General features: G+C 40.6%; 1 protein-coding gene and 1 pseudogene across 4 annotated transcripts; one reads left to right on the forward strand and one right to left on the reverse strand.

The window, feature by feature from the left end:
• Positions 1-744: 744 nt before the first annotated feature.
• Positions 745-79,964, forward strand: LOC148872135 (uncharacterized). Its single transcript, XM_088971651.1, has 16 exons — positions 745-1,111; positions 1,258-1,452; positions 7,281-7,355; positions 7,481-7,648; positions 7,988-8,151; positions 18,744-18,962; positions 21,155-21,281; positions 25,910-26,098; positions 45,840-45,926; positions 46,018-46,172; positions 50,819-50,938; positions 76,680-76,905; positions 77,700-77,759; positions 77,837-78,010; positions 78,114-78,223; positions 79,710-79,964. Exons 1-16 carry the CDS (start codon positions 929-931, stop codon positions 79,873-79,875), a joined length of 2,418 nt encoding a protein of 805 aa, XP_088827777.1. The 5' UTR covers positions 745-928; the 3' UTR covers positions 79,876-79,964.
• Positions 79,965-93,647: 13,683 nt separating this feature from the next.
• Positions 93,648-96,259, reverse strand: LOC148872136 (scarecrow-like protein 3 pseudogene; annotated as a pseudogene). 3 transcript variants are annotated; one of them, XR_016106583.1, is made up of 3 exons: positions 95,832-96,226; positions 95,622-95,698; positions 93,648-95,485 (listed from the first exon to the last, which is right to left on the reverse strand). The product of XR_016106583.1 is annotated as a scarecrow-like protein 3 pseudogene, transcript variant X3 (transcript). The 3 variants fall into 3 exon arrangements; XR_016106582.1 differs by having other exon boundaries at positions 93,648-95,515; XR_016106581.1 differs by having other exon boundaries at positions 93,648-96,259.
• Positions 96,260-144,179: the final 47,920 nt, after the last annotated feature.

Below are 144,179 nucleotides of genomic sequence, written 5' to 3' on the forward strand. Positions count from 1 at the left end.
CATACATACATGTTTACTAGTAAAAAAATCGATACTATTTATTTATCTGTTACTGACTTGTAGGTTGCGTGAACTCTGAAGCTGTTTTGCTTCAAATCAGTCAAGAAAAACTAATACAATTATTAATAGTAATGACCCACGCACGAGGACATAGCAAAGGATTAGAAAACGTCAGACGAAACACAGTGAGAAGCAAATGGCGTGAATGATAATCTCCATGTCATGCTTTTTGCTTTTTATGGTATCAAAACTTCTATTAATTTTTATGGTTTTCATCATATCAGGTGGTCTCAGATCGCAGCACATTGACCCCAACACTCCTAAGCCACTTTCAGAGGTTGAGAATGAAGAGGAGGAGATAATCCAATCAATTGGATTGATCAAACAAAGTATTCATCGGATAGATTATTCTCTCTTAGTTTCTTATTTATATTTGATAATCTCCTCTTTACGGTTGTCGGAGGAGAAGATTTACAGGAGTTTGGATGACATTACCTGAACGCTGCATTTCATGGTGCTTATGAATGTGTTCTTTATTGTTTCTCTGTTTGCGATTTAATCATGTTACAGTGGAGTAAAGTCCACCGGCATCGTCACTTTGAATAGTTAGATGAAAAACTTTTTCATGTTAACGGAACATTAACGAAGGGGGACTTTTGTCTAACGGCCAAAATAAAAGGGGTCTTTGTCGAAAAACAAAAGTTCAGGGTCTTTGACAAAATACCGTTGTGACGAGATCGGCTTCCGTTGTTGTGACCTATAAGGTCAGAAACTCAGAATTCCTCTCTTTTCGATCAAGAGCTGAGAACCTCGTCACTTCGTCAGCCATGGCGATTGCACGCCCGAAGGACTAAAATATAACGAATTAAAACACAAATAGAGAGACTATAATTGAGATTTGAGAGAGACTTCACAAGTTCTCAAAGAAATGGAGCCCTTTTCTCGCCTGGTATTGCTAGTCTCTATCTGTCTACTTATCTTGCAATTAGAATCGGCACCTCAAGCTTTTCGTAGAGATCCAGGGCACCCGCAGTGGCATCATGGAGCCTTTCACGACATCAAAGACAGCATTCGTTCTGATGTCCGACGAATGCTTCATTCCCGGACTGAGGTAATTGTTTCTCCTTCGCCATTCGATTTCAGTTATTTACCTTTTTGTTTTCTTACTTTGGTTCGAAAAATTAAAGAAATCATACGTATAGGCATTTGGTTCTTTAGAATTTGATGGATGGACTAAACAGTATTACCGTCATGCAGGTTCCTTTCCAGGTCCCACTTGAAGTTAATATTGTCCTCGTTGGCTTCAATGGAGATGGGGGCTATAGGTACGTGGTAGATTCGCGCAAGCTGGAAGAGTTTCTCAGAAGCAGCTTCCCATCTCATAGACCAGCTTGCTTGGAAACAGGGGGGCCACTTGATATTGAGCATCATATTATTTATAATGCATTTCCTGTAAGCTTCTTACTTTGTAGCTAAGATGTCCAAGATGCTTGAGGTTTTTTATTTTTAAGTTTCCTGCAAATAAATTGCCTGTATCTCAACCATTATGTTAGTTTTTGGTTTTGTTTTATTACTAGCGGAGGCCTCACTCATAAACTTTTAGGCCAGAGCTTGATTCGAATTAGAGACTTTAGCTCAAGCTCGAGCATAGCTCGAGCCAAACGATTGGAAGTTCGAGCTCAGTTACCTTTGATTTTAGGTCTCTCAAGTAGCCGCGGTCTCCCTCAATTGCCAAGGTGCCAAATCGAGGTCTCCCTCAGCTGCTGAAGTGTCGAGCTGATGTTTCCCTATCGGGCAAGGTGTCGAGTTAAGGTCTCCCTTAATTGACAAGGTGTCGAGCTGAGGTCTCCCTCAATTGTCGAGGTGCTAAGCCAAGATCTCCTTTAGTGACTGAGGTGCCAAGCCGAGGTCTCCCTCAGTGGTCGAGGTGTCACCTATATCGAGCTCAATTCGAATTAGAGACTTGAACATAAGCTCAAAAGTTCGAACTCGGCTCGCTCGAACTTGACTACCTTTGGTTGCAGGTTCCCTAGCAATCGAGATGCCGAGTTGAGGTGTCCCTCAGTTGGAGAGAGAGTGGCATTCTTGTAATTTATAAGGAGAGAGAGAGAGATGGCATTCTTGTAATTTATAAGAAAGAGAGAGAGAGAGTTGGTAGGAGAGAGAGTGGCATTCTTGTAATTTGAAAGAAAGAAAAGCAAGAGAGGGAGAGTGGCATTCTTGTAATTTGAAAGAAAAAACAAAAGAGAGAGTTGGTAGGGAGTGGCATTCTTGTGATTTCTAAGAAAAAAAGGCAAAAAATACTATTAGATTCCATTTCCTTCATCCTTAGGCCTTCTTACATACACATTTCAGCTTAATATATTTATATAGATTCTTCAACGTTCCATTATGATAATATGTGCATCTACAATTTACCTTCTTGATAGCAGAAAATTTCTCACAATGGATTGAGGAGAGAGACATGAGAGAGAACTTGGATAGGGGAAGCTTACCACTCTAAGAAATTTGCCAAAGAGATAAGAGGAATTTCTCACAATGGATTGAGCTCGAGGTGAGCCAAGCTCGAATGTACGAACTTTTGAGCCAAGCCAAATTCAAGCTCAAGACTCTAACTCAAATCAAGTTCAAGCCTAACATTTTTTGGCGACCTATTCGCAAGGACTTGAATCCATCAAAATTTTAAATTAACAGTATTTTTGAAAAATAAAATAAATTAAAATAAAGAAAAGATTTAAAATATAAATAATATTTAGAATATATTTTGATATATATATATATAATATAAATAATATCATATTTATATATAAAATAATATATTTTTAATATAAGTAATATCTGATATATATAGTTGGGGTTGGGGCTGGGCGGGGACTTCATTCCCCATCCCCGTCCCTGATTGGGGATCGCTATTAATTCCCATCCCTGTCTCCACCCTGCCAAAACAATCCCCATCCCCGACCCCATCGAGTCAGGGAGGTCGGGTAGTCAATGGGTATGAGGAAAATTGCCATCCCTAGGTCCATGCATTTCTCACTTACAATATGCTGATGATATACTTACTTCCTAGATGCAGATGTGGATCAGGTGTTAAATTTAAGAGCAATTTTGGCCAACTTTGAGATGCTGACAGGGATGAAAGTGAACCTGGAAAAAAGTCTTATGATTAGAATTGGGAAGATTAGTCAAGAAGAGATGGTTCAAGAAGAGATGGTGCAATTTGCAGAAGCCTTTGAATGCCAGATTAGGGAATTACCTTTTTCCTATTTCGGCCTCCCGGTTGGGGCTAAATCAGCCTTACTTTGTATATGGAGACCTCTTATAGAGAGAGTGGAGATGAGGTTGGAAAAGTGGAAGGCAAAATACCTCTCACTGGGAGGTAGGATTACCCTCTTTAAGAGTGTGCTGTCGAGTTCACCTATCTACTACCTCTCATTGTTGAAGATCCCAACAGATGTGGCCAACAAGATAGAGAATACAGAGGGATTTCCTTTGGGAAGGGGCAAGGGGAACTAAGAAGATTCATTTAGTAAAGTGGTAAAAGGTTTGTAGGCGGAAAGAGATAGGGGGATTGGGGTTTAGAAGAATAAATGCTTTCCCTCCTGGGTAAATGGCTTTGGAGGTTTGGGTTGGATAGGGAGAGGGAGTCTTTATGGAGGAGAGTGGTGGTAGGGAAGTATGAGGTGGTAAGGTTTGTGTGGAAACCAAGAGAGGTGTCAAGCTCTTATGGGGTATGTGTTTGGAAAGGCATTGTGAAGTTCAACTAGGAGTTAAGGGGCTTGGTAGATTTAATGTGGGAGGGGCTAGAGTAAGGTTTTAGAAAGATGAACGAGTGGGGTTGGGAAGCTGTGTGAAGTGTGAACTATGCCCAAGACTGTATAGGTTGGCTGAACAACAATTAGTGATTGCTCATGCTATATGAGGTTAGAGATGATCAGGTGGCTTGGTGCCCCAAATTCAGAAGATCTTTATTGGGTCAGGAGGTGGAGGAATGTTTCCTACTGTTGGACAGATTTAGAGCAGTTCAGAATTTCAATATCTTCCAGTGATGGTTTGTGGTGGAAGGAGTGTAGGGATGAGAAGTTCTCAATGAAGTCCTATCTGGCTTTGATCAAAGAGGATTTGGGTTCTGACCAAGTAGGTGGAGTGTTGGGGAATCCAGTCCTCCCTAGAGTGGAAGCATTTTGCTTGGCTAGTAGCCTTGGACAATATCCTAACAACAGATCACTTGAAATGCAGAGGTTTTAGCATGGCTAGCTATTGTTATTTATGTAATAGGGATGAGGAATCTGTATGGCACCTATTCTCTTCCGTAAAGTGGCAAATTTCATCTGGAAGTTCTACTCCTTCCTTTTTGGTATTCTGGTGTTCCAGCCTTCCTCCCCAGCAGAAATCTTTTCTTCTTGGCCAAGGTTCAGAGGAAGCAAGAAAGAAAAACACCTTTGGAGCTGTATTCCCTTTGCAATTTTCTGGATAAATTGGAAAGAAAGGAATAAAAGGCTTTTTGAAAATAAGGCAAAGTGCATTGTAGTGTTAGTGGCATCGGTTGGAAAGCTTGTCACAAGCTGGGTTTTGGTTCTTCCAGAGTTCGAGCAAGTTAGGCTATGTTTGGTTCAATTCTCAATCTTTCTAATTTTTACCCAAGATGAAATTCCAAAATGGACAAGAATGGGTAAAATAGGCAGAATGAGAAAATATTACTATGAACCAAACGCTTTTTTCCTAAAAATGAATTCTTTTCGGACTGACAAGTGTCCTATCTCCTATGTAAAAGTACTTTTGTAAAAGTGTTTTGTAAAAATGATTTTGTAAAAATACTTTTGTAAAAGAGCTTTCATAAAAATACTTTGATAAAAGTGCTTTCCTAAAATTGCTTTTGTAATAGTACTTTTATAAAAGTACTTTGTAAAAGTGCTTTTATAAAAGTACTTTTGTATAAGTGCTTTTATAAAAGTACTTTTATAAAAGTACATCTGTAAAAGTGCTTTTATAAAGTACTTTCGTGAAAGTGTTTCTACAAAAATGCTTTCGTAAAAGTACTTTTGTTTATAAAAGTGCTTTTGTAAAAGTACTTCCATGGTAGGCCACTAGTAAACATTTATGGCAGCAGTTTTGTAGGCATATTTTCCTCAAAGAATGAAAATGAGCAAGATGGGGCATGATTATTTTTCATGCCGTAGGATACCTCAATTTTTGTGCTATGGGCTGATTTTTCATTCTAAAAAGAATGTGGCCATGGCAAGAATTTTGTAACCAAGCACTCTAATGCTATTCATTCTTTCTCATTCTTGCCCAGAAGTAGCAAGAATTAAAAGAATGAGGCCCAGGGCATTGAACCAAACATGGCCTTAACAGTTCTGATTTGGTGGAAAATTTTAGGGATGTTCTCAAAGATTCAAGCTTGTAATGTGAACCTTTTCCATATTGACTAACTAGGTTGGTGTGTCATCTTGACATCCAACGAGGCAACCAGTTTGTACTTACATTTTATTTTAATATTTTTTTTCCTTACTCTTCAAATGAAAAAAAAAAGCTTCAAAAGGACTGCATCCAATGGTTTGACTAGAAGAGCAATTGTAGGCAAATTCAGCTTGAGATAAGGTGAGATTCCATTGCTGGATGTTTTGCCCCACTAAGTTTCTCAAGAGATTTTCCAAACTTCGATTTACAACCTCAATTTGGCCATCTATTTTTTAATGACAAGAAGAACTAAACTTCAGTTTAGTTCCTAACTTCCACCAAAAGTGTGTGCCGAAATTGGCTTATAAACTTAGAGTCTCAATGCGAAATTATGGTTCTAGCAATGTCATGGAGTTTGACAACCTCCTTGAAGTAAGGATCAGCTACATTAGAGGCATCCAAAATCTTGTTTTTTTTTTAAAATTTTTTATTTGATAATTACATCCAAAGTTTTGTTATAGGGTATAAAATGTGCTATTTTGGAGAACTGATCAACACCCAACATGACTAGGTCCTTATTTCTCTGGATACATGGCAAGCGAACTATGAAATCCATACTCACATCTTCCCAATGTGCATTTGTATGGGGAAGAGGTGTATATAATGTTGTATTTTAGCCATGGCTCTTAACAATGTGACATGTTCTGCAACGCTCCACATGCCTCGTAACCATCACATTTCATTCAAGGCCAGTAGAAATTTTCTTGCACAAGAGCAAGTGTCTTGTGTCTTCCAAAGTGGCCCGTGACCATTACCATGATCTTCAATGATAATGGCTTCTCACAACGAACACAGAGTGATACAAAGATGATTATCCCTGAAAGAGAGCCATCTTGCAAAATAAAGTGATTAGTAGGGCCTTTGGAAAAGATGATTATCCATTTTTGTTCAGTGCCACGTCCATTGTCAAGTTATGAGTTCTTAGGTCAATTCTTATGTACTTCAGCCCATGTCCTTTTTGGTTTGCCCCAAGTACTTCTAGCCCCTTCAACTTGCAACATTATCGCTTCCTCTTACTGGATAATGCCTATACTTGAGTTGAATAAATTTTAAAAGTGTCCATCTTAGTATTTAAAAATCATTTTAAAATGTACATCTACAATTTACCCTCCTACCTTGAAACGCTTGAATTATCTACTTTTACCATTGAAGCATTGTATTTTGTTGTGCTGATAAAAGAACGTTATATTTTATTGTTGCTGTTTAGTGGAACTTTGGATCCGGAAATGAATTAAATTCTCACATTTCACACCATGGTAATAGTCTGTCCAATCCATAATATTATGTTCCTGAAGCTGCTCAAACTGAATCAAGCTTACCATGTTTCCTTTTTTTTTTTTTTTATTTTCAATCTTTTATATGGGTTACTGTTATGGACCCGGGAATAGGATCTCGTCACGGGTCGGTCCACGGGGAAAAGCTCCTGTTTTCCCTTGTTCCTCCCCTTCCTAGCTAGACAATCAAGCTTACCATGTTCCTCCCCTTCCTACTCAAGAAGGATAAAAACTCCCTAAGATAAATCAGACTCTATACTAATCCTTATTGGAACAGATAAGATAAGAGTAAGAAAGCAGATAAGATAAGAATAAGGTAAGATGAACTGTGGCTAGCTAGATAATCTGATGAGGGTCCCACCTTACTGCTGCTGCCGGCGGCAGTACTTCTTCCCCACGAATGCGTCCATAACAGTTACTTACTAGATGCTGGTTAGCGATTAAAAGGAGATGCAGGTTAAAACTCAGTTCCGCTTCTCATATGTTCCCTATTTTAATGCATCTTCTTTATTCCAAATTTCCATTTGATATGTTTTCTAAATGTAGGTTGGGCAGCCAGAACTAATAGCACTTGAGAAAGCACTGAAGGAGGCTATGGTTCCTGCTGCAACTGCTAGAGAGGTAATTGCCATTCTAATTTTTTGTTATCTTGTCTGTACTTCTACCTTTTTTGTCCTTTTATTTTTGATAATTACACCTTTGGTTTGTCTTTGAATGGAACCTAATAACTTTATTGCAACTTTTAGACTGATTACGGAAGGGAGGTCCCTCTATTTGAGGTGAATGCTACTGCTGTTGAGCCAGTATTTCATAGGTTGTATTCCTACATATTTGACATAGATCAGGGTAGATATTCAGAAGTTGAGATGGACAAAGCTATACCTAGTGCGATTTTTGTTGTCAATTTTGATAAGGTATATAATCTACATCTTCAAATTTCTATCACTATGCATTGGCCATTTTAAAATGCCTTTATGTATGTCAATTTCAAATGGTAATGAGATCAATTTGTCTCTCATCAAATGTAGATATTGGTTTTCTGAAACCATGTTAACTTAAATTTCACTGTCTTCATTAGATTTTAGGTTGTTGTAATCTCAAAATTGCTTTGTACTTGCTACTTTGCAGGTCAGGATGGACCCTAGGAATGTAGATATTGGTTTTCTGAAACCATGTTAACTTAAATTTCACTGTCTTCATTAGAATTTAGGTTGTTGTAATCTCAAAATTGCTTTGTGCTTGCTACTTTGCAGGTCAGGATGGACCCTAGGAACAAGGAAATTGATCTTGATAGTCTGATGTATGGCAAAATTCCTGAGCTTTCAGAGGAAGAAATGAGAAAACAAGAGGGGGACTACATCTATCGTTATCGCTACAATGGAGGAGGGGCATCTCAAGTTTGGTTGGGGTCTGGCAGGTATAGTTGATCTAGACCAATTTGTTGGAGAATTTCTAAATAGAAATTGATAATTAGTGAGTTTTGTTTGTTCTTTTCCTGTTTAAGCATAGTATAATTTAAAAACTAGAGGAGCAAAGAGCTATGCTACCAAAGTTGTATGATCTGGGGTCTATGAATGCTTTTTTCCTTTGCTTTTGCATTTACAACTGCACTGAGAGAGATTTTGTTAGATATAAGTAAAAGAGGAAGTACATGAGAAGTTGTACAACATAGAAAAAGAGATACGCAAGTATTACAGTGTTGATTTCTCAATCTTTTCTTTCCCATTTTCTAGGGGATCTAGGAAGGAAATTACTAGTGGTTTGAAAACATTCTATATTATTAAGAGAAAATCTATTTAGATATAATTGTCATGGTACATTCATCCAGAATCAGTTTTAGCTTTGTACCCAAACCACTTTCTAGCAGAACAGAAATCTAAGACAACTTATAAAAATACTCTAATCTATTGACACTCTAAAAAGCAAAGGCAAAAGCAAATATTGACAAATACTCTGCAGAGACAAATATGTCCTAAGGTGTGCACTTTGGGGGGGGGGGCATTCAGAAATCTCTACTTGAATTTAGAAAAGGGATCAAAGTATGTGGTGGGAGATGGTACGAGGATACAACTATGGCTGATATTTGGTGTGGAGATTGACCCCTTGAAGAAAGTTTTGTCCACTCTGTCCGAGATTGCACAGAATAAAGAAAGTGTGGTAACAGGATGGAAATATAGGTGATTGGTGTCCAGTTTTTAGAGGGAACCTGAATGATTGAGAGATAGGGCAGTGGATGGAGCTGATGCAGAAAATCTGCACCATTACACCTGATGTCGAGGGGCAAATGAATATGGAAATGGGACAAAGCAGGAAGTTTCATGGTCAGATCCTTCTATAACAAGCTGATTGAAGAGAAGATAAATTGCTTTCCAGAAGATAGAATGTGGAACACTGTAGCTCCTCCAGAGGTTGCTTTTCTGTTATGGACTGCAGCTTTGGGGGAAGTGTTTAACAACAGATGTTTTGGCAAGGAGAGGTCTGAGGGTAGAGTCCAGCAGGTGTGTAATGTGTGGGGATGTTTCTGAAGATTCAGATCATCTGTTTATTCATTGTAGAGTTGTAAGGAGTTTGTGGTCAATGTTTTTGGGGCTGTTTGAAATACAGTTCTGTTTCCCAAAAAATCTGGTTGCCTTATTATGGTATTTTTTTTGAAGAATAAATAAAAATAGATTTCATTAAAAATAAAAAGTATTACAACCTCAATGGGTGTCAAGATGAAACACTGCATAAGCTATTCAGCAGAGAAAAACTCAACATTACAAACTTGTAGATCAAATACATCCCAAGAACTCTCCCCCCAAAACTGCCCTGAAAACTAGTAAGCCTTCAAGATTAGCTCTCCGTTGTCCATATCCCTTTGATCACCCTTCAGACTTGCATGAAAGCTTTCAGACTTATTTTCTGCAGAAAACCCACCTCTAATTGTGTCCTCAATTCAGTTTTCTTACCACTTCCCTTCTTCCACCCTTTGACCCGCACAGTCCAGCTTGCCAATTCCATTCTGACCTTGTGCCCCCAAACTTCCCTCAATATTCTTGAGTCTTCGAACTCTCATTCGTCCTCTCCTAAGAACTCTTCTCCCCCTTCTTCGTCCCAGCCCTTATTCTTCTCAGTTCTTTTTCTAATTTTTCCTCTCTTTTATTTATTTCAAACTGTTTAAAGGCAACTTTTGCAAAACCTTCCCCACCCCCAAAGAACAGACCAAGTGATTTACCCACTGTCACCTCCCTTTCCACTAGCTTAATGATCTCCACTTTCCCATTTAGAGATACTTCAGTAACTTCTTGACCACCGACCTCCTTCACCTGTGCCTCCTCCTCTCTAGGTGAAATCTCCAAAATTCTCTTTTCTTTTGGGAGATTGAAGAGCGTATTTTATTACTGAGCAAACTTGAGGTGGGACAGATTTTGCCTTGGGAGAGTGATATAAGATGGTGGAAAGAGTGCTGTAATGGGTGATTCTCGGTTAAACTATATCATATCACTCTCATTCAGAATCAAGAAAACTATTCTAATGTTGGAGGGATTTGAGATAACCCTATTCCTCCAGGTGTGGAAGCTTTTGCTTGATTGGTGGATTTGGATAGCATCCCGACAACTGATCATTTGAAGAAGTCTTCAAGATGACAAATTTATTCTACATGCAATAGCAATGAAGAAGATGAGGTATCTAATTAAATTTTTTTGCAAAGATGCTGATTTTCCTTTGCACTTCTTTTCATTGTTCAACCAACCGTTTGCTCTGGTTTCTAATATAGTTTGGGCCATTCTATTGGGCTTAACCCAATTAGAAAGCCAAATAACATGCATTCCTACATAAATAACAAATATAATTCAAATGTCAAATTGAAATGAGTAGTCGTACAAGATTACAGATTTGAATAGAAAGTAAAAGAAAATTAGAAGAGAAGAGAAGAGAAGAGAAGAGAGATGGAGAAGAACTCGTGGAAGGGTTTTATGAGAAGACAATGGTTGGTGTGTGTTTAAAACAGCCGCCCCACTCCTTAATTTATATAGCTTACATGGCAATAAAAGATAAGTTTAAAATAAAACTAATCCTAGATAAGATAGAATAAAAATAATCCTACTAGGAAAGCTGATCCTAATCGATTTAAGTCTAAGTACATCTTAGGGTGCCACACGAATACACTTAATGTGGGATCCACAGTTTCCTATACTCCCCCTCAAGTTGGGTAGTAGATATTTGTCATTCCCAACTTGCATAGATCTTCTTCTAACTTCTTTCTTGAAACAACCTTAGTGAGTAGATCTGCAAGCTACATGTTGGAGGTGATGTAGGGAAGGCATACTTCTTGAGATGTAACCCTTTCTCTGATAAAATGCCGGTCCACTTCGATATGCTTAGTTCTGTCGTGCTGTATTGGATTATGGGCTATATTGATGGCAGCCTGATTATCACGGTACAACATTAGGGGTATATCATAAACAATACCCAATTCCTCAAGTAATGATCTCACCATAGAATCTTAGCCACACCATTTGCCATTGACCTATATTCAGTTTCAGCACTTGAACGAGAAACAACACTTTGTTTCTTACTCTTCCAGGAGACCAGATTACCTCCTATATAGGCACAATATCCAGTGGTAGATCTTCGGTCATCAACACACCCAACCCAATCAGCATCTGTGTAGACTTCTATCTTCATATGGTCATTTTTCTTGAACAAAATGCCTCTGCCTAGGGACCTCTTCAAATATGCTAATATCCTTTCAATCGCAAGGAGGTGAGTAGTTCTAGGAGAGTGCATATACTGACTAACTACACTAACTGCATAATTGATGTCAGGTCATGTGAGGCAAAGATAGAGAAGTTTTCCAACTAACCATTGAAACATAGCTTTATCTTCAATAGGCTCTCCACCCTCTGCACTAATCCTGTGGTTTTGTTCAATAGGTGTGTCCATAGGCTTAACTCCCAACTTTCTTGTTTCTTGAACTAATCCTGTGGTTTTGTTCAATAGGTATGTCCATAGGCTTAACTCCCAACTTTCCTGTTTCTTCTAGTAGATCAAGAACATACTTTTGTTGAGAGACAAAAATCCTATGCTTGGATCTAGCTACTTCAATGCCTAAGAAGTATCGTAGTTCCCTCAGATCTTTTACCTCAAACTCTTGATGAAGGAGTTGCTTAAGAGACTCAATCTCACTAGTATCATTCCCGGTTACTACAATATCGTCTACATACATGGCAAGCAAGGTTACGAAGGAACCCACTCTCTTGATAAACAAAGTGTGGTCTTACTGAGCCTACACATATCCAGACCTATCAAGGGCTTGTCTGAATCTATCAAACAATTCTCTGGGGGACTGTTTTAGTCCATATAGAGATTTGTTCAACCGACAAACCTTTCCTTTCTCCGTACCATAAAATCCTAGAGGCAACTATATGTAAACTTCTTTCTGCAAGTCTCCATTGAGAAAGGAATTTTTAACATCCATCTGATATAATGGCCAAGAGTAACTAGCTGCAAGAGATGATAGTACTCTGATAGTGGTCATCTTTGCTACTGGTGCAAAAGTTTCTAAGTAGTCAATACCATATGTCTGAGTAAATCCTTTTGCAACTAACTGGGCCTTATACCTTTTAACAGAACCATCAACATTATGTTTCACAGTGAATATCCATCTACATCCAACCGATTTCTTTCCTTTTGGTTGATCAGCTATCTCCCAGGTATTGTTTCTAATGACGGCATCCATTTCTATTTTTATTGCATCTTTCCATTCTGGCACTTCCAATGCTTCCTATATTGTTCTGGGAATGGGAATATCAACAATGGATGCGAGAAAATACTTATAGGAGGGAGACAAATGATCATAGGACAAGAACTGAGAAATGCTGTGAGCTGTAGATGTGGTGCAATGACGCTTGTCCTTACAAACTGCTATGGGAAGATCAAGATCACAAATGATCATAGGACAAGAACTGAGAAATGCTGTGAGCTGTAGATGTGGTGCAATGACGCTTGTCCTTACAAACTGCTATGGGAAGATCAAGATCATCTAATGAAGGTGAAGGCTCCATGGTGGAATGTCTCTCATTTGTAGTATCTGTGGTACCTGGATTTGGATTTGTAGAAGGAATTGGGACTACTGTGGTACCGGGATCTGGATCTGCAGAGGGGACTAGGACTGGCTTGCATTGCTGATGTCCGAAATCAACTTGTCTCCATTGTCTGTGATAGACTTGTTAGACAGTGTATGCCCTTAGCTCCAATCAGCATGATGTGCAATATGACATTTATTGTAAATGAATAAAGTACATATTGAATTCATGTTATTATGGTGTGTTTCTGTGTAATACCCTTAAACTGGACATATATGAGACTCGTGTTAGTTTAGAATCTTCATAGCCGTTGGATAGATCGGGGGAGATTTATCCTGTCAAGGCTGACACTAATGTATCGCCAAGTTGGTTGGGGTGGCTTGTCTCAGCTACCAGGGTCAGACTTGAGGTACATGCAGTGTGGTTTTTCTTGAAACCTTGAACCGGACCAAAATTCTAGTATTGCCTTGGACCTTGGAGATAGATGGACAAAACTGGAATGTTACACCTGACCCCTAGACTCGATTATGATACTGCACTAGATGTCGGATTGGGCTGTCTTTGATATGCCAATCAGTGAGATCCTTAGAGGGGGTCAAAACCTGGGTATGTTGGGACAGTCCGAGAATTCATCTGAGAGGGTGATCATAGTGACAGGATCAGCCCCTTTGTCGGACAAAGTGAATGATCAGGGATGCACTCTCTTCAATGGAAACCTAAATTGCTGGTAGTTGATTTCAACCGTTGAAATTTGTTTTTGCAAAATATATTTATATAGAGATATACATATATATTATGGTTTCAAAATGTTTGCAAAATGTTTTAATTCCCGGGATCCATGTGAGTAGAGAGTGCAGCACTGCACCTTGCAGCCGAGGGAGAGGTCCTCTCTTGTCGGCCAGTGTTTGATCATTATGGGCTGAGAGGTTAAGTGTAAGACCATTGAGGATTATACCTGATGGGCTAATCTAGCATCTGTCCATAGTCCTTGGGCCTTCATAAGATGGCTGGACCCAATGACCATTTAGTGTAAATGTTGGGCCCATTAAGAACCCATAGTGATGGACTTAGGGGTTCACTGTATTCAACAGTGAATTTGGACAGGCCTTGTAACAGAGGCTAGGCTGAATCCATGTGGCTGATGTGTAGATCAATGATAGGGTCCCATGCCATACAAAGAGAGCCAAGCTAGCTAGCATTAAAGTGGAAATGAGCCTGAAAGCTTAATGGGCCTAAAAGCCCATTTCAAACTGTATTAATTAGATTAATTAAATAGGGGCGGACCTGGGATTTGGATCAACAGATAAGATAAGGGGTTATCCTTATCCACTTAAAGAGTCTATATCCAAATAAAGATTTGGATCAAAGGAACTCCTAATTTGATTAGGAAGGCTGATCTTTATCTGCAGATAAGATAAAGGATTATCCTTATCACTTAAAGAGTCCAGATCCAAATAAAAGATTTGGATTAGGAAACTCCTAATGGGATTAGGAAATTTCTCTTTAAGGCTATGAATAAGAGAGCAGGGCGAACCTCCAAAGACACATTCGCTGAATACAGAGAGAAGACAACACAGTTAGACTGATCAATAGACTGAAAGGATAAATGACCCAGCCTATTATGCCAAAGCATCACCTAATCAATAGACTGAGAAACAAAGGATTTCTTAGTTTCACTATCTAACTGATGAGCACTTCCTCCAAGTAGGTAGATTCCATTTGTCTCACAGCCAGTCCCAATCACCTTCCTTGTCTCCAGATCCTGAAAAACATATCGATCTGGAAAAAAAGTTACTGAACGATTCTGTTTTTTTGTAATGCTACTAACTAAGAGCAAGTTAGTATTAAGCTTAGGAACATGCAAAACGGAGGATAGGGAAATGGCATCAAACAACTTGATGTCTCCTTTGCTAGAAATAGGAACAAGGGATCCATCAGTAATGGACACTTTGTCTTTATCAGAAGATAAATGATAGGTAGAGAAAAGTGATGGCAAGCTAGTCATATGGTCAGATGCTCCTGAATCTATTATCCAAGAATGTTCTGTATTACCTGGAGCTAAAGCATGATAAGCTGAGGCCCGATTACCTGATTGAGAAAAGGATGAGGTTGAAAGAGCTGATGGTGGCTGAGGAGATGAGACTGAGTTACTAACGTCATTTTCCAATTGTGTCAGAGCAGCTCGGACAACAGCTAGGGTGTCTAGAGGAGTGCCTCTTGAGGTTGTTAAGGCTGCATTATCAGTGTTAACAGCCATATTGGCATTCCCCTTTTTGTTTTTGAGTTTTGCTGGAACCAGGTGTGGATATAACTTCCAACAAGTGTCTTTAGTGTGTTTAGTTTTCTTGCAATGTTCACACACTAGGTCTTTCTTAGACTCTTTCTTCATATCCTTTTCCTTATCTTCCCCAGATTTGGGTTTAACTGCTGCCAGGGCAGATTCGAAAGACTGCTGCTACAACATAACCTTTCTCCTAGTCTCCTCATTGTGCACTGGGGAATAGACTTGAGACAAAGTCACACCCTCTCTTGTCAACAGCTACTGTCTTATAATATCATACTCAGAATTTAGACCAGCTAGGAACTCAAATATTCTGTTAGTTTCAACTTGTCTTTTATAAGTCCATGCATCTATCTGACTTTCCCATTCTATTGTCTCAAGATGGTCAATTTCATACCACAGAGATTTTAGGGTTGAAAAATAAACAGAGACCTGTTTCTCTCCTTGTCTGAGATTTCTAACTTCCAATTTCAGCTCATAAGCTCTAGCAACATTAAGAGGCTGGGAGTAGGTTTCTTTCACAATATCACATGTTTCTTTAGCCGTTTTTGCCCATAAGTAATTTCGGCTGATGTGTGGCTACATGGAGTTGCACAGCGATGTCATCACCAAATAATTTTCCTGACCTAGCATAAGTGGGATCTTCCTTAGTTGGTTCCTTCACATCCCCCAACAAATAGTTCAGCTTTCCTCTTCCCCCAATGGCCATCATGGCTGATTGGGACCACTCTAAGTAGTTTGAACCATCAAACTTCACAGTTGTAATTTGGAAGGTGTTTTCAGACATGTTAACTGAATCAGTCCCCAAAACACCCTTCCCTTGTCTTTTAAACTCCATTAATAATCAGTAAAAATACTTCCTAATTACTGTACCAGTTGGCTCATTGAGTCTGCAGCAGGTAATAGCAGTAAAAAAAAAATGTGACAGTCGGCCTATTGAGACTGATAGTAGAAAATAACAGTTCTGTTGTAACAGTCCTGCTGAAACATCTCTTCCAGAGATCAAAGAAGTCGAGGGAGACAAGTCCCGAAGCAATAACAGCCCTGAAACTTGAGGGTTTTCTCTTAAACCCTAAAAGGAACTACAGAAATCTTCTGGAGATTTTTTTGTACCTCTTATCAAAGTATTCTTACTACCGATCATAAGAAAGATTGAAAAACTTACCAGAAAATTCTGAAAAACTCTGATCTTGAACCAGAAATCTTCTGAAATTCTGACTGCAACCTCTAGTACTGGTTGAACAGAAATCCTTTGAAATTCTGATCGCCACCTCCGGTACTGATCAAGGGTTGATCTTGATCCTTTTCTCTTCCTCTGATTCTTCCTGGTTATCTAGGATACAATCCAATCTTTGGACTGTTGCTGTAGATAACCTCCAAGAATTAGCTGAAGAGAGCTTTCTCTATTCTTCCAGCCCTAGGTAATTCTCATGTGGTCGGCTGGATCAAACTCACATGAGACTCCCTAATCCAAGCTTTGATACCAAGTAGTCATACAAGACTACAGATTTGAAAAGAAGATGAAAAAAATTAGAAGAGAAGTGAAGAGAAGAGAAGAGAGATGGAGAAGAACTCGTGGAAGGGTTTTAGAAGAGAGTGGTTGGTGTGTGTTTAAAACAGCTGCCCCACTCCTTAATTTATATACATAGTCTCCTAATTGTAAAAGAACCTTAATGTTTATATGGCAATAAAAGATAAGTTTAAAATAAAACTAATCCTAGATAAGATAGAATAAAACTAATCCTACTAGGAAAGATGACCCTAATCAATTTAAATCTAAGTACATCTCAGGGTTCCACACGAATACAATTAATGTGGGGTCCACAGTTTCCTACAAAATGTTAACAAGTGTCACTTAATACTATTATACAAATTACATTCATACTTTCTAAAACATAAACAACTCCTTGTTAAACTACAATTTAAAATTGAAGTAAACAACAATAACGTATGAAATGTTAAATGAATATATACATACATACGTATGTTTAAACATATGTATTATATATTATATACATTAATAAATATATTATTAGCAATTCAGTTTAATATGGTTTATGGTTTTGTCTGGTTTCTAAAATTTAGAAAACCAAACCAAGCCAATCTGTTTTAAGGCCAAACCAGACCAAACCACCAATTACAGTTTGGTTCTGTGCGGTTTGACAGTCTAGACCATATATCAGCATCCTAGGTATCATGAAAGTTAGGCGGGAAGTAGCATTGCTACTCTACATATTTGCAATGTTGACACGAACTTATAATACTTTCTCTTGTACTTTGCATAGTGCTGGTAGTGTTCACTGGGGAATATGTCGATTCTAGTAAAATTTCATGTTGCTATAGAAATTGAAATATGTCATGGAAATATTAGGAAATTTAGGCTCAGTTTGGAAAGAATACAAGTACAAATATGTACAGTACAAATACATACAGAATACAAGGTTTTGCACTCTACATATTTGTATTTGTACTCTTTCCAAACTGAGCCTTAGGGACATTTTAAACCATGGTTTCATCATGACCGCACATTCAAGGTGTCAAGAAGGCCAAGATTCTTTGGAGCTCTATTTCTTTTGCTATTTGTTAGGGTATTTAGAGAGAAACAAATAGAATGTTGTTTTTTATGAAAATTGTAAAAATATTTAGAGAATATACATTGTCATTGGCAACTAGATAGTGGGTTGGCCTCTAGTACTTGTAGAATTTTTGGGTGTGGCTAGATCTTCATTTGGTTCTAATTTCTATGATACTGTTGAATTGTGTTGATCATGTTTTAACGTTAATATTTCTAAAAGCTTTGTATTTTCTTCTCTTTGTATCTTTTCTGTACTTTTGAGCTTCCCTCTCACCACCCTTCTTGACTTGTATTCTCTATTTTAATGAAATTTGTCTTTGATTACAGAAAGAAGAAAGTGACCCAATTAATAAAACAGGTAGAAATTATGAAATTACCATTGAAACCCGAAAAAGGAACCTTAAGATATCTTTTACATGAATGAGTTTTTTTTTAATCTACTGATTGCATTGACTAACTTGTTTTTGCATTGCCCTAGGGGCGGTTGAGATATATGGCCCCACTGCCCCACTTCTGGTTTTTGCCAAATTTTCTCTTGTGAGCCTCCTGTGAGATAGGGATTAGGCGATAAGCCTTTTTCAGGTCCTTTCTTCCTTGCTTCTAAATCTGTTGACTTATTTTTAGGTTCTAAAAAGGCTCAAACTGATCTAACCAATCACATGTTGTTGGATGGCTGTAGAGAAGAGCCGTGACTCTGCCTCATTGGAATTTGCCTCTTCCTAAAGGCCCACAACATACCGAAAGAAATAAAAGGCAGGATCCATTCTACCTAGATAATACACTTTCCAATTGTGCTACCATCAAAATTCAATTTGAGATATTGAGAGAACTTAAGTTTTTACTTCCTTTCTATTTGGGTTGCAATGAGTTTCAATAGTTCAAGCTAAGTATCTTGTCAGAATGTTCAAGCTAATGCCATGAAACTCATGCAAAAAACCCCACAAGATCGGAGAAGAAATTATCCTCTCCTTCAAGATGTAATAGGATAAAGATTTGTTCCCAAATGGATAAATTTTGTATTATTTTCTTCATCTCATTTTATCCTTGTGAGTCTAATTTTATTTCCATGATTCCATGCCATTCAGATTTGTTGTTATCGACCTTTCAGCTGGCCCTTGCACATATGGAAAGATAGAAACTGAAGAAGGAGGTGTCAGTTATAGAACTCTCCCTCGGTTATGGAATTTAATCTTCCCAAGAGGTCCAGGTGGTTCCAGTTCTCGCTCTACACAGGATATTTTTATGGGACATCTTGCAGCTCTAATATCAACTACTATTGAGCATGTAATAGCTCCAGATGTTAGGTATTTTAAATTTTATTGACATACAAAATGACAGCATCTGTTATTTAACTCATTTCATGAATTTCTTCCATTTAAATTTTACTTCGCGGTAAAACCAGACAGTAAATTGTTACATAATCTCTTGCTAAAGTAAAACGGAATTTGAACCCTTGGGATATGGTGTTGAAAATTGTTATGACAAAGCTGGAGAAGTTATGCAAAGGAACTCTTGCCACTGTATTTTCTTTTGGTTTTAGTCAATGAAGTTCCCTTTTTCCTATCTGAACAGTACTTTTATCATCCATTGTATATTTAATCAACAGTGCATATAGTTTGGTTGCATATCTTTTTTGCCTTTGATGCTTCATCTTCTGCCTGTAAGAGATTTTTCTTTTAAACACCTGTCTTCTAACTGTTTGTTAAAAGTATATAAACTATTGTACATTAGCACTAAGAAGGCAGAGAAGAGACAATTGTATGTAAATTTGTACTGAAACCCTATCCACCTCAAGCTTGACTGCTTGAGTTGATTCATAAATTTTGTGTGCTTCAGATATGCCAAGTTTTCCATATATATATATTTTTCTTTCTCAGTTGATTCATAATTTTGGAGAGAAGGTAAAGCATTGTATTAATTCTTAAAAAAGCATGTAGAATGCCCTGCAAGGATCAAGCTTGCCATATATATATTTTTTTCTTTCTCAGTTCGCAACAAGTTTTAACCACAAATTCCTCTTTTTTATGTTCATCAATAAAAAGATCTTAAAATAAATGTTTTTTTATTAGTAACTTGTAGAAATTTTATTGTTGGAAATGTACAGAGTCAAAATGCAAGATGTAGACTCTCTGGTAAACACAAGGTCTACAGGTCTGTTGAGTTAGCCCACAGCTGCTCCCCTACTACCATGATAAGCCCCTTTTACATCGGAAAATTTTGGTTAATTTCAGTGGTTTCCTCCCTTCTACAACATTTTAAAATGGTATCTCAAAAGGTGGAGAATGGGGAGCTAAAATCTTCTGATGCTGACTCTTAAGTGTCATGAGATCTCATTCTTTCAAGAGAAGCATGGATTGATATGAGATAAATTACAGAGCTATAAAAAATGTATAGATGAATTAATCATATAGGCAAAATTTTCTGATGATTAAGTCATCTATACATTTTTTATAGCTCTGTAATTTTGTATGGAAGAATGTACAGATGAATTAATCATCATTTGGGCAAGGACTCATTAGGAGCTTAAAAAAACTAATTGCATTCCTCCCAATTCTCTAAAAATATATGGAAATTTTTAATGTGAAACAGGGTGTCAAAACCCCTAAATATTTAAACAAATTACAGACACATGCAGAAAGGTAGACTTAATCCTGCTGTTGTATATGGAAACTTTTAATGTGAAATTGGGTGTCAAAATCCCTAAATATTTAAACAAATATTGGGATAGCATCTTGATGTGGTGGAGAGAAATGTATGCTGCTTTACCTTATCTTTTTCAAAAAATGTAGAGTTAATCTTTAACATGGTCTTGCGATGAGAACCTTTAATGCATGTTCTTTGCATAAGGCGCCTCAAGGTGTGAAGCATGCTCTTACTAGGCATGATCATCTGGGCATTTTCCTTAATCATTGCTTAAATTTCAAACACCTACAAAGTTGTTGCAGAATAAGTACTTAAGTTTTTCAGTTGAATTAGTGTTAGGGTTCCACTGAACAAATGCCCCTTGATGTCATGTAATCTTAACCTTTGGATAGTGCAGCCTAAATAATTTCTTGGCAACAGAGTTACAGTAAATAAGTTGGATGTTAACAATATCCATTCTTTATTGCACATCTGTGTTATTTATTTATTTATTTGTTTGTTTGTTTTATGTCTTGGTCCTTGATAAGTGTTGCTTTCAAGGACATTCTGCTATAGATTTCTTACAGCCTTCTTAATCTATTTCCTTCTTCTGTACTTATAAATTAGCTATTCCTTCACTGGCATTTTTGAGATGCTATATGATTATTTTATAGTTTATATTGTTAATAGCATGGCTGGTGAATTCGTTGATCATCTTTATGATCTTTTAACTTCTGTTTGTAAATGGTATCTTGAAGGATATGATGGTGTTAACTTTTATAGCTCCCATAAGATATTTTCACTTTCCTGTGCTTCAAATTGGATACTTACCTTCTATAGCATTTATTCAAATGCTTTTCTTCTTTGACCTCAGGTTTGAAACTGTTGACTTGACAACAAGATTGCTCATACCCATTATTGTCCTTCAAAATCATAACCGATACAACATACTGGAAAAAGGCCATAACTACAGTATAGATATTCAAGCAATTGAGGCAGAGGTAGGCTGTTTCCTCATGAAAAACTCTCTGAACCTACATGCTCTTCTAATTCCTTTTTTTACTCATTTTTTTGGTAATGCAGAGGGATGATATATGGACATTCTTAAATGGGGGGGAGGGTGCTGACTGATTAGTTTGACAAGTCTCTTGCGTGATGCTGTGCTCCATAATTTCTTTCTTATTTCCCCCTTTTACCATGGTGTTACTTTCAATTTATTCTTCTGCATTCTGTATATAGAGAGTGCCTTTACTGTGGGATCTGCTTTACACATTCCCTGTAAATATATTTACTTGCCTGGTGGGAATGACAAAAATGATTTGGAAAAGAAAACTGATACTTAGGTTAGTGGTTTCTTCTCCACAGAATTTGTCTTTAATAAGCTAATCTCCAAGGACCAGAGTCTTTAACTGCAGTCCATCCTATGGCATTCTTAGGGTCCCCCTCAACAACAAGAGTGTTGACTTGGATAGAAACTGCAATCCTCAGGCCAGTCAATAGCACTCTAATTTCAGCCTCTGAGGCATCAGCCATCCCAGTTGGCCCACTGAAGGCCCAAAAACACTACCATCAGCTTTGAGGAATACACCCCTTATGTCAAACAAGCAGTTTGTACCAGAGAAGAGAAGACAGAATTCTGGGGTGAAAACTGAATGAATTGATCCCACCCCAAGAGCCATAATATATTTCTATATCTATCTATCTCTCTATTTCTCTATCTATCTATCTTTCTATCTATCTATATCTATCTATCTATCTATCTATCTATCTATCTATATAAATGAAATAAGGACTGGAGTTTTCATGGAGACCATTGGAGTTTTCAGCTTTTCTTGCCTGGTTCTTGGAGGTCATTGGAGATTTGCCTGGTGGGCAGGAAGAGTCAGAGAAATAGGTCGGTTTGTATTCTTGGGTTGAAATCAGTGATTGAAAGTGGTGCTCAGACTTTTCTGGGTAGGTTTCACTTTCCTTTTCAGGCTGACAGCTATTATGAGTGTTTTTGAATCCTCTGGAGAGAGCAGTTATCAGTTTCAGGTTTTCTCCAGGGCTGATTCTAGGGTTTCAGCAAGAAAGTGATCAGATATGGGCATAACCTTCCTTTTTCATCTTATTTCTCTTCTCTCTAGAGTCCAGGAGAAGCCTGTGAACTGTTTCTATTGTGGAGATTCAGAACAGCTCCTGACAACTGATTTGTGAGAAAGGGGGAGTAATATTGTGCAGTTTTCACTATCCTGTGTTTTCTTTGGGGTATATTCAGCATGGAAACTACTGGGAATGGCTCTAAATCCTATGGAGAAGGTTCTGTGGGGACTGGAAGTGTTGTTGACAACAACTCCTTTCAGATTACATCTGTCAAATTTGATGGAATAAATTATTTAGAGTGGGCTCAAATGGCCATGATGGCCGTTGGAGGAAGAGTAAAGTTGGTATATGTGACAAGAGACATAAAAAAGCCACCAAAGGAGGATCCATAGCATGCCAAGTGGGTTCAAGAAAATTATCTTGTCATGACTTGGTTATGCAACTCTATACAGCCCCATGTTAGCAAGAACTATCTTTGGGCAAAAACAGCTAAAGAAAATTGGGATAATATGAAAGAAATCTACTCTTAGCCCCTTAATGATGCTAGAGCATATGAGCTGAAAAGTGAGGTGAACAACCTTAAGTAGGGGCAGAAACCTTTATCTGTTTACTTCTGCACTCTAAAATCATTATGGCATGAGATAAATCACTTGGAAACAATCAAATGGGAGAGCCAAAAGGATGCAACAACATACAGGAAGCTAGTTGAGACAAATAGGGTGTTTGAGTTCCTTGCTGGATTAAATTCAGATTATGATATCGTGAGACAACTTCTTACTAGAGATAGTATCACCCTATCTCAAGCTTACTCCATAGTATACGGTGAGGAGAATAGACAACAACTTCAGATTCATTTGTCCCTTCTCTTCCAACTAATACATTGGGGGTTGAGGGTTTTATTAGTCTGGCTTGACAAATGACTAAGATTTTATATTATTTTTGGTTTTATTGGCTAATCAAGGTTACAGATTGTGACACCAGTCAGCTACACAGAACTGCGTACCTAGAAAGGAGAAATTGGAAAAAGATGAAGGGCCTTGTATAAGAGAAGGCTCGAAGCTTGAGATTTATATGGACACGATAAACTGTTAGGTACATGCGAGATGAGTTGGACTCTCTTTGTCAATGGATATGGAAAGGACAAGAAGCGAATGTTTTATCCTATGAAGGGGAAGACCTTTCAATTGTGTAGGAAAGTCCCCTGCCTCCCATCCGGCATTCTAATTGCCGCAAATATATGATTCTATTATTATTTTTCTTTTTTGGGTTTCTTTTTATTTGAAACTTGGAGATCAAATCTACTTATCGTAGTTGTGGTTGTATGAACAACCTTTTTATCAACTACTTTTCTTAATACACATGGGAACGGAGAAAAATAACCACCTTTTGAAATTGTATGCAGGAGAAAGAGAAGGAAGAGACAACACATTAACGCAATGTCTTTTGGTAGGTAGAGTGTGGGTAGAGACTAGAGAGTAGTGGGTAGGGACCAAAGGTAGGGGTGCCTAATGGTCACACAAGCTGTTATTAATGCAAAGATATACTTGGAAGAAACCCAATTTCCGACCCATGGAAACAAGATTACGCTTCAGAACTGGTTTAAAAGGGCACAATTGCTCAAATCTATTAGTTGTGGTTAAGGAAAAAGGATTTGATTTAAAGGGGAAAATTAAAGGGACAAAAAATTTGGTAGTTGGTTCTGATTTAAGCGAATGGTTAATAAGAAAATTAGATGGCACTCAAGGGGCATTTGTGTCTTTTCACATTCCACTTAATGGGTGGTTAACGATAGGTACTAAATTGGCACATTTTGAAAGTTTGGGGACCAAGTGGCACTAGGCCCAAAGTATAGGGTACTAATCGGGAATTTTCCCTAAAGTATAATGCCAATGGTGTAGTCGCAAAATACAAGGCTAGACTAGTTGCTAAGGGATACACAACTTATGGTATTGATTACTTGGAAACTTTTGATCCAATTGCCAAAATGAACACCATCAGAGTTTTGTTGTCTCTTACTGCTAACTTCTCATGGCCATTGTTTCAGATGGATGTTAAGGATGTTTTTCTAAATGGTGACTTGTAGGAGGTGTATATGGAGTTACCTCCTTGTTTTTATGATGTAGATATTGGTAAAAAAGCCTATAGGTTGAAGACTGCTTTGTATGGTTTGAAACAATCTCCAAGAGCATGGTTTGATAGATTTAGACTTGCTTTAGAAAGATTCTTCTATGTGTAAGTCCAGTTTGATCACACTCTTTTCATTGAGAAGAAAGACTCTACTTTGAATCTCCTAGTTGTGTATGTTGATGACATTGTGGTGACAAAGAGTGATATTGATGAAGTTAATTTCCTTAAATAGTTGCTTAATCAAGAGTTTGAAGTGAAAAATCTGGGTGAGTTGAGATACTTATTGGGGATTGAAGTGGAAAGATCCAAGCATGGCATTTTTATTTCCTAGAGAAAACATGTTCTTGAACTCCTAGAAGAAACTAGAAAATTGGGGGCTAAACCTACTAACACACCTATTGAGCAAAATCATAAGAGAAATGCAGAAGATGGTGAACCTCTTGAAGATAAAGTTATGTATCAACGACTTCTGGGAAAGCTTTTCTATCTTTTCCTAACTCACCCTGATATTTCTTATGCTATTAGTGTTGTTAGTTAGTATATGCATTCTCCAAAGACCACACCTTCCTGCTGTTGAAAGTATTCTAGCCTACTTGAAGAGGTGTCTAGTCTGAGGTATACTTTTTAAAAATAATGACATATGAAGATTGAAATATACACTGATGGAGATTGGGTAGGATGTAAGGATGATTGTACATGACTAAATCAGGGAAATGGAAAACAATTCTTGTAAACTATGATTTTACTTGCAGAAGATATTTGACAAGAAATTGGTAAGAAATATCACTCAAAGCATATCTGTCACATCTTCTTTCTTCTTCTTGTATGCTTCATAACAGTAAGTTCTCTTTACTCCTTGGATGATATTTTGTATGTTTTGGATGTTTATTCATACACACCGCTTAGCAGATTGCTGGATCTAAGAAAGTGGGTGACCCTATACTAATCTTAATAATATTGACCTGATGATGCTTCTAAGTTCTAAAAAATCTACTTTACCACTCCAAGATAGGGAGGGAGGGAGAGAGGTTACTTTAACTTGCAATTGTCAGATTGGTCAATATATTGCAGCCATGACATTGATTTGGAGACCAAGAAATTTTAAGCTCTGGTCATTGGTATTCTTGTGGAGATACCGGTTGTTTCATTTCCTTTTTTAAGTATATGTTTTACACTATTACCTTGCATGACATTAAGGACCGAGAATTTCTGATAGGTGAATTAATAAAACAATTTTGAGAGGGTAGGATACTAGAGGCTTTGCATCGGTATACTTGCAACAAGTACTCTTGTTGAATATTTATCTTATTAATTTGTATTCATCAAATTTTTGAGAACATATGTTTTCCTCATAAAAGGAAATTTAATAATTTTGTACGGTGGGATTGTTTTATCTTTCTCCATATCTTGTCTTTTTCAGGTGAAGAAGATGGTCCATGCTGGGCAGGAAGTAGTAATTATTGGAGGTTCACATGCATTACATCACCATGAAAAACTGGCAATTGCTGTTTCAAAAGCAATGCGAGGTCATTCTCTGCAAGAGACAAAGAAGGATGGTCGTTTTCATGTTCATACCAAGACATATTTGGATGGTGCTATTCTTAAAGAAGTATGTGCTTATTCTATATACTCTGTTGCTTTCATTTGCTAAACTGTGACTATTGTGGATGTGTCAAATGTTTATTGCTGTTGCATTATGCATTATTTGACCGAAAAATCTACAATTTGCAAGGTTTTCAAAACTGAGCCTACAAATAAGGCATCCCCAGTAGGAGAAATTGCTTTGTGCTATTGTAAAATCTCAGTCTGACAAACATGAGAATGCAGATTCATGTTTGAGAGTGGTCATTAGAATGGGATTTTTCTAAATGTTTGAAGGGTCTGCATGAGATATGAGACTTATGAGTCAACTTTTCATATCTCATGTATTCTTGAGGATACTTATACATAACATTTTCCTTTCTCATCTTATTTGACACATGAAAAACTAATATACACAATTGTGAACCAAACTGAGAACAAGAGAGAGAGCAGATTTGGGGGTGTCAAGAATAGTCGACCCCCACCCCAAAGAGCCCCCTTTATATTAAAAGATATGTACAGTTACAAGAATGCCCTTATAGGGATGAAAGATAAAAAGAACAAATAAAATAATAAGAATACTGTACAACAAGGGCTATACTAATAATGTACATTAAGATATATCTTCACACTCCCCCCAAACTGATGTGTTGCCCATAAGAACGAGGTGTCGACTCTTAGTCATGGCCTTGGTGAAGATGTCGGCAATCTACATGTGAGCGGCTACATGAGGAAGAGATATATAGCCAGCAATGAAAAGGTCTCTAATAAAGTGATAGTCCACCTTGATATGTTTAGTCATCTAAGGAAGACAGGATTAGATGCAATCTTGATAGCACTTGTGTTGTCGGAATATAGAGGGATAGGAGTAGGAAGTTGTACCGAGATCCATGAAGAGGGACTTCAACCAAACAAACTCACTACAAGTAGAAGACATGTCTCTATACTTAGGTTTGGTAGAAGACTTAGACATAGTTTGCTGTTTCTTACACTTTCAGGAGATGAGAGAGTCACCCCTAAAGACGCACCACCCAGTAGTGGATCGACGAGTGTCAAGACAACCAGCCCAATTTGCATCAACATAAACTCTCAATTGTATGGGTGATGAGGAAGAGAAAAACAATCCCTGAGAAGTTGTCTCTAACATAATAGATGATGTGGCGAACAACAGTCATATGAGGTTGACGAGGGGCATAAACAAATTGACTAACGACCTAAACAGCATGTGAAATATCAGTTGGAGTCATAGTGAGATAGATCAGAGAGCCAACAAGCTGACGATACAAAGTAGCATAAGGAAGAACTAGGCCTTCAGATTTAGATAACTTGACATTCAGTTCTAGAGGGGTATCAACGTGTTTCTCATCATTTATTCCAACTAGTTTGATGAGATCATAGGCATATTTTTACTGACAAATGAAATACCCTCGACTACTACGATGGACTTCCAAACCCAAGAAATAAGAGGGTCCAAGTCCTTCATGTGAAAGGAGTTATGTGAAAGGAGTTATGAAGTAAGGACTTCAACTCACAAATGCCATCATAATCATCCTCAGTTAAAAGCATGTCATCAACATACAATAGTAGAACAGTAATACCCTGGGGCCTTTTCTTAACAAAGAGAGAGTAATCAGAGGAACTCTGGCTATACCCAGCTACAACATCTCGAAAGCGTTCAAACCAAGCCCTAGGTGCCTACTTCAGATCATATAGGGATTTCTTTAGGCGATAGACACGTGAAGAATTACTACAATATCCATGTGGAGGCTTCATGTAGTCTGTCTCCTTCAATTGACCATGAAGAAAAGCATTCTTCACGTCTATTGGTAGATAATCCAGGAATGAACAGTAGATACGGAAAGAAGAGCCCGAATTGTGGTGATCTTAGCAACTGGGACAAAAGTTTCTTCATAATCAATCCCATATTCCTAACTGTATCCTTGGGCAACTAACCGAGCCTAGTATCGATCAAGGGAACCATCTGATTTTAGTTTGATCGTATAGACCCAATGACTTCCAACAATAGAAGCATCTAGAGGAGCAAGCACAAGGTCCCAAGTATCATTCTCATGGAGGGCTTGAATTTCGACATCCATGGCTTCTTTCCAATGAGGACTTCTAATGGCTTGCTGATAAGAACTAGGAATATCTGTGGAAGAAAGTACAACAGAAAAGGAGCTATGGCTTGAAGGAAAACCATAGTGGTCAGGAGGTCAAGAAATATGAGTAGAACGATGAAGTGGAATAGGAGAACTAACATATGAAATAGGAGTATCTTGGGTTGGGGCGAAATGTCACTTATAGGAGGTGTAGAAGGAGGATGCTCTAGACTGGGTGGAAGGAGGGTTGTAGGTGTAGGATCTGGGACACGTGGCCGCTTGCGGGTGAAGACGAGAAGGTCTCTCTCAGTAGAGGAAGTAGGAGTGTTATCTGAATCAAAGTCCTACAAACAGAGATAGAAGGATCAAACAACTTAGCAATTCTAGCAAAGAAGGAAATGTGTTAAAAAAGCACAACATTCCATGAAATCCGAATATGATGAATGGTAGGGTCATAAGACAAGAATCCTTTGTGGTCAGAACTATATCCCACAAAGGCACACGCAGTATACTGAGCAATTAATTTAGAACATTCACGAACAGGAAGATGTGCAAAACAAATACAACCAAAAGCATGAAGACTGGAGAAATCTAGGGGATGACCAAAGAGTTTTTGGAAGGGAGAAGTATTGCTAAGAACAGAAGAAGGAAGATAGTTGATCAAATACACAACTGTACTGGCTATTTCTACCCAAAATGAAGTCAGACCTTGGGATTCCTGTAGTAATGTCTGCACAACACTGAGGATATGTCCATTCTTCCGTTCAGCTACATCATTCTATTGAGGAGTGTTTGGACAACTGTGCTGAGATTGAATTCCATAACTCCTCAAGTAGGCCTGAAAGTCTTCGTCTCTATAATCTCCCCCTAAATCTGAACGGAGGATACTCACATTACACTTGAAGCGAGTTTGCACCATAGTATGGAGTAATTTAGATGTCGCAAAGACATCCGATTTGTGCCATAGAAAACAAATCCAAGTGTATCTGGTACAATCATCTATAAATAATACAAAGCATTTGTATCCCAATTGTGAAGTAATAGAAGTAGACCAAACATCATTATGTATTATCTCAAAAGGTTTAGTGGCGTGCTCAGAAGTGTGAAGAAAAGGTAAAACATGACTTTTACTCAAACAACTAGTAATGCAAGAAACATCAAAAGTATGAACAGGAGGAATTTTATTCTTAATTAGACTAGAATCAAACAGAAACTTCAATTTTTGAGAATATGGATGACCCAGTTGTCTTCTACCCGCTGATAGTGTGGGTACCTATACGGGCGGACATTTGCGGGAGGAGCTCCCGGTTGGAGAACAATCCGGTGCTCCAGCTGTCTAGTGGGGGGAAGAGCAGATGGCTCTTGGAATACGTCCCTATATTCGCTTAGGAGCTGTTGGAGTTGGTCCTATTGCTCTGGGTTTTGGGCTATGGTATCATCAGCAATCAATGTCGGCCCAAGAGGCATGGGGCTCATACTCATTAACAAGGGGGTCTCTGAATATTGACACCTTTTGAGAATGCGGTGGGGAGGTTCAACTGTGGCCGAGACAGGTATGATTCCCCTTAATAAGTAGGTGATTCAATCATGTTGGAACTGCATCGTCAAATCAGCCCAATTGCACATTACTGGGCCCAATTGTTGAAGCCGTTCAACGCCGAGGACTATATCAGCCCCTAAAAATTCAAGGGCGTGCAGAGATGACCTCCATTAAACTAAATGGAGAGAATTATGTGCCTTGGGATAAATCCGTCAAAGTCTTTCTGAAGGCAAAGAAGAAGGTAAAACATATAAGAGAGGAGAAACCCTCCACTGACTCTCACGAGTATGAAGACTGGGAGCAAGAGGATGCTTAGATCATCACATGGTTATGGAATAGTATGGAACCCGGGATTAGTGTAAATGTCATGTTTCTTGACATTGACAAAGATGTGTGTGACCATGCAAAGAAATTGTATTCGGGTCAGGACAATACAACAATAGTGTATTAGCTGTATCGGGAGTATTTTAATCTACAACAGGGCAAAGTCTTGAGTACTATGCCAGTATGAGAAACATACGTAATGAGTTGAATGTCTATCACCCTCTCACTTCTGATGTCAAGATTCAGCAACAACAAAGAGAACAACTTGATGTGACTAAATTTTTGGTGGGACTGAAATCTGAATATGAACCAGTACGGGCTCAAATACTAGGAGGATCAACTCTCCTCTCTTTAGAAGAGATATTTGCTCGACTCCGGAGGACTTCTATCGGATCTACTGAGAACTCTAATATCTCAGATAGACTTGCCTTTGCTGTGTCGAGAGGCCGTGGTGCTAGAGGTGGAGCTCGGGGAGCTGTCTGGCCGTGGTGGTAGTAGTGGTCTGGTGTATGGCCGAAGTGGCAATGGTGGGCCTATTTATAATCGTGGTGGTGGTTGTACTGGGGTAGAGATTCAGGGGGAGTCCATGGTAGAGGACATGGCTCAGGCCCGAGGAGGTGCACTCATTGTGGTATGGATGGACATACCATTAACTATTGTTATGATCTACATGGTCCACCCTCAACCTGGGCCAATCACATCGTGACTAGTGACACCAGTTCTAGATGTAGACAGGAGAATCATTCATCTGATCAGATAACTCTTACATCCGCAGATGGTCCTATGAAGGAAATGATGAGTGTTCCCCGTGATGAATATGAGAGGTTTATCCAATCACAGCAGAACACGACGACTTTCGCTTACTCAGGTATGGCTTGTTTGGCATCCACACCCAATCCCTAGATCATTGACTCTAGAGCCTCCGATCACATGACTGGAACTCCAGGTGTGTTTTCTTCCCTATCTCATTGCTCAACATCACAATCTGTCACCCTTGCTAATGGTTCCACATCCTCAATTTGTGGTGTTGGTAATGTTGACCTAGACCCTGTATCCCTCTCCTCAGTTTTGTATGTTCCTAAATTGCCTTTTAATCTTATGTCTGTTCGTAAGCTGACCAAATCGCTTAACCGCTCCATTAGTTTTTATCCCTCTATGTGTGTTTTTCAGGATCTCAAGACGGGGATGAAGATTGGTGGAGGGCATGAAGCTGGTCGACTGTATTATCTTGACGGTGGTGGAAGAACTTCAACAGTTCTCCATTCATCCCTTTCTCCTCCCCAGTGGCACTACCGATTTGGTAATCTGTCACTAAAAGTCTTGAAGTCTTTAGTTCTGTCTTTGAGTCATCTTTCTATTTTGGATTGTGAGTCGTGTCAGTTTGGGAAACACCTTCGTGTTCCCTTTAGTTCTAGGGTTTATAACTGTGTTTCGAGTCCATTTTCTTTGATTCACTCCGATGTTTGGGGTCCTTATAAAGTGATGTCATATAATGGATATAAATATTTTGTCATTTTTGTAGATAACTTTTCAAGGATGACGTGGCTCTATCTAATGAAAGAAAGAAGTGAATTGTTTACCATTTTTCAGAAATTTTATGATGAGATTCGTAATCAATTTGGTATTCACATTAAAGTTTTCCGTTCTGATATATCCTCATCATTTCAAGAATACCTGGACCAACACGGCATTATACATCAGACCTCATGTACCTACACCCCACAACAAAACGGGGTGGCTGAGAGAAAGAATCGCCATCTCTTGGAAACAGCACGATCCCTCATGCATCACATGAATGTTCCCAAACCCTTTTGGAGTGATGCGGTGCTTACCTCTTGCTTTCTGATTAATCGGATGCCCACTTTCATCATTGATGGTCATTCTCCGTTTACGATCTTGTTTCCCGCCTTGTCTCCATTCCCTCTTACGATCTTGATGGTCATACCTTTACGATCTGATTAATCGGATGCCCACTTTCACCCTTTTGGAGTGATGGGTGTGTTTGCTTCGTCCATAATTTGGGTCTCGGGAATGACAAGTTCGATGCCCATTCTCTCAAGTGCATCTTCCTTGGCTATTCTCGGACCCAGAAAGGGTATAAGTGTTACCATCCTAGTTCTCGACGGTCCTTTAAGTGTGCTGATGTCACCTTCTTTGAATATACTCCGTTCTTTTTGGGGTCCGTTGATGCTTCTTCCTCCTGATCACCTCTTCCTCTTCCACTTCCCGTTGCTGACCCTCTTCCCCTTGTTCCAGTCGTGACCAAATCCTTGTCTCCGGTGCCACCACCTGTTGAACGCCCACCTATCATGTCATGTGTATACACATCGCCCACGCGTACCAGCTACTACTCCTCCGGCTACATCTCCGTCGATAGATCCGGCTCCAGACCTGAACCCAGCATCTGAGTTTGATCTCCCCATTGCCTTGCGGAAAGGTAAACACACTTGCACCCTTCATCCTATTTCTAATTATGTTTCACTTACTCACCTTTCCACCTCCCATCGTCAGTTTGTCACCTTGTTATCATCAGTTGTTGTCCCTAAGGATGTCTAGGAAGCCCTTGCCTCTCCAGGGTGGTGCCGTGCGATGGAAGAACTTTCAGCCCTTCATCATAATCATACTTAGGACCTCATCTTTCTTCCTCCTAGGAAGCAAGCTGTTGGTTGTAAATGAGTTTATACAGTTAAGTATTTGCCTGATGGTAGTGTTGAACGCCTGAAAGCGCGATTGGTTGCAAAAGGATACTCCCAAACCTATGGTATTGACTGCATAGAGACCTTCTCACCAGTTGCTAAGATAGGGTCAGTTCGTGTTGTGATCTCTCTTGCAGCTATGTATGATTGGCCGATATATCAGCTTGATATCAAGAATGCCTTTTTGCATGGTGACTTACTCGAGGAGGTCTACATGGAGCAACCTCCAGGGTTTGTTGCTCAGGGGGAGGATGATAAGGTGTGCAGACTAAGGAAGGCTATATATGGGCTTAAACAGTCTCCTTGAGCATGGTTTGGTAGGTTTAGTGAGGTAGTAAAGAAGTTTGGTATGAAACAGTGCCAGGTTGATCATTCCGTATTTAGTCATGACTCTCTGGGAGGAAAAATACTATTGGTGGTGTATGTAGATGATGTTGTTATTACCGGGAATGATAACGTGGGTATTGACAGGCTGAAGACTTATCTATAGGATCATTTTCAGACAAAGGATCTTAGTAAATTGAAATATTTCTTGGGGATAGAGGTAGCAAGATCTAAGTATGGTATTAATTTGTGCTAGAGGAAATATGTGCTTGATTTGCTGAAAGAAACATGCTTGTTGGGTGCTAAACCAACTGAAACACCTATGAACACAAATACTGGGCTAAGCATTGATATGGGTGAAGTGTTTGAAGACCCTGGCAGATACCGACGACTTGTAGGTAAACTGAACTACCTAACCATTACTAGGCCAGACATCTCATTTGCGGTTAGTGTGGTGAGTCAGTTCATGCAAAAACCTCTGATTCCTCATTGGAATGCAGTTTTGAGAATTGTGAGGTATTTAAAAGGGGCTCCAAGTCGCGGTTTGATATACAAAAGTAGCGGTTCTATGTCTGATTGGCGGTCTACCACAGGCTATTGCACTTTTCTGGGAGGTAACCTGGTGACATGGAAAAGTAAGAAGCAGACAGTCGTGGCAAGAAGTAGTGCAGAAGCAGAATATAGGGCCATGGCGCATACTACTTGTGAATTAGTGTGGCTAAGGAACCTTCTACAGGAAGTAGGGTACAACATCAATACTCCAATGAAACTCTATTGTGACAATCAGACTAAGGGAGCTGAACCCTCACATTCTCTCTTCCTCTTCTCTTTTCCTCTTCTCCTCTTCTCTTTTCTTACTAGACTGGTCTGAACCTTCTTGGTTTCAGACAAGTTTGATGGAACAAACTATTTGGAATGGGCCCAATCAGTTGTGATGGCCATTGGAGGGAGGGGAAAACTGGGGTATGTGATGGGAGACACAAAGAAACCAACACAGGAGGACCCTTCCCTTGCTAAATGGGTTCAAGAAAACTATTTGGTTATGACTTGGTTATGCAACTCCATGCAGCCTCATATCAATGGAAACTATCTTTGGGCAAAGGAGATTTAGGACAATATGAAGGAAACCTAACCTCCCTTAATGGTGCTAGAGCCTATGAACTGAAAATGGAGGTGAATTATCTTAAACATGGGGAGAAACTTGTGCTAGTCTATTTCTCCACCTTGAAATCATCGTGGTATGAGATTGATCATCTTGAGACTATCGAGTGGGAGAGCCAAAAGGATGCTACTACATACAGGAAATTGGTTGAGAAATATAGAGTGTTTGAATTTTTGGCTGGGCTGAACTCTGACTATGACATTGTAAGACAGCATCTTCTCACTAGAGAGTGACTCTTTATCTCAAGCCTACTCTTTGGTACATAGTGAGGAGAGTAGAAGGAAAGTTATGTTGCAGATCCCATCTGTGCAATCAACTTTAGCAGCTATAAAACCAAAGACTGGAGGTGATAAGGAGAGGGAGGTAAAGAAGGATGGAAAGAGGGATGTGTTTCGTGACTACTGTAAGAAGCCAAAACATGCAAAGGACACTTGTTGGAAGCTTCATCCTCAGCTAATTCCAAAAAGACTTAAGAACAAGAAGGGAAATGCTAATGCAGCTATAACCATAGGAACTTCATCTACAGTTGTGACTACAGGAGCTCCCAACACTAAGGAGCCAACACTATAGCCAGTTCTCTTGATGCATTGGCTTTGTTAGGGCTGCTTTATCTTAGCTGGAGAGTGAAGGTGGCTTTGGACAGTCTCATTCTACTTTCACCTCTACTTTTGCTCAATCAGGTACAAGGGCCTCTGCCTATCATGCCTCTACCCCAGGTAACACTAGCCATTTTTGGATTATTGATTTAGGTGCATCTGATCATATGACCGGTTTATCTTTATTATTTCACACCTATTGCTTGTCCTCTGGCAGAGACAAATTGTCTATTGCTGATGGCTCTCTTGTCCCTATTTCAAGCAAGGGAGACATCAATGTCTCTGATGCTATTTCCTTATCCTCAGTTCTGCATGTTCCTAAACTAAGCACTAATCTGCTTTCTATCAGTAGTACCACTAAACACCAGAACTGTTCAATAACCTTCCCTGATCATTGTGTTTTCTAGGATCTGGCTACGAGGAAGGTGATTGGGACTAGCCGTGAGACAAATGGGATCTACTTGCTTGAACATCCACCCGGGAAGAGGAAAGAAGATGGGAAGTCTTTTGTGTCACAGTCTGTGAGTCGGATTATGCTTTGGCATAATCGATTGGGTCATCTTTCTTTTGGGTCTTTAAGGAGTCTTTTTCCTAATTTGTTTGAGTCAATCCAAGTGTCCAGTCTAAAGTGTGAGTATTGTGAGTTGGCAAAGCATTGTAGATCAACTTATTCACAAAGTAATAAAAGAAGTTTTGCTCTTTTTGAAATTGTGCATACTGATGTTTGGGGGCCTCATCATATTCCTGCTATGGGTGGGTATAAATACTTTCTATTGTTTGTTGATGACCACTTCGGTTTTCATGGGTTTACCTCATGCGCTCTCAAGATGAGGTTCCCACTTTGACCCACATTTTTCATCAAATGATTCTGACTCATTTTGGGGTTAAAATAAGAAATCACAGATCTGATAATGCCAAAGCAAAACCCCTATCCTCTTACCTTCTTAAACATGGAGTGATTCATCAGAGCACTTGTCCTCATACACCTCAGCAGAATGGTGTAGCTGAGAGGAAAAATAGATACAACCTTGAAGTTGCAAGAAACATCATGCTGAATACTAATGTTCCTATAAGTTTATGGGGCGATGCCATTCTTACTGTTGTTTATCTCATTAACAAGATTCCTTCACGAGTCTTGGACATGAAAGCTCCTTTTAACTTGTTGTATCCTAATAAGGAGTAGTTCTCTGTTCTTCCAAAAACCTTTGGTTGCACTTGTTTTGTCCAAATCCTTGGGTCTACCCATTCAAAATTTGATCCTAAGTCTGTCAAATGTATTTTCCTAGGGTATGCACAAAATCAGAAGGGGTATTGTTGATATGAACCTATCTCGAGAACCAGATTTGTATCCATGGATGTCACCTTCTTTGAAGATGTCCCTTATTACCCTAGGGTTTCACCTCAGGGGGGAGAGTGGTGAGCAGGGTGTGTTTGCTCGAGATGTTCCTTTGCCCATTCCTACAAGGGGGGGGGGGGGAGTGTATTGAAGGGAATTGTCAAAAGTGTAAAGAATTGAGGGTGTTCCACATAAGATGGTGGTGGCAAGTTGGTTCTAGTAATGATCAGTTCAGGCCAGTTTCTATCTCTTTTGCAGCACCAGATTCAAGTATTGCTTCTTCCTTACCTCCTACTATTGATGACATACCCTCTTCCACTACTGCACCTTTGCCATCCTCAGATGACCTTGACCTTCTGATTGCAGTACGTAAGGGGAAACATTAGTGTACCTCATCCTCTACCCATTTTATCTCTCATTTCCTTTCTTATAATCACATTTCATTATCATATAAGTCATTTTTAGCTTCCATTGCCGTCATTCCCATTCCTAGAACAGTTCAAGAGGCCCTTGTTGTCCCTGAGTGGAGGGAAACAATGAAGGTTGAGATGGATGCCCTTGTAAAGAATGATACCTGGGAACTGGTTAATCAACCAAGAGAGAAGAAGCCTGTTGCGTGTAGGTGGATATTCACAGTGAAGTATAATGTTGATGGTGTTGTAAGGCTTATTTAATTGTTACATTATAGTTGTTGTTAGTAGGCTGACTTCTTAAGATACTGTCAATTAGTTACTTGTCCTTTTTCTTATTAGTTTGGTTCTAGGGTGTGCTGCCAGGGGCATACTTGTAATTTCTATTCTTCTTATTAAGTTAATATAAATAGAAAACTAGCGGCAGCCATCAATATCTGTTTTTTCCCTCTCAACCGTATCTCCCTTTTCTTCTCTCTCTCTCTCTCTCTCTCGTCTCCCACTCTCCATGAATGATTACATGGTATCAAAGCAGGTTTCCTGGGCTGTAAAAGGCCTACGATCCCTCCTTTTTTGACCAAGGTTTCCTTCTTTAAAATTTTGGATGTGGAAGATAGGGAAACCCTAGTCGGTTACTAGCGGAAACCCTAGCAGATTTTTGGCGGCACTTCCTGTGGTTTTTTCCTTGGTCGTAATACCAAGGAAACCCTAGTCGGAGAAGGGCGATGTTGATAGAGACTCCCTTCTCTGTTCGATGCTGTGAAGTCGATTTCAGGTTAGCACCTTCATACAAGTCTGGATAGGTGTGTTCTTGTTTTTGTCTTCTTTGGCCGATGGTGTGAAGGGCTTATTCCTTGGTTATATATATATTGGTTTGGATGTTGGATTGTTTGACTATATGAACTGCAGCCGGACTGATAGTAATGCCTGCCTTGGTTGTGTTGAATTGATTACCGGGCTGGTTTAATGGCTGAACCATCTCAGAGTTGATTTGAGCAGTGTCTTGTTCTCTTCCTCACGTCCTAGAAGTAAATTCCTTGAGGGTTGGTATTCTGTTTGTGGCTGTTGTGTAGTTGTGTGGTGTTTGGACTATTTTTTAGCAGTATCCGATGACAAATTATGAATCAACTTCATCGGGGGTTACACCAACCCACAACACAGCTAGTATGGGAGGTGAAAACATGATTTTTCCCATGCCAATTACCCCTTTAAATGGTCTGAACTACCTGGAGTAGGCTAAAAGCGTAAAACTCTATGTAACGGCAAGGGGTAAAGCTGGTTACATTAATGGAAGGGTGAAAGAACCCAAGGGTGAGACAACTGAACATGATAGGTGGGACCAAGAAAACAATATGGTGATGTCTTGGCTCCTCGTAGCCATGGAACCTGATTTGAAGAACTTTATGTGGGCAGACACCGCTAGTGAGATCTGGGAATAGGCCAAAACTACCTATTCTGAGCAAAGGCATTATGCCAAGGTTTACCAGTTACAAGCTGAATCTTCACCTGTAAACAGGGAAATCGTAGTTTGTCTTCATATTATTCAGCCCTTACCTCCATATGTAAAGAATTGGATCATTATTAGGCTATAGAGTGGAAACATGATGATGATGCTAAGGCCTACAGAAAGCTGGTCTCTCAGCAACGTGTGTTTGCCTTCTTGTTGGGACTAAACCATGCATATGAACCGTTGAGGGTTCAGATCCTAGGAAGCAAAGAGTCGCCGACGGTTCACAAGGTATACTCCCTTGTTCAATCGGAAGAAAGTAGGCGGAGTGTGATGGTTACAGCTGAGGGGGAGCAACAAGTTGCTTTGGCTGCAATGAATAATAACTCCACAGGGAAGAAAAGTGACACTAAGAAGACTGATGATAAAGATAAGTTGTTCTGTACCCACTGTCGGCATTCACGGCATACACGTGACATTTGTTGGGAAATTCACAGGAAACCCAAATGGGTAGTGAAGAATCAAGAACAAGGTAAAGGTCAAGGTCAGAAGAAAATGAACACAGCACATAATGCAGCACATGTGGAAACCCAAGATACTCAGGTTGCCGGTAGTACCCAGGACCACCCTAATAAGTCTGACCCCAAGGAAGATATAATGAATTCCTTCAGAGAGCTCCTGGAATCTTATGGTAGGGCTTTGCGACCAATGGACAACTCAGTCACTGGTACTCCCTCTACTTCAGTTGCATCTACTTCAGGTAATACGGCTTCTGCATTCCATGTCACTCTCACGGATTCCCCTTGGATCATTGACTCAGGGGCCTCCAACCACATGACCGGTAAGCTGAATTTGTTTCAGTCTTATAGCCTTTTGTCAGGAAGGGATAGAGTGAGACTTATAGATAGTTCTTTTTCCTCCATTGTAGGCCAAGGATCAATATCTCCTCCCTATGGCCTTAACCTGAATTGTGTATTGCATGTCCCTCAACTTCCTATAAATTTGCTTTCAATTAGTAGCATTACAAGCTCTTTAAACTGTAATGTAACCTTTTTGCTAACTCATGTGCTTTTTAGGACCTAACTTCTGGGAGGATGATTGGTAGAGGGAGCCTAGTGGATGGTCTCTACATTTTCAACAACAAAGCTGGTCTCTCGGTGTCATCCTCAGAGTCACATAGTTAGTCAAATAAGAGTCAATCTTTTTTGTGGCATAGTCGTTTAGGTCATGTTTCTTTTGAAATAATAAAATCTTTGTTTCCGGTTTTATTTAAGTCATGTTTAGTGTCAGAGTTCTAGTGTCAAACGTGTCAGTTGAGCAAACATTGTAGAACAACTTTTCACTCAAGTAATAAAAGATCAAATGTTCATTTTCATGTTGTGTATTCTGTTGTATGGGGGCTTACCAATGTAATTTCTGAGGGCGGATACAAGTACTTTATCACATTGATCGATGATTACTCTTGCTATACATGGGTAATTCCTATGCGTAGTAGAGACGAAGTTCCAAAGATTGTGAAGACTTCTAGAGGATGGTATTTACGCAGCTTCATGTTGAAATACAGATCTTCCAATCCGACAATGCAAAAGAATACTTCCATGGGGAGCTCAATGAGTTCTTTGTCTCCCACGGATTTATTCATAGGAGTTCATGCGCCAGAACACCACAACAAAATGTGTTGTAGAAAGAAAAAATAGACACCTCCTTGAGGTAGCTCGCGGGATGATGCTACATATGAATGTTCCAAAGAGGTTTTGGGTGGATGCTATACTTGCAGCTGCTTATGTCATCAATCGCATGCCCTCCAAAGTGCTGAACTACATGGCCCCTCATCAGTTGTTGTACCCTCAATCTCCTTTATTTTCCATTCCCATGAGTCTTTGGTTGTCGTTCCTTTGTCCATGATTTGTCTCCATCTCGAGGTAAGTTAGACCCTTGGTCCATTCTTTGTGTTTTTCTGGGGTATCCCTCTTCTCAAAAAGGGTATCGATGCTTTGATCCCATTAGTCGTATGTTTTTTGTGTCTATGGATGTGTCCTTTGAGTCTGAGCCATTCTTCCCTGCTTCTCTTTAGGGGGAGAGTAGTAGTGTGGAAGAGGAGAAGCAGGTTCAGGTATCTCTTCCTTCTATTCCGGACCTTGCTCCCTTCCGTGTCTTCCAACATACACATCGTAGAGATCAGTGGTGTGATGGAGATGTGGAGCAGCCAAACATTGAGCAACCGACATTATTAGACTCCCGGGAGGTAAGTCCACTCCCTAACCCTACTCATACTGTGGATGACCTTGACATTCCTATTGCCCAACGAAAGGGAGTCAGGTCATGCACTACCAAACACCCCATTACCCATTTTTTCTCCTATGATCACATTTCCCTCTCATACCGAGCCTTCCTATCTGCAGTTGATTGCATCCCTGTTCCTAGAAATGTTGCAGAAGCCTTAAAATGCCCTGAACGGATAGATGCCATGAAGGAGGAGATTAATGCTCTTCACAAAAATCAAACTTGGGAATTGGTGGATCTTCCAAAGGGGAAAGACCCCGTGGGGTGTAAATGGGTGTTCACGGTTAAGCACAAGGCAGACGAAACAGTTGAAAGGTACAAAGCAAGATTAGTAACCAAAGGGTACACACAAGTATACGGGGTTGAATATGATGAGACTTTTGCTCCAGTAGCTAAGATATACTCAATTAGGGTTCTCCTGTCCTTAGTTGCTAATCTTGACTGGGAATTGCATCATCTGGACATAAAGAATGCTTTTCTGAATGGTGACTTAGAGGAGGAAGTATACATGGTTTAACCCTCTGGATTCTGTGCAAGGGAAGTGAAAATAAGGTGTGCAAGCTGCGAAAGTCTCTTTATGGCTTAAAACAATCTCACAGAGCCTAGTTCAGTAAGTTTCACATGGCAGTTCAACAGATGGGCTTCAAACAATGTCAGTCTGATCATACACTTTTTGTGAAGAGATGTCAGGAACAGGTTGTTGTATTGATAGTGTATGTGGATGATACCATCATTACAGGAAGTTGGAGATCAGAGATACAAAAATTGAAATAATTCCTTGCATCTAAATTTGAAGTGAAAGATCTAGGTCCCCTGAAGTATTTCCTTGGTATTGAAGTTGTTCGCTCAGAAAAGGGTATCTTTATCTCTCAAAGGAAATACACCATTGATCTATTACAGGATACAGGCAAATTAGGTGCCAGGCCGACAGATACTCCCATGGATGTTGACCACAAGTTAGGTGACTGTGTTGGTAAACCTATGAAAAATGTGAAACAGTTCCAAAGGTTGGTGGGAAAGCTGATTTATTTGTCCATGACCTGTCCAGACATTGCCTATTCTGTTGGGGTCCTAAGCCAGTTCATGCACTCTCCTAAGAAATCACACATGGAGGCAGCATAGAGAGTTCTTAGATACTTGAAGAAATATCTCGGAACAGGTCTACTATTCAGTAAACACAATCACCTAAAGGTGGAAGTCTTTACAGATGCTGATTGGGCAGGGGTTGTGGATGACAAAAAGTCCACAAGTGGGTATTGCACATTTGTGGGAGGAAATCTAGTGACCCGGAAAAGCAAGAAACAAAGTGTGGTAGCAAGGTCAAGCGCTGAAGCTGAATATAGAGCTATGGCACATGGGGTGGCTGAAGTCCTTTGGCTAAAGAATCTTCTAGGGAAGCTTGGAGTTGTTGTTCATAGTCCTATCTCTCTTTACTGTGACAACAAGGCTGCAATAAACATCGCCAGCAACCCTATCCTACATGAGAGGACCAAGCACTTTGAGGTGGATAAACACTTTATAAGAGAAAAATTGGAAAAAAGGGAAATTTGCATCCCTTATGTCAACTCAAGGAACAACTTGCTGATGTCCTCACAAAGGGGCTTCCATACTCGTGGCACAATGAGTTATGTGACAAGCTGGGCATGATAGACATATTCAGGCCAACTTGAGGGGGAGTGTTGTAAGGCTTATTTAATTGTTACTTTATAGTTGTTGTTAGTAGGCTGACTTCTTAAGATACTATCAGTTAGTTACTTGTCCTTCTTTTTCTTATTAGTTTGGTTCTAGGGTGTGCCGCCAGGGGCATACTTATAATTTCTATTCTTTTTATTAAGTTAATATAAATAGAAAACTGACGGCAGCCAACAATATCTGTTTTTTCCCTCTCAACCGTATCTCCCTTTTCTTCTCTTTCTCTCTCTCTCCCACTCTCCATAAATGATTACAGATGGTATAGTTGAAAGGTATAAAGCTAGACTAGTTGGTGGCAATGGGATACACTCAAACTTATGGTATTGATTACTTAGACCTTCGCACCAGTTGCAAAAATGAATACCATCAGGCTTTACTCAAGGTTTAAAATGTCGATGTAGATGGAAATGTCGCTTACCAAAATATAGGACATATGTCGGAAATGTTGGAAATGTCGAGGGGAAATATTGTAAAAATTAGAGACATTGTGGAAATATTATGAAATATGCAATGATATTTTGTAAAATGACGAAAGAAGCATTAATACATATTTCTAGACTATTATCTTATTCCCAACCATTATATAAAGCTAAGAAACTAAGATCAATAACAAATTAGTAAACGACGAGTTACTGATTTATTATGCATTTTGATGTTTTTACAAGGTTATCTGATATTTTATTTTCTTATTTTCAATTCTGATTTATTAAATTCTAATATATTTATTTCACACTAGTAAATAGAAATACATTTATTCTGATTTTTTAAATATTTTAAATATTAAAGTTATAATACATTATGTTTTATTATAAATTTAATAAACTGATTCTCCTTTTTGTAGTATTAAGATTATGACAAGTTCTGATTTCTTATAAAACTTAATGAATTTATTATGATTTTTAATACTAAATTTATAATAAAATATGATTTAGTATAAAATTTAATAAATTTATTCTGATTTTTTATATTAAATGTAGAATATGATTTATTATAAAATTTAATAAACATTTTCTGATTTTAATAAATATTTTAAAAAATACTAACTAGTTAATATTTTATTACTTGAAAAATATTTTATGTTTTATATTATAAAGTAATTAATTTATTCTTTTGTTTTTATATATTTTTAATTCTTTTTTATAAATATTTTATTTGAAATATTAAATAGAAATTATTAATGGAATAATTTATATTAATATACTGTATTATATTAATATAATATACTAATACATTATATTATTAATATACATTAGTTGAAATCCTATCGACATTAGTTGACATCTTTCCGACATAATAGGAAAAACTGTTTTTTTTTTGGTTATTTGGACTGCTTTGGTCGACATTTCCGAAATATAGGAAATGTCGACCGAAATAATGTAATTTTTATATTACCATCCATTTTCATGTTGGTGAACCTCGACATCAACATATGTCGGGCAACATTTGGCGACATTTGAAACCATGGTTTCATTGTCTCTTGCTACTAACTTCTCTTGGCCTCTATTTCAGATGGATGTTAAGAATGCAATTCTAAATGGTGACTTGCAAGAGGAGGTGTATATGGAGTTGTCTCCTAGTTTCTATGGTGCAGAGACTGGTAAGAAAGTTTGCAAGTTGATGAAAGCTTTGTATGGTTTAAAACAATTTCTAAGAGCATGGTTTGATAGATCAGACTTGCTTTAGAAAGATTTGTCTATGTTCAATCCAAATCTGACCACACTCTATTCTTTAAGAAGAAAGAATCTACTTTGATTCTCTTAGCTGTGTATGTGGATGACATTGTGGTGACAGGAAGTGATATTGAGGAGATTAACTCTCTTAAGCAGCTTCTGAATCAAGAATTTGAAGTAAAGGACCTAGGTGAGTTGAGGTATTTCCTTGGGATAGAAGTGGCAAGGTCCAAGCATGGCATTTTTGTTTTCCAGAGGAAGTATGTTCTTGATCTCTTGGAAGAGATAGGAAAACTAGGAGCTAAGCTTGTTGATACTCCTATTGAGAAAAATCATAAGACTAATGCAGAGGATGGTGAGCTTCTAGAAGATAAAGGTATGCTTGATTCGCCTCGACATTTTGTACGATGTAAGGGTTGTTAGTCAGTACATGCACTCTCCCAAGACCTTACACCTTCTTGCTGTTGAGAGAATTTTAGCCTACTTGAAGAGGTGTCTAGGCCGAGGTATACTTTTTAAAAATAGTGGCCATATAAAGATTGAAGTTTACACTAATGCAGATTGTATTGATAATAGGAGATCTACTTCTGGGTATTGTGGCTTTGTTGGAGGAAATTTAGTTTCATGGAGCAAGAAGCAAAATGTTGTTGTTCGGTCTAGTGCTGAATCTAAATATAAGTCTATGGCTAATGGTGTTGCTGAAATATTATGGCTGGAGTCTCTCCTTACAGAATTGGGAATTAAGTTTGAAGGAAACTTGATGCTGTATTGTGATAATCAAGCGGCCATCAACATTGCTCACAACCCAATACAGCATGATAGAACCAAACACATTGAAGTTGAGAGACATTTCATCCGAGAGAAAGTTTCTTCTCAAGAAGTGTGCCTTCCATATGTTGCCACTAATATGCAGCTTGCCGATGTCTTCACCAAGGCAGTCAACAAAATCAAACTTGAGGCGGATTTAAGCAACTTGGGAATGATCAATATATTTTCCAAACTTGAGGGAGAGTGTAGAGAAAATGGTTGACCAGTTTGTGGTCCCACCACCTGTTCATATGTTCTTTCTTGTCTATAGTACTGTTAGACCTTTTTTTTTCTGTTGTTTCTAGTGACAGGGGCATTCCTGTCATTGAGCTGAACCCTCACATTCTCTCTTCCTCTTCCCTTCTTTTTTCCTCTTCTCTTCTCTTCTCTTCCTTTTCTTCTCTTCATTTCTGGTGTATTTTTCTTACTAGACTGGTCTGAACCTTCTCGGTTTCAGACAACTAGGTTTTAATTTTATACTAATAAAAAACTTAAGAGATAATAAGGAGAAAAGAACAAGAGGCAGAGCTCTTGTTCTATCTGGTGCATTTGTGTGGATATGAGAGAGATTTCCAAATTGAATTTGGAAACAACAATGTTTTAGAGCTAGTGTGGGATCCATACCACTCTATATATTTTTATTTTGAATTAAATTTTATTTACCCCTTTTCTTAGTGCAAGGCTATCTAGGCTAATTACCTAGAAATTTGCCTTCTTATTTAAGTCATGATGGTTGGTTGCCTTGTTGGCTAGGCAATGTCTTGACAACTATGGTTAAACTATATCTCAGTTTTAATGCATGAACAATTAACTTGCTGCTGTTAACCTAGGCAATGCCTTTTGATTTAAGTCAACAAAGCTTGAGGATTTACAAACCACAAATAGTGTATAAGTTAATCAAATATTGGATTCCAAGTGGTTAGATATTAGATTTAATATGCCATCCTATGTAACTGGATACCTGTACTGCCTAGTGTACTGGCATGGATATGATACTGGATATTAATTATCAAAAAAGAAAAATATGATACTGGATATTGCATGCATACTTTTAGATGTACTCTGTGGCATTATAGTTAGCAAAATATAAATCTTGAGAAAATGACATTCGCCTTCAAAAACTAGATACAAAAGAATGATATTAGCATATTACATGGGTTACCTGTGCTTGTATCTGTGTCCAGAATTTTAGGAAATGGAGAGTGATATCCCTGTTTCTGGTATCCATGTCCATGTCCATACCCGTATCTGGGTAGTGTATCAGTCCATACATAGGTTTTCCATTTGCTTTATAGTTACCAAAGCTTTAATATTACTAAAGCTTGATTCATGTAGTGACCTTTACTAGATGGCTGTTTCAATCTTGGAAAATGCTTACTGTAGGAGATGGAACGTTCTGCTGATGTCCTTGCTGCTGGTTTACTTGAGGTTGCTGATCCTTCTCTCTCAAGTAAATTTTTCCTTCGTCAGGTTTGTATTGATTTTGTGTGTGTATGTATGTGTGTTTATGCACATTTGTTTGTGGATATGTACTCTGCTAACAATTGCTTCATCTTCCCAGCAATGGATGGATGAATCTGATGGTTCTAGTGATCCTATATTAAAGCACCGACCTCTTTGGGCAACTTACAGCCCGAAACGTGGCAAGGATAAGAAGTGGAATGTAAAGAAAGAAGGAAACCTATACAGGACTTATGGAACCAGAGTAGTTCCTGTGTGAGCACAACATACTCTCTTGATATCACTACCAAATTAAATCTCCTAGTCTTACTACCTAAAACACCCTCCTGTCTACAACATATCTATAATTATATATAATTATGTATATATTCTGTTCTTATGTTTTATGGGACATCTTTCTTTCTATGCATTCTTTTATGAAATTTCTTTCTATTGATATATACATCAACATAAAAATATGCACACTTAACATGTAAATATGTGTGTGTGTGTGTATGTGTTGTTTTCTGTTGTATAGAAAATGGTCATTATACATGATCAATTCACTTGTTCAGAAAGAAAAAAGGCCAAAAGTTAGGACCATCCTAGTCTACTCTTCCCAAGACCCCATATAGCTAGGACCAACATTGGGAAATGACCATTTTTTGTCTCATACTTTATCAGTTTACCTTTTCAGTATAGGTATGCATATGCATGTGCACATGCATGCACACACACAGAGGAGAGAGACAATACAAAAAAATACTCAAACACACTTAAACTCATCTAAACCTCAACCAAACTATTTGGGGTTCATTCCATGAATGAAGTAGAATGATTAGCTCCTAGGCCACTTGCACCTTGTTGCCCATCCGGTGATGAGTTGGAACTGGCCATATCTCTCTGACTCAGAAACTGCCCATCTCTCCAATTCGGCCTTAACTGTAGCTGCTACAATTGACTCCAAAGAAGTTGTGGTAGGTGGTCTAGAGAAGTCACTGGTCAGTCCCATATTAGCATTCCCTTTCTTGTTTCTATGCTGATTTGGTATAAGACGTGGATGAAGCTTTCAACAGGTATGTTTGGTATGCTTAGGATTCTTACAGTAGTCACAGATCATGTCCTTCTTGTCCTCCTTCCTACCATCATTGCTACCCTTATCCCCAACAGGCTTAGGTTTTAATATGCTAACAATAGTAGATTGCTCAAGGTTTTAAGTTCTTCATCATCACATTCCTCCTACTTTCTTCTCTAGACAAAGGCATATGCCTAAGCGGGAGTTACACTATCATAGTAAAGAATATATTGTTGTGCAATGTCATACTCTATGTTGTGTACTGCTAGAAACTCGAACACTATTCTTCTGTACCAGCTTCTCGTAAGTAGCTACATCTTTACTACTCTCCCAAACTACAGTTTCCAAATGATCTATCTCCTACCATAAGGTTTTGAGGGCAAAAAAAATAAACTACAACAGATTTATCTCCCTGCCTAGTAGCAATCACCTGATTCTTCAATTGGTAGGCCCTAGCAACATTCTCACTTTGTCAGTAAGTCTCTGCAACTCCACCCCAGATCTCCTTAGCTATGTTAGCCCATGAAATGTTCTTGCTTATATGGGATAATAGAGAATTGCATAGCCAAGACGTCACCATGTAATTCTCCTATACCCACTAAAAAGAGTTAGTCTTAGGCTTCTTCTCTTCACTAGTACCCCAATTTTCCACGAGCACCAATAGCCATTTTGGCTGATTGGGACCATTCCAAGTAGTTTGTACCATCATACTTAACTGTAGTTATAGTTCCTACCCCAAAAGGGTCACTAGCACCTACTCCACCTAATCTCATTTCACCTATGTTCTTGTATTCAACTCCATTGCCCTTCATAATTCCTAGAATAGCTTAGGAAATCAACTGTAAATGAGGAAAAAAGGCCAACCATTCTCTTCTGATTTCCTCTTGTTGCACTTGAATAGTAGTGGGTGTGGGCATGGCTCTCTTCCGTTTTGCCCATCTAGCTTTCATCTTGTCGACTTGGTCTTGAATGGTAGATCGGGAGGAACTCCCTTGCTGAAGAAAAGTGCCAAGAACTTCCTTAAGGGTGCCATTCAAGATATCTTGAACCTCGTTTAGGATTCTATTCAAGTAGACTTCCAATTCCGCTATTGAACTCTCGATGGCTTCAACATTTAGGTGTATCTTCTACTCAATTATGAGTCTCCCCAATTATCACCTCATAATGGAGGATGCACTCTCAAAGGCAGCAAGCTTGTCAGCCTACCTGTCACCCTTGCTAGATTTTGGATGTATGGCCCTTCTAGGCTTTGTCTTTGAGGGTTTCATCATCTGGTTCCTCATCGGTCTTGTGGGCTTGGAAAAGCCCATGTAGCATCTTTATTGTGCTGCAATTGTTGTTGCAACTTGAGGGACATAACGTGTTGTTGAACAACTAGCTCTGATACCAATTGCCACGAGAGTAGTCATTGAGGCCTTGTGTGACACTTGAAAGGGTCAAGTAAGCCTACAAAAGAAGACAACACGTTAAAGACAACAAAAAAGGCACACAAATTAGTAGACATGCACTTCATATTGCATAACAAGATAAGTACAAGCACATAATTTGTTCAGGGGGCCCTTATGCTTAACCTTTACACCTTAGTTTCCATTTAACTACTTACCTCCCCTTAAAGAGGATGTTAAGATTTTGGGTATCTGATGGAAGGATACAATAAAATGTTGAACAATCATACTGGTAATTAAAATAATACCATTGGCAATCCCCTACGTACAAAATGCATAAATTGTCCCACCCAAGACACACAAGAAGACACTTGGTTAGCATACTGGTGGTGCGGTCGATGGATTCGATTGTAACACTTGCCTGCACATTTTAAGAGTCCATGATTGTCAAAAGATGTAAGCCTTATAACAAGGTATTGATCTCTTCTTTAAAGGAATTCCCTGAACTTTATTAGTCTTTGTAGTGGAGGAACCAGATTTCAGTTTCTAGTCTATCTCAATGTGGAATTTCTGTAACAAAGGACCAATATCTAATCATGTTGTCAATAATGAAATCTCGAAATTCATCTGTTGTTTGCAAACAGTGAGCAACTCTGGCAGTAGTTACCTATATTTGCACTTCAGGCAGTCTGTTCTGGTTAATGAAGTTGTTATCATTTCTTTCCTCTCATATGGTCCACACTATTGTTTCAGTTGGACACTTCTGCATCAGTTTCACCCTTTTTGTCCTAGGTGAGAAAAAAAACAGGTGAAAATAATTTTGGGATGTTCAAAAGGGGAGCAGCATTGGAGAGAGAAAAAAAAAAGTGGTTGTAAATCATTGTAACATGACCCCATGAGACAGGTTATAGGTTTTCCTATCATTATATTTTCAAAGCAGCTATATATTTACAGAGAAATGCATATGGGGGATAAAGTCCTAATTTACCTTCTAGGGTGAAGCATTCCATTAGGCTGTGTTTGGTTTGAAAGAAAAGGTAGGGAAAGGAAGGGAAACCTTATGGTCCGTTTGGTTGCCAAGAAAGGATGGGATGAGAAAGGAATATATTTTTTCCCATTTTTGCATCCAGTGTTTGTTTCCTGAGAAACAGTATGATCAAAATTCATTTTCCTGTGTTTGCTTTCTAAGAAAATTTAACAGGAAAGACCCATAATGATACATCCCAATTCACAGCCAGATCTGGAAGACGTTTATTCAAACAAGCATGAGCAAAGACCCATAACGATACAGACCGAAGAAGTATCAGATACAGACCGGAGAGGCAGGGGAATAAGTAGATCAAATATCCATAACGATAAATCTGGAAAAGAGAGGGAGTTCTTACCTTCCCACAGTTGAATGGAAATACTTGAACCCTACAGACAAAAAAAGTGGATAAGCATGTTAGATCTACAATGTACACATGCAGATTTGTAAAAATCATAGCTTCATACTGCTGGAAATAATGACATTTAGTCGGTGAACAACCGTGTATTACAACCGACTGGAAAGAGAGTGACAAAGCCAAAAGGGGAAAGAAAATAATTGCCAGGGTTTAGGGGTTATAGATCTGGCCTTACCTTGGCCGGATATTGCCTGAGACGTCGTTGGAGACTCGACTGTTGTCAAGATGTTGAGGCAGTGAGAGGACGACTCCAGTCACAGTCAAGACAGCCTGATATTTTTTTCTCAATGTTTTCTCTTTCTCACCGGGGTTGTACCATATCAGCGTGACCCCGCATCCTAACTTCTGAGAAACTACATACCACATTTTCGCATCCCATCGCAACAAGCAAATGCGTGAAAGTGGGAATCTTATGGGAATATTTCCATTTTCCCATCCCAGTCACAGAAACCAAATGCACCATTAGCAACCATTAGCAAACCTTGTATAGGCCACTTCTCCTATAAATATCCAAGATTCTATATACGATCAGGTCCTAAAGCCCTTCCCATCATTTTTCTTAAAACACCTTTAATATAAAAAATTTGGTGCCATTGGAAATACCTAAAATCTCTTTCATAGTAGACCCACTGTTGAAAATACCATTGAACTCTTATCATATTCTTCACTTGATAATCTTTGAAATAATTCCTCCAACTTTTTGGAATTCTAATTCATCTAGAATTAGATATTTGAATCAGATCAGAAGTAGGAACATGGAGTTCTGAAGATGCTATCGACAAATGAGGATGCAGAAGATGGATTATGGGTTTTGATGAAAATATTTTCAGTTCTTTTAGCTAATTTTCTTTGTTTAACAATATGTTTTGCCTTTCAGATAGTAGTTTTATGTTCCTATAAGTATCAGTACCTTTGTTATTCATAACAACATAAATATAAATATATTCTACTCTGTTATGGAGAATAAATCATTAGATCTGTATCTATATATCCTTTTTCATTTTACATCCTTTCCAGCTTTGTGCTATCATTGGCTGATGTTGATGCGGGCCTTACGATGGAAGATGATAGCCTTGTATGGACAAGTAAGGATGCTGTTGTTGTTCTTGAGCACCAAAGTGAAAAGATACCTCTGAGGTAAGTTACCGATGTATTAAACATCTTCATTCTGTTGGCCCTCTTCTCTGCATAGGAATTTGTTTAACTCATCTATACTTTGCTCTGGAATTTCCCCCTGGTTCATAAGTTGTCTTTTCAGGAGTCCAACTTGTTTATACAATTAGTTTAGAACAAAAAGTGGTTTAGTTATATATTTTATATGCATGGATTTTTAGAACCTTAAAAGCAATCTCATTATTCATCCGGTGTACTTAACAAAGCATAATGACAAACGGGATGTCATTGTGTATAATTCATTTGAGTAAACACATTTGTTCAGCTATATACATGGATACTTCAAAATGGGCAGTTGGGCACCATATCTGTTGTGTGCACATGTGGACACTGACATGGCACTTGAGGGAATTTTGTCACATCATAATATCTGACTTTGTTTTGGTGGAAATAATATCTAACGAAAGAACTTCAAATGCTTAGGGTAAATTTTAGATATGAATGCTAAATTTATAGTTTTGTTACTTGATTTTGTTTATTATTTGTTTAGTTGGAAGTGGGACCAAGCATATTATTGGGGGCTTTTAGAGTAGTGTGTTTATGTTTTCTATTGAGATTTTTGTATCAGCCGCCCTATAAGGTCATATCAGCCATTGTAGATAGTTTTTATTTTAAGTATAAATACTAATGGGAGAGGGAGGCCAAATTATGTTGTGGCATAATCATTTGGGCCATCTTTCTTTTAATTCATTGCAATGTTTATTTCCAAAGTTGTTTAAGTCTGTTTAGTTGTCCATTTTGGAGTGTGAAAGTTGTCAGTTGGGAAAGTATTGTAGGCATTCTTTTAAATCAAGTAATAAAAGAAGTTCTGCTTTGGATATTGTTCACACTGATGTACAGGGACCTTATAATATTTCCTTCATGGGTGGTTACTACTATTTTCTTTTATTCGTGGATGATTACATTTGGTATTTTTAGATATATTTGATGAGATCACGTGATGAGGTACCTATTCTGGTGCAATAGGTCTATCAGATGGTTGTCACACTGTTTGGAGTGAGGACTAAGATTTTTAGATCAAACAATGCTAGAGAGTACTTCAAGAAGGATTTAGTTACATATTTTTTGGAGAGTAGGGTAGCAGAAGTCTTATGGTGTGTATGCTTCATGTTGAGTTGGGCCGATTTCTAGTTATTGGGCCTAGTTATTTAGCTCTTATTTTTAAGTTGTTAAGTTAGGAAGTTGTTGGGCTTTAGGCCCATTAGCTTATGTTTTTAAGTTGTGACTGTTCAGCTACTTTAGTAGCTGCCCTACCAAGGGCATTCTTATAATCTATATTCTTTTAATTGAAGTATAAAATATAATGACGGGTTGGTGACTAGAACTAATTTAATTCTAGTTGACATCCTACTCTTTCTTCTCTTTTCTTCTCTACTGCTGAAACTCTTCATCTTCTTCTTTCTCTTCACAAGGAATTCATCTAGATTTGGAAATGGTGATTTCCACTTGGTATCAGAGCGGGCTGAAGGTTCCTTGAGCTGTTTTCTCATGCAGCCCTAGATCGGCCGACTGCATGGTGATTTAAGAGGCTGATCAAAGATATCAGGTAAGCCCAGTTTTTGGATTTTTTGGTGGATTTGTTTTGCCCTATAGATGATCTAGGGTTTCCCATCAAGATCAGGAAAAACTAGAGAAAGGGGGAGTCTTGTTTCTGTTGGACTCTTCAATTTTGACCTAAGAAGTGGCGCCCTAATTTTTTAGGGTTCCTTGGAGTTTTCTGTAGGGGGTAATTCAAGTCTTGCTTGATTTGGAGGTTTCTGGAGAGAGCGGCTACCTATTCTCTCTCTTCTCCCGTCCCACAGAAAATGAATCTTTTGTGAGAGGACCATCTAGGGCACCAGAAGGGTGTCATTGGTACCAAAAGTAATTTATTTGATATTTTTGCATATTACAGTAATCTTCTATCCCCTTTTTGAGAAGTATGGAGGGTAACGAAGTTGAAAACAAGTCTGAGAGTGAAATGAGACCAGTGGAAAGAGGTGCTGGAGACCTTTTTGGGGCTAAGACCATTACTACAATTAAGTTGGATGGTTCGAATTACTTAGAATGGTCACAATTTGCAAAGATGGCCATTGGTGCTCATGGGAAGTTAGGGTATACCACTAGTGAAGAAATGAAACCTGAAACTAACAGCTCCTGGTGGGTACAGGAGAACTATATGGTGATGACTTAGCTGTATACTTCCATGCTGCCCCATATAAGTAAAAACTTTTTGTGGGAAAATACAGCTAAGGAAATATGGGATGGGGTTGTAGAAAACCTATTCACAGAGGGAGAATGTTGCTAGGACTTATTAGTTGAGAAATCAGATTATTGCTACAAGGCAGGGAGATAGACCTATTGCTGTTTACATTTTGGCCCTTAAAACCATGTGGCAGGAGATTGACCATCTGGAGACAGTTGTTTGGGAAACCACTAAGGATGCAACTGCCTACCAAAAGCTCCTAGAGAAGTATAGGGTGTTTGAATTCCTTGCTGGCCTTAATCCCGAGTATGATATTGCAAGACAGCACATTCTTTCCAGGGATAGTGTTACTCTCTCCTAGGAATATGCCTTTGTGTTAGGGGAAGAGAGCAGGAGAAATGTGATGATGAAAAATTTTGGGTTTGATCAATCAGCCATGGTTAGCATTGTGAGACCTAAACAAGGTGGGGACCGGGATGGTAGTGAAATCAAGAAGGAAGACAAAAAGGATTTGATCTGTGACTACTGTAAGAAGCCTAAACACACAAGAGATACTTGTTGGAAGCTTCATCCTCATCTTGTGCCAAATAGACTCAAAAATAAGAAGGGAAATGCTCACATGGCTATCACTGGTGACATTCTGGTCCCTCCTACTACAACTACTATGGAGTCTGTTGCAACTGCTGTAGTAAGGGCCAAACTTGAGAGGTATGGGCAGTTTCTAAACCAGTGGGATATAGCCAGTTCTAGTTCAACAACAGGTGGACAACCATGTATAGGTGGTTCTAGTGGAGCACACTCTACTTCCTTTGCTCACACAGGTAGTTCACATGCCACTGCAAATTATGTTTCTACTTTAAGTAAGGAGAGACCTCCTTGGATTATAGATTCTGGAGCCTTAGAGCACATGACCTATAGTTCCACTATTTTTTCTTCTCACCAACTTTGTTCTGGTAGAGATGGGGTCTCCACAACTGATGGATCTCATGTTTCCATTGCTGGGAAGGGGTCTGTCAAGATTAGTGAGGTATGGGCAGTTTCTAAACCAGTGGGATATAGCCAGTTCTAGTTCAACAACAGGTGGACAACCATGTATAGGTGGTTCTAGTGGAGCACACTCTACTTCCTTTGCTCACACAGGTAGTTCACATGCCACTGCAAATTATGTTTCTACTTTAAGTAAGGAGAGACCTCCTTGGATTATAGATTCTGGAGCCTTAGAGCACATGACCTATAGTTCCACTATTTTTTCTTCTCACCAACTTTGTTCTGGTAGAGATGGGGTCTCCACAACTGATGGATCTCATGTTTCCATTGCTGGGAAGGGGTCTGTCAAGATTAGTGATTCCATTTCCCTTTCCTCTGTTCTTCATGTTCCCAAATTGAGTACTAATCTGTTATTTGTTAGTAGTTTGATTAAAAATCTGAATTGTTCAGTAATTTTTTCTCCTGGTCATTGTATCTTGTAAGATCTGGATTCAAAGAGGACGATTGAGAGTGGTCGTGAAGTGAATGAAACCTACCTCTTGGATGTGCTTCCTCCTCCTTGAGTACATTAGTAGTTGTTTATCAAATAACACCAGTTTAAGCATTTATAATTTTTACCGTTTATCAAACAACTACTAATGTAGTAAATGGGTGAGAACGGGTCGTATCCACATGGAAGCAAGTGAAAAATTAACATATACTTATATCCGGACAATAGAATACAATCGAGAATTGCAGAAAATAAGAAAATAGAATCTATTATTGCTGAAATTAAATGTTTTGAATTTTAACAAGACAATAAATAAAAATCAGAATTTAATAAGGAATGGGAATCAACAAAGGAAATAAAAGAAATAAATTAGAAAAACGATCCAGAATCCAGATCTGGTGGCAGTAGCTGCAGATGGGCTAGACAACTTGCAGAAACCCCTCCTGACAAGAACCAGGCGTCTGTCCTTTCTACAACCTTCGAACCCCTCGAGAAACCTTAGCCTTGAACTGAACAAATTCAGATCTGCAAAACAGAGAAACGAACAAGAATTAAATCTAAAAGATTGCAGAAATAAAAATAATAGAAAAGAAAATAAAGAAAGAATGGTTGATCAGATCTAGTGGCAGTAGTTATAGAATAGTTGAACAGCTTGCAGAAACCCCTCCTGACAAGAACTGGGCATCCTCCCCTCCTATAATCCTTGAACTCCTCAAGAAACCTTAGCCTTGTTAACTAGGTGAATTGACCAACCCCTTCTCCAGGGCCCCTGGGGTCCTTTTTATAGAGAATGGTGGATATAGCTGGAATTAGAGAGAAAGAAGGGGCCAGCAGTTGGGTTTTATCAAAAATATGGGTGCCCTAGGGTTTATAATGAAGAGTTAGGATGGTTTTGGGGTGATCCTAAGGCTAGGGTTTGCTAAGAGTGAAAAGATTAGGTTAAAACGGCTCCCTAGGGTTTGCTAAGGAGAGGGGAGCATGGTAATACAATAGGATGAGCGTCAATTGGGTTTACGAAAACACCCCCTCTCAGCTGGTCTTCACACTGCATTTCAACCATGAAAACTTTCCAATTTTCCCCAGAATATGCAGAGACCCTTAGAGGCCACAACATTGATTTTAACTAGGAAACGGGTACACTTTGACTATTCTAAGGCCGAAAATACCCCTGAATTGATGCCCTTAAGGCATCAAAATGCAGGGTTATCAATAATCGTTTAGGTCATTTGCCCTTTTCTTTTTTGAGTCTTTTGTTTCCAAAGCTATTTGAGTCTGTTAGTTTGTCAAGTCTGGAGTGTGAAGGTTGTCAACTTGGAAAGCATTGTAGACATTCCTTTAAAGCTAGTAATAAAAGATGTTCATCTCCTTTTGATGTTATTCATTCTAATGTGTGGGGACCCTATCATGTTCTTTCTATTGGTGGTTATCGATATTTTTTTTAATTTGTGGATGATTTATCTCAATATTCTTGGATTTACTTGATGAGATCCTGAGATGAGGTACCATCATTGGTAAGGCAATTTCATTAAGTTGAAAAACAGTCCTAGAAGTAGGGACTGTGCACACTTGGAATGTGAACATAGCAGGTACAACCAAACACACAAAGAGGAATTGGGAAGAGATCCTTGTCTGGATAAAGAAGACAGAAGGGGGATTTAAACCCTAAAACCCTGGATGGCATGCAATTTATGAGATAGGTAGCAGTAAGTACAGCATCACCCCAAAATCTTGTGGGAACATGTGAGGCAAACAAAAGGCTCCTTGCAACTTCAACAATATGTCTATTTTTTCTCTCAGTAACTCCATTTTGTTCAGGGGTTCTAACACAGGAGCTTTGATGAATAACCCCCATGTCAGAGAGATACAAGGATAAACTCTTCTCAAAATACTCTTTTGCATTATCAAATCTGAAAACCTTAATTCTGGTATCAAATTGAGTTAAAACAAGCTCATGAAATTGCCTTGCCAGAAATAGGGGCAAGAGAACCATCAGCTAAGGTGATTTTGTCACGGCTAGGAAGTAAATCATATGAAACAAACAAAGTGGAAAGGTTGGTCATGTGATCAGAAGCACCTGAGTCTATGATCCAAGGGGTTTTGTGATTACCTGAGGTGGATGCATGGTTAGCGGAAGCCTTTATACCTGAGTGAGCAAATGCAATGGTGGTTGGACTTCCAGAAGGGATGGATGATGAAGATACACCTTCAAGCTGACTGATCATCTTTCCAAACTTCTCATATTCAGCTTTCATGGCTGCCAACTGTGTACTGGTAGACTCAACCTTTGTATCTGTGCTTGTGGCTGCATGCGCACTTCTTGTCTTTCTACTATCATTCTTCTTCTGGAATCTGATAGGTACAGGATTGGGATGCAATTTCCAGAACTTGTCCTTTGTGTGTTTCGGCTTCTTACAATATTCACACACCACCTCCTTCCTGTGCCACTGTGAGCTCCTGTAACCCCTTTGGGTTTAATTCCCATATTTGCAAAATGATCATTGATACCGACTCCTTGAACCTGCACTTGCCTCCTACTTTCTTCACTGCTGACCAAAGTATATGCTTGTGACAATGAAACATCTTCCTTGGACAAGATGTTTTGCTTTGTAATGTCGTATTCAGAGTTCAGTCCTGTCAAGAACTCAAAGACCCTATTCCTTTCAACCAATTTCCTATAGGTTTCAACATCCTTGGGGGTATCCCATGTCACAGCCTCTATCAAATCAATCTCTTGCCATAGAGATTTCAGGGTTGAGAAGTATGTTGCAAGTAATTTCTCCCCCTGCCTTAGATTCTTCACATCACTTCTCAATTTGTAGGCTCTGGCAACATTCAACTTCTGGGAGTAAGTTTCTGCAACACTATCCCAAATTTCTTTAGCCGAGTTCATCCACAGGTAATGTTGGCTAATCTGTGGCTGCATTGAGTTCACAAGCCACCCAATCATTGTATAATTCTCCTGCACCCATTTCTCATAGGAGGGATCTTCCTCTTGGGGAGCTTTCTTGCTCCCAGAGATAAACCCCCACTTTCCTCTACTGCAAATATGAATTTTTACGGATTGTGACCAGGCCAAATAATTGGTTCCATCCAATTTAACTGTAGTTACAACCAACAAGAATCAGTTGTAGTTCCCGAATTATGTCCATATTCAGCAGTGCTCTTGTTCTCAATTTCTGAGTAGTCCATTATGTAACAGTTTCAATTAGGGTTTCGGCAAGCCTTTAAAAGTGATCTGACTTTAAGGAACTCAGATTGAGTTGAAATAATAGCAAACACAGCAACACACAAACTCAGTTCAGAACTGACAGCTGTGAAAACCAAGTTCGGTGGCAGCACTTTCAAAGAGAAGAAACCCTGGTTCAGCTTTCAAGGAACAATTAGCAGGCCTCCAAACAATATGTATTCTTGGTTCCCAACAATAATTTCCCAAGGAGAATAAAGAAAACAGTCCACAATACCTAAGAGGACCTTTTACAAACATTATGCATGCAACATTCAACACTTCATTGTTAACAAGCAGAAATCACTTCAAGAACACTTTGTCTAGGTTCAAGAAACAACTGAACTAAAGTAGAGGCTTGTACCACTTAATTTAAATCAGTTTTCAGCAGTTTGGAAGCCCAAAAACAGCCGAACAACACTTCTAGAATAACCCAGAAATCAGTCTAGCAACAGTGGGCCGAATGGAGGTGTGCTTTGAATGCTTTAACAGTCCTCCCAAATACCAAAAATGACTCAACAAAGACCTTGAGAAAACAACTTACAGTATCTCTGGTTTGAACTTCAAACCAGGCTGAACTCTTTGTTCTCTGAGCTAGCTTCGAAAACCCTTTTCTCTGATTTCAAATCAGGCTGGAAAAAAAAACTTGTTCTCTGATTCCTCCTGGTCACCGAACCCTTCTCCAAGTGTATAGAAACTTGGGCACCCTCCAATGACCTTTAAGAACTAGGCGAATGATTGTAAACATTTAGCCCTAGAACCTCTTCATGTAGTTGGATGAACTAGAACCACATGAGGGACACGCCAAGTAACGACCCGCTCTGATACCAAAATAAAAAATAGTCCTAGAAGTAGGGACTGTGCTAGAAAACCAGAAAAAAACTAACAAGAGAAGATTAGAGAAGAAGAGAGAGAGAGAGAACTGCGGCAAGTAGAGTTAGAGGATGAGGAATTCGAACTTAAACCTCCCTCTAACACTCTAATACCTTTTATTTAAGTTAATCTTTGATAAATTACAGAGAAGTCCTTGAGTGGGCAGAAAAATACAAAAAACAGAACACTACAGAGTATGGGCCCAGAATAAGGCCCATAATAGAGAGAAACATAACATAACATGAAGTGACAGTCTATGGGCCATTCAGCCCATCTCCTCTACACATTAGATGCTGCTAACATAGTTTGGAACACGAATAAAGGTGTTCAGATCAGACAATGCCAGGGAATATTTTGAAAAACACCTTGCTTCATATCTGTTAGAATATGGTGTTGTCCATCAGAGCAACTGTTCTTACAGTCCACAGCAGAATGGTGTTGTAGAAAGGAAGAACAAACACATTGTTGAAATTGCAAGAAGCATGATGACCACATCTACAGTTCTAGTTTGGTTTTGGGGTGATGCGGTTCTCACAACAGTATTTTTGATTAACAGGGTGTCCTCTCGTATACTTGGATTCAGCACCCCATTCAGTCTCCTTATTCCTGAGGGGGAGATGTTTCATATTCCTCTCAAGGTGTTTGGGTGTATTTGCTTTGCACATATCCTTGGTCCTCACTGCCCGAAACTTGATCCAAAGGCGAAGAAGTGTGTCTTCCTTGGATATGCAAAAAATCAGAAAAGGTACTGCTGCTATGATCCAGTCTCTGGGAGTCGGTATGTTATTATGGATGTCACGTTTTTTGAGTCCACATACTTCTTCTTGACGAATCCTTCTCAGGGTGAGTGTTTTAGGGAAATGAGTGAGCAGTCTATCCCTCTTCTAGTTCCAGTTCCTGTGTCCACTCCTGTTCCTGATCCTCCTGTGTCACCTACCTTACCACCTCCCTTGTGTCCTAGTTCAAATTATTCTTCCCTTTCTTCTCCAATCCTTTTTATTAAGAATTAATGTTAAAGTAATTACAAGTATGCCCTTAAGTGGGCGACCAACTAGGCAGTAACATAAAGAGATCAAACAAAAAGGAAATAACAGGCCTATTAAGAGAGGCTCATTTGCTAACAAGAAAAAGAAAAAATATTACAAGAGAAGATACTAGGACCCATTTGGCTCAGTCTCTTTACACTCCCCCTCAAGCTGAGCATAGATGTCAATCATTCCCAGCTTGCTTATATAATGTGTCATTTTCCCTCTCGGAACTCCCTTGGTCAAGATATCAGCCAATTGTGCACCTGATGTGATGAATGGCAAACAAACTTCTCCTGAGGAAACTCTTTCCCTTATAAAATGTTTATCAACCTCAATGTGCTTAGTTCTGTCATGTTGAGCAGGATTATGTGCAATATTGATAGCTGCTTGGTTGTCACAGTAGAGCATCATTGGCTTCTCGTAGTCAACCCCCAATTCTTCTAAAAGGGATCGTAGCCACAATAATTTTGAAACACCATGTGCCATTGCCCTGTATTCTGCTTCAATTGAGGATCTAGCAACTACAAACTGTTTCTTACTCCTCCATGACACAATGTTCCTAGCGACCAGAACACAATAACTTGAGGTGGATCTCCTATCATCAATACATCCTGCCCAATCAGCACCAATGAAAGCTTCTAGTTTCATGTGTCCATGTTTGGCAAATAGAATACCTTTCCCTGGAGTACCTTTCAAGTAACACAAAACCCTTGCTGCAGCAACTAAATGAGTATCTCTGGGAGAATGCATGAATTGACTAATAACACTTACTGCATAGGAAATGTCTGGCCGAGTCATGCAAAGATATAACAACTTCCCGAGCAGTCTCTGAAACACCCCCTTATCAGATAAAAGGTCACCATCTGTAGCAGAAAGCTTATGATTGGGATCAATAGGAGTGGAGATTGGTTTAGCTCCAAGTTTACCAGTCTCAGCAAGGAGGTCAAGGACATTTACGCTGAGAAATGAAGATACCATCCTTAGATCTAGCAACTTCAATGCCCAAAAAATACCGAAGATCTCCCAAATCTTTGATCTAAAATTCAGAGTTAAGAAATATTTTTAGTTTACTGACCTCTTGAGTGTCATTACCCGTGACCACAATATCATCAACATAAACTATCAAGAAGGTCACCAAAGAGCCATTTCTCTTCAAGAACAAGGTATGATCAGGTTGAGTTTGTGTGTAACCAAAGGAGACAAGAGCAGCCCTGATCCTCTCAAACCAAGCCCGAGGAGACTATTTAAGACCATAAATAGATTTTTGCAGTTTACACACCTTGCCTTGCATTTCCTTCCCATACACCTCTGGAGGCAAAGACATATAGACCTCTTCATGTAGGTCTCCATTCAAGAAGGCATTTTTAACATCAAGCTGGTGTAGGGGCCAATCAAAAGTAGCAGCTAGAGATAACAAAACCCAGACTGAGGTCATCTTAGCTTTAGGAACAAATGTCTCAAGATAGTCAATTCCATACATCTGAGTGTAGCCTTTAGCAACTAGCCTAGTCTTAAACCTCTTAATAGATTCATCAGAGTGATATTTAATGGTAAACACCCATTTACAACCCACCGGTTTCTTTCCTTCAGGCAAGTCAACAATATCCCAGGTATGGTTCTTATGCAAAGCATCCAGTTCAACCATCATAGCATCCCTCCATTCAAGTTTAGATAAGGCTTCCGGTACGGACCTAGGTATCACATGGGAAGAAACAGAAGCAAGAAAAGAGTAGTAGGAAGGAGAGAGAAGGCTGTAAGACAAGTGTTTGGAGATACAATGGGTTATACACTTCCGCTTACCCTCGCGGAGAGCAATAGGAAGGTCAAGGTCTGGGAAAGATGTAGATGGGTCAGAAGAAGGCTGACCTATTACCTCAGTAATGATGGGAGGAGCAAGAGGCTCTTCTGTAGGAGTGGAAACAACCTACCCATGTCTAAATCTGTGCCTTGGTACCACCTTTGGAGAACAGGATGAGGAGTAATTATAGGAGAATGAGGTGGAGGAGGAGGAACAGGAATATCGGAGGTAGGTCCAGTGGGAGAAGTAGACACCTCATGAGAGGACTCAAGAGGAATGGGAAGAGGAACAACTGGAGACATAGCAAAGGGCTCTTCAGATTTCTCCCCCTCAGGAGAAATACTAAAGAAAGGAGTCAACTCAGCAAATGTGACATCCCGAGATACAAAGTGGGTGCCACTAACTGGATCAAAACAACAATATCCCTTCTGTGTGGAAGCATATCCCAGAAAAACACATTTATGAGCCTTAGGTTCAAATTTGTGCCTTTGATGGATGTGAACATGAACATAGCAAGTGCACCCAAAAACACGGAGAGGAAGAGAAAAAATATCCTCATCCGGGAAGAGAAGGCTAAAGGGTGTTTTGAAGTTGTAAAATAAGAGTAAACAGAGGAAGAAGAAGAATTTGTTATATTATTCATCAATCTCGTATGTATATATACAAGTTACAAATTCTATGTTAGGAAAGAATACATTAGGAAAGAAGACTAATCAAATTCCTACAAATCTGTCCTACAATCAAGGTAAATCATATCTCCCTAGTATTTACTTCCTATTTTAGTTATACAGTCTGTAACATCATATCTCCCTAGTATTTACTTCCTATTTTAATTATACAGTCTGTAACATCTTCCTATTTTAATTATACAGTTTGTAACACTCCCCCTCAAGCTGGAGCATAGATATTAATCATGCCCAGCTTGTTACAAAGATAATCAACCCTGACCCCATTAAGAGCCTTCGTGAAGATATCTCCCAGTTGTTCTCCTGTTTTCACATAACCTGTGGAAATCAAACCTTGCTGAATCTTTTCACGAACGAAATGGCAATCAATCTCGATATGCTTAGTTCGTTCATGAAAAACAGTATTAGATGCAATGTGAAGAGCAGCTTGGTTATCACACCATAACTTGGTTGGTACTGAAGTTTTAAGACCTACTTCAGTCAGAAGCTGATATATCCACATTATTTCACACACAGACTTGGCCATAGCTCTATATTCTGATTCTGCACTCGAACGTGAGACAACATTTAGCTTCTTGCTTTTCCATGAAACTAGATTCCCTCCAACAAATACACAATAGCCTAAAGTAGACCTTCGATCTTCCTTGGATCCTGCCCAGTCAACATCTGAAAAACATTCAATTCTAGTATGACCATGATTGCCATACAAAATTCCTCACCCAGGTGCTCCTTTTAAGTAGCACAAAATTTGTTCTACAGCTGTCCAGTGATTAACTGTTGGAGAGGACATGTACTGACTCACCACACTAATTGAATACTCAATATCTAGACGAGTTACAGTAAGATAATTCAACTTTCCAACCAATCTTCTATATCTCTTAGGATCTCCAAATAATTCACCATCTTTTGTGAGCTGCAAGTTAGGAATCATTGGAGTGCTACAAGGCTTAGCTCTCAACTTTCCCGTCTCAGACAACAAGTACATATTTCCTTTGAGATAAGAATATTCCCTTCTTGCTTCTTGTTACCTCAACACGCAAGAAGTATTTCAACATTCCCAAATCTTTGGTATGAAACTGAGTGTGGAGAAAGGATTTAAGGGATGAAATCCCTGTAGTATCACTCCCTGTAATGACAATATCATCCACATACACAACTAACAAAATGATGCCAGCAGTAGAGTGCTTGAAAAAAACAGAATGATCAGACTTACTTTTCTTCATACCAAAATTCTTGACTGCCCGACTAAACTTTCCAAACCAGGCGCGAGGACTCTGCTTCAACCCGTACAGAAACTTATGAAGATAGCAAACTTTCCCATACTCCCCCTGAGCAACAAAGCTAGGCGGTTGCTCCATATAAACTTCTTCTTGAAGATCCCCATGAAGAAAATCATTCTTGATGTCTAACTGATGAAGGGGCCAATTATAAGTAGCTGCCATAGAAATAAACAACCTGACAAAAGTAAGTTTAGCAACAGGAGAAAAGGTATTAGAATAATCCACTCCATAAGTCTGAGCATATCCTTTAGCAACAAGACGGGCTTTCAATCAAGCAATGGACCCATCAGGATTCACTTTAACTGTAAACACCCATTTACACCCAATAGCCTTCTTATTTGCAGGTAAATTTACCAAGGTCCAAGTACCATTGTCCTCTAAAGCATTCATCTCCTCAATCATAGCATTACGCCATCCAGGGTGAGAAAGGGCTTCTTTAACAGTCTTAGGATCAGAGATAGAATCAAGAGATGCAATAAAAGAACAAGAAGAGGACGACAAATGATTATAAGACACAAATGAAGATACTGGATAAGTACACTTACGCTTACCTTTACGAAGAGAAATAGGAAGATCATCATTAGAGACTGGTTCTGATGACGAAGGAACAGGATCAGTTGAGACTGGATCTGCCGACGAAGGAGTTGGTGTAGGACATGGATCCGGAGGGGTTGGTCGCCGAGAATAAACCTATACTATAGGTGGCTTAGGCCTGGCAGGAGCAGATTCAATAGGATGTTAACCAGATGATGTGACAGTATAGATTAACAAATCATCATCCTCCCCCTGACTTGAATGAGGAGTAGATGGAAAGAAAGATGTATCTTCTAGGAAATTAACATCACCTGACACAAGATATATGTGAAGAGTAGGACAATAACATCTATACCCTTTTTGAACACGATAATACCCAAGAAAAACACACTTCAAAGATTTTGGATCTAGTTTGGTAACCTGAGGACGAACATCCCGAACAAAGCATGTACACCCAAATACCCTGGGCTCAATAGGAAATAGTGTTTTATTTGGAAACAGAACATGATAAGGAGTCTTACCTTGAAGGACAGATGAAGACATATGGTTAATCAAAAAACATGCCGTGGAAACTGCATCAGCCCAGAAAGGTTTAGGAACCTTCATTTGAAATAACAAAGCTCTTGCAGTTCCAAGAAGGTGTCTATTTTTCCGTTCAGCAACCCTATTTTGAGATGGTGTATCTACACAAGAAGTTTGATGAAGAGTGCCATGCTGAAGCATGTTATTTTGAAAGGATTCTGACAAGTACTCCTTAGCATTATCACTTCTCAATATTTGTACAGAAACATTAAATTGAGTTTTAACTTAAGCACATAAAGCAGAAAAATGAGAAAACACCTCAGAACAATTTTTCATTAAATATAACCATGTCCTACGAGAGTAATCATCAACAAAAGTAACAAAATACTTAAACCTAGTTTTGGACTCAACTGGACATGAACCCCAAACATCTGAATGGACTAATTCAAAATGAGCATTAGCTCGTTTATTGACTCTAGGACTTGAACTAAGGCGATGGTGTTTAGCAAACTGACAAGATTCACAATTTAATGACGACAAATTCTGAAATTGAGGACAAATTTGCATTAACACATGGAGAGAGGGGTGGCCCAACCGACATTGTGCTTCAAAAGGGGTTGCAACTCCAGAACAGGCTATGGATCTTGGAACTTGTGTATCAAGGATGTAGAGACCTCCAGACTCATGTCCCTTACCAATAATCTTCTTCGTCGTAAGATCCTGAAATAAACAATAATCAGGAAAAAATGAGACACAACAATTAAGGGTACGAGTGAGTTTGCTAACAGAAATTAAATTAAATGATAACTGAGGTAAACTAAGAACATATGACAAAGGAAGTGATGGTGTTGGACTAATTGTGCTAGACCCAATAACACAAGATGTTGATCCATCTGCTAAAGTAACAGGAGAGGTAGATTTATGTGACTGAAAGGTAGAAAACAGACTTGAATTACCTGTCATATGATCTGTAGCTCCAGAATCAATGACCCATTTTGAAGAGGAGGAAACAAGACATATATTGGGTTTACCTGACTCGACGATGGCAGTAACAGGAGTAGATTGAGGTTTCAATGATTCTTGGTATTGAGCAAATTTGGCATATTCATCTGCAGATATCATAACAGACTTCTCAGAAGTATCCGTGGTGGATGCAATAAGGGCTGACTAAGTTTTTTTATTCTGCAACTTCCTGCAATCCCGCTTCATGTCTTGGCTTATGACAGTAATGACACACTATCTCTCCTAACTCTTGTCCACGAGTATTAGTATTCCTGTCATAGTTACTTGACCTACCACTACCACTCCTGTATTGTTGTCTCCCTGATTCAGATGTATTATTGCGGTTGACAAGGGCATTACTAGGCTGAACAGGTAGAGAACATTCTATACGAAGGACCCTACTGAAAGCATCTTATAGAGAAGAGATCTCTGAACTAGAAAGAATCTGAGATTTAGTAGTCTCAAATTCAGAAGGTAGGCCAGCTAAAAAACTCATAACAGCCATCTTTTCTCGCTGAGCTTGTTGAACAGTCACATCAGTACTAAACGGAAGCAACATATTAAGTTCTTCATATGTTTTCTTAAAATCCATGAAATATCTTGTAAGAGATCTATCGCCTTTGTCTGCCTTATAAAAGGCTTTGCACACATCATAAATGCGGGAAATATTCCCCTTTCCGGAGTACAAGAGCTCTAGATAGTTCATTAATTCCTTAACAAATCCACAGTGAGTGACTAAAACCTCACTTTTAATGGAGTTGCGTATCTACAAGAACAAACGGGCATCCTCCCTCAACCAAAACTTTCTCGAGTCATCATTAGGAGGGTCATCACTCAAATGGTTATCCATAGTAATACTCAGCAAATATAGTTGAACAGTTTTACTCAAATCCAAATAATTAGAGCCATTAAGCTTATGCTCAGTTATTTTTGACATCACTGGAATAACATCCGACATAACTACTGATTTCTTGTCTGCCATAATCTCAAAATTCAAATAAACAGAATATTTTGAACACCGAAAATCAATCAGAGCACACCTGTTGAAAACACCGGAATGGATATGCATGTAACAAAGCACAAATATGTGCTATACAGGACGAGGCGGGCCAAAAGACGATTGAAAAAAATTTTCCGGCGACAGATGTGCCTCCACGTGCCGGCGCGCGTGACTGTGGCAGAATCTTCAGGCGGTGCATGAGACACATGCGCAGGGCTGCTAACTGCCGGACTTTGCAGAGACTAGATGCTCTGACTGCTCCAAGGAGGTGACCCGAAACACCCAGAAATTTTCCTCTACCTACTATTTACTTAAATCAAAAGGGCAGGCAGAGACTAGATGCTCTGATACCATGTAAAATAAGAGTAAACAGAGGAAGAAGAAGAATTTGTTATATTATTCATCAATCTCGTATGTATATATACAAGTTACAAATTCTATGTTAGGAAAGAATTTATTAGGAAAGAAGACTAGTCAAATTCCTACAAATCTATCCTACAATCAAGGTAAATCATATCTCCCTAGTATTTACTTCCTATTTTAGTTATACAGTCTGTAACATCATATCTCCCTAATATTTACTTCCTATTTTAATTATACAGTCTGTAACATCTTCCTATTTTTAATTATACAGTCTGTAACAGAAGTTAAGAACCAGGAAGGGCATACAGTTGATCAAAAAGGTAGCAGTAAGAACATCATCTCCCCAAAATTTTGTAGGAACATGGGATGCAAAGAAGAGGGATCTGACAACTTCAACTACATGTTTGTTCTTTTCCGCCACTCCGTTTTGTTGTTGAGTGTAGGAATAAGAACTTTGATGAATAACCCCAAAAGTTTCAAGATAGACGGAGAGGGTTTTCTCAAAATACTCCTTAGCATTACCAGAACAGAATATTTTGATCCGAGTGTTAAACTGGGTGAGATGGAGTTCATGAAATTTTTGCACAATAACTAGTACTTCATCCCTGGATTTCATGAGATAAATCCAAGTGTAACGAGAGTAGTCATCAATAAAAAGGATAAAGTACATGTAACCCCCCATAACTGGCAAATGATATGGCCCCCACACAAGTCAGAGTGAACAATATGAAAAGGACAAAGAGATTTTTTATTGCTTACTGAATAAGAATGTCTACAATGCTTTGCCAGTTCACACGATTCACAATGAAGACTCGATAAAGACACTCCCTTAAACATATTTGGAAACAAATGACTCAAAGCAGAGAAAGACAAATGACTAAACCGAAAGTGACATAACAAGACTTTGTCAATAGACTCTAACAAAACTGACTCTAAGGTAACTCCATGAGGTGGTCCAAAAGTTCTATCTGGTGTGTCCAGCAAGTATATTTCGTTCGCCTCATGGCCACTCCTAATCATCCTCTGAGATTGCAGGGCCTGAAAAACACAATGAGTGGGAAAAAAGGTTATGTTACAATTCATGGATTTAGTTAAGTTGCTAACAGATAAAAGGTTTGTATTAAGTTTAGGGACATGAAGGACAGAGGATAAATAAAGGGTGTCAAAGGCCTTTATATCCCATTTACCAGAGATGGGAGCAAGAGACCCATCAGCAAGGGATATTTTCTCTTTACCAGAGAGGTGGTATGAGCAGAAGAGATTAGACAGGCTGGTCATATGGTTTGATGCACCAGAATCAATAATCCAAGGGATTTTATGATTACCTGAAACTGAAGCATGGTTTGCAGAAGCACGAATACTTGAGTGAGCAAATGCAGATGAAGATGATGTGTTGCTGGAAGAGTGAGATGAAGAAATTGTAGCTTCCAAGTGATTTAGCAGCCTCCCATACTTTTCAAAATCCGCCTTCATTGCTGCCAACTGCTCAATGGTTGATTTTTTTTCACTCTCCTTATTTCCTCCTTCAGGTACTATAGCAACATTAGCTGTCTTAGGCTTTCCTACTTGATTGCCCTTCTTAGAGCTATTGTTATTCTTAAACCAATCAGGAAGAAGCTCAGGATGAAGCTTCCAGCAAGTGTCCTTTGTATGCCTCAGTTTCTTGCAATATTCACATATCTACTCCTTTTACTCAGTAGGACCCTTTGGCTTTATTCCAGCATGTGCAAAGTATTATGTAGGTGGACTCTGCAACTGAACCTGCCGCCTACTCTTCTCATTGCTTATCATGTGTATGCCTGGGAAAGAGTAACCTCATCTTTGGCCAGAATATTTTGCCTAATGATGTCAAACTCAGGGTTGAGTCCAGTGAGAAATTCAAACACCTTATTTCTCTTCACCAACTTCCTATACATTTCAGTATCATTCTTACTCTCTCATACAATTGTCTCCATAACATCAATTTCTTGCCATAGGGATTTCAATATAGAGTAGTAGATTGCTACACTCTTCTCCCCCTGTCTTAGGTTCTTCACGTCACTTTTCAACTTGTAGACTCTGGCTACATTCAACTTTTGTAAATAGGTCTCAGTAACACTGTCCCATATCTCCTTAGTCGAAGACATCCAGAGATAATGCTGACTTATATGAGGTTGCATAGTGTTGACCAACCATCCAATGACAATATAGTTCTCTTGCATCCATTTCTCAAATTCAGGGTCTGTCTCTTTGGGTTTCACTTTACTACCTGTGAGATACCCAAGTTTTCCTCTACTACAGACATAAATTCTTATAGATTGTGCCCAAGCAAGATAATTTGCCCCATCTAGCTTGATTGTAGTAACACCAGTCAAAACGGAATCTACCGAGCTAAGGCCGGAAACTAGCACTTGCTTGAACTCACTTCTATATGGCTCTATTAATCAAACAAAAATCAAAGAACCAGAAATTTGGTCTATGTGAATAAACCCTAGTTGATTCTAGGTCAAAGTAGAGAAGAAGGAAGAAGAAAGAAAAGAGAAAGAAGGAGAAGAATGTTTGGCTAGACTAGAAGAGAGAATGTGAAAAATCACTCTCCTAGCCGACCACTTGGATTTTATTCATAAAACTTGGAGTTACAAGAAAGACAGTTTTGTCCCTCATATAAGATGAGACACATAACATAAACTCAGATACAATAGACCTTTCACTTTCAAGAAGATAAAGAATGACTAAAATACCCCTGACTCGAGCATTCTAACACTCCCCCTCAAGCTGGAGAGTATATATCAGATAGTCCCAGCTTGTTACAAATGTAATCTATTCTTCCCTGAGACAATCCCTTTGTGAAGAAATCTGCCCACTGATTTCCTAAGCTCACATGAGATGTAGTTATTACCCCACTTATCACTTTCTCTCTCACAAAGTGACAATCCACCTCAATATGTTTAGTTCTTTCATGGAAGACGGGATTGGATGAGATGTGAACAGCAGCTTGGTTATCACAGTATAGTTTCATGGGTTTACCCCATCTCCTGTAGTAAGTTCTTCAGCCATACTAGTTCACATGTGGTATGGGCCATAGCCCTGTACTCTGCTTTTGCACTACTTCTTGCCACCACTGTTTGCTTCTTGCTCTTCCAAGTTACAGGATTGCCACCCAGGAAGGTACAATACCCTGTGGTTGACCTCTTGTCTGATATAGAGCCAGCCCAATCAGCATCTGTGTACCCTACTATCTCAAAGAGTTCCCCCCTTTCGGTATAACAAACCACGACTTGGAGCACCCTTTAGGTACCTAACAATTCTCAGAACAACTTCCTAGTGAGGAACCCGGGGATGTTGCATAAACTGACTCACCACACTCAAAACAAATGATATATCTGGTCGGGTAATGGTCAGATAGTTCAACTTTCCCACCAACCTTCTATATCTTCCAGAATCATCAAACTCTTCACCGGCATCCACACTTAACTTGACATTGAGTTCCATGGGAGTCTCTGCTGGTTTAGCACCTAACAACCATGTTTCTTCAAGTAGATCAAGAACATATTTTCTCTGACATAGGTTGATCCCCTGTTTTGACCTCGCAACCTCAATCCTTAGGAAATACTTTAGCTTCCCCAGATCTTTCGTATTGAAGTGGTCCTGTAAGAATCTTTTCAGCCTGTCAATGTCATTGTTGTCACTTCCAGTTATGACAATATCATCCACATACACGACTAGCAAGATTGTCCCATCCTTTGAGTTATAGCTGAACACAGAATAATCAACTTGACACTGTTTCATCCCAAAGGCCTTCACCACTTCACTGAACCTACCAAACCATGGACATGGAGATTGTCTCAGTCCATAGATTGCCTTTTTGAGCCTGCACACCTTACCAGCCTCCCCCTGAGCAACAAACCCTGGTGGTTGCTCCATATACACCTCGTCAACAAGATCACCATGTAGGAAGGCATTTTTGATGTCAAGTTGCACAAGAGGCCAATCATACATAGCAGCTAATGAGATCAACACCCGAACTGAACCAATTTTAGCCATAGGAGAGAATGTCTCCATATAGTCCACACCATATAACTGAAAATAGCCATTGGCCACTAACCGTGCCTTCAATCGTTCCACACTGCCATCAGGAAGATGCTTCACTATATAGACCCATTTACACCCAACAGTGTGTTTACCAGGAGGAAGGGTGTTGAGTTCCCACGTGTGATTATGTTGTAGAGCAGAGAGTTCTTCTTCCATGGCTTGCCTCCACCCTGGGGAGGTAAGGGCTTCTTGTACAGTCTTGGGAATGGGAACCGATGAGAGTAATGATATAAACTTGCAATGAGAAGCAGAAAGGTGAGCAGTGGAAACATAGTCTGAAATGGGATGAGAAGTACAAGTACGTTTACCTTTCCGCAAAGCAATAGGAAGATCAAGATCTGAGGAAGGAGCAGTAGCAGGATCTGTCGACAGGTGTTGAAGTGGAGGAGGGGCCGAAGCACATCTGCGGGAATACACTTGAGTAATTGGCGGCCTCTCTGTAGTAATAGGCATATGATGTGCATCTGCAGTAGGAATGGGAGCTACGGGGAGAGGGTCCATAACCGGTACAGGAAGAGGAACCACAGAGGGAGAAGAAGAGACCCCGACATCTGAGAAAAATGGAACTGATTCAAAGAAGGTGACATCAGAGCACACAAACGATTTATGAAATTTTGTGTTATAACACTTATACCCTTTCTGAGTCCTCGAGTAGCCAGGAAAAATATACTTCGTAGCTCGAGCATCTAGCTTGTCTACTCTAGGCCCCAAGTGTTGAACAAAACAAACACAACCAAAGACTCTTGGGGTGAGAGGAAATGGAGACAAAGTGGGAAACAACACGGAGAAAGGGGATTGACTTCCAAGGATTGACATGGGCATCCGATTTATCAAAAAACAGGATGTAAGAACAGCATCACTCCAAAAATGCTTTGGGACATGCATATTGATCATCAAGGACCGAGCAATGTCAAGAAGATGTCTATTTTTCCGTCCAGCTACACCGTTTTGTTGCGGGGTGTAGGCACAAGAAGTTTGATGAATTATTCCATGATGTTCTACGTATTGCTGAAATGGTGAGGAGATGTATTCTTTGGCATTATCGAAGCGAAGTATTTTCATATGAACACCAAATTGAGTGTGTATTTCAGCATGAAATTTCTGAAATATAGAGAACAATTCACCACGGTCTTTCATAAGGTAGATCCATGTCATCCTTGAAAAGTCATCAACAAAGATTACAAAGTACTTAAACCCATTGTATGACACAACTTTAACTAGACCCCATACATCAGAATGAACTAAAGCAAAAGGACTAGAGACACGACTATCAATTCTTGGACTAAATGAGACTCGGTGATGTTTTCCCAACTGACATGACTCACAATCCAACGATGAAAGATGACTCAAAGAAGGAACTAGCAGCTTCAAAGCCTTGAGAGAGGGATGATCAAGTTTGCAGTGCCATTGGAGAGGAGTAAGAGACAACTGAAAAGCCACTGGGGGGCCACCACCATCAAGGTAATACAAACCACCTACTTCATGCCCTCCACCAATCTTCTTCCCCGTCTTGAGATCCTAAAACACACAAGAAGAAGGATAGAAGGTTACAGAACAATTAAGAGACTTGGTTAATCTACTAACAGACATACGATTAAACGAGAACTTAGGAACATATAAAACAGATGCTAAAGACAAGGAGAAATCAACATCACCAACACCACAAATGGGAGATGTAGAACCATTAGCAAAAGTAACTGACTGAGATGTGGAGGAGCGAGAAAGGGAAGAAAATACATCAAGAGTCCCAAACATATGGTCCAAGGCTCCAGAATCAATGATCCAGGGTGAGGCTTTGGGAGCTAAGCAAGCCATACCTGAATGGGCAAGTGTAGTTGTGTTCTGCTGAGATGTTTGAAGGAACTGCTCATATACTGCCCGTGGTACACTCACCATTTCCTGCCCGGAAGCACAAGCGGGTGTGGAGGGGGTTGGGGCAGTTTGTTGGCTTTCAGTAATTGTGCTACTACTCTTAGATGTAGCATGGTTGGCCCAAATGTTGGGTGGACTACACAAATCATAACAGAAATTAACTGTGTGCCCCTCTAAGCCACAATGTGTACATTTTCTCTGAGCATTACTCCTTCCACTTCCACGGCCTCCCCCTGACTCTCGGCCTCCAGTCCGGCCACTAGCCCAGTTAAACATGTGTCCACCACGGTTGCTTGGAGGGCCACTGCTGCCACCACCACTTCTACTTCCATGGCCACTCCCTTTAGTCACTACCAGACCAGATCTATCAGAGAAGGAAGAATGTTCCACCGGTTCAATGGATGTCCTTTGAAGACGGGCAAAAACTTCTTCAAGTGAAGGGAGAGCTGATCCCCCCAATATCTGTGCTTTGATAGGCTCATACTTAGCCTTCAAGCCTACAAGAAACCTAGTCACATCAAGCTGTTCATGTTGCTTTTGTTGGATCTGGACATCTGATGTTAGAGGGTGATACACATTTAGCTCATTGCAGATATTCCTCAAACTTGCATAATACTCCTCTAAGCTTTGAATTCCTTGCTTCAAATTGAAGTACTCTTGGTATAACTGATATACCCTAGTTGTGTTGTCTTGTCCAGAGTACAACTTTTTAGCATGATCCCAGATCTATTTGGCTGTATCTAGGAACATGAAGTTCACACTAATATTTGGTTCCGTGCTGTTCCAAAGCCATATCATTATTTGTGCATCATCTTGTTCCCAATCACTGAACCCAGGAGAATTAGAGGAAGGTTTCTCCTCCCTCACATGTTTTACTTTCCATTTGGCCTTCAAGAACACCTCCACAGATTTTGCCCATGGTACATAGTTCTCACCATTCAACTTGATGGATGTCATTTGAACACTTGTATAATCTGAAGAAAGCATGATGCTGGTTTTGTTGTCATTCCCATCTACGGAAGAAGCCATCTCCATTATTTCTCCTTCAAGTATACAACACAACCACACACACTTTCACATGGCTTATCTCACTTATAGCACCACCAACCCCAGCTTTAAATACACATTACACACCACACACTAAGGTTGAAATCACTCAGTCTTCACATCAAACACCTGGGCTGCACACTGCAAAACCATTCACTACCACACACTAAGACTGAAATCACTCAGTCTTCACATCAAACACTTGAGCTGCACACTGCAGAACTGATTACACACAAGGTCTAGGACAACCACCACCACCACCAATCACCACGACACAACCACCACCAATCTACTGCTGTAGTGAACTTCAGCAGTCGACAACTCTTTTTTCAGCATACATATGAAGAGAAATGCAGAGGAATATGACTGAAATGCATATCAGTCACACCGAGCATCACCACAACCAACTTTTGAAGCAACAAGAAAACATTCACAGTCCCTTACTTGGACAAACAATAGTAGTGTTCATACCTGTCCACATTCAGCCCTCTTTGATACTGAATAGAGGGTTTAGTATACCACTTCAACGACCACCACAGCAACGACTGGAGGCATTCTCACCTCCAGGCCCACAAAACGACAGCTCCTTTTCAGCCCCTTATCGAACCTCCACTCAGGTCATTCGAAAAAGAAGAAGACGACTGTGAAAGCTGGCGGCGAACCCAGAAAGAGAACAGCAACAAGAAAGAAATAAGGATACGACCTTACAGCTCTAATACCATGTGAATAAACCCTAGTTGATTCTAGGTCAAAGTAGAGAAGAAGGAAGAAGAAAGAAAAGAGAAAGGAGAAGAATGTTCGGCCAGACTAGAAGAGAGAATGTGAAAAATCACTCTCCTAGCCGACCCACTTGGATTTTATTCATAAAACTTGGAGTTACAAGAAAGACAGTTTTGTCCCTCATATAAGATGGGACACATAACTTAAACTCGGATACAATAGACCTTTCACTTTCAAGAAGATAAAGCAGAATGACCAAAATACCCCTGACTCGAGCATTCTAACAGTCTATATAAACTTACTTGAAGTCAAACCAGAACCCAGATGCTTAAAAACTAGGGTTTTACTCCGTCCAACTATTGGGAAGGAAGAGAGAAGATGCAGCCACTCCTACCAGAGCTTCCCAATCTCTTCCAAATCTGAACCGCCCTCCTTTAGGAGTCAAAAGACACCTCCCAAGCACAGAGCGCCACACCCAAAGCTTCACCTTTACCTGTACCTTCGAAAATCTCTAGTCGGGTAGGGTTTTGGGCAGTAACAGAACAACACCACTTCTTGGCAATATCCAGCCAGATTTAAACTCTCTACCAACTAGGCCAGAGATCCTCTAAGCTATAGAGAACCTATCTCTCCATACACTCTCTTAATCTAAGGGTGTATGGGAAAAGAGGAAGAAGAAAAAAGGAAGAAAGAGGCCTGCTCTGATACCAAGATGTAAATCAGTCCTCAAAAATTAGGTGTAAATTTGAAAATTAGAGAGAAAAAGGAAGAAGAAAAGTAATAGCAGCAATACAAGAGAAGAAGATGGCGAAAAGAGGAGGAAGAAGAAAGGTTCAAATTATTATTCCCTTTCTTCTCTAATCCTTTTTATTAAGAATTAATGTTAAAGTAATTACAAGTATGCCCTTAAGTGGGCGGCCAGCTAGGCAGTAACATAAAGAGATCAAACCAAAAAGAAATAACAGGCCCATTAGCTAACAAGAAAAAGAATTACAAGAGAAGATACTAGGACCCATTCGGCCCAGTCTCTTTACAAAGGCAAAACATATTGAGGTTGATAGACGCATCATAAGAGAGGGTGACAGCTGAAGAAGTTTACCTCCCTTATGTCTCTTTTGAAAGGAGTAAGCTTGAACATGATCTACGCAAGTTGGGAATGTGTGACGGTTACTCCCAACTCGAGGGGGAGCGCTGAGGACTTTTACAGTTTTGTTACTTGATTTTGTTTGTTATTTGTTTAATTAGGAAGTAGGAACCACAACATATTATTTGGGAGATTTTATAGTAGTGTTTTTATGTTTTTTATTGAGTTTTTTGTATCAGCCTCCCTATAAGGGCATATCAGTCATTGTACATAGTTTTTTTTTTTTTTATGTATAAATACTAATGGGAGAGGACAGCCTGATTTGTTTTGCCTTCTCTTCCTTTCTTCACTCTCTCTTCTCTTCTCTCACAAAAACACTTCTTTTCTTCCTCTTTCTTTTACAGTTTTTGTTTCAGCAGATTTTTACTAATCAAAATCTTTGTTTTCTTACTGTTCTTCACATTGATTAATGCATCTAGATTGTTTTTCCTTTTCAACTACTGTCCCGTCATTTATGTTTACATTACACAAATGATGTGTTATTAAAAACTGTAATTTAAAACTAAGATATAGCAGCTGAGTCCCCAAATTATAGTTTTTGGGACTTGCTGAATCGGACACCTTCATACTGAACAATTTCCATCGTTCTCTTGCTTGCATGGAAGATATTGTTTCAGGATGGTGGATAATGGAAAACATTGTTAAGTATATTTTAGATATCATGGATAGTGTAGTTTGTGTCCATCCATACTTTCAGATCTAGGACTACCATATCATGGTTGCTTTTGTTTAATCTTTTTTTTTTCCTTGTTAGCAAATTTACATTTCACTAAAGAAAATGTCAATGTTTACCATCCTTTACTACTGTTAGAAAACATAGAAGTCTAGGATCCTTGTTGTTGTTACATATTATCTTGCTTATTTTCTTTTTCTTGCTCAGTTATGTTTCAGAAACAGAGAGAAGATATGCTTTTCCATCACAAGCACAGCGCCACATATTAGCAGGCCTGGCTTCTGCTGTGGGTGGACTTAGTGCACCATATGAGAAGGCTTCATATGTGCATGACAGGCCAGTTCTGAATTGGCTTTGGGCAATGGGTTGTCATCCATTTGGACCATTCTCCAACACTTCTCAAATCAGTCAAATTCTTCAGGATGTTGCCTTGGTGAGGCCAATATTACTTTTGTCTCATTTTATATAATATTTGAAACTGTTCCAAGTAGTAATAGTGCTCCATCAAAATTACAATTATTCGTAAAGCAGGTTATTTAAATTTGACATCTATAAAAATGGATGCTATTGGGCTTTCTCTTCCATGTGAGTAGAATTCTTAGTAACTCTCTCTTACACTATAAAGATGGTCTACTAGCAGCCCAGTTACATGAATAGTGGCTGCTGCACATGTAAGGGGTGGGGCCTGATTGGCTGCAGTTTTCAGTGTTGTAACAAGTCTATTTTGGCCTAAGAAATCTCCGAAGTAGAGGGGCCAGTGCTTGATGTAATGGTAAAATCTCATGCTGACAAGGATGATGATGTTGGTTCAAGTCTGCAAGCAGCTACTTTAGATAAAGCGCCAAAGGTTAGGTCTGTATCCAATCCACCCTTCTCAAGACCCCAGATAGCTGCAACTAATATTGGGTAATGGCCTTAAAAAATATATATATATATAAAAACAAAAATGCCCTCTTTCAACTTCTGTCTGGTGTTCCCTGTGCCACTTGGTGTTGGTAGAACATTTTTTTGGGCTCTTCCAAATGGTAGGTACCTTAGGTTTCAACTTCATGGAGATCGTATACAGACCTAATTTTCTTCTCATGGTTGTCATTTCTTCTTGTTTAACCACTTCTGATACATATGTGCCTCACTTTGCTTCTGGTGCTTGTGGGTGGAGATCTGTTAACATTAAATTTGGTTACTGAGTAAAGGATTTTTTATTCCTCTCTTCCTGTTTGTTGGCAGAGGAGCACTATATATGCATGTGTAGATTCTGCACTTCACAAAATTCGGGATACTTCAGAGGTAAGGGTGATCTTGCATTCTTTCATTATATGCATCATAAAGCTTGAAACTTCTAAGTTCTCTTTTCATTAGTACAGGCTGTACAAACTTTTGCTTCTGACTATCTAAGAACACCACTTGGAGAGCCAGTAAAAGGCAAAAGGAACAAGTCAACCGCTGAGCTTTACCTAGAAAAGTTTTACAAGAAAACCACCACTTTACCTGAACCTTTCCCACATGAGTTAGTTGAACAATTGGAGAAATACTTGGATGTAAGTCACTCCTAATGTGTATCTGACAGATTGTTTAAGCATTTGAAGATTTAAATACTCTTTTAGATAACAAGATGTTCCCTTGGATAAAATTGGATAACAGAGCCTTGAGGAGCGGCTTGTGGATCTTTCTTCACTGTTATATGATCATCGGTTAGCGGATGCACACACAAACAGCTCAGAAATACTACAGAGCTCTATATTTACCCAGCAGTGAGTAATCTTTCCAGTTAACATATCAGAAATAATTCATTGCAGAGAAAATGTGTTCCATTTTACTTTCTAGAGCATGAAAAGAATAAAATCGGTCATTACTCACCAAATGTTGATCCCATCTATCTGTTGTCTTGGGAGGGAGGGGTGGCATAAGTGCAGTCCTAACGTTTGGCCTTTTTTATGCACAAAGTGACTCCCCTCAGACTTGGACCTCCATTCTCACTCTTGATAGCCTGAAATTTTACAATTACACCAAGTAAAGAATCAGTTCATATATTAAGAACATGAATCTGTGATTGGGGAGGGGGAGGGAGGGAAATTCCTTTTCCACGAAAAATTATGCCACTTGAGGAATTTTTTTTTCCTTTTCTTATTTTCTTATTTTATTTTTTATTTGGGGGAGGGGGATACCTTTTCCACGATAAATTATGCCACTTGAGAGTATGGACATTTTGGAGAAACAAGTAAAGGGAATTTTTTTTACCTTTTCATTTTTTATTATTTTATTTTATATTAGGGGGGTGGGGTGGGGGGGAGGCAGGAAAGGGACATTTTTGTTGGAATTAGATTTTGAGCAGGGAGGACACAGAAAATGAGGAATTTAGTAGAGATGGATAATGATAAGATTGAATTATTGTTACCACCTAAAGCTGAATTTCTATTTGATATTGCTTTGATGTAATTAGTTGTAGAAATTCATTTTCTATTTTTTAAATCCCGATGTACCATCTTCAGTGTTTGGTTCATTAGACTTTACACCCATTCATAAAGCTCGTTTTATTAGGTCCTTGAAAACAATATGAGCAGATAACCTGCTAGGTTGGATCTGCTCCTCACAGAGATCTCACACCAACCTTACAACATGTCCCAACTGCACATCGGGAACATCTCCCGTATTTATGTGTTCTTATCTATGGGAGATGCACCCCATACATGGTGGGATGTGCCTGTGAGGTCAGTGTGAGGTGCGATTTGTAAGGAGCAAATCCCAATTCGTCACACCATTGAGCTATACATTCTACAATTGATCAAGGTTCACTTGTTTGGTTCTTCCATGCTCTGATATTAGTAGAAAGGATTTGTATTGATTGTTCAATACGAAGAAGTATATGACATCCTTACTGAAATAAGACATTAATAATATGCTTGCAAAGTAACAAATCACAACTCTGCCCTCTCCAAATAAATACCCCTGCCAAGTATTACCACCAGGATACCTCAAGGACCCACCCTAAACTGCCAAAGTATATTGTGTTAATGATAGGTTGATTCTCCAATACAAGTTTTTACATGAAAATAATAGCTCGTTTATGCAAATCCCATAGCATTCACAAAAACATGCTTTGGTTGTATCTTTTCCTTTATGAAAATACCTTTTTTACCAGCTCTGAAGATTGAGTTACAACCATGTCCTCCCACTTAGATCCATTTATATTTCCCTGCTGTTTCTGTTGTGTGATAGTTGTCTGCATATTTTGGACAGGTACGTGGATCGTGTTTTGGCATCTGAGAGAGAGAGAATGAGGTGCTGTGTAATTGGATATAAGTTTCCTGTGCAGTCTTATCAAACCTTCATCTATGGCGGAATCCTAGTTGCTGGATTCTTTGTTTATTTTGTTGTTATCTTCTTTTCTTCTCCTGTTAGCTGATCTACAATTAGAATATCTGTCGGAAATTACACTCTTTGAGAGAGTTTTGCTTTACCAAGAAAAAAAAAAGTTAGAAAGGTCTTTTATCTCGTCTTCTAAAGTCTATAATCAATTTGTGCCTTTTTTGCTTTGCTTTGGTCTGGATTTGATGCTAATAATAGACATCCCAATACGGTTAGTGCCTAGAATAGGAGTTGGAACAGTTGGAGTGTTTTAAATGTTTACCATATAAATGGCCTGTCAGGATTCAAAAGAAATGTTGGGTATTTCGATCTACCTAAATTATTGATTCGACAATCGAGCAAGAGTGTTAATACTTTGAACCATGGCAAAGAAAGGAACATTATGATTTGTTAGGTGTTTCTGAGGAAATTAGAAGTGTCATTCATCAGATGAATTCAATGTTGCAGATATATTAGGCTTAAAATCAAGTTAGAGAGATGCTTGCAGTTTCTTAGGGTCAATATCTGCCACCAACATGATTACTACCAACACCATACCAACACTATGGAAGCGCCGCGCTACATGTCCATGCAAGGTTTTAAATTTTGCAACTTATTGGCCGATACATATTGTTTCGAAAGAGTTTTGATACACGAAATATGTATAATTGGATGGTTTAACATTTTTTCGTCTATATCAGATTGATACGGATCCGTATAGGCCCGGACTGTTTCGGGTATATATTGGCGATTTGCTTACAACAATAATTAATTAACCATTATGCCAACCTTAATTGCTTATTTAAACATGTTTTTTTATACTTCAAAGTAATCTTTCTTGCCTTGGTGGATGTATTCCAACAAATGCGAAAATTTGATTATTAATATTTATATAATAATAAGATGAATACAAATTATATATTATTTATTAAAAATTAAGGTATATATTAACTTGTATACATAATAAATATTATCTAAATCTATACATAATAAATATTATAATTAGTATATATACAAACATACATTTTAGTTCTTTTATTATTTTTCAACGGTTATTAATTATATCTCGATACTTTATATAAATCATTAAAGAATGGTTTTTATATTTAAATAAATTAGTTATAATCACATAAAACTCATTTTTATTGTTCATATCTTTTCAAGGACTTTTTTGGGTTTTCTAGTTTATCCATGCATATCTTGATTTTTTGTCCATATCTATGCATTTCCAAAGTATATTTCGATACGTCTTTAAAATTACCCTTCCAATACACCTTGTGTTTTCAATACTTTGAACCTTGTGTCAATGTAATTCACTATTTACATTTCTTTCATTTCTACTCTTTGTTCTCATTGGAACATAGTTCCATCCTCTGAGCCCTAGCTTCAAACTATGACCATACTCAGGCGACCAGTTTTCACTGACAATTAATCTCATCTAAATTAGCAACCAAACCTGTTTAGTACATTTTCTCTTCCCACCCAAACTACAATAACTAGTTTTCCTATATTCAGCATCCCTTTGTATTCACCAATGTAGGAGAAAGGGAGGTATTTGAGTTTGTTAACATTGTTACAATTGTAGAACACATGGACCAAGATACAAGCCAAATGTGCCTAGTTGCTAAGGCGGTTATATATATATATATAGATAGATAGATAGATAGATATAGAAGGTTGGGTGGGTAGTTGGTCAGATCTAGTACGGATCGTAGACGGACGGTAGATGGAGTCGACGATTCTCTTAGGGTTCCCTCATTTGGGATCCCTGGGGAAGAGGATCAAGTTGGCCCTTGCGAACAGCTTGATGCACTATATCCCTTCAACCCTTTTGAGTGAAATGTAGCAAAAGGAAGAAAAATCCATGGTCACAGACTGACCATAGAACCCTATTCAATAAGTGGAACTCATTAGTTGTCTGCTCAAAGATAGATATGTGTGTGTATGTGTGAAAAGAAAAAATTCACTTGTTCTTTTGTCATGGTACTAGAGCCATGACGTTTGAGTCTACGCTTCTAGTCGTTGCGAAAATTTGTTGATCGCTGCTTCACATTGAGATAGTCATTGTCATTGTCAGAGTGTTGTCTTCTTGATACAAAGATTGTGTTCTTGCTACAACAAAGGCAATTCTTGGACAGAGTTCACAGAATTTGTTTCTATAACAGAGTTGATTGTTAGACATAATTTATAGGGTTTGATTTCTTGACAAATCCTATTGTTGAAGACAGATTTTGCAATTGCTATAAGTCTTGATTCCTCTCCGCCTTATTATCTTCATCCCTCTAACAATCAAGGGGCTATATTGGTGTCATCTCCTCTCACTGGAGAAAATTATTTCACACGGCAGCATGCAATGACGAATGCCTTGCACACCAAAAACAAATTCAGCTTTATAGATGGCACACTTGACAAGATATAAGGAGAAATCATGGATAAAGTGCAATCCCATGGTTATTTCTTGGCTATTCAATTCTTTACATCGTGATCTCTATGAGAGTGTGGCCTATGTTGTTACAACAAGAGATATAGAAAGACCTCAAGGAACGATTCTCTTAAGGCAATGTTCCATGAGTCTACTAGTTGAAAAGAGATTTATCCCTCTTGCATCAAGGTGATTTCTCGATTGCTTCATACTTCACCAAATTAAAAGGATTTTGACAAGCCATCTACATATGAAGAGAAATCATTGATAAAGTGTAATTTCATGGTTATTTCCTGGCTATCCAATTCTTTACATCGTGATCTCCATGAGAGTGTGGCCTATGTTGATATAGCAAGGGAGAAGGATAGTCTCCATCAGTTCTTGATGAGCTTAAATGATGTTTTTAACAATGTTTGATCCAACATTTTAGCAATTGATTCCCCTCCCAGCCTAAACCGGGCCTATGCTTCCTCTACCTATGTTCAAGAAGATTTTGCTATTAGCCAAGGACAAACCTCTCCAATTGTTGGCTTAATCTCTGACCAATATACCTAGTTTTTGCACCTCCTTAGTACTAATACATAGCATGCTTGCACCTCCAAATATGGATTCTAGACAACGGAGCATTTGATCACATGACCTCTAATCAATCTTTACTAGTTAATTGTGAGCCCTTATTAGTTCTGTCTCTTGTTACTTACCGAATGGTTCTACCATGATGGCCACCCATAAGGGTGTGGCTGTATTAGCCCCAAACATTCTTTGTCCTTGGCTTCCGTCATAATTTTCTATTTATCAATAAACTCACCCTTCAGTTGAATTGAATTGCACTATTGTGTTCCTTCTCACTTGTTGTCTTTTATAGGGACAAATCTTGAAGATATCGATTGGCAAGGGGAGACTACTTAACAGGCTCTACTACATGCAGCTTGGTTCTGATTCCTCCAAACAAGTGTTTTGTCTTAATACAAAAGATGACTACTCCATATGCCAACTGACTCGACTGCTTCAGCTCATCAACTTTCTTTGTTGTCAAATGGTTATCTTTCATCTTCTATTGATACTGCTTGCGACATTTGCGAGCTTGCTAAACACATGAATCCCATTTCTAATAAGCTCGTCTAAAGTAGAAGCACTATTTGTTTTTTATCCACTGTGACATTTGGGGGGCATATCATACTCTGTCTGTATCCGGTGCCCATTTTGTTTTGACAACAGTGGATGATTATAATAGATGTGAATGGTTGTACCTCATGAAATATAAGTCTAAAACATACCATTTTCTTATGTCATTTTATAATATGGTTTGCATTTAGTTCCAATGTATGGTTAAGATAGTTCGGCCTAATAATGACTGCGAATTTCTGTCTAATCCAATTCAACAATTTTTTGAAGAGCATAGCATAATCCATCAATGGTCTTGTATTGATACACCACACTAAAACAGGATCATCGAAGGAAACACTTGCATCTCTTGGAAATGGCTCAGGTACTACGGTTCTATGCATCTTTCCTATTATCCTTTTGGGGAGAATGCACTCTCATCGCTGCTTATTTGATTAATTACTTATCGGTAGCACATTTACAAGGAAAGACGCCATATGAGCTCTTTTTGGTACTTACAACAACTTATGAACATTTGGATGTTTGTGTTATGCTCAAGTACGACTACTATCATGTGATAAATTTGCATCCTATGCATCACATTGTGTTCTCTTATGTTAGTATTGGGCCTGTTGATTCCCAACATTCCATAGATACAAATAGTCGTGTGGTCATTCCTTTATTGGACATTGTTGAGTCAATTGATGATATGTTCATGGGATTGCCCATGGATCCCACTGAGTCCAATGACTTGACTGAGCCCAACATGTCTATGAGTATGGCAGAACCCAATAATAATTTTGATTCCATTAAGGCTATATCTCTAAATGAGAATGAGCCTAGTACCTAAGCATAGTTGCCCATTGAGTCCAACATTGAGCCTACTACCATGCGGTTTCAACGCACTCGACGACTTCCAATACGTCTTCAATACTATGTTTGTAACTTGGTCATTCTGCATCTCATATTACTCCTCCCATTTCTAAACCCACCTTAATCCCAAGTGGCTTCTCATCCAAATTGGTCTAAGGCAATGGATGAAGAAATTATAGCTCTTGAAAGAAAAAAAAAACATGGTCCATAGTTGATCTTCCCCTTGGAAAACGAGCCATTGGTTCTGAATGGGTCTACAAACTCAAATGCAAGGTCGACAATTCTATTGAACGTTTTAAGACAATCTTGTAGCCAAGAGGTATACTTACATTGAAGGGTATGATTATCATGACATTTACGCTCCTATGGCCAAGCGGGTTACCCTATGATGCCTTCTTTCTATTACCGCAGTTTAGGGGTGGTAACTTCATCAACTTGAGGTTAATAATGCATTTCTACATGGTAATTTATCTGAAGAGGTCTACATGTTAATTCTGCCAAGATTTCCAAAACATAACAAGAATAAAGTTTGTAGGCTTCACAAGTCTTTATATGGCCTTAAACATCATGGTGTTGGTTTGAGAAATTTTCTACTACCCTAAAAAATATTGGGTTTCAACAATCTTTGGCTGATTACCCATTGTTCACATCCTCTCAAAGTAGCTCATTCAATGTTGTCTTTGTCTATGTAGATGACATGGTGATCATAGGGAATGAACCTAGTCCTATCACTGAGTTCAAGACCCACCTTGATAGTTGTTTTCGGCTCAAAGATCATGGGCCGCTTCGATACTTCTTGGGCCTCGAAGTTACTAGAAATTCTTCTAGAATTTTTGCATGTCAACACAAGTATGCCATGGACATCATTATAGAAGAAGACATGGTTGGTTGCAAATCAGTTTCTCATCCTATGGAGAAGCAACGATAATTTGTTGACATGTTCCCATTACTAGAAGACTCAACCCAATATTGGCACTTAGTTGGCCAAAGCTAAGCTATCAAATACATTCAAGTGCCCCACATGAGGAACACATGGATGCTACCAAACAAGACCTTCGTTACATTAAGAGGGAGTCTGGGTGCGGTATTTTCTTTTCTGCCCCAAATGATCTACTTGTTTAAGCCTGTTGTGATTCTGATTGGGCTGCCTGCCCTCTTACTACTCGATGTTCTACCACTAGGCATTTGACTATGCTTAGGCAATCCATGCTTTCTTGGAAGACCAAAAAACAAGCCATTGTATCTCACTCCTCAACTAAAGCAAAATACTAGGCAATGGTCATGGCTACCAATGAACTATACTTTGGTTAAAACATGTACGACATGATCTTGGTCTTTCTCTCTCTCAACTTATACAACTCTTTTGTGATAACAAGACTGTCATTCATATTGCTACAAATCCAGTCTTTCACAAACAAATAAAACACATTGATATAGATTTTCATTTTGTTCGTGAGAACACCCAATCTAAGGCTATTCAGCTTCACCATCTTCCTACTCAATCATAACTAGCCAACTTACTTACCACCAAAGCATAGGGTTCAGAACAGTTCCACTTCCTTGCAAGCAATTTGGGCCTCACCACTGCCCAACTTGAGGGGGAGCATAGGAGGAAAGGCGATACTTGAATTTGTTAAAGTTGTTACAACTATTGGACACATGGATCAAGACATGGACCAAATGGACCAAGTTACTAAGGCGGTTAATTGTTTTACACATTCATATATGATTATTGGTGAATGTGATCAGGTTGGATGGGATTGATCATTAGTGATTGTGACCATCGCTAGAGAACAATAGAAAGGGATTCTCTTTTTAGTATTTAAAAATGGGAAAACTAGTAAGGCAAAAATGAACAAAAAGAGTTTAATTGTCAGGTTGGACGAAATTGTTCACAGTGAAAACTATTTGCGAGAGGGTGGAGGCATGGAGTTCTGTTCGTGTAGGAATGAAGAATAGAAATGAAAAAAATAATGAAAATAGTAAAATGGTGACTGGAGAAAGGTCAAAGGGATAGGTTAGTCTTGCACATGAGATGCTTGCATCCATGTTCTTGGACACATGGTGCTTTCATGATGTGTTGGGATGATATTGGTAGTTATCATGTTGATGGCAGATCCAAGCCCGATTACTTGATCGAATTTCCTTCTCACAAAATTGGTCTTCAGACCCACTTGACAACCTTTGTAGCTAGCATGTCAAGAACATCTCCATACTTGTATGTTTGTTTTTATGGGGAGATGTTCCCACTCGATGGATGCTAGGGCTGAGGACCAATTTTATTAGGAGGAAATCCAATAGCAAAAGGAAGCCATAGGTTAGTTATGACCTTGTGCTTCTGTCCCTGGTCACTTCTTGACTAACTGGTCTATTAAACACCAAGGCTAGATAGAATACTGGCATTTATCTATCATAAGTATTGGCCAATTGTTGCTAATGAAGTCATTAATCTAACAACATTGAGGAGGCCAAGGATCTTCATTCAAGTGGCTTAAATAATGTGGTCTATAAAATAAATGCCAAGATCATCACAAATAAACAATGCCACTTACTGCCTCAACTCATAATTGCCAAGGCTACACCTTTTTACCACTTTAAGGAAATCAAATAATCTTAAGTTGTAATATGTACATTTTGGTGGGGTGACATAGAAGTAGTTAAAAAGCCACGGGCCAGATTTCTAAAACCAAAAGAGAATATAAAGAACAAGTTGCAAAGCTCTGTTGGAAATTTTGCACTCAATCAGAAGCCCCCATGGGTTGAAATTCTTTTAGCCAAGTACCTATCACATTGGAGTAACTTGTGATTGGTAGAGAGTATAATTTCAGATTCTCATGTTTGGGCCAGCATGTTGAAATGTAAGAACTCTTTCTAATGGTAATAGATGATAATTGGGAATGGTTAATTGGTCAGTGGTGGCTTTTGATGCGTGTTGGGTTCTATGGGGTTATCTACAAAAATTGTTAGGTAATTATAAAATAGCTTAGCTTATAGACACAAGTCCATGAACTTGAGGAGAGAGAGTTTAGTACAAAATTTTGAAGGGAATACATGCATGCAGTTGAAAGATTCCTAAACATCCCCCTCCCTAACCCAAGAATATTAGTTGATGAATTCATGGCTCCACATCGTGTATGGTTATTACACTACAAATTCAATTCTGACTATGGTTTTAAAAATTGGACTGGAAATTGAATCATTTTGGTCACCAATTCCCAAGTTAAATGGTGCAATTATTTGCTCTGATGCCTAGTTGGACGGTTTTGGGGTCCAAAATTGGACCCGAAGGCATAACCGGTTCTCATGTCAACTGGTCAAATCGTCTAGTTTGATCAGGTTTTCAAAATCATGGTTCTGACAAAACCCTTCTCACTAATTAAGTGCATCTTTACTTGGGTGAAATTCTTCTGGAGTGTGAATATGATCCCTTCACATAGCAATTCATGTGGCAATTCCAACAAGATCAATTTTGCAGGCAGGCCATCATAGCAATAAACCGTGAGCACCCCTACTTCTCATTAGCACATTCAACCTATTACAATATGTCAGTAGGATAGGGAATTGTGTGGCTCACTCTATTTCCCTGTTAGTTGTGTTCTCTCTCTTATGCTTGCTGAAATCTCATATAGGGGTTTTTGAAAATCATATAAACCTTTCCTGAGGTTTCACTTTAACAAAAAAGCTCCCCTGTAGTTTTGAAAAATCTACAATTTCCTTCCTTTCATCTTGTCCTAGGAAACTTGAAAGTTATGAAATTGCCCTTACTACTCATTAAGGCATGGTTTTTTAAAACCGACCCGAAGACCGAACCGGTTAGGGGTTCGGTTGCTGGGTCAAACGGTCGGCTCATTCTGACAAAAAAAAAGTAATAATAAAAAATGGTCAAAACCGTTCGAACGGTTAACTGCCTAGGTTAGCGGTTTGCCAACCAAAATCAATGGTTTTTGGAGAAAATCCGATTTTGGGGAAAACGAAACCGGTTACCTGACTGGTTCCTAGTTTTTCTAGTCCAACCATCTAATCCGGTCCAGTTTTGAAAATCATGCATTAAGATATCTTTCAATATAATTCAAAATATTAGATATTCCCTTTTAGACTTCACTCGACCTGACAGGTTTATAGAGTAATTATTTTAATCTTTTCAACCTGACTCAAGAAATTCTTTTAATTAAAAGTTAAACATTCTGGGGGTATTCTAGTAAATCTCCATCTGAATTGATATGCATAAGGGTAAAATAGGTGCTTTCAATATGCATTAGGCAAACATTTTCCATCTCGAACGATGAAGGATGAGAAGGGAGGTAACTGCAGGTTTTTTTCAAAACTATAAGAGTTGCATGTATTCTGTTATTGTAATGGAATGGGCAAATTTCTTAAACTACCCCTATTGTGTAGCTAATTGACTAACTATGTCATTACTATTTACAAATTGTCCTAGAGTACCCCTAAGTTTTTTGACAATTGACTAGTTCTACCCTTTCCGTTAGCATCCGTTAATATCCCACCAAAATCTGTTTACATGTGACACCATGTGACCTATAATTTTTTTTAAAACCCAATATTACCCTCCATCCTTCTACTCAATTTCTAGTGCTCTAATAGCACTCTGACTGGACCCAAAATTCTAATTTCTTCTCTAGTAGCATTTTGGATGAGATAGGAAGGTTACAACAGCTACTGAAGAAGGATTTCAGCAACAATCTTCTACAAGCTTAAGACTTTTATCTGCACTCTTCTACAAGGTTCTTTAAGTCCAATGGCATCCATCCTAAGGAGGAGCTTGGTTTCAACTTTTTTTTTTCTTTCTTCGGCCTCTCTTTTCCTCTCTCTCTCTCTCTCTCTCTCTCTCTCTCTCTACTTCCCTCCCTTTTCTATCATTGCCATTGTAACTCATTGCAATGGTGGATCTGAACACACTCCATCCCTGACCACTTCTCAGTTCTCACTCTCTCATTCTCTCATTTCTCTCTCACTCTCTCTTACTGTCTCTCTCTCTCCACCAATATGAGGACCTTGTTCACCTTCTTCAACCTCTCGACACAAGGGTGGTACCCAGTTTTATTGTTCACTGTCTTCCCCATTGTGACACCAAGCAAGGCGGCAGCAGCCTTTTCTCTCTCTGATTTCTTCTCCTCTCTCTCTCACACACACACACATTCCCTCAGTCTTTATTCCTCTCTCCTTTCTTTCTCATCTTCATTTTCTTGATTTGTCAACAAAACACCGGCCCCCTATTTCCTTCCATCCACCTCCCTCTGTTCTTACCCGCCACTACAACCACTTGTAGTGATAGTGTTCTCAATGTTGGGAAAATGGGGTCTCTAAAAATTGGAGAAGCTTTGTGGTGCATCTAAAGACACTGCCTTTAGAACGTTATTTGCCCTCACTCAGTTTCACTGAGTTTGCTGTTGGGTTATAGGAAAATCCGTTCACAGGATACAATAGAGCCTTGGGCGAGAATCTACATCCAGCAAAGTTAAAGAGTCTCCAAAGAAACCTTCTGTGAGACAGTAGCAAATTGAACTGAGAGAGAGAGAGAGAGAAAGTGATTTTTGAAATTGTGTTGCGTGTATCGAATGCTTGATTCACGCTCCTTAAATAAATTTTGAAGAGTCATGGAGCAGAGGAAGGTGTTGGTTCAAAAAAGGCTCCTTGGGCATTGTTTTGGCATCCATGTGTGTTTCTTTCTCCTTGTGAAATCTCTGGTTCGAATGGGCCAGGTTTATGCTTCAAAGAGAGAAATTGAGGGAGATAGGACGCTGAATAGGAATAATTAGGGTTTCAGTCTAGGAATCTACCTTCAATACCCATGCCATTGGCTCTTTCAAGAACCGGCTACCTTCAGTCCCCATGATGCTGGCCAGTGTTCTCTGTTTGCCTGTGTCGTTGCTTGATTGTTCACTATTACCATAGCTGGTTGGAAGTTGCAGCAGTAAGAGTTCCTCTCTCTAACGATGGCGGTGGATATCCTATTGATAGAAGATTTAGTAGAAGAATAAATCTGACATTTCTGTTAGGATTTAATATGTCAGAAACAATGGGAGTGGTTTAAGATAATAATTAAAGAAAAATGGTAGAGTTAGTCAATTAGTTAAGCAGTAGGATAGTTTAAGAAATTTGCACTAATAGAATTGACTAAGGAGGTTTAAAAAATTGTGTAGGGCACAAATAAGATGAACTGGGTTGAGTTGATATTTGTCATTTATGTAGGCATATATGTTGTTTCGGTTTTCTAATTGGATTAAGCCTAATCAAACGGTATTAGAAACTACACTAAACCATAATAAAACAGTTCGATTTGATATGGTCTAAGAAATTCTCAGACAATGTTTTATATTGGTTTGGTCTGAAATCTTTCTAAATCATATTGAACCGGACCATAAACACCTCTATACTAAAATACTACATATAGCATTTAGACCTAGCAAAAAGTTGATCCAACCTACGAACCTGACCTAACCCAACCCGAAAAACAGGGTTAGGGTCTCATATTTAGCTACCCGAATGTGAAAATGACTCAACCCGACCCAACCCGAAAGAAACTGGGTTGGGTTGGGTCATAGGTCAACCCGCTAAACCAATTGTCAAGTCTAATTGGGATTATTTATGCATTGCTAGAAGTTTCCACTCTTTAATCTTTTCTATTTAGTCTTTACTTTTATTGTTTACTCTTTAAATTGTTAAATGATCAAGTTTTTTATTTTATATTAGAATTTTAAGGTTAATTTTTTTAATTTTGACATTTTTCATATAGTTTTTCTTTATTTTTTTAAGTTTCAATTATTTTTTGGGATGACCCGAATTGACCCATGGGTCAACCCTGACCCGAACATTTAAGGTTAGGGTCTAGCATTTGACAACCCAACCCGAAATTCAAGTCAACCTGAAATCAATCCAAAGTACCTTGACCCAAATCAAACCCGACCCACCCAACCCAATTGCCAGGTCTAATAGCATGTAATGATCAAGTGCAGATTGACACCCCATATACATATCTCACAATCTCACAGTGCATTGGGAACATTTCCCCATACTTGTCATGGAGAGATGCTTCCAATACACAGTTGGGATATGGCGCCCATGGTACGCGCTCTGTGGGGTGTCAACCTGAGCTCGCAACGATCTAATTCAGTTTTAGCCTTTTAGGAAAGGGAAAATATGTGTTTAGGGAAATAAATGGTTCAAGTAGTGAAGGCTCGTGAACGCCCAACCTCAGCTCAAAACCTAAAGATATTAGCACAGACTTAAAGCCTTCCTTTTTTAGCCCAACCTAAATTAATCGAAATCGAACAACCAATTAGGTCTAATCTATCACCTTATAGAGCGTCAAGAATTCAAGTCAGAGTTAACCATCATTGACTGTATGGAAAAATTCAAGTCAGACATTTTATATGTTTTACAAAATATTGAATTGATGTCCTTTTGTGTATCAGATTTGTTTATGGTTGTCTTAGTAAAAGTATCTTGTACCCTGATGAGGCTAGCTTAGGACTGGTTTTATCCGAAGAAAAGCTTGGGCCTAAGTTGAGTTGGACCGGAGAAGTGGAGAGAGAGAGAGGAAGGAGGGAGAAATGTTGCAAGATTTTGATTGGACCGGATGGTAGGACCAATGGAACTGAGTGGCAACCATTTTTTTTTGCATTGCCTGAATCTTAAAAATATTGACTTGGTTAAATTTGCTCAAATTACATGTACTAATATATATTATAACCTCTACTATTTATTAATTTAAGCTTTTTTGCACAAAAAATAACTTCAGAGATGGTTTAGAACCATTTTCTATTTTTTTTTTTTTTTTTACTTTTCTCAATTATTGAATGAATCAGGGCCCGTTTTAAAGGAATTTTACATTGATTGAATCGCTTAGGAGAAGCTAATTAAGACAGATATCTTCACCCGAAGGTTGATTTTTCTATTCATGGAAATCTATTTTCAGTTTTCTTATTTTCTAACAAACAGGACATCATGGCTGTCTGGGTGTGTGCAAGCCCTCCCAAAAAACGAGTTTGGCTTCGGCCAGTGCAAGCCCATGCTTCTACTATTTCAACAGTCTCTTGCAATCTTGTGTTGGGAATATATTCCTATGAAATAAAGCACACAAGTACGAAGATATTTTCAATGCAAGACTATAAAGACTGTTCGAACGGGTGTTACAATGACCAAAGCCGAACTGCTCCAAAACAAAACTGGATTCAGTAAAGGTAAAACCCGTTCTAGTGGCCTTTACTGCCTTGCATTAAGAATATCCCCATACTTCATGGGGAGATATTGTCAATGCAAGATCGCAAAAGGCTCTAAAAATGGTGTGGGCACAGGTTTGCCCTGATGGAAGCCTATCTCCTCCCAAACGAGCACTCAAAAGTTTGAAATGCTCAACATCTGGTCAACCGATTGAACCGAAGACCAAGTCATCAGAACGGTTCTGTGTCCGGTCCCAGAAGATCAATGGTAGTGCCAGGGTTCCTGGCAGTACCGTACCCTTGTTTGGAAAAGACAAAGACTAAGCACTAACACCCATGGTTACACCCATGGTTAGCTGTTTAGCTTGGCCTGTCCTTTGTATTTTTGGGGGTACCATATGGTTGTGTTATCATTGCTGAATACAAAATAGATGTATATATAGACAAGGGAATTGGGTCATTCAGACAAGTCCAAAGAATACAATAATCTGCTTGTGGATGGCATGGTGAAGGCCTTAAAAAAATCTAAAGACAAGAACACTTTTATGAATGAGCCATATGGGACTGAGAAATCCCAGCCACATTTCCGGCCCTTATTTCTAGGAATTCTTGAATTAAAATACCTAAACATTCACTTGCGAATGGCTCTCATAGGATTCTAGGCTGTAAAACTGAAATTAGATAACCCATGGCCAAGGACAACCCAAAGAGGCAGAGATCGCTTTTGGTGGCCCCATCTGATGAAACCCATTTGACTTGATTATAGAACCAAACTGCCCATGGATTGATTGCTAGTCTCAAGTGTCTCATAGTCTGCTACTGCTTTAATGGGGCTAGTTGTGCCGGGCTGAGCTTCAACTTAGAGAAGCAAGGCACCGCCCAGGCCCTGCCTGCGCTCTCATGTGCCATGAATGCGGGTTCCATAAATCCAGTCGACTTGGACTGCAGGAATCTGCATTGAATGCTGGTTGCTCTGCAACTGCAAGAGATACGCAGGGGTTTCAGTAATATTATGTTTTGGGTATTGACAAAAAGACAATCTCGATTTGCACCGTCTCAGCAGTGGGTGGTCCCCAGGATTCATTTCCGTTGGATGAATCTCATCCATGTTCTTAATTGGGTTGGGTTAGTGAATCCACAACCTGAAGCTGGTTGGGTCCAGAATTTCCACCCAATAGAACACTGCAAAACAAATTGCTAAAATGGACCTTCTGGTATATGTGTGTGAGAGAGAGAGATGAGGGAGAGAGATTTAAGACTCCAAGAACTGCCATTAACTTCATGAAAATTTAAGACATGGGTATTAAAGGCAATCACACCAAAGATGAGTCTATGTATCAGAAAGGAAAAAGAAATTGTAGAATAGAAGATGAGATCTCAGGAAAGTTCTTCAGCCCTACAAACCAAATTAAGAAAAAGAAAAAAATACAAATCCTTTGTACAGAAAACTGAAGCTCTAGATGAAAAATGACTGATAATCTCAGTCATACCTCCTGCACTTCCAAGCAGAAACTGAAAAAAGGGCTCGATCTTGCCAGCAGATTACTAAGCAGCCATTCTCTTCTTTGATCTTATATCCATCGCAACCATAGCTCTGTAACAATCTCCTTGCCTGCAATTGACCATAGTAGCTAAAAGGCACCCTTCGAAATCCTGCTGAATGGAGCCTCTGAATCCACCTCTCAAGCTTCTCGTGCCTCTCCTTCCTCTCAGCTCCCTCACATGCTATAATGTTCTTAATCTCCTCCCCAAACAGCATCTTCTCCACCTTCATTCGTTCTACTGATGCCCTCGATACTGTAGACTCAAGGCAATCAAAAAGTGATGCATAGAAGTAAAGTGACTCCAAGAGTCTATCCATCAGGGTTGATCCATTATGGTTTGATTCTTGCTCGGCCACAACCATGAGCTTGGGAGATAGGCCCCATAGAGCTGCGAGGAAGCCCTCCATCTTTGCCGAAGCAGGTAAAGATAGTGGGGATGAAGAGGCTGAGTCGGTATTAGGACTGTAGCCATTGACCAAATTTTTCTCAAGCAATTCACCTATAGTGTTCTGGCTCATCTGCAGGACTCTCTGCAAAGGATGAGCTGTGCTTATGCTTTTTGATGCTGGTGCAAGAGCCTCTGATGGTAAGAGGCAATGCAATTGGAGGAGAGAACTGATCGCAAGAGCCTCTCCCGTCTTAACGCGAAGGCTTTCAACATCAAGATTTTCCAGTTTGCTAACTATTGGGTTAAATTGAAATGGAAGGTCCAATTTTTCAGCTTCTTCTGTCAAACGAAGAGCTATTTGTTCCAAAACCTCTTTATGTTCATGAATGCCGGTAATTCTCAAATGGGGTGGACCTTCAGGCCGTGCACTCAAAGATTGAATGAGGGCAATCCACTGTGCAGGTTCAACACAGTGGAGATCAATGATGTGAACCATCTTCTCTCCTTCCATGGATTCTATAATAGCTTGATTGGTGGTCACTATTGCGAGCTTTAAGAAGGGACATAGCTCAAAGAACAGTTTTCGAGCAAGAATTCCTTCAGAGATTGAGGATATCCTTGTAGAATTAAGGGCTTTGTGCAAACCAGGCCATGCCTTGAGAATCCGGTCAGCAAGCGCCTCAGTGAAGTAGGCAGCAATGCGCTGCATGGTGTCACCATCAGGAGAAGCAAGGTGGGAGATCTGCTCGAGAGCAATATTTGCATGCTCAAGGTTACCAGCAGCTACATGATTTGTACAGGACAATAGGAAATGGATCAGACACAAGCCTCTCTCCTCGGATTTAAGCTCCTTGAGCCAGGGATAAGGTGATCCTAAGTTGGGGGGAAGTGACATCAGTGAGAAGAATTGAAGAGGTGATGAAGTCACAGATGATGATCCCTCATCTTGAACCATTCCTGTCATTGAACTGTTCTAACAAGCTTTCTATTCTGAGGAAACGGAGGTGAATTGTTGGAAACAGGTAGTCAGCAAAGAATGCGGAAGAAAGTTAATTGGGTATGGACTTCTTCATACACCCGAAATGAATTTGTAGACACTTCCAATAAAAAAATGGATGGATGATTCTCCAAACGTGAGACTGAGTAGATTTGATTCTCTAAATGGAAAAGCAGGCAACTTCAGAAAACTACCATTGCAAACATTGAGATTAATGAAAACATGTTCTCAGGCTTTCAATGAAATGTGCAAAAAAGGTAGTTGCAGTTAAGAACAGTAACAGTTGAAGGAACTACCAATTATCCAGGTTTGTGAAAGGATTCCAAGAGCATCCAGGTTTGTGAAAGAATTCCAAGAGCAGGAACATATACCTCTAATTAGACAAAAAAATATCAGAAATCAGAAGTCACGACACTGACTCAAATGGGTATCTTATCGTTGGAGAATTCGAACGAAACTCAAAAAGAAATTAAACAAAAGACAGCTGAGAGAGCAAAGAACACTACCAGAAATGGCTCAGTAATTCCTCTTAACTCAAGCAGCAGAACTGACCAACAACGTCCAGAACTGCAAACCCCAACTGGGTTTTTCAAATTCATCAAAAACCCAGAAAAGGCCACATTAAGAAAACTCCGGTTGCTTCCTCAGATCTCTAGGTATTCAATCAGAACGGTTACAACACAGGTTAGGGCTTCTTGTCCTTCTAGGGCCTGTTGCAGGAGTCAGGCAGGCAGGAGTCATTGAATTGAGGCTCTGTTTCGAAGGACTTTTGTTCATGGTTGCGTTGGCGAAAATGCGAGTGTGTTGCGTTTTTGTCGTTTTCAATTTGGTGTCGTTTGGGATTCTGAGGAATTTGGAATTTGTGAGAGAGCGCGCCCTCTCCCACAACTCTGTAAAACACACACACTCTCTCTCTGTTTTGTCTTCACATTACGTGGATGAAGAATAAAGGCTGGCCAAAACTTGTTATTATTCCTTGTCGATACTACCATCGAAACGTGCCTCAACAAAACAAAACAACACCCCTTACTTTGTTGCTTTGTGCCTCTGTGGGGATTGCAAGAAAGCCTTCTCAAATGCCTCCAAAACCATCATTTGTTTTCTCTGACGCAGAGAGCATCCAATTGTTATCATCCTCTGATATCAGGACAAAGAAACAATGAACTTGGAGAAAAAGCCAAAGGTAGAAAGCACATTTAACTTTCTTACAACCAAATCTGACTGAACCCTACGTGCTAATCCATAGAAAAACCCTAGCTTCATTCCATAATATACACTGTTCTATATTATGAATCTTAATTATGCCATGCCATCGTACCCACTGCACACAGAAACCTCATAGAGGCTGAATCCCCTTTTTCCCTCCGGGTCAACATGTCAGCGGTCCAACCATGAATGTGTCATCATTATAAATATTTAAAAATATGGCAACCCCATTAATTGGATGAAACCGGTCAGTAATTGAACCATATGGAATTTTGGTCTCCAAGTCAATGGCTCTTGTTTTTTAAAAATTATAATGGGTTACGTGGTTTTCAAAATCAGACCGGATCAATTGATTGGATCGATTAACTCTGGCAATTGGTTCCATTTCACCTTAAAACTTTTTGTGGGCGAAAACAGTTGATTTGGTCAGTGATCTGATGACTTGGGCTGTCGAACCCTCAACCTGTCGATCAGGACGACTCAACATGATCAAGCCACATCATCCCAGGATGCATGGCGATCTGCTTGGTCACTGCTGCCATTTGTAACACATACGTGTAGAGATTAGTGATTGATTTGACTAATGATCAACCAAGTCATCCATCAGTCTTAGCTAATTAGATGGCCGTGATTATACAAGCACACTGAATCTGATTTGGTAATTAATCTCTCCTAAGTGAGATCCCACAAAAGAAAAAACTGCCAACAAAAATGTCATGTAGTGGTAGGTACATTATAAGATTACCATGTATGCTACATGGGCATGCATGATGTCCCACATGGATTTAATGGTACCAATCTACTCCCTCAAGTTGCACCGTACTGATACTTGAACCCGTATATGAGACTTTTGTACATAGGGGTGTTCACATTAAATGTCAAACCAATTAAACTGTCCCAACCCAATCTGATTTGGTAAAATAAATCAATAATTCGGTTTCAAAACTAAATTGAACTGAACGGAACCATCTTATATGTTTAAGTAATTATTAATTAGTCGCTACTCAATATGTTAAATGTTGACATTTTATTTGTGTTTTGTTTGAACTTCGAAAAAAATGGTTATTTATGACAAAATTGAAAACGTAAAGCCAATACAAATACAATACAATGGTCCAATATTTAATTCAATTTTGTATAAATTTAAGGGATAATGACGGTTCAGCCCAGGGTCAGAATTTGTAGGTTCAAAATACATTTGGGGTAGGTGCCAGTTCGGAATTGATGCCAATTCACGGTCGGGTATGGGTGCATAGAGTTTGTTTTTTTTACCTTTTAAATATTTATAGTTCTGCAATGAAAATCAGAAATTTGCATTGGACCTGTCCGTACTTCTCTATAAATTTAAATATATATTGACAAAAAAATCAGTTTTGCATAAAAAATTAATTGATTTAAATATATATTTTGTTTTTGCATAAAAACTAAAAAGAAATAAGCTTAAATATAAATATATATTTTAGTTTAAAATATATATAAAAAATGACTAAACTGATAAATCGACCCAAACCGATCCTTCATGTTTGGGTTGGTTTTATTTCAGGGTCATTCGGTTTCGACTTAATCAATAAATAAACTCACTAGGTCAGGTCAATTGAAGAAAATAACTCAAACCGACCCAACCCAATCCGTAAACAACCCTACTTGTACATTTCTTTTTCTAGATTACCACCTCTCTTGGCATATAATGCATTCCCCTCGTTCGGTATTAATAAATTCATATGTTCAAGTTCACATCTGCACCCCACAATGCCCCACACCACATCCCGGCATTGTATTGGAAATATCTCCCGATGAGCCGGGATGTGCTGTGGAGCATTGTTGTATGTTAAACCAATCAATCTAAAAAAAGTTGGTAAGTCTCATGGTTGGAAGAAAGGTGACAATCCTTGACCCAAACCACCATGTTCAACAAAGCAGTCTTGTGTTAGTTGTGAACTTGTGATAGGGGCCGCAAATCCTTTGTCCAAATTCATATTCAATCTGGGGATCCAAATTCAATTATGAATTTATTCAATTTGATAATTATTCAAATATTTATTGGTTAATTAAAGTAGTATAAAAGTCATTTTCAAGTTATTTTGTTTTTCATGCAAATACATTTTCAGTTTATTTTATAAATTAATAATATATAATATTTTGATCAATTTTAGTATAATTTATTAATGGTATCTAATAACCAAATTCCATGTGAGCCAAATTAAATCCAATGAAAAAGATTTTATTTACCCTGAAATATTTTATATGTCAAATTTCTCTACTCTTGATATTGAAAAATTCAGTCCCTACCAGTTAAAAGCATAGTACTCTCGCCAAGGATTAGACAAGAAGGTGTTTGGCATGGCATGTCTGTTTAGTACGTCTTTTGGTCTGTAGGAAGTTCATAAGACTAAACAATGATATTTTTCCTGTTTGGTATCCTATAGATCGAAAAACCTAAAGATGAGAACACAATAAAGACCAAAATAACCAAAAATCAGGAAGCTTCAAATATTAAAGCATTTGATCTTTCTGCACTTAAGATAGTTGTCCAATCTGGTTTTAACAGCCCATTAAAGATGCTTACTAAATAATGGTCTTTAAAACAAAGACCCCAAAAGTTAACTACATATTTTGATCTGTTGGCTTGTCAAAATATCTACTTAAAAAAGGCTTGCCAAACAATACCTCAATCAATATCTTTCCCCTAACTAGTGCAAGCCTACTACCACTAACTACGATGCAAATGTCTTAACTTCTTCATATTTGGTGTATTGGCAACTTCAAAAACGGATATGTATTTAATACAGTGTGGGGTATATATCAATAATTTAAATATAGGCGCTATACAAGTCAATCCAATCCACTTGCAACCTTAGATTGTGATTCTCATCAATGTCTCTAAACCGTTGTTGACCTGGACAGTCAGACCATTTGGCCTAGAAACTATTCAGGCAATTGGTTCTGTTTCACCCTTAACCCGTTTTGGACCAACAACCGTTGACTTGGGTGGTCCAATTATCAACCCATTTAATTTGGACAGCAATTCGCAATTTAATAAAGATGCAGAGGAGACAAGATTGCAGAGGTTAGAGAGAAATCAGATCTGAGATCACTAATTCCCAGAGACAATAGAAACAATAGAGAGAGAGAGAGAGAGAGAAGAAGAAGAGAAATGCAGAGGTTGGAGAAAAATCAGATCTGAGATCTGAGATCTGCATTTCTATTGCCGTTGATGTCACCATCGTCATCGTCATTGCCGATGAACATCATATCCTCCTCCCCCTCTTCCTTCTTCTTCCCTCCATTTTTTTTTCCTTTATCTCCTTCCTTTCATTTTTTTCCTTTCTCTCATTCATTTCTTTCTTTCCTTATTTTCTTCTTTCTTTCTTTATTTCTTTCTAAACCCACAACACCATAGTCTCTCTTTTCTTATAAAAGACTAAAAGTCTAAATGAGTAACGATATTTGCCCTAATAATCCAAACCGTCTGAATAGTTTGACCTGAATGGTTGAATTGCTGACCCAAAAACTAGTGGCCATAATGGTTCTGTTTCTAGGTTAGTTTTTTAAAACCTTGATTCTCACGTATGGACCAACTGGATTATTTCCTTTATCAAAACTACTAAGTGTGCATGTACTATGTGGAAAATTTTGATAATGATGATTGTCATTTTCCAAAATTATCTATATTTTTTTATATTTCTATGTTTATAAAAATAATTATTCTTTATCACACTTATATTTTTAATATGATTAATTAATATAGGATCCAATGAAAGAATGAAATTAATACCGTAAATATAAGATTTAATGAGAGAGAATTGAATTAGGAGAAATGCAGTACTTCAAATTATATTTTGTGTGCTCACAATTAAAGGGGGATCAAATTCAAAAATATTCTAGGAGTCCAGATTTCTTATCCACGACAACTTTACCCACACCTACGCTCATAACATCGCAGACACATATGGGGAACATCTCATCCTCTTACATGTTATTATGCATGGAGAGATGTTCTTAATGCATAGAGGTAGTGTTTTGTGGATAGGTGTGGGTAGAGTTCTTGTCGGTAGGAGATCTGGAGTCGTATTCTAGTTAAAAATATTATTCCAATAAATGTTAATAGAAATTAATACCTTAAAATAATACATAATGAGAGAGCTTTAAATAAAAAGAAAAGTGATTGTTCAATTACATTTCTCTACCATTTTAACTAGATAACAATCAAATTTAAACAAAAATTTTCACTCTCATCCACACTTTTAATAGTAGTATAGATATAAATTGACAGTTTGGCACCCCTTGACCCAACAAGCAACAAATAATGTGTGTGTCGTTGGCTGTGCTTCTTCCAAATCCGGTCTGGTCCAGATTGAACCAAGCTGACCCAAGTTATACCCATTAAAGGAAAAGCTGATTAAGGTAATGTTTTTAACTTTTGTGGTGTTTGTTTAGGTTGGTTGGTGAGTGGTGACTTTGACAAAAGATGGTCATAACATGGCAAGGACTCATAGAAGGCTGTGGAACTTTATCGCAAGTGTCGTTGTTAGTATGTTGTCCCCAGTGGAAGAAGGTATCGTGTATTGCTAAAGTTGGGTGGATATTTACGAGGCCAGTTGGGACATTTTTGTAGGTTTCTGGGGGTGTGCTTCGACCAAAATTTCCATCCTCACCACTTTGGAATATAAACCTTTTCATATTTAACCAGATTTGGTTGTGTTTATTGTGATGAGAAGAAACCCAAGAACCCATTTAGGAGATGGGGACATGAATATATATTGGACAAGAAGATCAAAATCATGATGTGGACAAATACTGATGACCAAACGGTTTTCTGTGTTTGGATTCATAGAAAAGTTGGTCACGGGCTTAAAATTGTCAAAAATAAGACCATTTTGAGTGCAGCTTAAATTAAAAGTTCAAGCCAGAGATATAAAGGGAGTGGCTATTTGGCATTTTCTAATATCGTGGAGCTGCAAGACAGAGAGAATGGGAGATTGAGATTTTGTTTCATATGCAATTGGAACTTGGGGGCTGTTTGGTAACTGTTGAATTGGCTGAACTGAATTGTTTAGTCATTTGTTGGATAAAATTGGCATATGGTGTGATATTCACCACTAAACTGATCATTCCAAAATACTATTCAAAGGCATAATCTATGATTGATTGAAATCTTAATTTAACGTACAGTCAATATGAATGAATGCATGTATTTGATTTCTTGTTTTAGAATGTCGTAGTTGATTTTTTCAGTTAAAAAGCTTATACCCTACTTTATTGCTTATTCACTAAAAGATAAATCAGTAAAGAATTTAATTCAGCCAATTCAGCAACTCAGTGCACCAACTAATTGAATAGGATCAAGGGCAATATAAACAGACAACCCATAACCAAATCCCATCCTGGACCAAACCGCGATGATCAATCCGACCAGTTTCTCATGTCAATTATGCTTTTGTACCTGTAATGAATACTGAGTCAATGTAGGGGCCTCCATTACCGAAAGAGTGTATGGGCCTCAAAATTACCCTTCTTTTCATTGGGCCGACAGGTTTGAAAGTACGAAAAGATTTTATAGGTGGACTTTATAGGTGGGTTAATGCATGGTTTTCAAAACTAGATCGAAAAAACCAGGAACCGGTAACTTGATCGGTTTCGTTTTCCTCTAAAATCGCTTTTTTTCCCAAAACTGTTGATTTTGATCAGCAAATCGCTAAACCGATCAGTTAACTGTTCGAACTGTTCAAACGGTTTTGACCGTTTTACATTTTTTTTAATTTTTTTTTTATTTTTTGTTAGAATGGGCCTGTCATTCAAATCAGACGGTTGGACCATTCGAACCGATAACCAGATGCTGACTGGTTCAATCACCGGTTCGTTTCTAAAAACCATGGGTAGATGATTAATCCGGAGAATCCACCAAATGGAGGACACTTTCAAATTTGCAATTGACTCATCTTATATTTGACCCTCCTGGGCGCATAAGAATGTAGAATGGGTCCAAGTTTTTTTCCAAATCATTCCATCTCAAAAGTGGTGCACACTATATGCACAAATGAGGTATGTGATAAAAGAAATGCCCATGATGTGTCTTTGGACTAGCCCTGTTCACGGGTTGGGTCCGGCTTTCGTATATTAATATAAAATATTCAGGCCCGAACCCGAGCTCTATCCTCATAACAGGTCTATTTTGGACAAGTCCCTTCAAATTTTATCACGGGATGAACCTATTAGGCCTGCCCAAACTGCATTCCAAGAAACCTCAACTCAATTCAATCTTGAACCCCATATCTTAACTCTTATCGAATCCAAAAGCTTTGGGTTGGTTTGGAGGTTGGGCTCGGTTTAGCTCTATTTTTCTATTTCTTTTTGTCAAATGTTCTTATTTTCTATATTTAAGTATTCAGGTTAATTGAATTTTAGCATCTTTGTAAAAAAACGTAGTTATGATATTTTACGAAAAACTCTCTTAACTTAAAATTTTTACACGCATACATACAAAATGATTTGCAATAAAAAAAAAAAAAGGTTAAGGCTGTGTTTGGCTGCAGTGCAATTTTATTTGCATTACTTCAAATGCATGGGAGTGCAAATGTAAAAAATGTAAATTCTTAATTTACTTCATTTATATTGCAATCAAACAAAATAAGTTAAAATTTGAAACAAAAAATAGGTTAGAATTTACACTCAAATCATTTGCACTGCCATAGTTTTGCATCAGTGCAATTTTATTTGCAATGCAATTATACAACCATACACAGCCTAAATTACATCAAGGTACCATGTACTTTGGGGATAGGTAACTTGAACTAGAACTTTGAAATGCAACAGTTTAGTATCCCAAACTTCATTAAAAAGTAGACATTCTGGTCCAACCATTAGTACTCCTCCAGTTATCTGAAGCAGGTGAAGTCGTGTGTTACTTTAAACATTATAAGATCCCAAAACTACCCTTTTAAGTGTTTATGACAAACCTGGTGATCAATAATAATAAAATAGAGCCATATCAAAGATTTCGTTTACTTCTGTATATATTGTTCTTATATATTATTCTTTCTATGTTTTTGTGATAAGCTTGGTGATTAATAATAATAAAATGCGTAAATTGCTAAAGCCTCCCCTGAAGTTTTGGAAAGTTGTTAAAACCTCCTCTAAAGTTTGGTAATTGCAATCAGTTTCCCCTAAACTTTTTGGCACAGTTACAAGTAGACCCCCTCTATTAGAATCTTCTAAAAAGAGGCATAAAAATAACCAAAATACACATACAATCACTATTGAGGCTGATTCTAAAATAATAATAATAATAATAATTGTTGCTGCTTGGGATGGGCCGAGGGCAACAATGTAAATACGCTTCCGAGACGAGGGCTTGCTGATATGTCCGAGGATTGGTAGAGCCAAGGGCCTGTACGTCTGAACTGTGGAGGAAGAAGCACATCAGAGGCCGCAGGTGTTATCCTAGGGGCAGAGACTCCGACGGTCAAGTTAATAAGGGTGTAGCAAAGGGGTTGGACGAGGCCTGAGTAGAGATAGCTCAAACAAGATCACCAGAGAGCTAGGAGCTTAGAGTAATAAATGCCAAGATGCCTTACCTCATAGTGATGCCACCTATTTATACTTGAACCTACTTGGAGTTAGTTATGAGCGGATGACCAGGATGCAATCTGGCATGTGCCGCGTGTTGCCATCTAGGGCTGCCATGTGCGCTTACATCAATAAAAAATAAAAAGTAAAATAATAATAATAATAATAATAATAATAATAACAACTTTATTAAAACAAAAAAAGAGAATTTAAATTTGCAACTTTACCAAATCAACTCCAGAAAAGGGGATTGAAAGTATTTGGGTTAGTGATTCATATGTAGAGAAAACTTGAAAAATAAACATTTTGATCAAAGTAATTATATGGATATTTTGGACATTTTCATACCTATTTTTAGAGGATTCTAATAAAAGGAGTCAACTTGAAACTATGATTGAGTGGTGGCATGATTGGCATGTAAACTGGATAGTCCCAGATGAGATGTGGTTTTGAGCTTCACTATCAACTCTCATCACATTTGAAAAGAGTTATTAATATTGTTAGAAAAGTATTTTAATATGTCAAGAAAATTTGAATTATGGCCCCTGTGGGGAAAAGGCGATTAATCAATACAAAAAAGCAGAAACAAAAAAACAAAACTTGAAACTATGTCAGATTTCAGGGTCCAATTACTAAAACTTGGAAAAAGTTTTAGTAACCACCTAATACTTTAGGGATGATTTCAGCAATCTATCTTAATGAAATAGAGTAAAAAAAAAGTTGCTTTTATTATTGTAGTAGTGATAATAGCTGTGTGGTCGTTGATTAATGGCACTGGACCAGAATGTATAGTCCCAACTCTAATCTAACCTGAAGTTGAATTCATACATTTTAACCCTAATCGAATCCAACATGAATTTCAACCCAACCCGACTCTTTTAAACTGGGATCAGGCTGGTTTCGGTTTAACTTAGACCAAATGGCAGCCCTAATCTTAAGTCCCAAGCGAGAGCAATATTTCTGCATTGAAAAATGATATACCTTTTCTTTCTAGGTATAGTGTTGGTTTAGGAGGCGAAACTCCAATTGGTGGGTTATAAAGAGAAGGTAATTGAACAGCATAAAATTGACAATTTAACACATGTGCAACTCAGATTCCAGAGAATTCACTATCAGATATAAACAATACAAGTGGCATGTGATTTGCTGCTATACTTGTCACCTAACAAATATGGTTAAAGGAAGAATCTTCAAAATAACACTGCACATGTTACTATATCACCCTTAATGGTGTGCGATCTGACTACTCCTAACTGGATGACGATCCATACTCTAAGTGGACGGCGAGCTGGATTGGTGGTCTACAAAACAATCTATCAGATAACCCGGGGTGGCTAACCCGACGAGGTCACTCCGATGCTTAAGTTAGTATGCTGTAAATGCGAGCTGAGTGCTTGAGAGCTTGAGAGCTTAAGTGCTAGAGAGTAGAGTAATCATGCGTACCTTTGCCTTGAGGTTCCTATCTTTATATACTGAAGTAGTCGTGGATCTCATGAAAGAGCTTCGGGATCTCCGGGGTGTGGAGATAAGGTTCGTTCCGCTTCCGAAGGAGCAATACGTAGATAAGGCTTATCATTTCACTTCCGACTCTAGCGGAAATGGGATGAGTCCTCATTGTGATTTCATAAAAGTCGGGATCTACTAGCTCGTCGTGATCTCAAGAAATTCAGGATATGTTAGATCATTATGATCTTGAGTAACTTGGGATCCGTCAGAGAAACCTCTGGAATTGGTTACGTGGCAATTCGGGTTGTTAGCCCCAAGCTGATACTTCGATTATTTAGTTCTGAATTAGATTGGATGCCGAGGTGCCTCGACACCGAGATGAGTTTTGGGCCGAGGTGGCTGAATACCCGAGCTCAAATGTTGCGAACTAGGCTTGCCAGGCTGAGCTGTCATCCCTTAACCAAGTCACGTCTACGTGTCCCCTTCTCGCTAGGTTGGGCCAAATCACCCTTCATCAATTGCCCCCCACTCCCCGAGCCAGGGGTCTCAACCCGGTGCGGGGAGTTCATGACGAGTCCAGGTGGATTTGGCATGAGGTTTAGGCGGCTTGACGGGGGAATCATTGGTTGGACCTGTTCGACCGCCCGGCTCAACCAGGAATAACCCAGGCCGTGTCTAAGTTATGCGTGGACATCACACCGTTTTATAAACTCCACGGACGTCAAAACACACACTAAATCGATTTCAACCTCGGGGGTCGTGCAACCGGTTTTCCTAGGAGCCATTGGATCATGTTGATCTCGACCGTTGATCCCTAGATACACTGGCTATAAATAGGGGCCAAGGGGCTCATTTTCCTCGCCACAAGTCCGCTAATCCGCAATCTTTGAGGTCGCGTTCAAGTCTTTCCGAAGTCGCTTTCCTTTCTTTGGTCTTCCTTTGGGTGAGTCTTCCTTTACTTTTTCTTTTTGATTCCATGTCTTTTTAGTATGTCTAGCTTTAGTTTTGATAGTCTCTTAGACAGGAAAGGTGAATCCGCTGGAGCCGAGGTGGGTACCTCGGCTCAGGCCGTGGATCCTCGTCCTACCGAGGAGGTTGCTTCGGGCCAAGATGCGGTCCACGATACTCCCAAGGTGAACTCACCTCAGTGGGAGCGAGAGGCCTCAGGTAACTTGGCTTCCACCTCACATTGAGGTCGGCTACCAGATAACTTCATCCCGTCGACAAAGACGATGGACAGGCTCCTAACCCTAGTAGCTCGGTACAGACTTCCCAACAACTTTGTGTATAGCATCCCCTTAGGTAACTTCCCTTGGGATCACGATCATGACGAGATCATGATCTTCGAGGAGTAGCTCGCAGCTAGTCTTCACCTTCCACTTCACCCTTTCATAATCGAGATCATAAAATTTTTCAACATCACTATAAATCAATTACACCCGAACTCTATCCGCAACATTGTAGGGACCATTTTACTTTTCCATGATTACAATCTTCCCCTTGACCTTGACGTTTTTCTTCTATCCTTTCCACAAAGAAGAATTCATCTTGTGTTTTGCCCAAGCATAGGTGAACTTACTATCTGCCACCTAGTCCTGGCTTTAAACTTTTGCACAAGCTCCCTAACAAGGTCATGACATGGAAGAGGTGTTATTTCGTGGTCTGCAACACTAAGGGGTGGCCTTTCTCAACTCATTGGAGGGCAGCCATCTAGGACCTCGGTGTTAGGTTGGACCTGAAGACAAGGGAGAGGCTCCGATCTTGGGAGGAGCTCGAACTGAAGTTCAAAGACTTCGTGACCGAGGAGAAGCTCGTGCAGGCCGGTCTGAGTCCTGGTAGGTCACTGTTTGCTATACTTTCTCTCTGTTTTACTTTGGTACTACATCTGACAGCTTGTTTCTTGTCGCAGCTATCATGGACATCCCCGCCAACGAACTCTTCGGGAGCATGAAGAAGGGGAAGAAGAAAAGAGCCACCAAGAAGGCTCGCGTTGAGCCCCCACCAACTGTCGTTCCAGAGCCCGAGCAACCATCAACTACCGATCAGCCTCTTGTGATAGACCTGGTTGAAGAAGACTCGGGCAAGCCCTCCCTACCCCGCATGCTCGAGGAGGCTATGTCTTCGGAGCTCGTCCCTGCAGCTGGTGCTTCTTCGGGCAGCGACGACGCAATTCAAAGTATTTTGACTAAAAATTTCGGCCTTCTCAAGAGCAAGGGCACAATATTTGCTGAGGAGGTCGCTAGTTGGGCTGAATTACCATTTGCTCAGCTCGAAGCCCGAGCAGCTACTCACTGCATGGTGGTAAGTTCTCAGACTTGTCTCTTCAATCTGTCTTCTACTAGGAATTTTGTATATTGATGCTTGTTTTCTTCTCTTGGCAGGTGAATTCCACCATCCATGCCTTGGCTTATCAGTTCGAGGTAAACTTGAAGCGGGCTCTTGGAGCTGAGGAGTCTTCCCGAAAAGCTCACGACGAACTGAACTTAGCTCACAACGAGAATAACCAGCTGAAGAATGATGCACGGGCTAAGAAGGAGCTGCTCACTTTGCTGATGTCGGAGAAGAAGGAGCTCGAGGAACGCGAGGCGACATTGAAGAGGGAGGTGGAGAACCTCAAAGCCCATGTGAAGGAACACTGAGCTACTTCTTCAAGTGATGGAGGAGGCCAAGGCTAAGGCTGTCGAGGAGTATAAGTCCTCAGCGGAGTTTTGGAAAGAGATGGTCGAGGTGGGGACGGCAAGCTACCGCAAAGGATTCAAACTTAGTAGGTGGTTGACCTAATGTGAATTTCCCCAACTCGACCTTAGTGTCATAACCACTTCGAGGATCACAGAGGAGATGGCCGTCGAAGCTGCCCAAGATCCAGACTCCGAAGCAAAAAATGATGGTGACCTACTCGATGAAGATGGGGAGACCGGTGCTAGCGAGAGCCGCATGGAGACGGATCCTCCGGCTGAAGCCTCTAGTAAGGATGAGGAGCCTCGAAGTGACTAGATGCCTCTTTTCTTGAACCCCCTTCTGTAATTCCCCGAGCTCAGTCTATTGTAATTTTTTTTGTATCCGAAATGCCATATCAATAAAATACAAATGTATTTTTGCATTCTTTGTGTGCACAATTTTTTTTCTATGTGTAGATAACTTCCGAACTAAAGAACTAAACCAAATAGGAGTGAATTTTTTTTCTAAGTGTAGGTTATCCTGAATTGTTGAGCTAACGAGCTGGACTCCAAGTAGGGATAACTTCGTATCTTTATACGCCGAGGTGGGCGGACAATGTAAGGTATATATCCGACTTGTCTGCACACGGGCTACTCGCTTAGGTTTTGGTTATCCCTTAGTGCCGAGCCATTGGGCCTAACTTCAAATGGGATTAACCTGTTGTTATACGTAGGGTTTGTACCTGAACCGTCTATGCCTCAGGTGTGAGAACTGGTCTGCCTATGCCAAAGAGGCGATTAGGACTTGTCCACCTATGCCGAAGAGGCAACCAGGACTTATCTGCCTATGCTGAAGAGGCGACTAGGACTTATCTACCTATGCCGAAGAGGCGACTAGGACTTATGTAGTGCCGAGGTCTTATGTCAGCTCAGCACCATGGCCCTTAGGCTTCTAGGAGTGACTCATAGTCCTCTCTCCAGTTCGGTGATTCTTTTTGACCAGTTCGGTGGTCACAGGTAGTACCTTCTCAGGTTGTCGATATTCCATGCTTTAGGCACCTGCTTTCCTTTCCAAAGTCTTGAGCTCATACATGCCTTCCCCGAACACCCGTCTTACTCAGTATGGACCTTCCCAATTCGGTCTGAGCTTACCAACGTCGGGCTCAAGTACCATAACCTTCCCAAGAATTAGGTCACCGATGCGGAAGTGTCATTTTCTGACTCGGGCATTATAGTACCGATCTACTCTTTGTTGGTAAGCTATAGTCCGGATGTAAGCCAAGTCTCGTAGCTCTTCTACTAGGTCTAGGTTGGTACGGAACTCGTCATCATTCGCCTCCTTGTCATAAGCCTCCAACCATAGTGTGGACACCTCGATTTCCACTTGGATCACTGCTTCTATGCTGTAAGTGAGGTTGAAAGGGGTTTCACCTGTGGCGGTCTTAATGGTAGTTCGGTAGGCCCAAAGGGCACTGGGCAGTTCGTCCACCCACAACCCCTTGGCTCGAGCTAAGCGAGCTTTCAGTCCATGAAGTATCGCTCTGTTAGTGACTTTTGCTTGCCCGTTCGCCTAGGCGTGTGCCACTGAGGTGAAATTTTGTTGAACTCCCATTTCAGCACACCAGTTTTGAAACTCGATATCCTCGAACTGCTTCCCATTGTCAGAGATAAGTACTCGAGGTAGCTCGAAGCAACATACTATGTTTTTCCAAAAATAATTTTGTATGTTATGAGTTGTGATCATTACCAAATGTTTGACTTCCACCCACTTGGTAAAGTAGTCCATTGCTACGACCAGGAACCTCCTTTGTCCTGTCATTGGCGGGAAAGGGCCAAGGATGTCGATTCCTCACTGCGCGAAGGGCCATGGGCTGGTGAGGTATTTCAAATCAGCAGCATGTCGATGGTGGATGTTAGCATGCCTCTAACACCTATCGCACTTCTTGACGAGCTCGAGTGCATCTTCCTTCATCGTGGGCCAGTAGTAGCCTTTCCGCAATGTTTTTTGTGCAAGAGTTCAGCCCCCAAGTGTCCGCCGCACAAGCCTTCATGGGTGTCGTGGAGTACATGCTCGGCCTTTGAGGGGCGCAAGCAGCACAGGTAGGGAAGTGTTAAAGATCTTCTATACAACTGTCCGTCTATAAGGACGTACTTTGCTGACTGGTGCTCTACCCTTCGATCCATATTGCATTCTACAGGGAGGGTCCCGTGAAGTAGATAATTTACTAGTGGGTCGATCCAGCTCGGTTCCATTTGTGATATGGGAGTGACCTCTTCTGCCCCCCCCCCCCCCCCCCGAGAATGCTAGGCTGAGGTAAATCCTTAATGTACACTGTCCGCATAGTGTTGCTGCTCGTACTGGCTAGCCAAGACAAGGCGTAGGCCTTAGCATTCTCGGACCTTGGGATTTGTCTAATGACGTAGGAGATGAAGCTGCGCAGGATCTCTCTAACTTTGGCTAAATAAGTTGCCATAGTGGGGTCACGGGCTTCGTACTCACCAGTAACTTTGTTGACCACCAGTTGCGAGTCGCTGCATATGACGAGGTGTTTTGCCTTCATTTCCTTTGCTAGGGTTAACTCGATGACCAATGCTTTGTATTTTGCTTCTTTGTTTGATGCCGCAAATCCGAACCGGAGTGTGTGTTCCAGCTTCACCTTGCTTGGACCGTAGAGAATCCATCCTGCACCGTTTCCCTATGGTTGGACGAGCTGTCAATGTGGAGAATCTAGGGATCCTCATTCGAGGTCGGTCCTGCTCTGATCGGGACCAGTGCTGCACTGGTTGAAGCTTCTGTCGTGTGTTCGAGCTCAGCCAGCTCGAGGGTCGTGGTACTAAACATGCATTTCGCTACAAAATCGGCCAAGGCTTGGGCTTTGATTACCGTCCGAGGCTCATACCAGATATCGTACTTGCTTAGTTCGATAGACCACTTCGTCAATCTATTAGACACCTCGGGTTTGAGCAGAATCTGCCTTAGAGGTTTGTTGGTGAGGACGACGATAGTGTGGGCCTGGAAATACGAGCAAAACTTGCGAGCTGCTATGATTAATGCGTATGCTAATTTCTAGATCTCCAAGTACCTGGTTTCTACGTCCTACAAAATTTTACTAACAAAGTAGATGGGTCGTTGGACCCGATCTACTTCTTTGGTTAGTATCGAGCTGACCACCTCGTCACTCGCGAAGAGGTACAACTTTAATACATCCCCTTGGGTCGAGTTAAATCTGAGGTGGTACCTAAGTATCTTTTCAGCTCGTCAAAGGTGAGCTGACATTCTGTACTCCATTCGAAGTCTTTGTTCTTTTTTATGGCTTTGAAAAAGGGTAGACAGTGATCTGCCGACTTAGACATGAAGCGGCCTAGGGCGACTATTCGGCCAATCAGCCTCTGAACCTCTTTTATTTTGCAGGGTGGTCTCATATCTAGGATGGATTTTATTTTATCCGGGTTGGCTTCGATGCCACGTTGATTAACTATATAGCCTCGGAATTTTCCCGAGGTGACTCTGAAGATTTACTTTTTTGGATTTAACTTCATGTTATATTTTCATAAAATTTAAAAAACAATTTTTAAATCATTCAACAAGATATTCAAAAATTGGGTCTTCATGACCATGTCATCAACATAACACTCTATTTTATTGCTGATTAACGGTTCAAAAATTCCCGCTACCCGAGCTCGGTTATGAAGGCGGTCTTCTCTTCGTCAATAGGGTCCATCCTAATCTCGTTGTAACTGGAATAGGCATCCAAGAAGCTTAGCAACTCATGCCCTAAGGTCGCGTCCACTAGGTGGTCAATCTTGGGTAGTGGGAAGCAATATTTCGAGCAAGCTCTATTCAGGTCGGTGTAATTGATGCACATGCGCCACTTTCCATTGGCCTTTTTCACCAGAACTGGGTTAGCCACCCAGCTCGGGTAATGGACTTCCTTGATGAAGTCTGCCGCTAGGAGTTTCCCGACCTCTTCATCCACTACCCTCCAACGTTCTGGGGCGAGGTTGCACTTCTTTTTCCTTATTAGCCTGACTAAAGGGTTGATGTTCAATTTGTGAGTTATAACTTTAGAGTCAATTCCAGGCATATCTGCCATAGACCAAGCAAAAATGTCTAAATTTTCAAGTAAAAAACTAAATATCTGGAAGCGGAGTAGTTCGTTAATCGAGGCATTGATTTGGAGAGTCTTGGCCGGTTCGTCAACAGAGACTGGTATGTGGACCGTCTCCTCTATCGAGGCAACTCACTCGTCGGTGTACTCCGTAGGTTGCTCGAGCTCGATATCTTCTACTAGCTTCGTCTTCCCTTTGAGAGCAGCTACGTAGCATTTACACGATTCAAGCTGGTCACCTCACACGGCTCCCACCCTGTAATCAGTCGGGAACTTCATCGCCAGATGGTACAGGGATACTACCGCACGTAGAACATGCATGATGGGCCGACCTACTATGGCGTTGTAGGGGGAGGGAGTCGCGACTACCAAGAAGGTGTGCTCAAACCGCATGATGTTCGGCCACGTGCTGGCTTCTACAGGTACCATGAATCGCCCGAGAGGTCTGACCTCCTCGCCGTTGAACCCTACTAAAGGGGTGTCTGCCAGTTTTAGGTCACTCTGCTGTAAGTGTAATTTGTCAAAAGTTTCCTTGAAGAGAATGTCGGCTGAGTTGCCCGAATCTACTATTATCCGCTTTACTTCGAAATCAGTAATCTGCAGCTTTACTACCAGGGCATCTTCGTGAGAATACTGGACCCCACGTGCATCGTCTTCAGTAAAGTATATCGGTCCTTCAAGCCAAGGTCATTTTGGTGAGTTTTCTTCTTCATTTTCTAGTTCGCGCACCAAGGTCCTCCTGACTGCCGAGGTACACCCCACGATAATGGACCTGTCGGTAATCATGTTAATTACTTCGTGGATCGGTCTCTCTTCTATCAACTATCGTGGCTATTTCTCATTTTTCCTGGTGGCTTCTGGGGCATTTCTCTGATCTCCCCATCAGTCTGCTTATTGATATGTCTGTCTTCTATCTTCGTGCAAGATGAAATTCTTCAGGTATCCTCGTCGGATGAGTTCCTCGATCTCATCGTGAAGGTTCCTGCAGTTCTCTGTACTATGCCCATGGTCTCGATGGAAGTGGTAATAAACATCCAGGTTCCTTGCTGCTGGGTCTCCTCTTAACCTGGGAGGCCATTTGATGAAGGAGGAATCCTTAATGGCCATTAGGATTTCTCATCTTTTAGCATTTAGGGGTGTGTAGTTCGTTCTCTCCACAAGAGGGGTCCTGGAGCGCTGACTTGACTTACGAGATTGGGAAGGGGACCGACTTCTGGAGTTGTTTCTTTCCCTAGTTGGTGACTTGCTTTTCTTCCTCTTTTGTCTGCCGCTGCTCATTCCTTCACTTTCTTTCTTCCTCTTCTCCGAGGTTGGGTTATCGACCTTCTGATTGATCTCCTCCTTGGTGCCAATGAACTGGTCTGCAAGCTTTAGGAACTCGGTAATGTCCTTCCGTTTGTTCGCTACAACATGCCATTTGAATTCCCTGTGAATAATCCCCTTCTTGGCTATAGTGAGCCTCATTGTCGGGTCAAGATTCGGTATCTGCAAGTAGGTGTCATTGAAGCGTTTCATGTAGCTCCTGATTGATTCTTCTTCCCTCTGAACCACATTAAGAAGGCTTTCTTGGGACTTTAGATACTTTTTGCTAGTAATAAAATGTGCAGTGAACAAGTCAGCGAACTGCGACCAACTTTTGATCGATCCTGGCGGGAGGTTCTGATACCAGGTTCGAACTACCTTTTTAATGGTAGTGGAGAAAGATACGCACCTGCAAGACTCATCTGCCCCAGCTAGGTACATCTGGGACTGGAAAGAGTCCACATGGTCATTAAGATCGAAGGACCCGTCATACTTGTCTAATGGGGGCATCTTGAAGTCTTTTGGCATCGGGGTCGCCAAGAGCTCGAGAGATAGGGGAGACGACCTGCAAAGTAGTGGAGGAGCGGCCTTTATAGCAATCGAGCTCGCTTCTTCCTTACCTTTGGTTTGCCCTTCTCGTTGGCTTGGCTTCACTAGCAGGCTGTTCTGAGTCGAGGTACGACGTGTCTTGCGATGTCTCCGCTATTGTTTCTTCACTGGCTCGACATTGGTGCTACTAACTTCAGTTCGATCTAGTACTACGGCCCTGTCGCGAGGCAGATCCTGGTTTCTCAAGGGATTCTGGGGCTGACTATCATGGGGGACGGAGAGGTCCTGTCTTGATGCCTACAAGCCATCGTTCTCTTGTTGTGAGTGCCGAGGCGGATTCAGTTGACTATCCCCGGACCTATTCCTAAGATTTATTTGTGAAGCCGGTGGAGTGTGTTGACCATCTCTCCTCCCTTGGGGTGAGCCCTGACTCTTGAGAGGAATCAGTGCTTGTGAGGTATCTTCACCCCGATGGGGGGATCGGTTGATGTTCTGGTTAACTCCAAGGCAATTTGGATTCTTACCGCGATTGGGCCCTGGGTTCCGGGGTGGAACCGACTGCTGATTTGGTTGCAATGGAGGGAACTGGTGTTGATATTGCTGGTAGAGGTAATATTGTTGGTATTGCTGAAACTGCTGAACCTGCTGCATCTGGATCTGAATGGCCTAGACGCACTAAATGAGGTCATGAAACTGGGAGCTCCCCACTCTGGGAAGAACCACCGGGGGAAGCGGGGCGCTCACCTATGTAGTGCTCGGTAGTGCAGTTAATGATTGGACTCCAGACGCTGTGAGTGGAATAGTGAACTGTCCAATGCACACCATAGGAGCTTGGGGAAAGGTTGGCTGCTAGGCTTGCCCCCCGGTGGTGTTTATCTCGACGCTTTTCTTGGTGTGGCTGGAGGATGCCATTGAAGTTGAAGTTGCAAAGAGGTAGGAATGACCTTTCGATTGTTTCCCACAGACAGCGCCAATTGATGGTGTGCTATCTGACTACTCCTAGTTGGATGACGATCCGACTCCAAGTGGACGGCGAGCTGGATCCGTTGTCTGCAAAACAATCTATCAGAGAACCCGAGGTGGCTAACCCAGCGAGGTCACTCCGATGCTTAAGTTAGTATGCTGTAAATGCGAGCTGAGTGTTTGAGTGTTTGAGATCTTAAGTTCTAGAGAGTAGAGTAATCACGCATACCTTTGCCTTAAGGTTCTTGTCTTTAGATACTGTAGTAGTCGTGGGTCTCACGAAAGAGCTTCGGGATCTCTGGGGTGTAGATGTAAGGTTCGTTCTGCTTCCCAAGGAGCAGTACGTAGATAAGGCTTATAATTTCACTTCTGACTCTGGCGGAGCTAGGATGAGTCCTCACCGTGATCTCGGAAAAGTCGGGATCTGCTAGCTCATCATGATCTTAAGAAATTCGGGATCTGTTAGTTCATCGTGATCTCGAGTAACTTGGGATCCGTGGGAGAAACCTCTAGAGTTAGTTACATGGCGATTCAGGTTGTTAACCCCGAGCTGATACTTCGATTCTTTAGTTTCAAACTGGATTAGATGCCGAGGTGCCTTGACGCCGAGGTGAGTTTCGGGCCGAGGTGGCTGAATACCCGAGCTCAAATGTTACGAACTAGGCTTGCCAGGCTAAGCTGTCATCCCTTAATCAGGTCGCATCCACGTGTCCCCTTCTTGCTAGGTCGGGCCAAATCACCCTTCATCAACCCTAAAATATGTTGATCAGGTGTTCGACCATAGTACTCATCTGCCACCAGATTGGCAATAATTTGCTTTCCATATCTAGCTGGCTTGCTTTTGTACTAGAGCTTTCAATAGATGATATTAATCATACATTGAATGAATACGAAATGTATGTTTTCATGCATTCAAGAGGTAGTCGTGAGGAAGAAATTTATATGGACACACTCACACACATCACTTTGTGGGTTCTATGTATATGAATTTCTTACATGTTCACTCGAGATTAGACCTATTTATGGGCCGGGTTTGGGCTTGACTTTTGTCAAATTTTGAATGGGCCAGCCCGAAGTCCAACCTATGAACAAGTCTATTCGTGACTGTGTTTAATACACCGATATTATTGCAGATCCAGAGCCCAAAACTTGCCCCGTGGATCAAAGGAGTCTAGACTGCCTATATTAGCAAAGCTAACCAATCACTCTGTGACAGACAGGAAGCCTGTTTAGTGTAGGCTATCACAAATAAATGATTAATATAGGAAGTGTAGAAAAAAAACCTAGAACAACCAAAATTTTTTGATAGGTTATTATGGAAAATCTATAACTTATGTTGTTTGGTTGCAATGCCATTTTATTTGGACTAATACAAATGTATGGGAGTGCAAATGAAAAAAAAATGTAACTTTTGGTTTAATTTTGTTTTATGTTTCATTTTATTCCACTTTGAGTCTTATTTTATTTCATTTGTACTATAACCAAACAAATAAAGTAAGGTAAAATTTGAAACAAAAATAAATCAAAATTTGAATATACAAAATTTGCACCACCATAATTTTGCGCCAGTATTAATAAATTTGCACTGCAACCAAACACAACCTTAAGGACAATGTGTTCGAGTAACGCCTTAGCCGGTCGAAGTTGTCACATGGGCATTCTATGTCTGATGACATTTGTCCACGTTAACAGATTAGTGCACCAACCACTGGGGAGAAAAGACAGTCCTGTAAGTGAAAACCAAGGAAGGTGGAGCCCTCTGAAGATCTTAGCGGGTGGCCTTCTCCCTAGAACCCCACAAGGACTTTGAGTGAGCCACGACACTTGATGAGAATAAAATTTATCATATTTTTATCCCCTAATATTCTATCTTCTACATGTTAGACAGTTTTGTATGCCCTTAGCTTCAATCAAAATGATGTACTTTATGAGTTTATTATAAATGAATAAAAGTGCATATTTGATTTATGTTCCCTTGGTATGTTTCTGTGTAATACCCTTAAACTGGACACTTAATGAGACTCGTGTTAGTTTAGAATGTTCACAGCCAGTGGGTCGGTCTGGGGAGACCTATCCTGACAAGGCTGACACTGTAGTGCCACCAAGTCAGTTGGGGTGGCTTTTCTCAACTACCAGGGTGAGACCCTAGGCACATAGAGTGTGGGATTAATTGAATCTTTGAACTGGAGCAGATTTCCAGTATTGCCCTGGACCTTGGAGATTGATAGGCAAAACTGGAAAGTTACACCCGACCCCTAGACTCGATTATGATACTGCACTAGGTGTCGGATTGGGCTGTCTTTGATGTACCAATCAGTGAGTTCCTTAGCGGGGGTCAAAACCTGGGTATGTTGAGACAGTCTGAGAATTCATCTGAGTGGGTGATCATAGTGACAGGATCAGCCCCTTTGTCGGACAAAGGTAATGATCGGGGATGCACTCTCACTGATGGAAACCAAGACTGCCGGTAGCTGATTTCAATCGTTGAGATTTGTTTTTGCAAAATATATTTTATATGAGATATAAAAGTATATATATTATGCTTTCGAAATGTTTGCAAAAGGTTTTAATTCCCGGGATCCATATTTGAGAGAGTGCAACACTGTTGCTTGTAGCCGAGGGAGAGGTCCTCTCTTGTCGGGCAATGTATGATCATTATGGGCTGAGAGGTTAAGTGTAAGGCCATTGAGGATATACCTGATGGACTAATCTTGCATCTGCCCACAGTCCCTGGGTGTTACAAGGTGGCTTGGCCCAGGGACCACTTAGGGTAAGTGTTGGGCCCATAGAGCCCATTTGATGGGTTTCATGGGGTGCACTGTCCATAACAGTGTATTCGGCTAGGCCTTGTAACAAATGCTGGGCTGAACCCATGTGGCTGATGTGTAGATCAATGTTTGGGTCCCACACCATACAAGGAAGCCCAACCGGGCAGCAGTTTGGAAGGCTTAATCAATACATAACCCTAAATGGGCCTTAAGCCCATTTCGAACTGGGCTAATTTGATTAGTCTTTAAGGGACGAATTCTGAGATAAGATCAGCTGATAGGATTGGGCCCACACCCTATCAACTCAGAGAGTCCAAGATCTAAATGAGATTTAGATTTGGAAACTTCCTAATTAGATTAGGAACTGGCTGATCTAATCTGCAGATAAGATAAGGATTATCCCTTATCTTAAAAGGACTTCTAATCCAGATATGATTTGGGTTAGCAACTCCTAATGGGATTAGGAGCTGATCCCTTTAAGTCTATAAAAGGAAGAGGGGGCGGCGGCCTTTAGACACAACATCCAACAGACTCAAGTCTTGTCTTTAGAGCTGAGATCACAGAGGAGAGAATTCTGCACCCTACAAATTCTTTCTAGCCGCCTCCTTCCTGCAGCTACCGCCTATTGCAGTTCGATCTCCATTCCTTGGGAGAAATCAAGATTGGATCTTGATTCCAATATTTTGGAGAAAAGATTGGTAGGAGTTTTATTCACAAGCCGTCCAGGTGATTCTTAGGAAGAATCAAGTTCTTGGGAAGGACACTGCTGATTCTGCTCCACTTTGCACTGCGCCATCTTCAGTGGGAGCAGATTTTGGTTTCTACCTTGGGCGTAAACACCTCCATTGAGTGATATTGTTTCTCTGTATCAGGTATTATCAGGTATTAAAGATATCTTCACTCAAAGTTTAGTCATCTTTTAGCTCTCTCACTCTCTTATCCTCCTATTTCTTCCTTGGCATGGACCAGCTGGCCTCCAATGGATTGGCCCAACCAATTTCACCTCTATTACTGATTTGAATGTCAGAGTTGCCATCCTCGGGTGCCTCTTATCCTTGGGTCTTTGACTTTGTTTGCAAATCTGTCTGGTGCACCATTTCGTCTTTCCTCCTCGACTTCATCCAAGTCGATAGATCTATTTGATACCTATCCAGCTAGATTACACCTCAAATTTAACATCAACACAATGTATAACCAAATTTTCAACTGTTAATCATGTACAACTGAATTCCTTTTTCTTTTTTGGATTATACAGGAAATTAGATAAGCATGGGAGAATAATGACCTAGTCGGCCATCCAAGATATGCTACAAACGACGTCTATTTACCTGAATTTGAATTCAAATCCAATCTAACCAAGTTGATACGGTTCATTTATAATTCAAACAAACATTTACTCCAAATTAATAAGTATACGTTAATAAATTTGTTGCATGTTCACTAAATAGTCATAAACTTTGGAAGTGTCAATTCACTCGGTCGGTAAGTGACGTAGGTGCTTTTAGCTCGGGCCAATGGCAGTATGGCACGCACATGCATGGCGGAGGGTGGCGCATAGAGCGGATCCAATGAGAGCATCGCACAGAGCAGAGGCTGGCGTGCAATGTGGGGCCAATAGCACGATTACACGCGGCAACCTCGGATGGCCGCACCCTCAAGGTTGGACCACATCCTGTTCGTCCACGTCCACTTTCCTCCAAGCGGTCTCAAGTATAAGTAGGGGTGACCCCCCAAGGTGGGCATCTAAGCTCTTTATTACTAAGAACTTCCTTACCACCCTTGTGGCCTCATCTAAGTGTCCCAACCTCATGCCTCATCCACCTCTCGTTACACCTGAACTAACTTGACCGTTGGAGTCTTTGCCTCAGGTTAGCACCGAGGTCTCTGATGTCTTCTTTCTCCTCATAGGTCTAACCTATTGGCCCTCGGCCACAACGGACCTCAAACGCATCAGTCAGCCCTCAGCTTGGAAGCGAATTTACCTTGTTTCCCCCAGCCCATTTCAGGTAGCAATAGTTGGTGCCGTCTATGGGAACGTTGCTAAGACTTCCTTCAATTGAACTTGCACTCTAAAATTGTCTTAAAAATTAACTCTTAAACTTCAACTAAGATGGAAAGAAACACTAGGAATGCTCAGAACTTGGTTACAATGAACCAATTCCAAGCAGTCCTCAATCGGCTCAACAACCGCTTACAGAGAATGGTCGAGGTGGGGCGCCCGATAGGAGGCTGCCTTCAAGGTGGCCACCCCACTAGAAGCCTAGGGCATCATGGCAGACGAGTGTCTTTAGACCCGCTAGGCATTGACCCAATTGGATCTAATGGGGCCAACCCCTTAGAGTCCAATAGTAGTCAATGCACCAGTTAGCCGACGAGGGGACAAATCAGCATAGTCTTGCGATCACCACTGAGACCAAGGACACTGCCACCGATGAGAAAGCCCCTGGGATGAAGGCAGGTGATTGGGCCCCCACAGCCCTCCTTCGAGGGACGAGGGCCAATGCTGTGCCTCTCCCTCTCATGTTTCGAACCTCTAAGACCTGCTGAACGATTGGTGGTTCAGAACATAGCAACGTACCCGCATCAGAGTACTCAGGGAACAGGGTCGACCCGTTCCACGTCTAGGAGGACCAGGACGAAGCTCAGGCCCCCATCGACCAAAAGATCATCGACCTGTAGGCGCAGCTCGACACCATCAAAGATGAACTCTGCTAGGTAAAAGAGAGTCGATCTGACGCTTCGGCAAGCCAGAACTCTTCGTTTAGGAAAATGGATGCCTTCACCGCTGACATCACCTCAGAACCCCTCCTTCTGCACTTCAAAGCGCTGACACTCAAGATGTATGATGAAATATTTGACCCGGAAAACCACCTGGAAATATTTAAGGTACTCATGCTCCTTTACGGATATTCCAATGCCTTGACGTGTCAGGCCTTCCAGGCAACCGCCAAAGGAGCAGCCCCCCGATGGTTCTCTAGGCTCCCCCTCGGTCCTTCAACTCATGAGAGCAGTTTGCCAGTCTCTTCCTCGCCCACTTCATCAACAACCGACAATGCCAGAAGAGCGTCGTCTCGCTCATGACAGTTCGACAAAAGCATGGCGAGAACCTGCAGTCCTACATCGACTGCTTCAAGAAGGAGGAGCTCGAGGTCTGGGACCTCAACCCTATGGTCTCCATGCATGCAACCATCAACGACCTCCTACCGGGCTTGGCCCTTAAGTGCTCCGTTGCCAAGACCCCTCCTAAGTCCAAGGCAGAGTTTTTGAAGAAATCCTAGAAGTACATCACCGTCGATGAGGCTTCAGCTAGCGACTGTCAGGAGGGAGAGGCGGACCACCACTGCAGAGGCCTGAAGAAGAAGAATCGGAGATGGCCGCAACATCAACAATAACAACAAGGAAAACAAGAAGCCACTATCCTTGGCCCTGGCTTATAGAAAGTACACGCTACTCAGTTCCACCTAGACACAAATTCTCATGCAAGTAGGGAAGGAGGAGTACGTGAAGTGGCTATCCAAAGAAGTACTACAAGTACCACTGCGGCACTGACCAGGACATCGAGGATTGCTATGAGCTAAAGAATGAAATCGAGTCCCTCATCCATTGCGGTCACTTGAAGTAGTACGTGGGTGGCGAGGCACCTCGGCCTCAGCCCAAAAAGCCTAATCTAGGCAACTTAACATCCAGGAGATGGCTCCCAAGAACCCAAAGCAAAGTGAACCCCTCACCTTTATGGATGAGGACTTGAAGGGTATCTCAGTTCCCCATGACGACGCGCTTGTGTTGTTGGTCGTCGTTGCAAATTTTATGGTGAGAAGGATATTGCTTGATACCGGTTCCTTGATTGACATCCTCTTCTACGACGCCTTCAAAAAGATGAATCTGGTGCCCGAGCACCTTCATCCCATTGTTGTGCCACTCAGCTTCTCTGGGAATGTTGCCAAACCGGAGGGAAGAATAACCCTACCAGTCACGGTAGGGACCAAACCTCGGTAGGTGACAAGGATTAATGAGTTCCTGGTCATGAAGATCAGCTCCCCTTACAACACTATCATCGGGCAGCTGACCCTCCACACACTCAAGGCAGTCATTTCCTCTTACCACCTCACCCTCAAGTTCCTCACTGAACATGGCATCGGAGTCGTCTGGGGGGATTAGAAAATCGCCCGCTAGTGCTATGTGGCAGCACTAAAAGGCAAGAACAAAGAGCCTTTACCATTAGAGGGCCTCGACCTCAGGGAGGAGCCAACGATCTGAGGCTAACTGGATAAAGACCTCATCTTAGTATCCCTAGACGAGGCCAAGCTTGAGAAAACGGTGCACATTGGGTCTAACCTTCCTTCAAACAACATTTCCAAACTAGTAAGTTTCCTTAAAGTCAATGTTGGCATCTTTTCTTGGTCTGCTGTTGACATGCTCAAATACTCATAGGCTGAGCGTGGACCCGAGCTCTAGGCCAGTTTGATAGAAGAAGAGGAACTTTGCACCGGAACAATGGAAGGCCATAGGAGAGGAATTTGACTACTCGGCATCGGTTTCATCCGAGAGGTACATTACCTAACTGATTGTCTAATGTGGTTATGGTAAAGAAAGCTAAGTGATGGATCTGTATTGTCTTCATAGACCCGAACTAAGCCTGCCCCAAAGATAGTTTTCCTTTTCCGAGAATAGACCACCTCATCGATGCCACCGTAAGGTACGAGATGCTCAGCTTCATGGATGCTTCTTCAGATACAACCAAATCAAGATGCACTCCAAGGATAAGGAGAATACCTCATGCATTACTGAGCACAGAACATACTGTTACAAGGTCATGCCTTTGGCCTCAAAAACGCTGGGGCCACCTACCAACACCTAGTGAACAAAGTCTTTAAGCACCAAATGGGGAGAAATTCAAAAACTATGTGGATGACATGGTTGTGAAGAGCCTGAAAGCCGACAAGCACACCTTGGACCTAGCCAAGACCTTTGACACCTTGCAGAAGTACAACATGAAGTTCAACCCCAGCAACCATGCCTTCGGCATCACCTTGGGCAAGTTCCTAAGCTTCATTGTTATGCAATGGGGGTATATAGGCCAACCTAGAAAAGATCCGAGCTATCCTTGACATGGCACCACCTCAGTCAGTCAAGTAGACTCAGAGGCTTACCGGTAGAGTGGCTGCCCTTAGTCGTTTCATGTCAAAGTCGGTCGACCGTTGCCTTCCCTTTTTCCAAGCTATCAAGAAATTGAAGGATTTCTAGTGGATGGAAGAATGTCGGCATGCCATCAAAAAACTGAACTCCTACCTTGCCTTGCCTCCCCTACTCACTCGGCAGCTTCCAAGAGACATATTGTACTTGTACCTCTCGGCTGGAGACAAGGCCATTAGTTCAGAATTAATAAGAGAAGATGGAGTGTAGAGGCCAATCTATTCTGTCAACAAGGTCCTCTACGATGCCGAGACCTAATACCCTGAAGTGGAGAAATTGGCCTTTGCCTTAGTGGTCTTGATAAGAAAGCTCAGGCCATAATTCCAAGCCCATACTATCATGGTCTTGACCAACCAACCCCTCAAGACCATCCTCTCCAAGATAGGGACTTCGGGATGGCTGACCAAGTGGGCCATTGAACTGTTTGAGTTCAACTTGTAGTACCAGTTGAGGCCCATGATCAAAGCACAGGCCTTGGTAGACTTCGTGGAAAAATGTACCTTCAACTCGGTCTTCGGCCAGGCCCTACAAGAGGCGGAGGGACCTCGACCGACCAATGAACATTGTCCAACCTGGAAGCATTTTGTTGACAGATCCTCCAACTCGAAGGGAAGCGGAGCATGTCTTATACTCCTCACCCCAAACAACACTAAAGTGGAATATAATTTGAGGTTTGATTTCTCAGCCTCCAATAAAGAAGCCAAGTACGAATCCCTACTCGCAGGCCTACAACTCACCAAGGACCTCAACTCCTAACATATTGTGGTCTTCAGTGACTCCCAACTGGTGGTGAATCAAGTTAATGGCGAGTATGAGGCCATAGAGCATAGCATGGCCAAGTACTTGGCCAAGGTCCAAGAGCTCGTCAACCACTTCTAGCACTTCACTTTGCAGCAAGTCCCGCTGTCCAAGAATATGAGGGCCGATGCCCTATCCAAGTTGGCAAGCACCTCAAGCATAGCCCTCGGCCGCACGGTCCATGTAGGGTTGTCAACACTCGAATGGGGTAATCACCTTGGCTTCGTTGTCTCAAAGATAAGGAGTGGGCTTCTCAATGGTTAAATTTAGCTCTCCTAGCCCGACATGAACGACCAATCCTTGGGACAAGAGACAAAGAAGAACTTGCTCTTCCAATGGTGCACCGACATAGGGTTGTCAATAGCTCGGCTGCGTTGAACTTGGAAATACTAAATGCCCACCTCTCGAGGGTGTGTCCTCGGCACAAACATGGCTCAAAAAATTTTTTGGGTCAGCTCCACGTCTTTGAGTCGTTCCATCACCAACATTGCGATAATGGTCCTGAGGGTGTTGGGGGCTAGCAGATTGATAGAGATGCCATACCACCTTAGCAGCTTGGGGATAAGGGGATGGAGAGTAAATCTAAGGATGAACTCTAAGTAAGGGTGGTAGACACAAATTTCACCCTCCTCCATCATTCACGACCGATCACTAGTGTCTAGGACTGTAAGTCTATAAGTCCAAGGAATGTAGTACTTCTTGGCCAGTGCCTTCACTTGCTCAAGGCCGAGGGTACTATCGAACTCCGAGAGTGGAAGACATCCCACTATCATCCCTCGGGCCACGTACTCGACCACATCCTCGAACTAGTCTCTAGAACTTCCTCGCCCTCGACCTTGTAGATCCAATGCTTTCATTGGGAGAGTCATCACCCCTTCATCTACATTCAATGCCTATGGAGGTAGTACTCTCCCTCAACACCTCTACCTCAGGCCTCAAAGCAGGGACCTCAAGCTCACATGAGTAGCCTCCTACTACTACCAGGCGTCGGGGTTTGGAAGGAGCTCGCTCCCAAGGGGTCTATGAGTTCATAGCATTCTAGGCTGAAGTCTGAATAAGACATTGTAGCAGGAGAAGTCTTTTACCTAGGAAGATGAGGTCTAGAAAATTCTAAGGAAAGTAGGAAGGAAGGCTGAGGTCTCTGAGAGCTAAAGCGCTTGGAAGCAAACGGTGAGGATGAACTCAACTAAGTCCCCTATTTAAAGAAAAACGGATGACCCAGATCGCCTTCAATCCAATGGTTGTGGACTGCCTCTATGGCCCAATCCAGCGACCAACATGCGCCACTCGTCTCGGGAAGATGAAACAACATCGAGCAAGTTGAGCGATTTGCTCACCGAGTCAGCTGGTTTGCCTAGTGATCTTGAACCGGAAGTAGCATGACCTGGACAACCTAGCGCTCGTATTGCATATGGATACGACATGACGACCCATCCCATGCACGGCTCCAACCCGGAGCCCGTAGCGTACACAACCTGCATCTAGCGCTGAAACCCACCCCCCGTATGGTCCACAACTCATCAACAGCAAGACCGATCCTGCTCATGGTCAATGCATGACCACCTGCCACCAAGTGTCACCCTCGGCGACCACTAGCCAAGGCTGATGCCTTGTATAGATTCACCACAACATTAGTAAAGTGCATGACCGAGGGCAAAATACGCCTTGTACCCTTATCCAACACGGGTCCGAACTTGTAAAAGTCAAGGCTGAGGCCTCCACATGGCGAAACCTTTACAACATTCCTTGGAGGGAGAACTGAAGCTATAGTCGATGCCACCGCAATCAAAGACTAAGTTCCTCCTCGACGAGCTGAAGCCGAGGTCGAGCTCCTCGTGAAAAAATGCCACTCAGCACCTCCCAATGAAGATAACACAATCTGTTCGGCCAAAGCCGAGGTCCTCAACTAAGACCTCCACCGCGGCCTCAAGACTGGGGGCAAATGATGTAGGTGCTTATAGCTCGGGCCAATGGCACGCACACACGCAGAAAAGGGTGGTGCACAGAACAGATCCAATGAGAGAATTGTGTAGAGCAAAGGCCGATGCATGATGCAGGGCCAATAGCATGACTACACGCGGCAACCTCGGATGGTCGCGCCGTCAAGGCCGGACCACATTCTGGCCGTCCCCATCCACCTACCTCCAGGCAGTCTCAAGTATAAATAGGAGGTGACCTCCAAGGTGAGCATATAGAGATTTTATTACTAAGAACTTACTTGCCTTCCTTGTGACCTCGTCTGAGCGTCCCAACCTCAGGCCTCGTCCACCTCTTGTTACACCCAAACTAACTTGACTGTCGAAGTCTTCGCCTCAGGTTAGCACCCAAGGCCTTTGATGTTTTCTCTCTCTTCATAGGTCTAACCCATCGGCCCTCAGCCACAACAGACCTTGGATGACGCATCAAACAGCCCTCAGTTTAGAAGCAAATTTACCTTGCTTCCCTCGGTCCATTCCGGGTAGCAACAGTAATTTATTTCGCCGATTATAACGGAGACTTAGGATAGAATCCTTCACCAGGGTTGGGGTTTTATGGCTCTGGAACAGGGAGTGGCCTCATGAATCCCTCCTCCCCCCACCCGAAATGGGAGAATGACACTGTTTTTGAATTCCTTTGCATTATAACATATTAATGCATGCATATAAACAACTACCATGGGGTAAGCAAAATCTTTTGTTCTTGATTGAATTATGAGATGAAAAGTCGATTCTCATTACAGTCATCCATGCTAATCAAATTGTCGCTTAACATGTTCATGGTAACAAATGGCAACATTGGGCTATAGAAAATTTGAGGCCTTGTGGAGGGCTTGGTGGCCCATGTAAACCCCAAAGTTGTAGAACAACTTGATATAAGCCCAATCCAATTCTACAACATTATTCAATAGAAAAGATCAGGCTCTTGCTGGGTTTGCATCATCAAGCATTATTAAAGTGTATCTATTATGGTCCCAGGAGTAGGATCTCATCACGGGTCGGTCCATGGGGAGAAAGCCCTGCTTTCCCTTGTGCCTTCCCTTACGTGCAGACCCTATTGCAGAACTGAATGAGTGATCTGTCCAAGAGACCACTTGAACTCTCCGCACTCTTTTTTTGACTAGAAAACTGAATGCTTTACTTTAATTCGTGGCTCCTTAAATAGGAGATTACAGAAGGAAATTCCTAATTAAACTCAAACTCCAACTTGAACTGAAACTCCTAATTACCTACTCCTAATGGTAACACAATTCTTACTTAAGATAAGATAAAGATAAGGATAAGATAAGATAAGGGATAAGGGATAAGGAAGGGTGTAGCTGGCGGCAAGTTGGCGGCCATAGCTGATGTGGTAAGATAAGTGTGGCCCCACCCTGATGGGCTGTCATGTGGGCCCTGCTCTGCTGCTGCTGTCGGGTGGCGCACGTCTCGTGGTGCTGCTGCCGTGCGGTACGTGCTACTTCCATGTGATGCGTGCTGCTGCCTAGTGCTGTTGTCATGTAGTGCGTGCTGCATGCGGCTAGGCGGTTCGTGCAGCGCGTGGTCAAGTGGTACGTCCTGTGCGTTGCCGGGCGGTGCGTGCTACGTTCTGTCAGGCGGTGCGTGCTGCGTGCTGCCGGGTGGTGCGTGTTGTGTGCTGCCAGGCGGTGTGTGCTGCACACTGTCGGTGGTGTGTGCTGCTGTGCGGCGCTGCCAGGCGGTGCCTGCTACTGTGCGGCCCGTTGTGCATGTTGTTGCTTATGACTATGCCGTAGTGTGCTGTCGGGTGGCGTGCCCATAACATCACACCCCTCCCGGTCTATGAGCTTGTCCTCAAGCTCAAATTTCGGATACATGGCTTGGAACTCTGCGAATGGATCAAACGGCTGCACACTATTTCTCAGTCCACCAACAGTATGAACAACAGGGATTGCCCCGTAGCTCAGTGCATCGAGCTGGATTATTTGATGCAAACCCAAGCCCCCTTCTTTAGTTTCCAGCTCCCAGGTGTAACCATGGCTTACGGTGACTATACGATCTGTTGTACTCAGGCCATCCGCAAGGACATTGAAGAGTTTCCCACCTCCTGGGTCATATAGTTTGAAGTAGTTTTGTGGAAGATCTTCATAACAAAAATCGCATACTGGACCACGTCCCTGATGTGCTATGTTGTGGATCACAGGAACGCACTGGGTATACTTACAGAAGGGAACCTCAAGAGCATCCTTACAGAAGAGACCCATGCGTTTTAAAATATCCTCTCAGCCTCCCATATATATATTCTTCTCAATATTGCGGAACATGGGGCTGTCGATGAACACAAAATCCATACCATCATTATAAGCTTGAAAGAAAGTTACCTCCATATCCTGCCCATCCACCTTACATCTCTTGCGCACTCTTGTTTCTTGGATTTCTACATAGTTACCATACTATGGTGCCGCAACCATAACTCTATGTCTACACCGAGCTAAGGCCTTCGGTAAAGCCCCGACAACATCGCCAAGCCCCCTGTCTTCATCAAAGGAGCACATTCTGCAGGTTCTACTATAATGTTTGTGGCATTGTCCCGACCAAAGGAGGAAACTTTACAGTTTCATCCTCCGTGTGCTGATCCTTGGAAATAACTGCAGCTGTAGCGGTAGGGATTTGTTGATCACTGGATTCCTCTGGCCAGTTCAGATAGCGTCTGTTGGTGTTGGCGATTCCCCCATAACTCATTTCTTTGTTGGAGAGGAATGCTTCCAACAGGCGTCGCATCTCCTGGACGTCTTCCCTGACATCACGAACCTCCATGCTGGTTTCTGCTAGCCTATGTTCCAATTCGTTGACCTTGACTGATAGCTGCTCCATATCACCCGTGACGTTTGGTTTTGATACCAAATTGTTATGGTTCCGGGAATAAGATCTCATCACGGGTCGGTCCACGGGGAGAAAGCCCTACTTTCCCTTGCACCTTCCCTTGCATGCAAACCCTATTGCGGAACTGAATGGGTGATTTGTCCAAGAGACCACCCGAACTCTCCTCACTCTTTTCTTGACTAGAAAACTAAATGCTTTACTTCAATTCGTGGCTCCTTAAATAGAAGATTATAGAAGGAAATTCCTAATTAAACTCAAACTCCAACTTGAACTGAAACTCCTAATTACCTACTCCTAATGGTAACACAATTCTTACTTAAGATAAGATAAAGATAAGGATAAGATAAGATAAGGGATAAGGGATAAGGAAGGGTGTAGCTAGCGGCGAGTTGGCGGCCATAGCTGATGTGGTAAGATAAGTGTGGCCCCACCCTGATGGGCTGTCATGTGGGCCCCACCTTGCTGCTGTTGCTGCTGCCGGGTGGCGCGCATCTCGTAGTTCTGCTACCGTGCGGTGCGTGCTATGTACGGCCAGGCGGTGCGTGCAGCGCGCTGTTGGGCGGTACGTGCTACGCGCTGCCGGATGGTGCGTGCTGCGTGCTGTCAGGCAGTGCGTGCTGCGCGTTGCCGGGCGGTGCGTGCTACGTATTGCCAAACGGTGCATGCTGCACGCTGCCAAACGGTGCCTGTTGCTATGTGGCCCACTGTACGTGCTGCTGCCTATGAATGCACCGCAATGTGCTGCCGGGTGGTATGCCCATAACAGTATCAAAGTGTAGTCTTCACTCTTCTGGCATAGATGGGCCCATTAGCATATGGTCTTGAGTGGTAGGAAAGGTAGCCTAGGTCACTTTGGAGCTTGATCCTGCTGGTCGCAAATTGTGTATATACACTCGTGATTGATCACATAGCGTTTTATATAGTGTGGTGAGTAATATGGTACTTGTTTAGGAGGGCGGATTCAGTGCTCACAAAAACAAAATTGTGCTCCACCATTCTCATAGCCCTATTCAGCCGTGCATTGGATTTGTATCATATGTTCCCAATGCACGACAGGATAGTGTGAACACAATTTTGTGAGGATCAAATCAAATTTCCTTAGATTGTCGGATTGTTTATAAGTATGTGATACTGTCGGAATTGAGGTGTGTACAAGCAATAGATTGAGTCTTGGTAACCTGAATGAATTGGGTGAGATGAACCGTATGGATGAAGTATGCTATTGGACGAGCTGATGAGAGTTCGACAACCTACAAAAGTTAAAGTTAGAGGCCCCTAGGTGCTTTCACACGGAGGAGCACTCCAACGCTTATGCCGAGCTGGTAAGTATAAATTAATCATAACCAAGTTGAGTTAAAGAGAATAGAAGAATAAGAAAGCAAGAGAATGATAAGTGAAATTGGAAGTAGAAGAGATAGAATACCTTAGATGGCATGCCCTTAAATAACTGCAAGGGGATGCCATGGTGCTTCTCAATTTTTGGGAAACATGGTGTGCACTAGGGTGACCTTCAGCCAAGGTTCTAGGCTCGTCATGGGAGGCCATGTAGGGCACATCGTTCGCCACATGCCCCTCTTTGCCTGAGGTTCTTCGTGCGCATCATAGTTGTTGCCTCTGTCATGTAATGGTGCTTTGCATTGGCAATCTGATCAAACTTGTCCCTTGGTTTTTGGCCACATTAGCCTTACACATGGTGATTCATCCAAGCGAGGTACAACCCCATTGATAGTGTGTGATCTGGTGCTCCCTGCTGGAGGTCTACTCGGACATTGAGTTGACGAGGTCAGTTGGCCAAGTTGCAAGAAAACAGCCAGAGTACCTAGGGTAGGCACTCCGATGCTTAAGTCAACAAAGAATGCTTTAAAAATGCTAGACAGTGAGAGAACTAGAGAATCTTAAAGCAAAATTGCACATACCTTCTCTGGTAAAAAATGGTGCCATTATATAGGTGCAGGTAGTCAATGTAGCACGTCTGAGATCTCCAGGAGGATGTGGCTTATTGACTTGCCACATTCAGAAGTGGTTTCACACTCGGAGATTGTTTCTGTGTAAAATGATAAATCTTATCTGGTTATCTCCGAAGTAGGTGGCACAAGAGCTAGCTCAATCAGCCAGGTGACGTGATCCTGGAGGACTCAGAAATGATAAGTCGCACATAGTGAAGGCTGGTCAATCGCCACATGCCAAGGTCGCCGACCTCGGCAAGAGGTCTCCCCTCATGCCAAGGTCTATGGCTTGGTGCTGATGAAGTCGCCAACCTGATCTTGTTGAGGTGCATATGGGTCGGTTTTGCTGAGGTGGTGTCGGGGCGATCTCTCAAGGTGTGCGAGATGCATCCGAGGTGAATTTGATCAACTTTGGTGAAGAAATGTCTTTGCCTATGTGACGTCGATGTGTTATGCAATGATTCAAAAGTGTCACATGGCATAATGTCACTGGAGAGCCAAATTACCCCTTATCACCCATCATTCTGCTATATAGAAGACTTTGAAAATGGGCTTAAAACTCCTAAGCCACCCAAGGAAAAACAATCTCCTATTCACAAACTCTTCCCATATCCCTATCCACTATCCACAATACACTACTATAATGTGTTGGGAACATCTCCCATGAATTCCGAATGCGTTCTTATAGTGTCCCATGGGCAGGGAATGTGGGCAGGAGACCCAGAGTAAAAAAGCAACTGACACAAAAAAAAAAATTGTATATATTGAGGAAAGCCCAATAAAAATTGAGAAATGTGAGGTAAAAATTTCACGAGTGCATGAATATAAACAAATAGGGTGCAAGTTTTGGTTTATTTTTATTGAGATCAACTTTATTTTGTATTATTTTGTATATATTTGTATTTGTATTCCTTTCAAATTAAGCCTTAGGCTGTATTTGGTTGTAGTGTAATTTTATTTACACTAATACAAATGTATGGGAGTGTAAATAATAAATAATTGCAAAATTTGGTTTAATTTTGTTTTAAATTTTACTCTTATTTTACTTCATTTTTGTTGCAACCAAACAAATTAAGGTAAAATTTGAAACAAAAATAAATCAGAACTTGCACCCAAATCATTTGCGCTACTATAATTTTGCATCAGTGCAAATGCAACCAAACACATTCTTAGGTTTTATTGTACTTCACCTCATCCAAACAAACAAAAATAACAAAATTTGCACTCAAATCATTTGTACTCGCATACTTTTGCACCAGTGCTGATGGGAAACTATACTAAGAAAAAACCAGGCCGAATTGAATAAAAGAAAGGAATTGCCCTTGGATAACCAAAATTAATGAAATATGAAAAACAGGAGTTCTCTATTGTTCCTTTGCTTTGAAGGAAATAGTCAATTCCATTCTACTAATAATATAAAGCTTAATATAAAAAAAAAAATTAATGAAAATAGACAAACAAATCAGTACTATCTTTTCATCATCTACGTCGTCGTGGTGGCAGTGGCACTGTGATCAGTCCGATGCCGAAGGCAGAGAGACGGTATAGAAGGTGTATTGACAATCCAAACCCAACAAATATGCATGTAAAGTTAAAAAGATGTCCTACAGTTCCCTCGGTTCTAGGATTCTTCTGAAACCCCAAGGGATCCATGGCTTCCATGTAACACCCAACACCAATTAACACACAAGATAAAACGTTCACTTTTATTGCAGTCGACAGTAGTGGTATTATCACACTCCACTGTTCCTCCTCCGGTATGTCCACGCTCAGCCCGATCCGGATCCGCCGGCCGGTTTCAAACATCTGCCGGCGGCCTTCATCTTCTTGATGGAAATTGCACATCTTATTTTCTTCACCGGTTGCTGCTTCTGCTGTTCAAGACTTGTCTGATTAATCCAACTCTCACTGACTCAGCCTAGTCTATTTATATATATTGCCCAAAACGATTCCGAGTAATTCTAGGACGATTTGGATTAGAACTACGGACCCAACTCTTACTTTTTTAGTTGAACTGCTACTCACCCTTGATACAACAGAAAACAGTGTTAAACCCAGATGATGAACAGTCATTAAGACGCCAGCCTGAACCGGTTGAATCCTAGTTGGTCTTGGAAAACACTAAATAGGAAAGAATCAGAGTCCAAATATGATTACTCAGTTACTCCTCGTGGTGGGTAATACTAATACTACTAGAAGTAGATACAGAATAGAATTTCTTCTGTTATGGAAAACGAGTATATATAAAGAGATTGGGTGGGTGGTCTCTGTAAGTAAATTGGTTAGCTTCTCTTCTGCTGTGGTTCGTGGAGAGGTGCAAAAGAATCAAGATGGCTGTTTCTGCTACTGTGGGACGAAGGATATGGGGCATTAACATCATCCTATTTACCATCACTCTGATGGTGACTTTCTGTGGATTTGTCGCAGTGGGCTGTTTCATGCATACTCTGTATCAAAGTCTTGCTCTCTTTAGCGCCTTCATGTTCTCTGCAGCCTATATACTCATGCTTGGTCTGGTTATCGTGATCTTTATTGAGAGTCAGTGAGCAATTGCTAGTTTTCCTTCTCTCCTATTTTTTGGTGGGTCTGTAATCTTCTGTGTGGAAAAATAGCAGTTACATACGTGTTTTAACTTTCCTACTTCACAAATCACAAACATTCCAAGTTGATTTTGCTTTTCAAAAGCAAAAGTACAATTCAACAACATGCTTTTGTTTTGCTGATTTTCAAAAACAAATGAAAATATATACATTAAAGGCTGTGTTTGGTTTGAAGGAAAAAGTAGGAAAAGGTAAGAAATTTTTACAAACCTTGTATAAGTTTCCCTACTTTTCCCTTCCTTTCCCTACCTTTTCCTTCAAACCAAACATAGCATAAGATGTGATGCTTGGCATCGATGATGATTTCTTGAAAATCACTGCCATGTTTGACGCCCATCAGCATTAGAGGAATTGGCGTTGAAATTTCTGTTTGGTTGTCTCGTTTTGATAATTTTTAGAAAATCGGTTAAAATGGATTTTTAAAATCAGCCTATTTCAGGATCACTTATTTTTGTGATTTTCCTGATTTTTACTTGATTACTATATTTTAAGGATGTCATATCATCCAACATGTCATTAAATAATGACTCTAATATAAAAATAAACCAATATAAAATTTTCTGATTTTTCTTATTTTCTTTTATTTTAAAAATATAAACCAATATAAATTTTTTTAAAACCCATGCCATTTGTCCAACAATGACCAATCCATCTCTCGTCTCTCCTTCTTCCTCCCTTTCTCTCTCCATCCACTCCGTGGATGAGGATCAGAATGCGGTGGCTCTGATCTCCCCCTTGCAGAAGACAACCACCATCACTTTCATCCACCCTTCGATTCAACACTCAGTCCACCCCCTCCAACAACGAGCCAGGCTAAAGGATCGACAACGCTCTGATATGCAGCTCACCATGACTGAGATCGGAGTGTTGTCTCTTCTCTCTATTTCTCTCTTTTTTTCATTAAATTTTATTCAAAATCTGCATCGACTTTCTGATGTTGTCGGTGATCTAAACCTGTGGAGTGAATATCTGGTTCGAAGCTCTGCATCTGGACTGGCACGAGTGGTAGCAGAAAAGTAAGTGTGAGTATCAAGCTGCACCGATCTCCGGTTGCAATAGCAGTTGGTGAACACCGAGACCGCGGTGTTTGCCAGAACATTCAAGGCACATAAAGATACACATCGTTCCAAACCCTCGGGCCGAGGGTACTATCCAGCTCCGAGCGTGGAAGACGTCCCTCTATCACCCCTCGGGCCACTTTCTCAGCCATGTCATCGGATTGGGCTCAGGAACTTCTTCGCCCTCGACCACATCAGGTGACCCCAAGGACCCCCCGGCTTCTCTCGGCCTCGTGGATCCATCGTTTTCATTAGGAGAGTCATCACTCCTTCGACTGCATTCAGTGCTTGCGAAGGCAGCCCTCTCCCTCAGCACCTCTACCTCAGGCCTCAGAGCAGGGACCTCAGGCTCACCCGAGTAGCCTCCGTTACTGCTAGCAAGCGTCGAGGTTTGGAAAGAGCTCACTCCTGAGGGGTTTGGGACCTCATAGCATTTTGGGCTGAAGTTGTAGCGAGAGAAATCATTACCTAGGAGACAAGGTATGGAAAATTCTAAGGAAAGTAGGAAGGAAAGATCGCCTTCAATCCAATGTTCGTGGAGTGACCGCCTCTACGACCCAATCCAGCAACCAACACGAATCGCTCGCATTGGGAAAACGAAATGACATTGAGTGAGTCGACCGGTCTACTCGCCAAGTCAACTAGTTTGCCCAGTGATCTTGAACCAAAAGTAATGTGACCCGGCCAGCCTGACACTCGTTTTGCGTACGGATACGATGCGGTGACCCATCCCATGCACGGCTCCGATCTGGAGCCCGCCTCGAGCGTGGTCCTGACCCGCCAATGTGGAGACCTGTAGCGTACGTGGCCTGCACTTGACGCTAAAATTTGTCTTGCGCATAGTCAATGCACGACCACCTGCCATCAAGTGTCACCCTTGGCCACCACTAGCCAAGGCTGACGCCATATCGAGATTCACCACGACATCAGTAAAGTGTAGGACCCAGGGGCAAGTACGCCTCGTACCCATTATCCAACATGAGCCCGAGGCTGAGGCCTCCACATGGTAGAACCTTTACAGCACTCCTTGGAAGGGGAATTGAAGCCCTAGTCGACACCACCACGATCAAAGACTAAATGCCTTCTCGACAAGCCGAAGTCGAGGCCGAGATCCTCATCGAAAAAGGCCACTCAGTGCCTCCTAGTGAAGATAAACACACCATCTTCGACCGAAATCGACGTCCTCAACTAATACCTCCTCCGCGGCCTCAAGAGTGGGGCAAATGAAGTAGGCACTTGTAGTTTGGGCCAATGGCACGCACACGCGTAGCGGAGGGCGGCACACAGATCGGATCCAATGAGATCATCGTGTAGAGAAGAGGCCGACATGTGATGCGAGGTCAATAGCATGATCGCACGCGGTGGCATCAGATGGCCGCACCCTCAAGGCCAGACCACATCCTGGCCGTGTGTCCACCTACCTTCAGACAACATCAAGTATAAATAGGAGGGTGACCCCCCAAAGTGAGCATCTAGACTTTTTATTACTAAGAACCTCCTTGCCTCCCTTTTGGCCTCGTCTAAGTATCCCAACCTAAGGCCTCATCCACCTCTCGTTACACCCAAACTAATTTGACCATCGAAATATCTGCCTCGGGTTCTGTATTCCCTCAACAATAGCAGACCTTGGACACATCAGTCAACAATTGCTTTGGAAGCGATCGAACCATTCCGGACAGCAACAGTAAGTTATTTCACCGGTTATAATGGTGACTTGGGATAGTATCCTTCACCAGGGTTGGGGTTTTATGGCTCTGGAGTGGCTTCATGAAGGCCTCCTCCCCCCACCCGAAATGGGAGAATGACACTATTTATGAATTCCTTTGCATTATAACATATTAATGCATGCATATAAACAACTACGATGGGGTAAGCGAAATCTTTTGTTCTTGATTGAATTATGAGATGAAAAGCTAATTCTTATTACAGTCATTCATGCTAATCAAATTGTCGCATGACATGGTCACAGTAACAAATGGCAACACTGGGCTGCAGAAAATTTGAGGCGTTGTGGAGGGCCCGGTGGCCTATCATCAATTCTACAACATTATTCAACAGAAAAGATATAGGCCGTGGTTGGGTTTGCATCATCAAGCTTTATTAAAGTGTATCAAAGTGTAGTTTTCACTCTTCTGCCGTAGATGGGCCCATTAACATATGGTCTTGAGTGGCAGGAATAGTAGCCTACGTCATTTTGGAGCTGGATCCTGCTGCTCGCAAGTTGTGTATAATGCTACGTATTCACTCGTGATTGATTAGATACGGTACGTGTTTAGGAGGGCGGATTCAGTTCTCACAAAAACAAAATTGTGCTCCACTATTCTCATCTGACGGGATCTGCTCCTCACAAACGGGTGCCTCATAGGCACATCCCCTATGTATTGGGAACATCTCTGGTGAATAATTACGGGAGATGTTCCAGGAGAAGATCCAATCTCCATTCTTATAGCCCTTTTTAACTGTGCATTAGAAATATTTTTATACTTGTATCTTTTTATTCATGGGGAGACATTCCGGTGAGGGCTGTGAGAATGGTGTAAGCACAATTTTGTGAGGATCAAATCAAATTTCCCTATTTAGATTGATGGATTGTTTGTAAGTATGTGATAGTGTCCTAATTGAGGTGTGGACAAGCAATAGATAAAGAGTCTTGCTAACCTCGATGAATTGAGTGAGATGAGCTGTGATGTATGAACTATGCTATTTGAAATATATTGGAATGAGAGTTTGACAACCTACAAAAGTCAAAGTTAGAGGCCCAAAGGTAGTTCCACAGGGAGGAGCACTCTAAAGCTTAAGTTGGTAAATAGGGGATGCCAGGTCAATTAGGCCGAGCTGCTAAGGATAAACTAATCATAACCAAGTTGAACTAAAGAGATTATAAGAACAAGAGAGCAAGAGAATGAGAAGTGAAATTGAAAGCAAAGAGATAGAATACCTTAGATGGTATGCCCTTAAGGCCCCATTCGCTTTTTGGTAAGTTACTTACTCAGGTAAGTGTTTTCTAGGGAAGACTTACCTAGGTAAGTGCATTTACTTATGTTCTTTTATTTCTCATGTAAATAAGGAAATGACCATTTTAACTATAAAAACCCATTATTAAAAAGGGCATTTATGTCCATTCAAGTATTGGCAATTTTGCCCCGTGGAAAAGTTATTTACCCACCTAGGAGATGTATCACTTATCTGGGTAAGTGATACCCATGAAAATAAACTTTCTGTCGTCCCCACATAAATCTGAAAAAAAAAAATATGGGATTCTTGGTTAATAGGAACCAAAATCTCATTGACCAACTTCCCCCCCTCTCAAAATCCAAAAAAAGAACGCCCCTAAATACCTACAAGGGATGGCATGGTGCTTCTCAATTTTTGGGAAACATGGTGTGCACTAGGGTGACCTTCAACCAAGGTTCTAGGCTTGTCATGGGAGTCCATGTAGGGCACATCGTTTGCCACATGCTCCTCTTTGTCTGATGTTCTCAATGCGCATCATAGTCATTGCCTCTGTCGTGTAATGGTGCTTTGCATTGGCAATCTGACCAAACTTGTCCCTAGGTTTTTGGCAACATTAGCCTCCACATGGTGATTCATCCAAGCGAGGTACAATCCCATTGATAGTGTGCGATCTGGTCCTCCCTATTGGAGGGCAGCTTGGACATCGAGCTAGCGAGGTCGGTTAGCTGAGCTACAAGAAAACAATTAGACTACCCAAGGTGGGAACTCTGACGCTTAAGCTAGACAAGAACGTTTTAAGAATGCTAGAAAGCGAGAAAACTAGAGAATCTTAGAGTAAAATTGCACATACCTTCTCTGGTCCAAGGTGGTGCCATTATATAAGTGTAGGTAGTTGTGAGTCTCACGTAGAGCATTCGAGATCTCCGGGAGGACGTGTCTTATCGGCCCGCCACGTTCAGAAGTGCTTTCATGCTCAGAGATGGTTTCTGCGTAAAGTGATAAATCTTATCTAGTTATCTCCAAAGCAGGCAGCACAGGAGCCAGACGATGTGATCCTGGAGGACTCAGAGATCATAAATTGCACGTAGTAGAGACTGGTCACCACATCACATAGGTCGCCAACTGTCGAGGTGCATATGGATCGGCCCTGTCGAGGTGGTGTCAGTTTAAGGTTTGCGAGACATGTCATTGCCTATGTGATGTCGAGATGTTTGCACTAGTACAAATGTATAGGAGTGCAAAGAATAAAAAATTGCAAATTTTGGTTTAATTTTGTTTTAGATTTTACTCTTATTTTACTTCATTTTTTTTGCAACCAAACAAAGTAATATCAAATTTAAAACAAATATAAATCAAAACTTGCACCCAAATCATTTGCACTACCACAATTTTGCATCAATACAAATGCAACCAAACACATTCTTAGGTTTTATTTACTTCACCTCATCCAAACAAACAAAAATAACAAAAATTGCAATCAAATCATTTGTACTCGCATACTCGCATACTTTTGCACCAGTGCTGATGGGAACCCATGCTAAGAAAACCAGGCCGAATTGAACAAAAGAAAGGAATTGCCCTTGGATAACCAAAATTAATGAAATATGAAAAACAGTTCTCTGTCGTTCCTTTACTTTGAAGGAAATAGTTAATTCCATTCTACTAACACTATAAAGCTTAATATAAAAAAAAATAATAATGAAAATAGACAAACAAATCAGTACTATCTTCTCGTGATCATCATCATCTACGTCGTGGTGGCAGTGGCACTGTGATCAGTCCGATGCCGAAGGCAGAGAGACGGTATAGAAGGTGTATTGACAATCCAAACCCAACAAATATGCTTGTAAAGTTAAAAAGATGTCCTACAGTTCCCTCGGTTCTAGGATTCTTCTGAAACCCCAAGGGATCCATGGCTTCCATGTAACACCCAACACCAATTAACACACAAGATAAAACGTTCACTTTAATTGCAGTCGACAGTAGTGGTATTATCACACTCCACTGTTCCTCCTCCGGTATGTCCACGCTCAACCCGATCCGGATCCGCCGGCCGGTTTCAAACATCTGCCGGCGGCCTTCTTGATGGAAATTGCACATCTTATTTTCTTCACCGGTTGCTGCTTCTGCTGTTCAAGACTTGTCTGATTAATCCAACTCTCACTGACTCAGCCTAGTCTATTTATATATATTGCCCAAAACGATTCCGAGTAATTCTAGGACGATTTGGATTAGAACTACGGACCCAACTCTTACTTTTTTAGTTGAACTGCTACTCACCCTTGATACAACAGAAAACAGTGTTAAACCCAGATGATGAACAGTCATTAAGACGCCAGCCTGAACCGGTTGAATCCTAGTTGGTCTTGGAAAACACTAAATAGGAAAGAATCAGAGTCCAAATATGATTACTCAGTTACTCCTCGTGGTGGGTAATACTAATACTAATAGAAGTAGATACAGAATAGAATTTCTTCTGTTATGGAAAACGAGTATATATAAAGAGATTGGGTGGGTGGTCTCTGTAAGTAAATTGGTTAGCTTCTCTTCTGCTGTGGTTCGTGGAGAGGTGCAAAAGAATCAAGATGGCTGTTTCTGCTACTGTGGGACGAAGGATATGGGGCATTAACATCATCCTATTTACCATCACTCTGATGGTGACTTTCTGTGGATTTGTCGCAGTGGGCTGTTTCATGCATGCTCTGTATCAAAGTCTTGCTCTCTTTAGCGCCTTCATGTTCTCTGCAGCCTATATACTCATGCTTGGTCTGGTTATCGTGATCCTAATTGAGAGTCAATGAGCAATAGCTAGTCTTCTTTCTCTCCTATTTTTTGGTGGGTCTGTAATCTTGAGTGGAAAAATAGCAGTTACATACGTGTTTTAACTTTCCTACATCACAAATCATAAACCTTCTAGCAGCCATTATAAGGTGGTAAAGCTTATCGACACCGACGTTGATGTACTCTGAGTCCCAGTCCCTGATTCCTTCGTTGTAGCAGCGGCAGGTCTGGACTCTTCTTCCTCCTCTGGACCGAAACAGAGCAGCGGCCGATCGGCGGGGCGGCAGTTACTTCACACCCCACTCTTCTTCTCGTAATCCCACGAGGAAGAAGTCTTCAAGGACTGTATCTCATCCCCTTCCTTCGAACCCAACCCAGAAGACTGGCGGAAAACACTGTTCCTCTTCCTGTTCGAACGGAACAAGCGGCGGTACTGTTCATCTTCTCTGACCTCGCGACACCGGAACAACGGCAAAATCCGGCTCATTTGTCATTAGATCTTCAGCGATTCCTCACCGTCTTCTGCGGACCAGTGCTTATTCCCCGTCATCCACATTTCCTTCTCAGCGGGAAAAACATGAATCCTTCGAAATCCACTGTTCATCATCTCTTTCCTAAGAACTGAACAGGGGCGGCGGCTGCCTCCTATCTCTATCTCTTTATTGCGTTCGCTGGACGAACAGATACAACCGTAGCAGACGTCATTAGAAGTCTTGCTCAGCCAAGGAATCTCTGTAGAACCTCCCAGTCTAACAGATTTGATGCGCTGAGATAGCAGTAGCACCAGTACCTTTATCACAATTTCTTGAGTCACAACGGGTATAGCTGATCGGTCACCATGGCTGCCAACAACGACAGGTCTTCTCCTTTCTATCTGCATCCATCAGATAATCCTGGAATTATTATCAATCCAGTGGTCTTGAAAGGAGATAACTAAGACGAATGGGCAAAGGCGATGAGAACTGCTTCTGTACCAAAAATAAAATTGGTTTCATGGAAGGCAAGGTCAAAAAGCTAGAGAACGACGCTCCAGAGATCGATCTCTGGTGGATTGTGAACTCGATGTTGGTGGCTTGGGTTTTCAATACTGTCGATCCATCACTGCGTTCAACTATTACGTATATGGAGATGGTCAAAGAGCTTTGGGATGATTTGAAGGAACGATTCTCGTTCGGCAATGGACCCCGGATTTATCAGATTAAATCCGAGCTTGCTAACTACAAGTAACATGGACAGATAGTGGTTGCATATTACGGAAAATTGAAAACAATGTGGGACGAATTAGGAAGCTACTCTAAGGTACTCATGTGTACATGCGGGTGCAGGTGTGGAGCGGCAACCGAATTGATTAAAGAAAGAGAAGAAGAGAAAATCCACCAATTTCTGATGGGTTTGGACGACGATATATTTGGAACAGTGCATTCCAACATATTGAGTATGGAGCCAATTCCAAATATGAACAAAGTTTACTCAATGATCATACAAGAAGATTGGCATCGATAGTTGGCACGAGGTAAGGAGGAAAGGGCAGATGCGATTGGTTTTGCAGCACAAGCCTCGCAAACATCACGAGACAGTAGAGCTGCTTCAAAAGACAAAACAATTGTGTGTAACAATTGTGGTCGATCTGGCCATGAAGAAAAGAATTGCTTCCAATTGATTGGATACCTTGAATGGTGGGGAGACAGACCACGCGGTTCGTCGACCGAGCATGGAGCAGGACGAGGAAAAGGGGGTGGACCCTCTGTTAGACGTGGCCGAGGTACGGCAAAAGATCATGCTGCTCAGTCATCAGCGGGGCGTGAGGTGGCTGCTAATGCAGCTGTGACTGATGGAGACAGGACCAAACTGAACGATTTTAATGACGAGCAATGGCAGACTCTTGTAAGCATGCTTAATGCTTACAAAACCAGGACTAATGAAAAACTCTCTGGTAAGAATTACTCCACTGAATGGATTGTTGAATCTCGGGTGTCACATCACATGACAGGGAATTTAAATGTGCTCGTCGACACCTATGATGTTGCACCTTGTCTTGTTAGGTTACCCAACGGTGCTGACACCAAGGCCGTGAAAGAAGGCACCGTTGAGCTTGGAAATAATTTTAAATTGCTGCACGTATTATATGTCCCAAAACTCAATTGTAATTTATTGTCAGTCGGTCGGTTACTTCGTAACATAGATTATATTGTGACGTTTACTAATAAGTTGTGTGTGATACAGAACCGCATCTCGAGGATTCTGATTGGTGCGGGTGAACAACTTGATGGGGTCTATGTCTTCAAGGGTGTGGCACTGGTTTGTGCTTACAAGACAGATGGAATTGGGTCATGCAATTTGTGGCATCAGAGATTGGGACACCCTTCTTATCAAACGGTTAGCTTATTTCTTAATATTAGTAATAGTAAGAACAAAACCTGTGATGTTTGTTTGAAAGCAAAGCAAACTAGAGATGTTTTTATTCAAAGCAACAATAAAGTGACTGGTTGTTTTGCCTTAATTCATTGTGACTTATGGGGTTCTTATAGAGTACCTGCATCTTGTGGTGCTATATATTTTTTGACAATTGTTGATGATTATTCTCGAGCGGTTTGGATTTATTTGCTATCTAAAAAAAGTGAAGTTGGTCGAACACGCAAAAATTTTTGTGCCATGATTGAACGACAATTTAATAAGAAGGTTAAGGTTGTGAGAAGTGATAATGGAACAAAGTTTAAACCCTTGAAATCGTATTTTGATGAGCAAGGAATTTTATTTCAAACTTCCTATGTCGGAACACCCCAACAAAATGGTCGTGTGGAGAGAAAGCATCGTCATATTTTGAATGTGGCCAGAGCGCTCAGGTTTCAAGCACATCTTCCGATCAATTTTTGGGGTGAGTGTGTTTTGACCACAGGATACTTGATTAACCGAACACCTTCGACCCTTCTTGGTGGTAAAACACCTTACGAGATGCTATTTGGATAATGTCCTTCTTATAAACATCTCAGAGTTTTTGGTTGCCTGTGTTTTTCACACACTCGGGACCGTGACAAATTTTCCGCTAGGAGTAGGAAATGTGTCTTTATTGGGTACCCTTTTGGGAAAAAGGGGTGGAAATTATACGACCTTGAGTCTAGTGACTACTTCGTCTCACGAGACGTGGTGTTTAGTGAGACCGAGTTTCTCTTTGCCACTCTGGAACATCAACCCTCAGTAACTAATCCTCCAGTAGCCATAGAAAATGATGAGGAGCCTGCAGTATCTGAGTCACCTCATATAGAAGTCAGGAGGAGCGAACAATCGATGAAGAAGGATATCAGAACACGGGTAATGATGAGGAGACAGGTCCTCTTGATGAGGCAAGGAGCCATACAGATTGCAGAACTAATGAAACCTTAGCTGCTCCTCAGCCCACCACAGAGTTATTAGGCCGCAAACATTGAGAAAAGTGGCCCCCCAGCTATTTGCAGGACTTTGTCACACACTCTACTCATCGTTTGGACCCCTCCATTGTTTCTCCCGCATCATCTTAGTCCTCGGGTACTCCTTATCCCATAACTCATTATGTGATGTATGATAATTTTTCTATGAAACATAGACATTTCTTGGCAGCTGTTACTACAGGCCGAGAACCTACTCGTTTCTCTGAGGCAATGACTGATGCTCGGTGGCACGAGGTTATGCGCCAAGAGATACAGGCTCTAGAAGACAATGGGACATGGACCTTGGAAGACCTCCCACCTGGAAAAAAGGCAATTGGGTGTAAATGGGTCTACAAAATCAAGTACAACTCTGATGGTTCCATTGAAAGATTTAAAGCACGGTTGGTAGTCCTGGGCAACACTCAAGTTGAAGGTCTTGATTACAATGTGACCTTTGTCCCTATGGCTAAAATGGTCACAATTCAAGCCTTCTTTGCAGTTGTTGTGGCCCAACATTGGGAATTGCATCAGATGGATGTCCACATAGCTTTTCTGCACAGTGATCTCCATGAGGAGGTCTATATGAAACCTCCTCTAGGTTTTTCAGCCTCAGGGACTGGAAAGGTATGCAAACTCCGAAAATCTTTGTATGGTCTGCGACAAGCTCCTCGGAACTGGTTCTCTAAGTTAGGTGCTGCCTTGAAAACTTTTGGGTTTGAACAATCCTATTTCGATT

Source organism: Nelumbo lutea, chromosome 2, assembly GCF_056320005.1.
Source record: "Nelumbo lutea isolate HS-2025 chromosome 2, American lotus-T2T, whole genome shotgun sequence".
Lineage (NCBI taxonomy): Eukaryota > Viridiplantae > Streptophyta > Magnoliopsida > Proteales > Nelumbonaceae > Nelumbo > Nelumbo lutea.

Coding starts and splice junctions, on each gene's coding strand:
- LOC148872135 (XM_088971651.1), top strand. CDS start 929: ATGGAGCCCTTTTCTCGCCTGGTATTGCTAGTCTCTATCTGTCTACTT. Junction 1,112..1,257: donor TGCTTCATTCCCGGACTGAG/GTAATTGTTTCT, acceptor ACCGTCATGCAG/GTTCCTTTCCAGGTCCCACT. Junction 78,011..78,113: donor AATTGGAGAAATACTTGGAT/GTAAGTCACTCC, acceptor ATTGGATAACAG/AGCCTTGAGGAGCGGCTTGT.